The sequence below is a fragment of the Melanotaenia boesemani genome, chromosome 20 (assembly GCF_017639745.1).
Source record: "Melanotaenia boesemani isolate fMelBoe1 chromosome 20, fMelBoe1.pri, whole genome shotgun sequence".
Classification (NCBI taxonomy): Eukaryota; Metazoa; Chordata; class Actinopteri; order Atheriniformes; family Melanotaeniidae; genus Melanotaenia; species Melanotaenia boesemani.
The window spans coordinates 23,625,157-23,739,289 of NC_055701.1; the positions used below are offsets into that span (position 1 = coordinate 23,625,157).

A 114,133-nucleotide genomic window follows, 5' to 3' on the forward strand; every position below is an offset into this window, starting at 1 on the left:
TCATCATGTGTTTTAAAGCTCCGTCAGAATCGGTTCTTTTAGTTCGAGCTGGTTTCATTTCTTTAGAAAACACTCCCTTTACCTTGGAAATTTTTTAAAAATTTGTTTTTCTGAAATAACAATTTACCATAAGATTGTGATTTGCTTTTTCCGAATTGACATAAAAAAAAATCTCAACATAATTTTCATTATTATTCTTGATGGAATTTTTTTTCATTATTTTTTTTTTAAATAAATTGAACTTTTTTCAATCATAAAATGTTTTTTTTCTAACTCTTGGTGAATTAAAAAAGTTTCTTCATTTTATTATTTATGAATTATATTATTTATTATTTTTCTTTAATTTAATTTTATTTTATCTTTATTTCAATAGGCATGTCCAATGGAGACTAAGCCCAAGAATATTCTTGCTTTTTAACGTTGCGTTCCCCTAAGCAAACAGCTCTGTTAGGAGTGGAACTTTTTATCTATTTGCTTGTTTACTGCACTCGGTATCAGAGGGCTCCACTAGGGGCTCATCAGAGCACTCCGACTCTCCGGGTAGAGTTGCTGAATGTGTAGATTGTGAACATGGTGACAATGGAAAAAGACTACTTGCCCAGGGACCAAAGATCAAAATTAGCTGACTATAACCTTGCATAGTTGTGTGAACATGTCCATTAATATGACTTCTACCTGTTATTACAAATAAATACATTTTATTAATTAGCATTTGGTTAATTTTGAGATCCCAGCAGAAAGTTTTACAGATGGTATGTAAATTGATCACCTATGTAACCCTGACTTTAACAGCTCCCAGGGAACCCCAACAGACTCTCTCTGTGAGCAGTTTGCAGACCACTTTAGAGGTAAAATCAGTGCCATCAGATGTGGTATTTTATCCAACCAGAACACGAACACATCTGTGTGCTTGGTTTTACCCGAGGAAACACTGGACAGTTTTGTCCTGGTTAATGCTGAGATCCTTGATAAAGTTTTCTCCACAGTAAAACCCACCACATGTCTTTTAGACCCAATTCCCACTTCACTTTTTAAATCATTTCATGTATTTTTTTAAAGACGAGCTTTTATGCATGATAAATTGCTCTCTTCAGATGGACGTTTTCCCTGCGGCCTTTAAAACGGCGGTGGTGAGGCCCCTTCTGAAGAAAAGCAATTTGGATTGTAATGATCTTAATAACTATAGACCTGTATCCAACTTATCATTTTTAAGTAAAATTTTAGAAAAACTGGTTTTTATTCAGCTTAATGATTTTTTAAATAGTAGAAATATCCTTGAGATATATCAATCTGGATTTAGAGTGAACCACAGCACAGACACTGCTCTCCTGAAGGTTTTAAATGATTTTAGGTGACTCACAGAACCTCTCAGTCTTGGTGCTACTGGATCTTAGTGCAGCCTTTGACACAGTAGACCACACTATTCTTTTAAACAGACTGAAACACCTGGTGGGCCTCTCTGGTGCTGTTCACAACTGGTTCACTTCCTATCTCACAGACAGAACTTATATGGTAAGTTTGGGTACATGCTCCTCTAAGATCCATAAAATGACATGTGGTGTGCCCCAAGGGTCAGTTTTAGGCCCTGTTCTTTTTAATTTGTATATGCTCCCTCTTGGCAGCGTCATCAGGAGGCATGGAGTAAACTTCCACAGTTATGCTGATGATACTCAGCTGTACATCTCCATGTCTTCTGATGACACGAGACCAATGGATGCCCTTTTCAACTAGATATCAAATCCTGGATGGCAGAAAACTTTTTACAGCTTAACCAGGACAAGACTGAAGTTTTAATCATTGGTCCTGAGGCTCAGAGAGAAAAAACTCTTACCTAAATTACAGGCATTTGCATTAAATCCATCATCACAAGTAAAAAACCTGGGCGTTATTTTTGACTCTGAGCTTGGTTTTATTCCACATATTAAACATGTTACTAAAATAGGATTTTATCACCTAAAAAACGTAGCCAGAGTCCGCCCCATTCTCTCTCAGGCCAACACGGAGATGCTCATGCATGCTTTTATCACCAGTCGTATTGACTACTGTAATGCTGTGCTCTCTGGTCTTCCCAAAGAGAGTATTTCACCTCTACAACTTCTACAGAACTCAGCTGCTCGTGTGCTGATGAAGACCAGAGGGCGGGCCCACATTACACCGGTTTTAGAATCACTGCATTGGCTCCCCGTGTGTTTCAGGATCAATTTTAAGGTTCTCTTACTGGTTTTTAAATGTCTTAATGGTCTTGGGCAGGGGCGTTTCCTGGACCTGGGAACATTAGGGGCTGAGCCCACATCCTCATAAAGAACCAACACAATAAAAAATGCTTTTTATTTAAGCTTCTTGAGCACTTTATCACCTTGTTTAAAGCCAAATACTGTAATATGTGCTTCCATATGTATTTATTTTCAATCTTAAACGTGACAATGTAAACAAGATCTCTAAAATCAGAGGTAAACTTTTACTTTTCCAGACATCTGCTGTTTATCTCCACAACCTGCTCTTTAGTGCACATCTTCTGCAACAAAAGGATGAACGTGAACTGTTTTCAGTCAGTTGCAATTTTCAGAATAAAGATCATGCTGTAGTATTTACTGTACCTCTATCATCTCATCTGTCTCTTCCTTCTTTCCCTACAGGCTTCACTTGTTTTCCTTCCATCAGTTCCCTTTTTTCCCTCTTTCACTTGCTGTTTTCCATCTTTACCATTACTACTTTTTCAGTAGTATAGCCGAGTTTAAACTAGTGGTAAACTCTGGTTTTTCCTTCCCAGTCTCGAACACGCCTGTCCTGGAGCAACACACACATACAAGAACCACCAACCTCATTAATACATAAAGTAAACACACACACAAAGGTGAGACCATGAAAGACTGGTTTTGTATTCCAAATATAAATGTATTGTGAGCAACATAAAATGTAAAACAATCTTTAAAACTCGTTAACTACTGACCAATCAGTGACCTGGAGGTGAACAAAAACATAGTAAATAAATTTATAATAAAGCTGTTCTTTATCTATCTATATTTAAACTAAAGCAGCATCTACAAACCAAACACTCAACACTGGGAAAGCCGTTTCCATCTACTACAACACAAACGCATGCACGCACACACGCACACACACACACACACTCACAGCAGCGGGTAAACCAGCGAAATACGTAGACTTCACCACTGGATTTAATGTAAATGTGTATAATAGAAAAGGGCAGGGCTAACGGTTTAGTACAGCTAGCTTAACCTTCGAAGTATCAAGTACTGTCATGAATGATTTGCCTAATGTTCATTTAATTTAAGACATACAGGGTTTAAATTATTTGTGGTTTACCTGTTTCGTGTGTTGGCCATAGTCTTGCAGCTCATTGGCAGCGACCACAACTGAAGAGTTGTCTCTCTTCTCTAAATAAAAAACTGTGTGATGTCCATTTTTGACCGCTAATAATGACCACTCGAAATAACACCAGAGTTCAGATTAGGGATAAAACGCTGGGCTGTTTGCCAACACGGAGGATTCCCGCTTCCATAAAATTCCTCTGTGATTGGTCATATTGTACCTGTGTTGCATTCACATAAGCCAGGAAATTACAAAACTACCATCTTCTTTACTGTCATAAGACGGCTGAGAGAATGTAAACTTATTCCATCTGGGATGAAAAAACATTCGGGGCTTGATGTGAAATGTTCGGGGCTAGAGCCGGGAATGCCCAGGCCAGACAACGCCCCTGTACTAAGCTAAAGCTAAATCACAGAATAGAGCTAACCTGTACTGAAGGTGGGTTTTTTGTTACTATTAGAACAATATTAATATGGTTACATAATAGAATATATATTTTATTTCCTTGTCGTTTCAGAACCATACATATACACCATATTCAGTCATGTATACCTCTGAATACAGCCTTGTGAGCCTGTTTGCCTTCGCCCATGATTGTTGCTGTTGTACAAGCTCAACCAAGCAATAAATTGAGTGGATTCACGAACTTTGCCTGGTTCATTCGCTCTCTGACCGGAGCCCACTGCAGATGAAGGGCTAGCGCCACCATACAACATCATTACAGTCCTGAATTCTTAACATTTGTGTTGAACTTGTTTTTGTCGTGGACAGTGATGCTTTGCTGTCCGCCATTCAATGGATTTTATCTGCGATGCCAGTAGCTCCGCCTTAACTATACTGTAGAAATTTTCATTTCGACCTACAACTGAGGGGGTCCATTAATTGTGCGTTATGGTTTGTGTATGAAACTGTACTTAAAATATAGTGTTTTTTTTTCTTAATCTTTTTGCAAGTAAAACTGTAATGTTGTTTAAACATGAACTTATCAGCATCCAGCGCCTTCTCCCAAAATGCCGTGAGACTGAACGTGTAATGTTAAACTTAGAAATTACAATCGCTAAATTAAATATCACATATCATTGTAATCTGTCAAAACAGCATACCTCTTTGTAAACTTTGTAAGATTTATTTATTTTTATTTTATTTAAGCTGAGCAGTATTTAATAGACTAGCACACTGTATGCTGATGTGCTGTCATCACAAAAGTGTTTTCAGGAACTCCTCCACCTCCCCACTGCACTCTGGTGCCATCTATCATTTTATGTGACCCTCACAGAGCCAGTATAACCCAGGACGTAATTTCTGCAAGCCCCCAGAATGTGTGACCATACTGTATATGCATTATAATAAACCCAGACTTTTATAAAAGTGTTTTCAGGAACTCCTCCATATACCCACTGTAGTCTGGACTCATCTTGCAGTTGTAAGCCTTTGGATAAGATTGGTAAAGATTAAAAAAAAAAAAAAAAAAACTATCAGAGGCTTTTTAAATTCACATTAGTCAAGGATATTCTTTTCAGTATGTTTAGAAGTTATTTTCATCTTTTTTTTAACTTGATTGACTCATATGCATGAGGGCGATATGGAGAAAGAAAACTACACCCCTGAAAGTAAGAAAGTATTTGGTCTTTTGCTTTGCTAATAATGTGCTAATATAATGTTATAAAACTATTATACTGCAAACTTTGCTTTTGTGTGTTTGTTGATGTGTGACCCTGCATTGTACTATGCCATAATTCTAATCGCAGTTAATGAGCCCGGCCACTGGATATTTACAGTAAGTTTCTTGCTTACATCATAAAGAAGAAGCCTTGTCCTTGACTTCAAAGTCAAGTGGTGTTTGGAGTCCACCAGGTAACAGGGTAACAGTTGTATTATTTAATTCCTGATAGCTCTTATAATCAATCTCAAAAAAATCCAAAATTGGTTTGGCTCATTTCTATCTTCTTTGTAGGTCATTTAACAATTTTAAAATGTCCGGGTGGGATGCCAGCACTGTCCCACATAACCCTGCAAAAGAATACAGAATCCTGTGGAGCCTTTGTTTTGAAATTATGTTTATTTCAACACGTATCTGACTTATTGCTTTGCATATTAATTTAAACATTAAGCCATTGTTTTGCCTTTATCAACTAATCGAGATAATTATGTATAAGGAAAGAGCTTATTGACTATTAGTTAACTGAAATATGTTATTAATATGCTGAGAAAGTGCTTTTTTCAATTCATTTAAACTTACACCTGCAGGGCTTTTCGGTTTTCTTCTTCTGCTCCTTTGTCTGCCTTTTTGGCAGACTGCACACCTTTTGGTACATTACCACCACCCACAGGTGAAGTCTAGAAAAACAGTTCCTCATTGAGCCAGTGCCTCAGTTAGTTGAAATTGCTTGGCAGCAGTGACGTATTAATAAAAAGATATATTTTAGTTATGATTTCTTTATTTACTCATTTTTATATTTATTCATTGGGTTTTGCATTTATGTTTTGAGTGAAGATGGCTGTATGGTTTGTATGAAGTGAAGCTGTTTTATTAAAGAGGGAGGAGGTCTTCTCTGGGGGAGGGGGGGGCGCAGTGGGGTCTTCTTTAGGTCCCCATTCCTCTGGTTTTTCAGGAATCTGGTTCAGGGCATCGTCTCCATTTGTACGGCAGAAAGGTTGAGGTCATTGTAGATGCTGACTCTGTTGATTGATCTCAGGTTGGTGATCCGGTGTTTGAACTCAAGGAGGTGACCCTTGTTAACGGCTACCTTAAATACTTGGTTGGTGCACAGGATTTTTATCTGCAAGAAAAAAAACATAGTCTGTTAATGATTTGCTCACACATCAATAGTCCCATTGACACCATTCAAAGATACTGTGACTCTTGTCTAGTCTAGTACAAACATACAGTTTCTTCACCAGACTCTGGATTGAGTTAGTGTCTGACCTCAAATGGCTGACCCCGGATAAAAGGAAAGTGAGACAGATCTCGCTCTTCTTTGCCCCAGTTCTGGCCAATGCAGCTGTTCCTGACAATTACTGCCCTGCCAAACTCATTGAAGCGAGGGTTAAAGTGGAAGGCCACATCACGGGTTGTAGAAAAGTCCACAGTGATCCTAAATAAATAACACAGTGATCCTAATAAATAACATGTAATATTCACTCATTATGGCTGCTTACCACTAATATTTGCAAAGTTCATGTTCACAGTGTTCATACTGACTTGTCAGCATTTGGTTTGATAGTTCCAGTGATAGTTATGAGCATTTTGTCAAACACTCCATATGGCAATGCCACCTCGTAGGGGATGGCCTGTCAACAAGTAATCAAGAAATTAGTTGTTAGAGCATCTAGCTTTATTTATACTCTTCTTTTTTTTCTCTTTGTTTTTCTTACCAGATTATGTTGGGTGACAGTGGGGATGTTAGGTCCAGGTCCACGTGAAGGATCAGGGCATATTCCAGGTTCAGTGGGATTGGGAAAGGGGCATGGTCCAATGGGTTGAACAGGGTTTCCACCATGCCACATGCCTTGTCCTTCAAAAAGACCTCTAGGTCCTGTAGGGTTGGCACCTGGTTGACCTTCAGGCCAGGTGGGGTTAGCACCTGGTTGACCTCCAGGCCAAGTCGGCCAGGTGGGGTTAGCACCTGGTTGACCTCCAGGCCAGGTGGGATTGGCACCCGGTTGACCTCCAGGCCAAGCAGGGTAGGCACCTGGCTGACCTCCAGGCCAGATGGGGTTGGCACCTGGTTGACCTCCAGGCCAGGTGGGATTGGCACCTGGTTGACCTCCAGGCCAGGAGGGGTTGACACCTGGTTGACCTTTAAGCAGTGTAATTCAATGAAAAATTTTTCAGACCACCTTTACATCCTGTTTTACATCAATGATAAAATAGATCAGGGTAGAAGAAAAAAACTCATGGTTGTACCTGCCCATGTTGGATTGGTGGGACAGGGACCTTCTAGCTTCTTGCCATCGACAGGCTCATCACTGAGAGCGTCTGAGAGCTACGGAGAGAGAGAAAAGCTGTTCTCAAATTTGAACACCAGAGATGTCTGTCAGAAAATTTGGACACAGTGGCCTAGAATTTTCCACAGTTCTTACAAGCATATCACAGTGGAATTCTTTCTAAAGCAAACTGTAAATGCAAGTTATGTAACATGGGAATATATCTTTCTCCAGTATACATGAAGAAGGATATAACAAAAAAATATGTAGTGGAAATTGCAATGTTTTCTTTACAACATGCTGATAAAAACAGGTAACAGTCCTTGTGTCCATAAGTGGTTTCAGTGGACGGGTCAGCCAAAGAGTGATTTGAAGACCTCAGTGGATGAGAAAGTTAGAAAAATACAGTGAGAACAGAAAATAACAGGAAAACCAGGGCATTTTCCTGGACCCAGGCCTGGGAGGGGAACTCATTGACCCCGCCTTGGCACCTGGGGCTATTCAGCAGTTTGGCCCAGCCTAAAAGCCCAGTCACCTCCACATGGGATCACAACCTGAGAGGAGGAAAGTCAAAGATGGGTGCAACGCAAATTGAGTGGTGGTTACTTCTGGTGAGAAGTGTGTGGGTCTGTGAGGATACTCATTACACCGTGGCTCAAGGCCACCATGATGGATTTGACCCCGGTGGACAAAAGGGTAGTTGGGTCCTGACTGTTGTTTGTGCCTATGGGCCAAATACAGTTCAGAAAAGCCAACCATTTTGAAGTCTTTGGAGGGAGTGCTGGGTTGGGGCTCCATTATTATGTTGGTGGACTTCAATGCTCACAAGAGCAATGACAGTTAGACCTGAAGGGGGTGATTGGGAGAAATAGTGCCCCCGATCTTAACCCGAGTGGAGCTTTGGTATTGGACTTCTGTGCTCATCACAGATTGTCCAGGTTCAAGCATAAGTGTGTCCATATGTGCACTTGGCACCAGGACAATGAGGCTGCAGCTCAATGATCGATTTTGTAGTTGTGTCATATGACTTGCAGCTGCATGTCTTGGACATGTGGATAAAGAGAAAGATGGAGCTGTCAACTTGTCACCAGTGTAAAAAGCTGCCTCTGATGGTGGGGGACAAGGACGGATTATCCAATGGGCATAAAGGGCCCATGCCCACATGAGCAGTTTTAAGAAAAAAAAAAGGTTTTAAGTTTTAGATATACTCCATTAACCAATAACCAATAAGAAGCACGTTGATACAATTTTTAACCTTAACAGAATTATTTGATTGGTGGGGTGTGATTGTGGAAACTATGGAAACCTGCCCCGCGGCCCACCCCTATCTGTGCAGGAGCCATTTTACTGTAAGTTTCCTCCCAACCTGTAGGGGGGCGGTAGTGAGTCTTGTATACTGTCTGTGCGTAGAGTAACCTGAAGTAATTATAATGATTGGTGTCTATGACTCAGGTGTTGCTAATGGAGAGAAGCAAACAGTTTTCTACGTGGGTCGGTACTCAACGAGTGTTCATGTTGTTAAGTATAAAGGATTGCTTAATGGATAAAATAATGAACTGTAAAGCAGAATAAACGTGGACATGACTGTTAAAACTAATCAAGTCGGAGTCATCATTAAAGGTCCCATATTATGCAAAATTCACTTTTTAATGGTTTTGGAACAGTCATACTGGTCCCCCCGCATGTGTAGGAGACCCGTAAGTGTGAAACTCTTTCAGGCGCTCTCTCTCCCCCCTGCTCCACCTCTAGGGAAGTAAGCGCTGAAATGAGCTTGTTTGAAAGCGTGTACGTTATGACGTCATAAGGGACAATAACCACTCCCCACAGAGCGATGGACCCGTCTACCGGCTCTCAAAGCCCGCCCTCTAAAAATCACCTAGCGCCCAGTGTTTTTCCCTCTTCGGCAACCCTCGTTAGCGGACATGGCTAAGCGACAGAAGCACTGTTCTGTTTGTGGCTGCATAAATGAACACGAAAACGTTTTTTTACTTCCATCCACTGAACCCACGAGGACTGAGTGGATTAATTTTATTTTTGGAGGAAATGTACCCGGACAACTTCCAAAGGTTTTGCATGTCTGTGGCCAGCATTTCAAAGAGGACTGTTTCCACAACATGGGGGCATGGAAAGCAGGCTTCGCCAACCGTTTGAAGCTGAAGCCAGGTTCAATACCAACTGTCCGTGACACAGCTGGAGAGGTAAGAGCTGGCAGTTATTTTATCGTTTTGGCCTTATTAGTCTGATAGCTTGAAAATATATTAACCTGTCAATCACCTCATGACGGGCGATGCGATGGGCGGAGCCAACAGCTGAGCTGCTCCACCAGGGTTCCGCCCACCATAAACGGCACATTTCTGAAGCTGCTAAAAAGAGGGAGGTGAAGAGAAGCCGCTGCACTCAAACTGAGGGTCGATTTGTCCATACCATGGCGGAAATATTTCATTTAGATATTAATGAATGGTCTCAGATTGGGAATAAAGTGTATAATATGGGACCTTTAAGGCGACTGAGTGCCCGTAGTAACGACGCCAATCCGATAAGCAACCAGTAGCGCCTTATTGGTATAGACGCTACACTCCATTAACCAATAACCAATAAGAAGCACGTTGATACAATTTTTAACCTTAACAGAATTATTTGATTGGTGAGGTGTGATTGTGAAAACCATGGAAACCTGCCCCGCGGCCCGCCCCCTATCCATTGTCTTTAAATTAACCAGCGCTGAACTGGCCAAACTGTGGGAGTAATAGTAGGCTGTGAGAATGAGCTAGAATAAGAGAAGTGATTGTTTATAAATGGAAGCAAAAGAGAGAAAAGGAGGAGAGGGGTGCATGTTTATTAACAAGTGCACCTTCTATAGACACTTTCTTCATCAAATCGAGAGAGGAAAATGAGGATGAAGAAATAGAGCAAGACGTGAAGGCTAAGCTGGTGGGTCCAGATCTGGAGGAGGCTACTGTTAGCCCTACAGCAGAGCCAGAAGCTAGCTGCAGCAACGGCAACACCAACTCGCAGTGGTTTTATCAGGTCTGTGACCCGGCTTTGTGGGTTAGATGTAGAGCAAGCATTGTGTGAGGATGTAGTTATCTCTGACCTGCCATTCATCAGCTCAGCCTTAAAACATAAGTGTTTTAAAAGCACTAACATCAGTTCCTCTTTAATTGCTTGGTGGGAATTTCTAAAAATAACCAATTCTTCATGTATTCTATGTAAGCTTACACCCATCTGGAACAACAATGACATCCTGCAAAACAAACCAGATTATTAACTTCACTCAAAGGAAAAAGAAAGGAATGAAATGTTTAGAACATATAATAGAAAAAGAAAACTTTTTATCATTTGATATACTCACTTCACAATATGGAATTAGCAGTACTAAAGTTTTAGAATATCACCAGCTTAAATCTATTATATGTAAAAAAACATATACCCTTAACCAATTAAACTTGTAGCTACCTATCAGGGTGACAGAATTCTCGAATCTCCATGCCCCAAAGCTATTATCAACAATATATAGAGTATTATCAAAACTAGAAGATTCAATATCTGAGCCAAAAAGCAAAGCTCTCGATTTACTGGTCGGTCTTCGTTTCTACCCTCACCTATTGTCACGAGCTGTGGGTAGAGACCGAATGAACAAGATCACGAACACAAGTGGCCGAAATGAGTTTTCTCTACAGGGTGGCCGGGCTCTCCCTTAGAGATAGGGTGAGAAGCTTGATGATCCGGGAGGGGCTCAGAGTAGAGCTGCTGTTCCTCCACATCAAGAGGAACCAGATGAGGTGGCTCGGGCCTCTGGTCAGGATGCCTCCTGGACACCGCCCTGGTGAGTTGTTCTGGGCACGTCCCACGGGAAAAAGGCCCCGGGGAAGACCCAGGACACACTGGACGGATTACATCTCGCTGCTAGCCTGGGAACACCTAGGGGTCCCCCCAAATGAGCTGGTGTACATGGCCGGGGAGAGGGAAGTCTAGGTTTCTCTGCTTAGGCAGCTGCCCCCGGACTCCGGATAAGCGACAGATAATGGATGGACGGACGGACGGATGGACAGACGTTATTAAAGTGAATAATGAATAATTGTGTTAAATATTCGAGATCTCACTTTCAGTCAAAATAATCATGATTATCAATTTTGCCATAATCGATCAGTCCTATGACCAATGCCACCCAGCTTTTCCTATTTTATATATCGCGTATATACAAATTGCCTTAATTTTTCAAGCTAAAGAAGAAACACCATCTTTTTATTATTTTATATCAGATAAACTATAACTACCTGGGTATTCCACTTCATGTTGTACAGATTTGATCTATGTTAAATCAGTTTGAAATGAGACAATAACGGATAATAATATGGAACAGTCAAGGATCCAAACTTACGTCCATGCTGATGTTTTTCTCCTCTGTGACCTGAAACAAAGAGAAAGAGAAATTATCAATAAAAGACCAATTTATTTATGAAATATACATGGTCTGAAAGAAAATAACAGAATAATGAAAGATTCAATTTAGTTTTATCTGTACAGCACCTATTGACAACAAAGGTCATCTCAAGGTATTTTACAGAGATAATTGATTCAAGACAATTCATTGAGATCCAATTAATACAAATCCACATTAGTCCAATGTTGATTGACTAATGAATTAATATTAAATAAAGACTTGTAAATGACAAAAACTGTATTTTTTTAATTAATGTTAAAGCTGAGAACTGGTCTAATTAGTTAGTATTAGCAGCCATGGTGTAATTTACAGCAATATTGTGTTTAAACTTACTAGCATCTGGACAGTGCTGCAAAGATTTATTACAGCCTCCAATGGGCATACTAGATAGATAGATAGATAGATAGATAGATAGATAGATAGATAGATAGATAGATAGATAGATAGATAGATAGATAGATAGATAGATAGATAGATAGATAGATATGGATGGAAATATAAATAAAACTGTAATGCAACAATCTCCAAATTTAATTAACCCACAATTTATTAACTGGTCTATAGAGCAGCTAGAATCCTGCATCAGACCAGAATGGGACAACATCCCTCTACTAAAACTCCAGCAACTTGTCTCCCAGATGTTTCCAGACAGTTGTTTAAAGAAGATGGGATGCTACACAATGCTGAGCATCACCCTGGAAGTACTTTTTACAGACTTGTTGCTGCCATCAGATTCACTATCAGCTCATATTTTCCAAAAAATAGTACATGTCTCTGATATGTTGTTAATGTTCTGGGGAAAATGATGAGATTTGCAAATCATTGAATTATGCTTTTATTGACATTTTAAAAGCTGGAGTTGTACAATATACTGGTCACACCATCGGGTATGTACAGTCAGAGGCTTCTTTCTCTCTGCTGCAGTAAGGTCTGATAATGCAGATTAATACTATTCACAGCAATAACTTTATATAATAAATGAATAATAACTTAGATTATTGTATGTCTCTTAATTTTATCTTTTAAAAATTTACCAGCAAATAGTTACTTTTTTCTTAAATAACAGAATTTTCAAAATTGTATTTGCATTTGCATTTACACAGGAAGCATCAGAGGGATGTACGAGGGAATCAAGCAGGCTCTTGGACCAATGCAGAAGAAAACTGTTCCCTTGAAGTCGGCCACAATCATCCAAGACCAGGCACAGCTACACTGAGCTCTGAGAACGACAAGATGCCCTGAACACGATTGAGTGCCTGCCAGTACTCGAAGAACTCGACGAGGAGCCAACCGTCCAGGAGCTCAGTCAGGCCCTGGATTCCCTCACAAATAGCAAAGCCCCAGGGAGAGACGGCATTCCTGTTGAGGTGCTGAAGTGCTGCAAGGACATTCTCATCTCAGAGCTGCATGACATCCTCTGCCTGTGCTGGAGAGAGGGCGAGTTACCACAGGACATGCAGGACACCAACATTGTCACTCTGTACAAGAACAAGGGCGACAGGAGTGACTGCAACAACTGCTGCGGCATCACACTTCTAAGCATCGTCGGCAAGCTCTTTGCTCAAGTCACCCTGAAGAGACTGCAAGTTCTTGCTGACCGAGTCTACCCAGATTCACAGTGTGGATTCCGAGCCAACAGGTCCAGTATAGACATGGTCTTCTCTCTCAGGCAGCTGCAGGAGAAATGCAGAGAGCAATGGCAGCCACTCTTCATCGCCTCACAAAGGCCTTCGACCTGGTGAGCAGGGAAGGCCTTTTCAAAATCCTACCCAGGATCGGATACCTTCCCAGACTCCTCAGCGTGATCCGGTCCTTCAACGAAGGCATGAAGGGCACTGTGGTCTTCGATGGCTCCACGTCAGAGGCCTTCAACATCAGAAGCAGAGTGAAGCAAGACTGCTTGCTGGCTCTGACCCTGTTTGGCATCTTCTTCGCCGTCCTGCTGAAGCACGCTTTTGGAAATGCCACAGAAGACCTCTACCTCAGAGCCAGGTCGAATGGAAAGCTGTTCAAACTGTCCAGACTAAGAGTCAGGACCAAAGTCCAGCTGAAGTGCCTGCGCGACTTCCTCTTTGCAGATGACGCTGCTGTCTCAACCCACTCTGTGGAAGAACTCCAGTAAGGCATGCCAGGACTTTGGACTCACCATCAGTCTGAAGGACCACCTGCCACAGATCACAATCTCAGACCATGAGCTGGAAGTCTTCCACAAATTTGTCTACCTCGGCTCGGCCATCTCCGACTCCCTCTCTCTCGACTCCGAGCTGAAAAAGCGCATCAGCAAGTCATCCACCACCATGTCCAGGCTGACCAAGAGAGTGTGGTCCAACAACAAACTGACAGAGCACACCAAGATCCAGGTCTACAATGCCTGTGTCGTGAGCACACTCGAGTCGTGGACCCTGCGTGCTCGACAGGAGCAGAAACTCAATGCCTTCCACATGCGCTGCCTCCGATGCATTCTGGGCATCACTTGGCAGGACAAGGTGACAAACACAGCTGTCCTCGAGAGAGCATGTTCACCCTGCTGAAGCAGTGACGCATGTGCTGGCTTGGTCACGTGGTGCGGATGGAAGACAAGACCTCCTGTATAGAGAACTGGCCCATGGGCACTACCCAACAGACAGACCCCATCTGCGCTACAAAGACGTCTGCAGGCGAGACCTGAAGGTCCTGGGAGCAAACCTCAACACCTGGGAAGCTACCGCCTCAGACCCTCCGGCTTGAAGGGCAACAGTCAGAGCAGGTCTCGGCAAGTTTGACGCCACACTTGCAGAACAGTCCGAGACCAAGAGGCAGAGACTGAAGGCTGCAAACCAGACTAGCAGATCATCTACAGTCTTCCTCTGCACCAAATGTGGAAGGGACTGCCACTCCCGGATCGGACTGACCAGCCACACCCGAAGTTGTACCACCAGACGGGACACCAGCCAGAGCGCAGCTCCATAGTCCCTCGAGACTTACGGAGACCTACCGTATCCTACAGCAATTAAAACAAACAAGTAAAGCAACTCTACAGAACAAACAGAAGTACAAAGCACAAAAACACAAACCACCACACTGCTACTGTTTGACATTCAATTGCGTATCAAGTATAAATCACTGACGTAATCACTTCAACAGGTTAACATTAGATCAAAGTCAGCCAGGTCATGAAGGGGTTCCACGTGAGCAAATATTGGTCCAGTTTATCTAGTAAAGAGTATGTCACTCTCTCATAGGCAGCTAATTGTGCCATTGTTGATGTTCATTCATGGGGGAATGATTTTTTTTAGTTTGAATTGCTTGGTTCATCATGTATACCATAGGTAAAATTTTAAAGTAAACTTGTAAACGGTTCGCAGAGTTTTCCTTGGCTAAAGTTAACCAATTAAATCAATGAAACAGTAAGTACTAGCCAAGGGTGTAGGTTTGATTTTCACATTAGTAGGGGCATAAAATTAGTTTGCAGAGCCCATGGATGACAGGTGTTTTACTGCAGTTATGATTCACTCACTTGTGAGCTTATAATACACAATATTCTATTCAGTGATCAACGTTAAGCTCTGGTATTTTTGCTAAACTGAATAAAAGTATATTTTACTTAATGATTTTTGGGATTTTATGAGATGGAGAGATCTGTTGGCATATTTACTTTACATCAATATTGTCCCTACCACAGTGGAAAAAAAAGAAAGAAAAAAGTAATTTTTTTTTAACATGAGGTCTTTATTTGGCCCTTTAACAAAATCTAACAAAAACATTAACATTTTATGGGGGGGGTTTCTTTAATGTGGTTTTCTTCTTCGGGGTATCTATTAGGGGACAGAAGACAAGTATCGCATTGTGTTCAACAGGATTTTAAGCAAAGTTTATACCATAAATTGAAGCAAAATGTCTCAGAAACTGTATGTGACAAATATGTCACGTCGGGCTCTTATGAGTTAATAAAATGTGTAGATTAAGTCAAGCCTCTGGGAAGTAAAGTTCACCTTCCTCTTCTCCTCAGCTCCTCCTCTCTCTGAACTTATCTGCAGCTTTGATTCTGTCACCTGACAAAATAACGAATTGATTTATGAAAAGGAAACACATTTTTTTGGTTAGTGACTGCTATTATCAACATTACTCATGACACAATTGTAGGCGGGCCCCCAACCACTTAGACAGGGCACTTTGTATTTGAACATACCTCCAGTGTTGATTCTGTGATAATTTGCATCTATCCTTTATTTGGTGTTTGGTATTTCTATCAAGTAGGTGTGAGATGTAAATTATCCCTGCTTTTTGCAATTTAGCTGAGTTAATAGTTTTCCCTACAATCAGAATTCGCTTGTTATTCCATAAGGTGCATGAGCGGACTTTATGCAACACTAATTTAGAATTAGTAATAATAGAGTCATTATTCTGTAGTGGCGGCTTTATGCCAAATAGCCCAGACCTGTTACACCCGAACCAGGCCCTGCCACGGATTCACCTGCCATGCATTGCCGCAGTCAATCCCCTGAATACTAATCAGCCACACCTGCAATCAATCTGATCCCTGGACCATATATGCTCCAACTCCACATTCAATCCCCGTTGCACCTTGTTGCAACTCTGTTGGACTGTCCTGCTTTCCCATTACTGGTCTCGACACATCTGGCTGATCCTCGGACTCCAGTGTTTTCTCCCTGGCTACTCCTTGTTGTAAGCACCTGTGTAAAGATCTGTGCCTGTAATAAATCCTTGCTCATCTCTGATCTGTCTGTGTGAGGTCCTTCATAACAAGACCAAGGAGATAACCCTCCACTTATTTCCGCCTCTATTTGAAACCAGCTCATGCTTATCCCCTGTCTTGTCATGAGGTAACCATATTCTTATGTGTTTCATGTTAAAAGCCCAATAGTACCATCTAAAGTTGGGAAGAGAAAATCCTCCCCGTTTTGTGGGGGCCTGTAATTTCTGATGTGTCAACGCCTCTAAAGCAGGACTCTGGTATGTTCACAGGAATGTGAGATAACATGTAATAAATTACAGGCGCGGTCATCATTTCAACAGAATGACTTTTCCCCCAGAGCGAAAGATGGATTATCCTGAAAGAATAGGCAAGGCAAGGCAAGGCAAGGCAGTTTATTTATATAGCACATTTCATGTACAGGACAATTCAAAGTGCTTTACATAAAACAAAGACATTACAGATATTTAGAATAGTAAAAGGCATCAACTCATAATCAACACATAATCACAATAAAATAATAAATTACATTAAAATGATTAAAAGCAAGATAAGTTAAAAAAAAAAAAAAAAAAAAAAAAAAGGTACCGTGCAGATTTCATGCATAGGCGCATGAGAAAAGAAAAGTTTTTAACCTGGATTTAAAAATGTCTACATTTGGGGAAAGTTTAATCTCCACTGGCAGTTTGTTCCATTTGTTTGCAGCATAACAGCTAAATGCTGCTTCTCCATGTTTAGTCTGGACTCTGGCCTGGACTAGTTGACCAGAGTCTTTGGATCTAAGAGCTCTGCTAGGTTTATATTCTCTGAACATATCACAGATGTATTCTGGGCCTAACCCATTCTGGGATTTGTAAATGATCAGAAGGGTTTTAAAATCTATTCTGTGACTGACTGGAAGCCAGTGTAAAGATTTTAAAACTGGTGTGATGTGTTCAGATCTCTTAGTCCTGGTTAAAACTCTAGCAGCAGCGTTCTGGATGAGCTGCAGATGTTTAATGCTCTTTTTAGGAAGTCCTGTTAAAAGACCATTACAGTAATCCAGTCTACTGGAGATGAATGCATGGATGAGTTTCTCTTGGTCTTTCTGGGAGACTAAACTTTTAATTCTGTTGATGTTTCTGAGCTGGTAAAAAGCTGTCTTAGTGACAGCTTTGATGTGGCAGCTGAAAGTCAGATCTGAGTCTATCAACACTCCCAGGTTACGAACTTGGTTGGTAATTTTAAGAGCCCGAGTCTCCAGGTGTTTGCCAATGCTGACCCTCTTCTCTTTGCTACCAAACAGAATAATCTCAGTTTTGTCTTCATTTAATTGTAGGAAATTCTCCCTCATCCAGGTGTTTATTTGCTCCAGACACTGACACATTAAGTCTATTGGACTGCAGTCATCTGGTGACAGAGACACATAAAGTTGTGTATCATCTGCATAACTTTGATAACTAATGCTATAGTTTTGTAATATTTTACCCAAAGGGAGCATATACAAGTTGAACAGAAGAGGTCCAAGGACTGACCCCTGGGGGACTCCACAAGTCATGGCCACTCGCTCGGATTCATAGCTGCCGATCGTAACAAAATAACTCCGGCCTTCTAAATAGGACCTGAACCAGTTAAGAACCGCTCCAGAAAGTCCAACCCAGTTTTCCAGCCTGTGCAACAGGATTCTGTGATCTACAGTATCAAACGCAGCACTGAGATCCAACAGAACCAGGACTGATACTTGACCAGAATCGGTATTCAACCTAATGTCATTTAACACTTTGACCAGAGCTGTTTCAGTGCTGTGATGAGGTCGGAAGCCGGACTGAAATTTATCAAGATTTCCACTTTCATTTAAAAAGTCATTAAGCTGGTGAAATACAACTTTTTCAATAATCTTGGAAATAAAAGAGAGGTTAGAGACAGGTCTATAGTTGTTCATTATAGAGGCGTCTAGAGTCCTTTTCTTTAGGAGTGGCTTAATAGCAGCTATCTTTAGTGACTGGGGAAAAATGCCTGATGCCAGTGAGCTGTTAACTATCAGTAGGAGATCACTTTCTACTGAGGTAAAAACAGTTTTTAAAAAGTCGGATGGTATCATGTCCAGAGTGCATGTTGTTGATTTCAAATGCCAAACTGTTTCTTGTAGGACTTTTAAATTCACCATTTTAAATTGTGACATGACATCAGAATTATTTCCGGGTTTTAGACACAGACTAATTTTCTTGTTTGACTGTGTGGAATTAATATTTTGCCTAATTGTTTTAATTTTTTGGCTAAAAAAGTTTGCAAATTGGTTGCATTTCTCAGTGGAAAGGAGCTCAGGGCTTATCTGTTTAGGAGGATTTGTAAGTTTTTCAATCATAGCAAACAGAGTGCGAGAATTGTTGACATTCCTGTTAATCATTTCAGATAAATGCAGCTCTCTGGCCTTGCACAGCTCATTGTTATAGTTACGTAGGCTTTGTTTGTACAGCTCATAGTAAATTTGAAGTTTATTTTTCCGCCATTTCCGCTCAGTTTTTCTGCATTCTCTTTTTAGGCTGGTAACCACAGTGGTGTTTCTCCATGGTGTTTTCTGTTTGGGGTCACCACCGTCAGGGTAAATTAGCCTCCAAATATCTTTTAAGCCCAAATCAGCAGCAAGTTGTCTGATGGCAGTTGCCGAACTACTTTCTGTGTTGCGTCTAGGTAAAGATCTGTCAAAATCCTGGTCCAGTGTTTGATTAAAATCTACTCCCAGCATTATCTGGGTATCACCTAGAGCTAAGAGAAGCTGTGATAGACTGAAAAAATTCTGGATTATCAAAATTGGGTACATATATTACAAAGGGCCACAGGTGTATCCAATACTTGGCCACACACGATCACATATTGACCATCTGAATATGTTAAAGGTCCCATATTATACACTTTATTCCCAATCTGAGACCATTCATTAATATCTAAATGAAATATTTCCGCCATGGTATGGACAAATCGACCCTCAGTTTGAGTGCAGCGGCTTCTCTTCACCTCCCTCTTTTTAGCAGCTTCAGAAATGTGCCGTTTATGGTGGGTGGAACCCTGGTGGAGCAGCTCAGCTGTTGGCTCCGCCCATCGCATCGCCCGTCATGAGGTGATTGACAGGTTAGGCCTTAGCGGTTACTAGACGCTGATTACAGCGTAGTGAACGCCGGAACACCGGAACCCATTCCTGAAGAAGTTCGAGCAAGAAGACTAACAGTACTGCTCTTACCTCTCCAGCTGTGTCACGGACAGTTGGTATTGAACCTGGCTTCAGCTTCAAACGGTTGGCGAAGCCTGCTTTCCATGCCCCCATGTTGTGGAAACAGTCCTCTTTGAAATGCTGGCCACAGACATGCAAAACCTTTGGAAGTTTTCCGGGTACATTTCCTCCAAAAATAAAATTAATCCACTCAGTCCTCGTGGGTTCAGTGGATGGAAGTAAAAATACGTTTTCGTGTTCATTTATGCAGCCACAAACAGAACAGTGCTTCTGTCGCTTAGCCATGTCCGCTAACGAGGGTTGCCGAAGAGGGAAAAACACTGGGCGCTAGGTGATTTTTAGAGGGCGGGCTTTGAGAGCCGGTAGACGGGTCCATCGCTCTGTGGGGAGTGGTTATTGTCCCTTATGACGTCATAACGTACACGCTTTCAAACAAGCTCATTTCAGCGCTTACTTCCCTAGAGGTGGAGCAGGGGGGAGAGAGAGCGCCTGAAAGAGTTTCACACTTACGGGTCTCCTACACATGCGGGGGGACCAGTATGACTGTTCCAAAACCATTAAAAAGTGAATTTTGCATAATATGGGACCTTTAATATCTTTGCTTCCATAAAGTTAACTACCAGTTCCCGGGCTTAAGAAAACAATCCCCACCCACGAACACATCAATTTCAAGGATTCTTTCAAGGTTAAATGAGTTTCTTGGACAAAGGCTATATCGACCTTGGATGAATTGAAATATGGGATTTTCTTTTTCTTAATTGTGTTGTTGAGCCCCTTAAGATTCCAGTTGGCCAGTTTCAAATCAATTGCACTGGCCATAAAATTGCAAGGCACAAGTTAATCCTGTGTACATTATTACAACAAAAAAAGCAAAGCATGTTGGCAAACTCACATTAAAAACAGAAAAATAAGTTGCGAACAAACCCAGTCACACGCAGAAGACTGGGACATGAAACTAACACTAGTAAACCTGGAATGGTCACCTGAACTCAACTTTCCGCGAACCCAATATATAATCATGGCTATCCCTCATCAGCAGTTTCATTTTTCACCCCAAGATCATCTTCAGTTCAGCTCTCCTTTAAAATCCTCCTCTTGACGAACACTGCCACCTCCTCAGGTGTAGTGAAATGGTGCCGAGCTGCCCCATATTTAATCTCCAAGCTAGCATGAACTCAACCCCGCGATTTCTCAGATAAGTCTTAACTTGCTTGAAGGATGCCCTCCGTTCCATAGTCTTCTTCATAAAATCGGGAAAGAACATAAGCTTAGAGCCCTGCCAGACAATCTGACCTTTCTCTCTGGCTGCTCAGAGTATTCTTCCTTCACCTGGTAGTGGAGGAAGTTGACCATCACAGGTCGTGGCCGGCCCCCCTCCTTCTGCTTATGTCTCAACAGCCCTGTCAGGACTTTGTATGCGTGCTGTATCTCCAGTGTCAGAAACTGGCACTCCAGTATAGCTGGGAGCTCTCTTTGTAGAAACTGGATCATGTCGTTCCCTTCTTTTAGTTTCAGTATACCCAGAATTCTGATATTGCAGCGTTGTTCTCTATTGTCCAGATCTTATGTGTGTTCCTGTAGCCGCTCTACCGTCTCCTGGAGGGCACTGATCTGTTGCTTGGATGTATCAGTGGCACCCTCTAGCTCCACCACGCGTTCCTCCACTTCATCGATACGGGAGCATTTGAGGCATCCAGCCCATCTGAGGATTTGCTAACAAAAGCATACATGTTCTTGCTAGCTCTCGTCGTCTGTTGTAGCGATGTGTGTTTGGGGGGCATAATATCGACCAAGCATTTATATCTTGCTCTTGGAGAGAGAGAAATGTGTCTTTGCTGCTGAGCCGCTTCGTTGATGATGGGATTAACTATTGATAATTTCAAAATTTAGTGTGGGGTTTGCAGAGCAGCTCTGCTATGCTGCCATGATCATCGAGAGCCCACATGATCTCCCATTCTGTCAGGTGTTTGCTGATGGCGCTGAGTGAATGTCAGCTTTTAAATAAGTGTACAAACCTCAAACACGGGGCATAAATACAAATCAGACACATCTGAGACAATGAGATCTTTAATTAGATATCTATTTTAAGCCAAAGCTAACCAGGCTGTTTTAGTGTTCATGCATAATTTCACTCCGTAAGTTTTTTACTCTCTGCAGAAGGTTCAGAGGGAATCCTGCAGATATTTTCCACTCCTCCAGAACATACCAGGAAATTTTCTAGTAAAACATCTTGTGCTGTAAGAAAAGATCACATCTCACTGATTCCACAACTGTAAGTTAAATCATGCTATAGCCAAAATTCACCAAACTAGAGGGCCCAATTTATGCTTCACGTTTGTAAAACATAGTCAAAAAATGTTTTACCTTTGCTGTCTGGCCTCAAAACTTATATCCCTTCAAACCCTTCGAACGAGAACTAATGGAATTAGGGTCTTGAAACTGATTTGATTAAGTTTAATGAAATAATTTATTCACTTATTTAATCTTGGACTTTAATGGTTTTCCATACTTTCCATAAAAAGAAAAAGCTTGGTGGAGCTCCGAGGTTTAAATGACTAATTAATATTTTATATTGATTATTAAAATTAATATATTATCTAAAGATTATTAATTTTTAATTATGCTAGATAAAGTTATATCTGACTATAGCTGGTAGGCAGGGTATCTACCAACTGTAGTAATTGTGCTAAAAGCAGGGGTGCAAGTTGTGTCTGGAACAGGTGCATGTTGAGCTGCTGCAAACCTACTTGGAGCATATGGCGGTGACTCTGTAATCTATGGCAAGCTAAAAGGGCCAAAATTCAGCACTCTATTGCCGCGTTTGTAATTACACAGTGGACAAAACACAATTTTATGTGGCAAAAATGACGTAAAATATTGCGCCATTCAATGAATGTGCGTAAAAAGCACTTTAGCGCCTTTTTAAAAACAGTGTTTTTTGCAAGTAAAATGCACGTAAAAAAGCACCGTTTTGTTGTATTATAATTATCCTAGCCCTCTATTTGTCCTGCTGTGTATTTAAGTTTATGAGTTTCAGCTCCTCCTTGCCAGTTCATTGCCTTGGTTGCTCTCTGTTTGCTATGTCAGTTTCTGTTATTTATTCCATGCCATGATATGTCACAGTTTTTGCCCTCCAGTCTTTTGTTAAGTTGAGTTAGTTTTACTTATTAAAACCCTTGTACTTACACCAGTCTGCGTCCTACCTCGTCTGCCTGCACTTGGGTCTTCACATCCACGGTTTTCCTGACACATTTCACAAAGATTGTTGCTGTTCATGACTCACAGTCACCAAAAAGATATAAGATGACTCAGCAGTTCTAATCTATGACAACCCCTGGGAGCACTGAGATTGTCTCACATCTCATCTTCCAAAGTGTAATGAATGGCAGGAACAGTAATTTTCCCAGTCCTGGATTGTTAACTCCGTGGACACCACCACCAACACATGGTGTATTTACGGATATACATAGACATAGACACAAAACGGCACTTCTTACGTGCGTTTTACTTAAACAAAACGCCATTTTTAAAGTGCTGTTTAATGACCACAGAGAATGTCATTTATTTTGGCATTTACTGAATCTTTAGCAAATGATGTATTTTACGTTGTTTTCACCCCCCAAAAAAATGTGTAAGAGTGGCTTCCTGTCCAGCATCATAACAAGCAAGCCGAATGATAGTCTGGTTCTTATGTTGTGCCAAACAAATTTGCTTTTTATTTATTTTTATATATTTATTTATTTATTTTATTACTGTTATTTTCTTTGAATTATGGAATTTATGTAATCTTGCTGGACCAGAATAGAGGGGACAGAAAAAAAGGAAGACAGCAAAAAGAAGCAAAAAGGAAAGCAGAAAGAAGAAAGAGAAGACAAAAACACAACATAGAAGGCGACGACCCTTCAATCCAAACTATCACCAGACAACATACTGCTACACTTGTACAGAAACAGACCAGAGAATTTCTTACAGCTTTCACAGAAAAAAACAGAGCTGACATTGATCACGAGTTCCTAAATAACCAAATCAAGAAACATATCACAAACGTATCACAGCAACAACCAAACTACCAGATACTCACTCACAGAGAAAAAAACAAATGTCTTAGTGTATAAACCCACAGGACAACTCAGTGACTGTGTCAGCTTGCAGAGTATGAGGAAAAAGGGGTGATCAGGTGTGGTGTGGTGAATGTGATTTGCAAATGCAACCACGCCTCTACAAAGGCTACAGGCTTGCCATAACTCCCCTTATGCAGACACACAACTATAAATTCAGCCTGACTTTATTTTGTCAGAAAACAACAACAGAGAACAACATGACTCAGGCTGTAAGAGCAACTTACTGTGTGTTGTTGTGGAGTAACATAAGTGCCAGACTATTTGTGAACATTACATGTTTAAAACGCAATTCTGTCGGCATGTTTTGACAGCTGAGAAAGGTTTTTATTTTGGTTCTTTTGAGTCATGACTTCATGGCAAAGAAAATAATGGAGCAGAGAAAATGTGATTTTACATTAAATGGCATCAGAGGGTTGTAAAAAAAAAAAATGTTTTGGCAGTAACTTCACTCATTATATTGCTTACATATACAGTTATGGTTTAAATCTAAAGATAAATTCATTAGTACAACTGTTAGCACATCCTCTGTCAGAGCTGCAACATTTTCTCAGCTGTAAACCTGGATAAAGAGCCATCTGTGGAACGAGTCAAACCGGCCTGGAGCTGCAGCTTCCTGTCTGAACTGACTTTCTGTGGAGAAGGAACCGAATCTGAGCCGCAGGTTTCAGATTTCACACTTCACATCAGTTTATCGTCTCTTCTCCTGGTTGTTTGTCAGAATGAGGAAGAGGAGACTTTCTAAAGTTTAAGCTGCTGTAAAGGGCGCCTGTTGAATATGAAGATAAAACAGACCTACCTGATCTCAGAAGAGAAGCAGACTAACTGAAGCTGTGTGAAATGTGGGTGTGTTTTAAATGCTGAGCCTCACCCTGTTTACTCGTTCCAACCTGTTTCTGCCTGAGGACGTTTACATTATTCTAGACTTTCTCAGAAGTACTCATCTTATCCAAACCCCACAAGTAAATCTTCATCAAAAACATCTAATAATTTATGAAACTGGAAGGTTTATATTTCTGTAAAAAGATTTTATCTGTCCCTACAGCAGCAGAAGCAGATGAACATTCTCTGGCTGGGTGTGTGGCTGAATGTTGATGTGCAAACTTTGTCTTTTTGTCCCCGCATGTTGACCACTCTGGTTTTGTTCTCTGGGAGCGGAACTGACTTTGATGGATGATTGCTATTATGTGTTGCCATATAAACTTAATCTTTGCCCTCAACAGTGACTCATATTTTTTTGCAGGCAGCCTGGCTACAGTGGATCATCAGTGGTTTACAGGTTTGCATCCTGCTGCTTCGCTTCACTGCTGCATTCGAAGGAAAATATCTGTAGAAAAGCATATAATAATGTCAACTTGTCCTTTAAACAAATTTAAACATAAATTTAAATTCCTGCAGGTGCTAATCTGCTGTATTTTCTTACAGGACATTTCTGTTTCTGTACTGGTGTAGCAAGAAGTATGCATCTGCAGACCCAAGACCTGTATGACAAAGCTGGATTTTCTCTTACCCAGATAACTTCAGGGTTAACCCTGGGTTTTTGAACTGCGAAGCTGGTTAACTTTTTAACGGGGTGCATTACCATGGTAACGGCTAACCTGCTTCGGAGCAGATTATGTTCTGGATAAGAGATCAACAAGAATAAAGGCACTAAATAAGTTCTCTTAAATTAGAAAATCTGCCCATGTTTAGAAGATACCGTTGGCATTGGTGCATAAATTGTGAGAGGAGGCTTAGGCAAGAAAGAGTTAAGGGATAGATGCATCCTTTTGATGAAGAAATAAAGCCTTGTCACTGATTGCTTTGAAATATGTTTTTGTACTTGTTCACAACTTGTTCCCATGTCCGTTTAACCCCACTAGGGTTGCATCTGAAATAATGAGGTTAATAATAACGGTCACACATGGCATAACTGCAGAAACACAAAGGAAAAACTACTCAGGCTGTCATGGTGAGGAATTAATTAACACAAACTGAGGCTCTAATGAACTAAAACTTAAACTATAGCACTCAGAGAGCACAGACTTCTGCCATTTATTTATTTATTTATTGCCAGTGATTGTGACCATTATTTTTGAGTTTCAAGCTCTAATGGTAAAATTCTCTCACCATAAGAATCCTTTAAGTGTTTTTGGGATCCAGGCGGTAATCCAAATCACCACCAAAATGTAATCACTTGTTCCTTTGTTCCATTTTTGACATTTCTTAAAAATTTTACCAAAATCCATTTATAATCAATTTTTTTTTTTTTGTATGTGGGTGTATTTTGTGTACTATACCGGACTGCTATGACAATTTCTGCTTTCATTTCTTGCAAACGATTAAAAATTTTTAACCTCTTTTCCCTTGTGCCAGTTCCACGCACATTCCAAGTGACAAATGTTCATTAACCAACCACAGAGATGAGGCTACATGCATATTGCTGAAGTTTGTGTGCGTGCATCCCACTGCTTCTCCGCATGTGTGCATGTGTATCTGCCCGCTGGTTATGACAGGAATGTATGTGTGCTTGCGCTGTTCTGTGGTTCCTGTGAATCATGAATAGTATTGATGTGTATATGATATAATGACAAGTGGGATTACCTTTAAAGGGTCAGAAAGAAGAAGTGTGAAGAGTGAAAAGAGTGACAGTGCCAAAGGAAAAAAGTAATTTAAAAAACACATCTGTGTTGAGAGCAGTGTAGTGGAGACGGGCAGTGGATTTAATGTTAACTAAATGATCTTTTATGGCAGTTTTATAACATGATCAAGTGAGAATACAGGAAAATTAAAGCACATACCAAGTCAGTAGAGCCACGGAGTGATGTGATAATTTATCCACCACGATGACAGCACGAGCGCCTTCAGCAATGGATTTTCTCCTGATGGGAAACAGGACTCTCCGTCGGTCCAGAATCTCTCTCGGAATTTGGTTGTTTACTCCGAAGTTCGTTCCCTTCAGTTCGCGGCCCTGGTTCTTCACCTGCTCCTTCTGTTTGAAGCTGACGAACTTCGCTACAATAGGTCTTGGTCTGCTGGACCCGGGTTTCCTCCTGCCGAGACGATGGACTTTGTGAAAGGAGATGTTTTTCACCGTTTCGTCCGGGAGCTTCAGGTGAGTTTTAATGAAGTTTTTCACTGTCCTCCTCCATCTGATCTGGAATCCCTGTAATTACCAGATTCTCTCTCATGCTCCACGCCTGCAGATCAATCACCGTTTCCTTCATCTTCTTATTTTCTTCCGAGAGACAGATCAAGCCCTCGGTGAGGGATTTTAACGACTCCCTGAGACCAGCATTTTCTACAGCCAGAGTTTCCACCTGCTTCTGGCTGAATTCTAATCATTCACGTAGTGCCTGGAACTCCTTGTGGAGAATTTCTACCAGACTCAAATGCGCATCAAAACTACTGAGTTTCTTATCTATAGAGATAAGAACATCCGTTGAGTTGTTCCCTGGTGGTGAAATAGCTCCAGGTGAATCCTCATTTCGCTGTCTCTTGGCCTTAGATGAGGTGGAGGGGGTTGACGTGTTGTTTGGTTTTCCTGTGACGATTTTGTCGTAACAACGATCTATAAAATCAGGTTGGCCAAATCCTCCCCGCTGTGCTCCAGAGTGTACCTTTTAAAGACACAATTTTTCCTACTCTAAGGAATATTTTGATTAGACTGGCATAAAATACAGTTGAATGAAAGCATAAATATTTGAGCGCGCCTAGTTTGAATCTGCCGTCTCACCAGAACTACGTCACCTACAGCATTAGCGTCACTTACTGTCACCTACCAAGAAATTTCCCCTAATACATGTCACATGTTTTTTTACTGGCAACACAGTGTTAGTCAGCCTGTCTCATGTTCTTCTCACTTCCCCCATGTGAGGAGTCTCATTGTTGCTTAAGGACACTAGCACACTGTTAGTAATTACAGTGTGTGCAGAATTATTAGGCAAATGAGTATTTTGATCACATCATCCTCTTTATGCATGTTGTTCTACTCCAACCAGTACAGGGTTGAAAGCCTACTACCAATTAAGCATATCAGGTGATGTGCATCTCTGTAATGAGAAGGGGTGTGGTCTAATGACATCAACACCCTATATCAGGTGTGCATAATTATTAGGCAACTTCCATTCCTTTGGCAAAATGGGTCAGAAGAGAGATTTGACGGACTCTGAAAAGTCAAAAATAGTGAGATGTCTTGCAGAGGGATGCAGCACTCTTAAAATTGCCAAGCTTTTGAGGCGTGATCATCGAACAATCAAGCGTTTCATTCAAAACAGTCAACAGGGTCGCAAGAAGCGTGTTGAAAAAACAAGGCGCAAAATAACTGCCCAAGAACTGAGGAAAATCAAGCGTGAAGCTGCCAAGATGCCATTGGCCACCAGTTTGGCCATATTTCAGAGCTGCAACATCACTGGAGTGCCAAGAAGCACAAGGTGTGCAATACTCAGGGACATGGCCAAGGTAAGGAAGGCTGAAAAACGACCACCACTGAACAAGACACACAAGATAAAACGTCAAGACTAGGCCAAGAAATATCATAAGACTGATTTTTCTAAGGCTTTATGGACTGATGAAATGAGAGTGAGTTTTGATGGGCCAGATGGATGGGCCCATGGCTGGATCAGTACAGGGCAGAGAACTCCACTCCAACTAATAATTATGCACAGTAATAGTCACCTGCACACACAGATATCCTCCTAAGATACTAAAACTAAAAAAGCCCCACTCCAACTTCCAAAAATATTCAGCTTTGATTTTTATGAGTCTTTTGTGTTCATTGCGAACATAGTTGTTGTTCTATAATAAAATTAATCCTCAAAAATACAACTTGCCTAATAATTCTGCACACCCTGTATATGAGCTTATAGATAAGGGATATTTAACACAACTAATAGAGTAAGGATATAAATTCAAATAAGTAGCACACCTGAGTAATTTCTTGATTAGTATCCCAATAAATTTATCTTTTGACCTCTACTAAGAGGTCAATCCTTACTGAATGTGAATTTTACACCACAGAGTCACACTTACATTCATCATCCTCTCCGGCGTCATCGGTAGGAGTCAAAAGGCCGACAGATTCATTTACTCGGAGAGGCATTTGATAAGCAGGTGGAGCAGACTTATTTTCAGTAGCTGAAGTAATAGCTCTGTTAAGCAGAGAGCAAATACAAGGGATGCACAAGCATCTGCACAGAGCAACCACACAACTGCCACCACCACAAGAGAAGTAAAGATAGAGAGGAAAGCACCTGTCCACTTCCAAAACAAATATGTCATCATGTCATTAAAAGGAGTATCCACACCTGACTGTCTTTGAGCTCATTAGAAAGAGACTGCAGACCAGCCAAAGCACGGAAAACAGAGCCATCAGGAGCTGTATTATTAGAAATGAAGGTACAAGAGGAATCACGAAACACTGGGCATACACCCCCTTTTTCTGCTAAGGGAAAATCTAAAGCCATCCTATTTTGATAAGCCAACAGCAAATTAGCATCCAATTGCTGGGAAAGAACAGAAACAGACTCTCTAGAAAGGATAGTCAAACTTTGGATATTGTAGTGGATATAATTATATATTATATACATTTCCAAAGTATAACTCACCTGTTGATATAATCAGAGAGGCAGATAACAGGAGCCTGGGATTAACGAGCGGCAGGATTTATTCTGCAGTAGTCTGCATGCTGTGAGTTATATGTACCTCTGAACCCTCTGCGCCCTCTAGTGGTACGTCCCTATGACAACTGACATCATAACAACAACATAGCAATTAGAACTTTCCCATAACTTTTGAACACAATAAAGAGATAACATTTTTCTTTTACTTTTAAATACTGGAAGGGTCTATTTTAAGTTCTTTTAACTTAACTGGCTGGTGATTAACTATGATCAATTTGAAAGCTGTAATTAATCATGATTAATTCATATGAAAGCTGTGATTAATCTTAATTAATCATAATTGATTAATATGAAAGCTGTGATTAATCTTAATTAATCATGATTGATTAATATGAAAGCTGTGATTAATCTGATTGAAAACTTTAATCATTTGACAGCCCTAATTTTTATACAAGTTTGTTTTATTTGTTAGTTTTGGGGGTTTTTTTACGCCTATGTAATCCTCATGGGGGCCTCCCATGCAACCCTTCTCTGACTGCGGGGTCATTGTCATGGTGACTGTCCCTGTCTGGGTGGACGGCCCCTTCACTGCAGCCTTGTAGAGTGGGCACGGTCTGCCTGGGTCTGGATTGTTTCGAGTGGGGACGGCCTTTGTGGTCGTGGGTGGGTTGGTTCTTGGTGTGGAAGGATATCGTTTCCTCACCTGGTGCAAAGACATTTTCATTTATCTGGTTATTTTTAGACACCTTGTTTTAGAATGGGGAGGGGTTCTATGCCCATTTAATCTGTGTGCGTGTGCGAGAGAGCATGTTTAGGTGCGTATGTGCTTGATTTGTTTTTGTAATCAACTTTGGTGTGTGATTACTGGTGTTTAAAAGATGCAAAAACTGTTTTTTATGTTGATGCAATCCTGTGTGAAAAGTGCTATATAAATACGGACGGATGGACGGACGGACGGATGGATGGGTGGAAGAGGACCTGACAGTGATATGTCTGAAAGGACACTATCATGTTTGTTTAAAATTTGTCTTTATTTCTCGCTACATCCATGCAGGATCTGTTTTCACTCCAGTTCCACGTTGTTGCTGTATTTAATGAGACTTCAGTCACCACCGCCTGTTTTACTCGGTTAGTCATAAGAAAGAAATTTCACTGGCACACATTTACTTGTTCATATAAGCAATGAACTTTACATGGACGCAGACCCGGGAGCAGACAAGTTGAAAGAGGCACTAAACAATGATGAAGTGAAGCAGCAGAGCTGTGTCCTCCTGTGCAGAATGGACAGTTGGCTGCATTTCCATGAATCCCAGGACAGCAGAACAGCACACACACTCAGCAGTTTTCTCTACAAAACACACACACCACACTGGTTTTACTGTCACTATGGAAATGCACAGCTAAATGGGCATTGATGATAACAATCTTGTCGACCAGTTTCAAGCTGATTTTGATTTTTTTTTCTTTCAGAATTTGATTTAAAAAATAAAAATAAACATTCTGTCATCTGCAGAAATACTGCAGGAAGACGAAATCCATCAGTGTCTGCACCAAGATGTTTCATATCTTTTATAAGTCTGTGGTGGGGAGTTTAGTCCGCTTTGCAGCGTCTGCTGGGGCCAAGACTTAAAAAAGCTGAACAAGCTGTTTCAGACTTTCATGTACAAAGTGCATAGTACTTTTATATTTGGAAGGATCATTTCTACAATTGTTATTTTTCCTGCTTAGTAAAAACAACTAAAAACATCCTGTAGTTCGGAGCCACCCATCTTTTACCAGACTATCTCTTCACATGTCTGTTTCTTTCTTTCTAATGTCCTCAGAACAGAGCTCAGATTAAGCCTTTAAATCCTGAGTTTGTCCTCAGTTACATAACAGGCATCATGTGGTGGAAAGACTGAACTTTCTCTGAACCATAACATCACTATGATGATTTCCAGTCAGAATAATTACAGCCACCAGGCATCCCTTTAAAAACTCATCCATCCAGAAAGCCTGTTAAAAAGCCTTCAGCTGCAAAGGAGAACGAAGGAAACACAAATACCACATCTGACATCATGAGACATTGTCACTAAAATTTAAATCTGAATTTTAACCATGCCGACAGCCAACCTTTGACTTTAGTTTTAGCCAACATTTCAGCGTCTGTATCAGCCTCTTTGTATTCTTGCTGTCAGTCCTGTTGGGAGACAGATAAACATACACTAAACATGTGATGTTGGCTCAGAAGCTGACAGGAAGTTGTTTCCAAACAGCAACAGCTTCAGAAAGTGTAGACTCAGAGGAAACAGAAGAAAACAGAGGCGAGACTCGTTCAGGGTAAAGTTCACGTTTAATGACATCAGAGGAAACAGCTGAAACAGAAACACAGTAAGAATACTTTCATGGGATTTGCCAATTCCTGGAGGAGCAGGTAGATGTTAACATCTGCAGGGTGGAGCAGGTGACTACAGTTCTACAGCATCAAGCCATGGAAGCTCCTCACGTATAAAGGTATCATCATGTAAACCTGATGGAAAATGTATGAAAACAGATAAAAACTAATATAAATTTATGAACTGATAAGCTGACTATAAAAGTGAAAAAACCTGATAGAAAGACTCAGGTTGGTGGTTTCCTGTCAAATCAAACTGAAGATCAGACATGATAGAATCAGTCTAATGGAAAGTTGTTTTATTGAGACTGAATAAAAGCAGGATCAGACTGGTTTCAGGCTGGTGTCAGACTAGTTTCAGTCTGACACCAGTCTGGGCGTGGCTACAGAAGATGGGGGCGTGGAATCATGAGAGAACACAGGAGGCTGAAGGCATTCCCTCTTTCAAGTTGCTTTCAGGAAACAAGTAAATTGACAGAATCTACTAAACACCTCCAACACACTATCATCATATCTGTGGCGGAGAACATGACATTTACCACTAACCCCTCGTTTCCACCTGGTGCATGTGCACCACGTTATAGCCTCCGCTGCTTTTTAGTCAACAGTTCGGTTCCCACTGGGCTCCACAGCACATGTCAGAAGCATCCCAGAAGCGCCTTGTCGCAGCTCTCCGCTAAACTTACGCACAGATGAAACAGCAGGACCGGTGTAGGTCGGGCCGAGTCCGGCAGGTCACACCGTGGTCATGAGCTTGAGAGTTCCTGACCTGAACCTCAAAATCTTCTTCTTCAGGTGGTAAGATGCCTTAACCTTTACACAAGCCATGGTTTGAGCTGAACTCATGACCTGCCCCCCCACCCTGGTGGATCCAGACCACCTCCACCTCCTGCCCCGTCCCCCAGCTCCTCCTCCGACACTCTCCTCGGTACCACTGGAGGTGAAGCTCTCCTCCACCTCTTCCTCCTTGCTGGACTCGCCATCCCCGAAACAGTTGGTGGTGTAGTTGGACTTGTCATCCTCGCTGGTGTCCACGATGGTGGAGTGGAAGAGGGAAACACACTCTGCTGAATACTCTGAGTCACTTGCTGCAGCATAGCCCCCCCGCTGCCCTCTGAAAGAAGGGTGCATGTTGGATCCAGAGCTGCTCAGAACCTCCTTCCTCTGCCGGCGCTGGGCTCGCCTTGCTGCCCCGTCAGACGGGACCTCCATGATGGCATGTAACCGGCAGTAATCACTGCGTTTGCTCTTCGGCTTTGTGACAACCGCCTGACTGCGTCCATGGTGATGATGGCGGTTGCCACGGTGATACTGCTTAAACACAGCTGATTGGACAGTGTTCAGAGCTGCTGTGGCTTTGTTACTGGAAAGGTGGTGTTCCAGAACGGCTGCAGGCACACACCTCCTTCTTGTTGACACCTTGATGTGGGCGGAGGCTCCACCTTCCAGGACCTGGAATTTCTTGGAACTGGGTTTTTGGTGGTTTATCTCACATCTCCGGTCCAAAGGCGGCTCGTTGTTTTGAGAAACCAGAACCATCTTCGTGCTGTTCTTGGTGTTCTTGTTGCTCCCCCTGCAGGGTTTCACACCGTTCTGCTTGGAGGGACCATTTTTGCTGCTCTTCCTCCTTCCTCTTCCTCCTCCTCCCACCAGATCTGACTTTTCACCCCTCACTACTGGGCCACTTTGGACCAGATCGAAGCGGTTCTTGGGAGAGTCCAGCTGTGTTCTGACAGGTGGAGGTGATTTAAGAAGCAGCTCTTGGTGGGTGGAGCAACATGATGTCTCTTTGGGGGAGGAATTTGGAGTTGGAGGGCCCCATTTGCAAAGGTCCTTCAGAGGAGCTTTCACAGCCCCAGCTAAGGGAGGAAGTCCTCGGCTCCTCTTCCTTGTCAGACCATTAGTGGTTCTGTAAACGTCTCTGTTGGAGACCAAAGTTCTGCGGCTGGTCTGGTACCTGAGGAGGCCCGTTTGAATCACGTTAGCTTCCTGCTCCTCAGCAGATTGACAGGGTTTTATTTCAAACGCTCTGGCTCCAAAAGCAGGACTGGGACTAAAAGCTGGTCTCACACAGAGACCGGCCTGCTGCTGGAGGCTCTTTGAGGGGTCCATGATGATGCTGGTCCTAGGTCTACTGGTCCTGATGGGCTGGGCCCTCCGCTGCAGTAGGCTGTAAATGTAACTGTCCATGTTATTCTGGGAAGAAGAGAAGATCTGAGGGTCTGAAACCGAGTCAGATGGAGGTGTGGGTTCTGGTTTCAGAGACTCAGTACCAGTGTCATCTCTGCCTCGAGCTCCAGAAGAAAAGGTCTGCAGGAAGGTGGAGCTTTGGATTGCCACAGCGCACAGCGGGCTCAGGTAGCAGTAGATGTTGCAGGCCAACGGGTCACCAGGGGATTTAGACTGAGAGTCAGAGACTACCAAGGATGCTGCATTTATGGGGCGCGGGGGAGGAGTTGAGAGCGAGTGGCAAACTGCAGCAAAGGGAGACAGATCATCACAAAGTCCTCCAACTAAGACGCTACTGTCCAAACAGCTGACCAGCTCCTCTGGAGACAGAAAGAAGTTCACATCAGAACCAACAGGAGATGGAAATAAGGCCGGAGATTTTCTTTAAGTCCCCTCTAGATGCTTAAAATATGTGTATTATTATTATTATTATTATTTTTATTTTTTTTACTTTTTTTTATTATTATTATTATTATAAGGTATATGGAGCATCTGCACACACACAACTCATTCTAGTTAACTTTATTTGCAAGCTCCTTTTTCTTCCAACTACACACTGCCCAACTGCACTGTAAATACGGTCACTTGTTGCACAATAAAAGAATAAATAAAGAACAATCATGAAAGATTTGGACGTGACAGATACAGCTTCATATCTACATCTGGACATACCTGTGGACTGGAAGTGTCCATCTGTGTCAGCTGCTGGACAGAAACCCTCACTGAAAACAGAGTGGGACGAGTTTGAGAGGGAGCCAGATGTCCCATCGCTCAGCTCATAGAAACCTGAAGGAGACAGAAAATGAAGACTGATGGACTTTGTCTCCATCCTGAAATAAGTCTGGAAAGCTGGAAACAAATCTCAATATTTAAGCTTCTCTCAGAGGAGCAGCAGACTGGATTTAGATGAAACCAGATGTTTCAGCCTCCATTAATACATCATTGTTAAATATAAAAAATGGCATAAACTGGGACATGAAATGTGTCACATTTGATTTAACAGCTGGAGAATCACTTTTTATTTATCAAATACCAACACACATGTTAAGAAATGGAGAGCAGCCTGAGATTTCTAGTCTTCTGGGACTCGTGTTCTACCTGAGCTTGGTCGGCTGTCCGTTTCCAGCTGGTCATGTGATCCCTCAGGATCCAGTCGCAGGTCACTGATCTGTTGGTCCAGCTCCTGTAACTGAGTGATCAGCACAGCATCCTTCCTCCTCAGACAGCTCTGACAGAAACAAACATCACATGTTTTTATTCTGTATTATCACATTTTGACCATATTATCAATTCTGCACCGGGGTGTCATGTAGTCAGTAAGAAAGTGGACTTTTCTCTAGATTTTTTGACAGTTTGTTTAGTTATCTTCATCCTAACCTTTGTCTTTCATTGTCTGGTAGAGATGGTTTTAATTTCAGTTTTCTGTTATACAGCTGAGCTTGCTAATGAAAATATCTCAACAGTTTTTTTTTCCATATGCTGGGCAGGAAGTGTGATCCCGGAGACAACCAACAGGAACTTGAGAGATTTTTGAAGACAAAATGAAACAAACTAGAATTATCAATAGGTCTGGAACATGACGGTGTTTAAGACTGTTGGACTGATGCATCATGGAGGTCAGAACAAAACCAAGCCGGACCCCAGTTTAGGTGGAAACAAATATGTTACAAGAGCTGTTTCAGTCAGCACTGTAGAAAAATCATTGAGTTACAGTAGGGAATTATGACCAGTTTTCTCAACCACACATCAGAAGAGGACATTTCCCAAGCTCTTAATGGAAAATGTCATATTCTCTACCACTTCATCTACAGATTCAGAGAATTAGAAGAGAATCTGTGTGCATGGGTCAAGGCTAGATGCTGGTGATCTTCTGCTTTAAAAGCAGAGATGATTCTCTACCACTATATGGACTCAGGAAGACTTCAAGAACTCACTGTCTGTAAGCACAGTTCACCCTGAAATTCACAATCCACACAAATCCACATGATCCAGAAATAGCACTGTCTTCTCTGGACCAAAGCTCATTTAAAATGTTCTGAGGCAAAGTGGAAACCTGGATGAAAATGTGAACTAGTTTCTGGAAAGCATGGACGGCGTGTCCTGCAGACTAAAGAGGAGAGGGAGCATCCAGCTTGTTATCAGTGGACAGGTGAAAAGCTGCATCTCTGATGGTATGGGCCTGCATTAGTGCCTATGGCGTGGGCAGCTTCCACATCTGTGAAGCTCCATCAATGCTGAAAAGTACATGGAGGTTTTAGAGCAACATCTGCTCCCATCCAGACAACGTCTCTTTCAGGGAAGGCCTTGCAAATTTCAGCAAGACAATGCTGAACCACATCCTGCATCCATCACAGCAGCATGGCTTCACATGAGAAGAGTCCGGCTGCTGAACTGGCCTGCCTGCAGTCCAGACCTTTCACCAATACACAACATCTGGAGCATCATGGAAGCAGAAATCCAGCAACCAAGGTCCAGGACTGTAGAGCAGCTAGAATCCTGCATCAGACCAGATGGGACAGCATTCCTCTCCTAAAACTCCAGCAACTGGTCTCCTCACTTCCCAGATGTTTCCAGACAGTTGTTAGAAGATGAGGGGATGCTACACCATGCTGAGCATCACCCTGGAACTACTTTTTACAGACGTGTTGCTGCCATCAGATTCACTATCAGCTCATATTTTCCATCAAATGGTAAAATGTCTCAACATTTGATGTTTTCTGATACGTACTTATGAAATCCTATAAGTGATACTGACTCGTTGATAGTTGGTTTATTGTAGCTGAAGTTTGAAAATATGACAGAGGAGCAGATTAGAAATCTGTTGTAAATTCAGTAGTGCGACTGTTGACATATAAACTTAGACATGGATCAGCCCCTCCCCCTGAGAGACAAAAAACATGTGGGTAACATAATCATAATCATCAATACATAATCATTATCCACACGTGATCATTTATAACATCTTTACTGCGACTGATGTCCCGGAAGTGTGTGACTGTTGGGTCCAGACAGGAAGTGAGGTCACACACTTTCGGTCTGGACCCAACAGTCTGACTTACAGTTTTACATAGACAAATGATGAAGGTCTGGAAGTTTCCAGGAAGTTCAGGAAGAAGCTCAGCTGCTTTATCTGAGTCAGGGCTTACGAGCTCAGGACAGAAAGATTTTGTAATTGTAAATCAAGTTTTGTCACCAAGTGAAAAAAATCTAGCTTATCTTATTTTAATATATCAGTAAATGAGTGTCTGGTGGATTATTTCATTGTTCTAGGTATAAAAAAATAATCTGATTCTGTTGGAAAATCTGTTTATTTCCATTTTAAATGGAGCTACACCTTGAAGGGAAATGCATGTGTGGGATGAGCAGTAGAGTTGATTATGTGGATTGTGTCCATGAAAAACAAATGTTTTCCAATCCCAAAACAGCTGATTCTGCTGCTGGTTGCAGTTGTTTTGAGCTTCTGGTACCCCAGGTGATAATAATCAGGTGTCTGAGCAGCACCTGTGGAAAGGGTAACATCTTCCGGTGGAGGCAGTCTGTAAAAACAACACATTATCACCGGAGGAAATCTGAATGTAGAAAGATACAGAGACGAGATTCTACAGCCAGTGGTGATCCCATATCTCCACAGTTCTGGGACCAAACTATCCTCCGAGATGACAATGCTGGTCCTCACAGAGCGGGACTCATCTGAGACCACCTCCAGATTTGGGTTAAATGAAAAAACAGTTAATTTACCAATATGTCTTTTTTCTTCAGACTTTAATCATCCAATCCAATAAACAATACCAGACAAGAATCAACAGCAGAGAAAATCTGGACAGTTTTTCATGGACACAACCCACAGTCTCATCTCTGCTGCTCATCCGACACAGAGCCACGTTTTCTTTACGTTTCTCCACTAAATGAGAAATAAACAGACTTTTTAAGTGTCTGATTTATTGTTATAACAAAGAATTAATCCACCAAAAGCTCATTTGCTGACTGTTTCTGCTCAGACTTGTTTTCCCTGTCACGTTGTTTTAATAAAAGCTGAAGAGGACAGTCAGTCTGACTCTAAATACAAAACTCATGACTGTGGGATGGGACTCTGCTTAATGTGAAACATGAGGATTCAAATTTAATCTCTGCTGCAGATTTTCCACTTTTTGAAGCCAAGCCTGTCTGTTCATATCAGATCTGATGTCAGAAAACTGGATGGGACGTCCCCTTAGCTCTGCTGCAGAGTCCAGAAGGAACCCCCTCCCAGGAATACTGAGACGACTTGGACCTTCATTCAGTCATTGTGTGAAAATAAAGACACTTAATTCACTGTTTACTTTTCTGCAAACACACTGAAGTTAAATAAATACTTATTATATTTCTCAGTTATATTCCTGCACAGAGCATTTTTAAGAATTGTATTTTTGGGGATATTTATAGAAGCATGATGGATCATTAACCCTTAAACCTCCAACACATTTTTTGCTATTTGTAGTCAGCCTGTTTTTTAAATATAAAACTGCCTGTAGAAGCTGAACCCTTTCAATCCCAGTCAACATTCAGACATTATTTAAAATTATGTAAAATGAATGTATTAATAGATATAGCAGCATAAACACCGTCCAGAAGCAGAAAGCAGAATTTATTACTGACAGAACTTTGTAGAAATAACACAGAGATCAACAGTGACCAAGCCCTTTCTCATCTGCACATGATTCTCTCAAGTCTTGGCTTTCAGGAGAAAAAATATTGGCAATGAAACAAACACAGCAACAGTTCCAGTTATTCCTGCTACTATTTACCTGCTATCCTCACAAAACCAACTCCAACTCAGAAACATCTTCTTAGCTTTATTCCGGCCATAGAGGAGCATTATTTTTCTTCTTTTCAGACACACATAGAACTTTCTGCTCACTGGTTGATCTTTGGCTGGTCCTGATTGGACGTTACCGTCAATTTAAGCTCTCTGATTGGTGGAAAGTCTGACAGGAAGTGGCTTCATCATCATGTCCAGGTCTAAATAGAGGTCTCTTAGCAACATAGTAGTGATAGTGATCTTTTTATGATGAAAATTTGATAAATAATGCTGTTATCATGGATCATTGTCGATTTACAAGATAGAATCTCTGAATAAAACTACATTTAGTGGCTGGATTATAAAACCTCCTGGACTGGATAGAAATGCCTGGAAAACTTGATCACCTAAAGGGTATCCATCACAATTTACTCCACAAAGCTACACACTACCGTTCCTGAGACAATGATGATGATAGAAGAAGTAGTGCTCAGGGATCTAACGGAGTTTTAAGGGTTAACGCTGGAGGTTCGGCCTGTTATGACAATCGATTTATATAAATGAAAAAAATGTTCCAACTCAAGGAGATATGGATGAAAAAATCTGTTAATTTTACAGCGTCAGTCTTTGAGCAACAAAATCTGAACCTTCTAGATGAATGAAATAAAACCTCATAAAAAGATGACAAACAAGCCTCCTCTATAACCATAGCAACTCCCTCTTCATTCCCATCATATGGCTGGTGGTGATGAATGGATGTAATTTCAGGATAAATGTCATTCAGCAGCAGATATGAGGACGGTTCTGGTTCTGGCTCCATCCACCAGGCTGTCTGGTGGATGTTGTCAGACCTCTAGTCTGTTATTTCCCTCATATGAGAAAACCAGAACCAATGTCCCTGTAAAGATAGGTTGAAAAATGTCCCTCCATCTTTGGGATAAAGGAACATTTCACAGATTACAGCCCAGGACAACCTGACAAAGCGGTTTACATCCTCTCTGTATGGACATCCACCACAAACTCAGGATCCAGCGTCTCTGACACGCTGAGAATCAGACTGAATAAACCAAGAGGACAAAGATTATTTCTGTTTTCTCATCACAGGACTGATGGAGAAATCTGTGTTGGTCTAATGAAACTTCTGCTTCTTGAAATGATACGACAAAATTGGCATGTTTGGATGAATCAGGTTGGTGTCAAAATCCCAGTAAATGTAGGATTCATGGTCTTGTGTCTGTTTCAGTGGATGATGGTTCAATGTTTGCTGATATTACAGGTTCAGCAACAAACTAAATATTTTTACTACTTAGTTTTAATAACCAGGTTAGTACAGACATTTTAAAAAATTGAAACTATTCCTCGTGAAGAACGTTTGACAGATGATTACTGGATCCATTATTGATCCAGATCTTCTGTTTCGATCATTGATGATTAGCTGCGTTTACATGGAGCATGTTTGATCTGATCCAATGTCCAATCAGAATTGAAGGTATCATTAAACCCCTCAGGTGATCTGATTGGCCTCGATTAGAATGGATTCTGAGAAAATCAGCATGTCCATACTCATCTTTTTAATTGTCTTATTTAACTTTTATTTAACCAGGTTAGTCCCGGTGAGAAACTGGCCAAGAGGGCAGCATAGTTACAATAAAAGCATAAACAACATACAAAATGTACAACATTAAAACTTGCTCACATAAAACACATGCATACCGATAAGGTAGACTGCAATGATTACCCAGAGCTTTAAACTCATTCATTGTTAAAAGGGCTTTAAATTCAGATTGTAAAATATTTCAAGTATTAGGTGCTGAAAACCTAAATGCTTTCTTGCTTAGTTCAGTTTGTACTTTGGGGACAACAAATTGCAGAGCATCTATACATAGATGAGAGCTTGTGAATAAAAGATAAATGCTAAAAATATGATGGAATGATACCTGAATGGTTTTGTAAATGAATACATACTGATGACTGAGGCGTAGAGCACATAAACACATCCAGTTAACTTTAGAATAGAACATAAAATGGTGAGTAAGGAGACCACAGCGGGTAATGAATCTCAGTGCCCCACTCTGCACTCTATCTAGTATGCAGAGACAATGAACAGAAGCATTCATATGGACCATTCTCAGCTTCGTCATTAATTACGTGACTTGTGCATTGATGACATTGGTGGGTGGCAAAAAATTTTATATTACAGTCATTTAGCCAACACTTTTGTCCAAAGCTACTTACATCTGCGAGTAGGCAGTATCGTCAAGGGTCTTGCCCAAGGACCCAACTGGAAGGTGTTTATATTCATACCAGTGGCAGCTGGTGAAAAATATTTTCGGTGGGGCTAATGTGACAAAACATTTCTCTGCCTTGTCCAGCATCACAGAAAGTGCACTGGCTATTCCACAGCCTGTCAGCCATGACTTGCGCTCAAACCAACTCCTGCAAAAACTCTGGTTGTAAACTTTACTTTTCTCCTTGGTCTGCTGGTTAATAATAAGGGTCCCAACCCCTTCACTCAGATTTTCTCCTTCATTGTCCTTCTTGCAAATGTGTAAATGAATAAGGATCTCACCAAATTTGGTGGAAGTTGCACCTCGCTTGTAGTTTGCCATCATTCCACTGACTGACTGACTGAACCACATAAACCTCTTTTTTAAACCTTAAATCTTGCGGTATTTTCTACTGAGAGGGCAATATTTTAAGTTCCCCAACAACCATAAAATTCTGTGACAATGATTGGTCACATATTTATTCATTTGCCCCGGCAACAGTACACGACTGGCTATTTAGGTCCACTCTATGACAAACTATACAAGTCTGTCTGTGGTAATTCACGGGTGGATGAATGTCAGTAGGTGGGAAATGTAGTTTATTTAGGGGCGGCATGGCTCAGTGGGTAGAGTGGTCGTTCTGCAGTCCAAGAGTTGCCGGATCGATCCCCAGCCGAAGAGCTCATGTCAAGGTGTCCCTGAGCAAGACACTGAACCCGTAATTGCTCCTGATGGGTCGTGGTTGAGTGCCTTGCATGGCAGCTTCCACCATCAGTGTGTGAATGAATAATGGGTACACAATGTAAAGCGCTTTGGGTGCCTTGTGAAGCGCTATATAAATCTAATCCATTATTACTATACATTTCATATTGCATGTAGGCACATACTAGTGGGAAAAACTGACATTTATATCTTAATTTCTAAAAATATATTTTACATTTTTCCCTCCTCTTATCAAGGAGGGTGGCGCCCCCAGTCTAAACGGATGCCTTGCCAACTGAGCTATCCAGTCCCAGATCAACAAAGAGGCATACTGCTATCCGGCTCAGCTGCAACAGCTAGTTTTTCCCACCCCCCACCCATCCATCCATCAATAAATAAATAAAAAAATACATAAATAAATACAATAAAATAATGGTACATCCGTGTTGTTCCTTTGGATGTTCCAATCGACATCCCAAGAATGGGATTTTATTTTCCAGACTGCCTGCTGACCCTGAACAGCTAAATGAGTTGCTGCTGTCAAACCAGATAACTGGAAACCGCTCTCAGCTGTGTAGCAACACTTTGAAACTATTCCTCGTGAAGAACACTTTGTTGTTGGTAAGTTTAATGAAAATTTTGTTTCATACCCTTTCAAGTCTACTTACGGTGGGATGCTCCATTTTTTTATATATTTATTTATGAAAAATAAAGGCAATGCGTTACTAAAATACAGCAAACTGCAGTGTTTATTGCGCCCCGGGACCAGACACTTCACGTTAGTCTGTTGTTAACGAACATGTAATTCAGGTTGATTGTGTCTTCCCTTGGGTAAAAGACAACCCACTGTCTGCAGCCCATCTTCCTGTTTGTCTGCACAGAGAAAAGAAGGCAAAAGGATGATCTGGAAAAGTTGAAGATGAAAGCAAGCAAAAAGAGATGAGAACAAATTACATTAAAGTTTTTAAAAATGGTCATTCGTTTAATTCTTGAACAGATTTTCTGGTTCATTTAACCAGAAATACAGAAACATTGTTCATGTGTAACCGGGAGGACGGCCAGATAAGAAGTTTATACGTAAGTCATGTTTTATGTGAAGCAGCAAATGAACAAAACATTCTCCAGTTTCTCCCAGTGGAAATGCGACTGTGGTAAAACTGTGGATCACCACGGTGACTGCAGTTTTCAGTGTTAATGAAAAGGACATGGATTTTTCCTTTGTGGTCTAAACAAACCAAACAGTCTTTAAACAGCAACGTTTTCTCCCAGTAATTGTTAGTAACGTTAACTCCTAAATATATCACCGGGACATCCCTAATCGTTACATCGCATTAACGTTTTCTGCATCTGCTGGTTTCTAGTCAGCTTTGACATGAAGAGGAAATACTTTGTTTGGGGCACTTTCCATAGCTGAAAGTCTGATTCGCATCCTGCCACAAAATATTTATAAGCCTCTACTCTGACTTTACGCTTTTAATTCTGCTCCTGTGAAGTACGACTGTCCATTGACCAGGTAGTCGTAAATGTTAAGGTAAGGTAAGCAATACCTCCGTCAGTTGGATTTTTTGGAATTTTTTTAACCAGGAATTTGGAAAATCATGCAGATTTTCAGCACCAAGAAGTGCAATTTTTTTTTTGTTGTTTTTTTTTTTTTCTTTTCTTCAAATATCCCTGTCTGCCCACATAAGCGCTGACCTGATTTGGAAAGTGCTCAGTCCGTTAGTTCCAGCCCTGTTGAGAAACAGTTAATAGTCACTACAGCAGGAGCGGGTCCCAGCTAGCTTTTTTGCCACCCAGCGTGGCGACGGAAACGAACAGTGTGACGTCACTGAGAATGGTTCATACATCACATATCCATAGTCAATAAAAGGCAAAAAGGTTGGTTCCACCAACTTCTGTTTCACGTGGGTGGTTTCTGTGGTGGATGGTTTTTTTATTGAACCAGGTGGAGGTTGGGTGATGTGATGAGTTTCAAATAAAAAAAAAATTTAAAAAAAAAGTGGCAACACCTGAAAGGCTTGAAACGAGTTTTCACGCAGGCGTTTGCCCAGATTACATAAAATCTTTTTTGTTGTCTTCTTCATTAGTCCACATTGTCCATGTCAAAGTGTTCCATTCGTATTAAATCTTTCCATCATGTAAACAAACAACTGATGTGATCCCTTTATCTATCGTCCATGTAAACATGTCGGCTGGAATCTGATCAGATACATTTTAGGTGGATAGAAGCTAGTAACTCACTGGGGATGGATGTGAGGTTCCAGTCATTCTTCACATCACTCAGAGATGACGCTATATGCAGGCTGGATACTGTCTTCTTAAGTTAGATTGAGTATGATGGTTGACCATCAACAACAAATTTAGTCAGACTGTAAACAGATCTCCAGAACTAATAAATAAATCAGTTCAGGTACAAATACCACAGCTTCATCATTTATCCTTAGACTGGGCATATACTTCCTTTAACCCCTTGAACGCATGTTCTTCTTCCTTCATTTCCTCAGAAACTGGGCACAAAGGCCGTCCATCTTCTCTACAGTCCAACTATGATGTAAAGGTAATAAATCAGAATCCTGAACAACTCAAAACACATCCTCCTGCCACAATATAAACTTTTGTGGTTAAGTTTCTTCAAAAACCTCTTGAACTTAAAGCAAAATCAGGTTTATCTGCTTCATTTAACTTCTACAAACTTGTAGATGTTTGATGTGTTTTATTTTTTTTAAAAATACAAACTGCTGTGTAAACTCTGGTTTTCCTGCACGTCCACTGTCTGTATGTCTCAAATTCAGTTATGCAATTTGAGACATACAGTGTATGAGGAGGCGATTTTTCCATCGACCAGAAGAGGCGGGGTTTTTAGCAGATTAACCAATAGCATAATCATATTTCCAAACGAAGGATGCAAATTTATCTTGTCAGCATTGTGAAAATAATTCCATGAGGGTCAACAATTTTATCACCCTAAGCCTAAACTAAGGCAGTTGGACGTAATTTTTCTACATGTTAAAAAGCAAAATGACAATTCTGATAAAACCAAGTCCTCCTAACTCCATAAGATCTCACCTTCAAGATCCATTTGAGCAGAGAACGGGTAAAAGAGTTGGACCCTGACCTTTCTATCAAAGAAACGGTACGTGAGAGGCTTCCCTCGTAACTGGTACACCAGAAAGGCTTGGCTAGCTGGATGCAGCTATGCTAATGCTTTGTTTTGTTTTGTTTTTCAGGTATCCTTTTTTAAAGTGACTGGAACAGATCCCACCTTGACAGTTTCAGGACTATGGGATATAAAACATCTGTCTGAGAAAAAAAAAGAAACACAAGAACACCAGAGCACACATGGCTAACTCAGTGAAGCTTGCTGTAGCAGGACGGCACAACATCGCTAGCAGCTGGAAGACGCTCACAGGCTTGTCACCATTCAAGCTGACGAGACAACGGACATTTCCAGCCACTGTCAGCTGGTGCTCGTGCTGCGCTACATTGAAGGCAATAGAAATATACAGGAGCGGTTTTTGGACACCATCCGCCGACACCATCAGCTCAGCTCTGCTGGAGAGGCAGTTGCAGAAGAACATCACCCTGTATGGATTAAAGCTCTTCTGCATAGGTTCAAAGACAGCATGCTCAAGATCAGGTAGATAATTATATGTAGTATTAACTCTGATACTTGTTAAAAAGTTGTTCACTCAAGCTTTAAAACCCTTAATTTGTCTTGTCATCATAGCAAATTACTCTTATAGAGAACATTACATGTTTAGGCCTTTAAAGGACAAAACTAAAATGTAAACTTTAATCTGCATAAAAAAATTTAAGAAAATGTGAACATGAGAAAACTTTAGAGTTTCATGTTAAACTAAATGTCTAAATCTACTTCTACAGGCCGAGTGAACAATAGATTACATTATTTTGCTGTTTCACAAGTATTTAAAGTGCATAAAACATCAATCGTGTAATTGTAATAATTCTTTTGATCAGACGAAGAGTTTTTTAAAAAGCTGTAATTTCACCTTGACATGTTTCGACTGAAACTTCAGTTTTCTTCATAAAACATCTTACGACATGTTTTGTGACGTGTCTAGTCACACAGACCTAGTCACACTAGTCACGCTATGTAAAGTTAATAGGGAAGCTTTTTGTTTGGACCACTGTCCAGCTCCTCTCTCTGTGAGGACAAAAAAAGAAAACAAATTAAATCTAGACTTAATGCACAAAATCTTATTTATCTGAGCTCATTTTTGAGGAAGCAACTGACAATATTTCCACCCATTTAGTTTGTATTCTTAATTTGGTTACGTGATGCTGGATCCATCTTGAATGTCTGTTTGGAGAATTACGGTGATAACATCCTGGTGCTCGCTGAGGAGCGCTTTGCCTTCGCTCGACATCTCATCTGCTGCATGGAGACCGGTTCCTCACCACACCCTGACCTTTCCTGCAGCACCGCTGGACACGACTGTGGAGGCTTATCAATGCTAGACAAGGCCAAGCTAAAAACAAAACAGTCCCTCATCTATGAGAACAGTGAATTTATAGCTTGCAGTGGAGCAGTGCCTCTGTAGCAGTTTGTCATGGAGAACAGCCTTCTCCATGACAACGGCTGAATCTGAGTGGTGCTTCTCCACTACTGAAGACGATCAAGACCTTCCTGAGAAACTCCATGACACAGGATGGCCACAGTGCTCCAGCTCTGCTCTCCATGGAAGAAACTTATGGGGGACAATCCTGACTTTAATAAAAGGGTCATTGGGAGGTTTAGCACGCAGAATGGAGAGGAGAGCAAATTCCTCTACAAATTAACAGAGGAACACTCCACAAGTTTGATTAGTACATACTTACCCTCAACCATGTTTGTTTGAATTGTTATTGGAGGAATCAAGGTATATATATTTGTTCACTTTCAGGTTTTAGTGATCATTAGTTAGTATTTAAAGCATTATTCCTGAATGTAGATGTGTTGTAAATTTCTTGTCAAGAGTTTGAGTAAAGTTAGAGACTTTTGAAAGAAAGGTAGCCTGGTGTTTACTTTCTCCAGCCTACACCTAAAGCACTTCACTCTCACGCTCATTGTCTCATTGGGGCTTAGGGGAAAATATTTATGTATTTATATGTTGTTTTCTAACATTTGATTTTAAATAAACTTTTTAGTTCCAAACTTGCAAACACTGCAGGTTTAGAAAACATGTGTAGTTTAGAACAGTATATACTTAAAAATATATTATGATCTAATTAATATTAATCTGATTTGTATAAAATATTTTTTTATGATACAATACTGCTATTAATATACATCATTTTCCTTTGTGAGTGACTAAATTAAGATGTTCTGGTATTTGTCATTGTTGTGGTGTTTTTTCATGATGGAATAAAGTCATGTATAAATATAACATATCTTACTATTTTGCATTCACTCTTTTAACAATCTTTGATAATCTGTGAATACGACTCAGGCCCACCTAAAAATATCTTACCAGCCAACACTGCTACTGAACCCTTTTTTCAAACAGAACCTGAACTGGTTTTTCCGATCAGCTGATCAATAAGACTGATTAAAAATCAATAGTTTAAACATGTCTGAATGTCTGAGCCAACCATTATTTCAGAGAACCCGTTCTGATGAAAAGCAGAGACCTTAAGCTGGACCAGCACCTGAACCGGGAACAGAAGATCTGGACCTACCAGCTGTTTCCTCAAAAGCAGGATGTTCTCCTCGGAGCTCCGGTGAGGCAGCCTCCGGGGCTCCTTCTCCTCCTCCCTCTCCAGAGCGGCCCGGACCACCGCCTCCTGCCGCTCCCGCAGGTACTCCAGCTCCCCGAGCCCGAACACCACGGCCTCCAGCCGGTCCCGGAAGGAGCGCAGCCGGTCCGCGGCATCCGGATCACTGGAACCCGCTCCGCCTGAGTCCCGCAAAGAGGATCTGGACAGCGGCATCTCTTCCGGTGGACCGCGGGGTCTCTGCAGCTTCAGGGTCTGGAGGGCTTTGGGCGGTTCTGGAGCATTGTGAATCTGAAAGCAGGGATTTAAACAAAACACACAAACCGGTCCAGCCCAGATCCCGCAGCTCCCGGTATCAACCGGTGGCTTAACGGTAGCTGTAAAAAAAACGAACGCGGTAAGCCGGTCCCGGGTTCTTTCAGGTAACTGTCCGGGTAGATCTGCTGCATTTGAGAAAACCCGACAGAAGTCCGCCAAGGGTCCGGAGGGCCTCCATCATCTCACCTGCGATCCTCCAGGAGCTGTGCACACACTGACCAACAGCTCCTCAGTGAAGTCATTAAGCCCCGCCTCTCCACGCTGACCAACGCTGACGTATTCCACAATGACTTCCTGTCCACCTTTCACAATAAACGTGAAGGTTTTTTCTCTGAAATCAAAGTTTTTGGATCAGAACCAGAGTTTCTGTATCAGGGCCAGAATTATGTTCATTTTAAAAAGACCAAACAGAAAACTAATGCTACTGAATTTAAGAATAGAAAACTTGGAGAAAGATCAAGGAATCTGTGTGCATGGCACAAGGTTGGATGTTGCTAATCTTCTGCACTAAAAGCAGACACGATTTTCTACTGGAAACCACTGCATGGACTCAGGAAGACTACCAGAAATCACTGTCTCTGAACACAGTTCACCCTGAAAACCATAAATTCAGGTTAAAGCTCCATCATGCAAAGAATAACCCAGATGTGAACAGGATCCAGTAACAGAACCATCATCTCTGTACCAAACCACATTTAAAATGGTCTGAGGTAAAGTGGAAACCTGGATGAAAATATTAACTAGTTTCTGGAAAGCATGAACAGTGTGTCCTGCAGACTAAAGAGGAGAGGGAGCATTGTAATGGAAAATTACATATAATCTATGTTCATATGTTTTAATTTTTATTCTATAAGCTTATATAAGTTCATATCTTTATTTCAGAGTATATGTTGCTGTGCCTATGATATTTGGAAAAAGTTTGTCCTTGTTTAAGGAGTAATTATGAAAGTTGTTTTGACACTGCAAGCTTAAAATTGCAGAAGTATGCAACATGTTATAATAGACCTGTTATTGCATGTCTCATAATGTGGGGTTTTTGCGCCCTGGCTGAGTGAACTCAGTTTGATCCAGACTGAGACCTCTTCACTTCTGCGAATAGCATCCTCACTCACCTTTACTTGAGCAGAAGTGATAAAGGTCAACTTCTGTTGTTCAGAGAAGTTGTTAATATCAAAACCAGACTGTGCCGTTTTGCTTAACCACAACCCTGTCTGCCTGCATGCAACCAGGGGTATAACTATCTGTCTCTGATTTCGGACCCGCCCAGCCAAAGCTGTTTGACTGTGTGATTCCCATTGCTGCAGCTCTTAATAAAACGTCCTTGTTATATTCTCATCCAGTGTGTGATCCTTTGAAATTTCCACGACAGCATCCACCTTGTTATCAGTAGGTGAAAAGCCTGCATCTCTGATGGTATGGGGTGTGGGATGCTATGATGCAATGGCGTGGGCAGCTTTCACATCTGTGAAGCTCCATCAATGCTGAAAAGTACAGTAAAGAGGTTTTAGAGCAACATCTGCTCCCATCCATTCACCTCTTTCAAAGGTGTGGAAGAAACTTCCTTTTTATTCTTTATTATTCATTAATAATTTCTTTATTATTCACTTAATTAATCTTTATCACATTTGTTTAACATTTCCATTATATATTAATTTTATCTATCTTTATGGGGTGGCGTGGCTCAGTTGGTAGAGTGGTTAAGTTTGGAAAGAAAGGAAAAGGAAATTAAAGTTCTTTTCTTTGCACTATTAAAATATTTAAGAGAAAACAAAACTTTTCTCAGACACACACAGTAGGATAACTATTGACCCTATTTTCCTATTTTCTCCTTCCTCTGTCCTTGTCCCTGTCTCCATCTGAGACACCCTGTCCTAAAGCTCCTCACAGGCTGCGGACCTGACTCGATTCAGCTCCTTTATCAGGATAGTCAGCACAGAACCACAAAAAAGAAAGAAAAAAATTAAAAAGAATATCTATCACCACCATCTCCTTTGAACTGAGACTGATATCCACCACTACCTGACCCACCCATATGATTCAAGAGAAGAAACATGGATATTTGATCTCCAGCAATTACCACCAGAGTTCCTCTGCTCCGAGTTTCAAAGAGACTGAAACCAGATGTTTGATAAACGTGTTAACATCTGCTTTGGATGGTAGAACACCATCCTCCAGAACGCTCCTGACCATCTGTTTTATTCAGAGGACAAGACCAAAGCTCAAGGACAAACCGGGACAGGAAACTGACTGTATGAGCTCTGCAATGCAGTTCCATGGTGGCATGGCCACTAGGCTCTGCAGGGGCGAACAGAGAGGTGGGTGCTGGGGGCCTGAGGACGTAAAACCATCCAGTTCTACTGACCAGAGACAGAACATCCATGTGGTGAAAGGGTCATCAGCCATAAGATCAAAAAGGTGGTTTGCCATATGACTGATCCACAGCAGCGCTGACTCGGAGATGGAAGCAGTCATGTGACCAGTCGACACAATCCTGGTGAGACTGTTCTGATCTCATACCACAAATAGTTAATGATTTGATGCAAAACTCTGTAATACAGTGAAGTTAAACAGAGTTCACATCTTTTATGAAGAGAAGGTGCTAAAAGTAGCCCGAAGAAAGCTTCACTTTTAGACCATTTCATACACACAACTGTAACAAGACACACACACACTGCAACAAAGCATCTGCTGCTACTGATCCACATGATGTGCTACTAACCAGATGATGGAGACAGTGTCCAAAGCTTTATCCTTGTGTTCACGATTTAGAAAGAAGAGAACATGTTTAGTGAGATGGTTCAGATGCATCCTAATGGCAACTCACTGACAGAGGAATTTATATTTTCTCCAGAGTACCCCCTAATTGCCACTGCAGGATCTGATGTGTAAGATAGGTATTTCTCTTATTTTTAATTTAATGTTTATCTGTTTCAAATGTAGGGCCAGAACTGATGACCTGGGACCCCTTCCTGCTTTCAAAACTTGTTTTTTTTCTCAAGGTGATAAGCTAACACCCATAGGTTTATCTTCCAACTGGGACACAGAGGAGACCACCTGGTGGACCCCTGCAAGACTTTCACTTAACATTCCAGATCGTAATAAATCTCTTAAAAGGTTTTCTACACTTCATCAGGAAAGCCCTGAGAAGATTGGGGAAAGACCTTTTTTTTTTAAATATGAAAATAAAATGGCCTTGGATTCACCTCTGTCAGTCAGTAAACTCCATGAAGCTGTCCAGCATATGTCCAGCAATAAAGCCCCAGGTCCAAATAGTCCAGATCCAGATGGTTATCCAGCAGAATTCTACAAAGAATTCTGGACAATGCTGGCACCCACTTTCTACAATATGATATTAGAAATAAAGGAAAAACAAAAAAGACCTTCAGATATGAACCTAGCTAATATTACTCTACTATTAAAACCAGGTAAAGACCCAACACTTCCATCCAGTTACCGTCCAATTTCAGTAATAATAATAAATGTAGATCTTAAAATAATTAGCAAAGCTCTGGACAGAAGGATAGAAAAAATAACCCCGCTAATAATACATCCTGACCAAACAGGCTTTATTAAACGTAAACATTCCTCTGCTAACATGTGTATATTAATTAACATCATAGATTATTCTACTCTACATAATCTGGAATCCACAGTCATTTCTTTGGATGCAGAAAAAGCATTTGACCGAGTAAACTGGAAATTTTTATTTGCAACAATAAACAAATTTGGGTTTGGGTCTTCTTTCATTGACTGGATAAAAATATTATATAACAACCCAAATGCATGTGTGAAGACCAATGATCAAACCTCTCCAAGCTTCTGTTTGCAGAGAGGCACCAGACAGGGCTGCCTGCTTTCTCCATCACTCTTTGCTATTTTTATTGAACCCCTATAAAGAGATTAAAGGAATCAATGCCAAAAATATAGAACATAAGATAAGTATTTATGCTGATAATATATTACTTAGGACTCACAGACATCTCTTCCCCAGACAATCCCACTCATTAACACATTCTCATCAATATCTGACTACTGTATTAACTGGTCTAAGATTATAGTTATGCCCATTAACTGTGACCTACAAAACACACCCAATACTACAATACAGTCTGGAAACATTAGATATTTAGGCATAAACATTTGTTGCCACAATTAAAATGATTGTTCTACCTGAAGTCAACTACCTGAAAAGAATAATGTCAATAGTAATAATTGACATCCCTGGGCCCCATTTCAGAAAGCGAGTTCAACTGTGTTAAAAGAACAACTCTGGGTTGATCATATCTGAGCTGTCAAACTCAGTTTTCGGTTTCATAACAGGTGATAACATTAGGTTTTATCCTCCCATTTTGCGCAAGTGGAGCTAGAAATACTAATGAATGCACATGAAGAATATGACCATATATTTGGGGGAGAAAAAAAAAGCAATACAGTAGCGGCAGCAAAAGAACGGGAGCCGGAATGGCAGAAAATAGCTGATCAACCATGAGTAGTATTATTTTTTAACTCGGATGTTCCACTTATTAAACATTTGTATCTCACTCATTTATTCACGTGTATATAAAAATCGACAATGCCACCTGGGGAATTTCACCCCAGGAAATCTAAAATACAAGGCACACAGGTCAGAATCAAGCACTTGGACAGACGTGATTCTTACATTAAAACACAACATTTTATTAAAATGTATACAGTTAAAATAAAATGGAAATCACTCCAACATAAACCCTAAAACCAAAGGCGCAGAACAAAGGACTGAGTTCGAACAATGACCACCATCCTGAAAACTTAAGAGGGTTAATAATAAATGCAGTAAAAAAAACAAGTAGAACCAATGCCAAAACACCCCCCTCTTAAAACCATCAAAATAAAACAGGATGTGGTCTGTTCCTGACAGCTGGGTCTCTCGCGCCCAATGATGTTCAGGTGTTCCGGAGTAACAGTCCATAAGCTGTGAGGACGTTGATTTATCCTCGCCGACCCCGGATACCTGGTGACAAGGTTCGGTGCATCAATTAAACCATAAAACAACCAGGACCAAACATGAAACAGCTGAGACAAAACAGCAGCATGTCCGCCACAGCCGCTGCGATGCGCACGCCTCCGCTGGCCCACACATGCAGGCTTCGTCAGCCTCCAGGTTCCCACCCTATCCTCAGCTCCAGCCACCGAGCTGCTCAGCAACTGCTCCATAACGGGAACCCGCTGCTGCCTTGACGGCAACCTGTACATAAGGGTCGCTGCTGCACACCGCGAGGTACACTCAGCCAGCCCCTCCATGACGGTTCGGAGGTCCACCCGGGCCACCCAGAAAGGGAACGTGCCCAACTAGCGAGCTGCTGTTTAATAACCTTATCTTTTCCATACCCCCTGCAATCAGCACTGGTCAGCTACACCTAAGGTGCAATTAAGGAGAGGAGATAAGATAACCTTCTCCTGCCACACTATCTCATCGCTGTTAACCATAATTTAATATTATCCACTTTGAAATAAACCCACAAGTCTTCATACATAGTTTACTGGATATGTTAGAAATGTTACCTTTATAATAGCCAACAGAAAAAGGCTGAGGGCCGAAAAACAGGTGGGGTTAACCACCACCACCATTCACAGAAGCTGAGATGGCCCTCAGTCAACACAGAGGGAATATGTGGAAGAAGTTCATCTGACCCAACCAGCCCCCAGGACACAAAGGCCTACGTAGGAGGTTAGTTCTTCAGATTAATTATATATGTACATTCATCCTTTGTTTTTTCCCAGTGTTAACTCAGTGATGCACACCCATCCATCTTAGACACAACAGTTTTTTGTGACTGATGGTAGTTTAGTTTTAATCTAAGTTGTCCTTTAGATGTAATCTATTTTAAGATAACTCAGAGTTGTATATTTGACAAATTATGATGTGTTTTTAAAACTAGATTCTAGGCTGGGCACTTTCCTAGGTGAGGTTATAATTGTAACTGGCTTAATCTTTATTTTCTATCAGTTGCAGATGGTGTAATCTGTCTGGTGGAGCCCTCTGTCGTAACAGACCTCCATGCAGTTGTAAGTACTCTTCATACTCCAGAGATTTTCAATAATGGGTCTGAGTAGAACATGCATTCATTTAATTTGCATTACAGGAGGATGAAGACACCTTGTCAGCTGCCACAGAGAGGTAGGGTTCAGAGAGGCCTATAAGCAAGGCAAATTTATTTGTATAGCACATTTCATATACAAGACAAGTGCTTTACATAAAACATTAAAGCAGAGTGTAGTCAATACAAGTGCATTTAAAGAAAAAAAAGATTAAAATTAATAAAATTAATAAAAAAGAAAAACAGAAAGGAAAAGCTAAAATAAATTAGATAAGATGCAAGAACTAAAGTTCCAGTGTGGGGAAAGACAGTATTAAAACATGATCAAGTTTAAGGATTCCAGCTTAAAAGATTATAGACTAGGGGTTTTACAACTTAAAAACATCTATCAGTTAATCATTGTGTGGTACTATAATACAGCTTGCACCTTTTTTTTTATTTAACAGATCTATGTTGGAAGTGACACCGAGGAAGAGAGTCCAGAGTTGTTCGGCCTGCAGCTTACAAAGAACTAAGGCCAGGTCACTGGAAACAGTGACCTGGTCTGAAACAGTTGTACAAGGTTTACCTCCAAGAACAAATACAAAAATCAAATCTAGACATGGACCACATGAGGTTGCAGATGAAAAAAACAAATCTAGAAATACAACTGTTGGAACATGTGTTAAAGGTGGGTGAAGTACCCACGACTGGATCATTTAACTAGTTTTACCAATACAAGAATCTCCTGTTAACTACTGTACTGCATTTGTACCTGCAGGAAATAAAGAAGACTTCATAAAAAAAAGCACAATGTCTTTATTTGACACTGACGAGGCGATGGGTCACTCAAAACGATGGTGGCATATTGTGTCTCTGACTGCTCTTCCATCTTTGCATCAGTGGGGTGGTCAGGATATTAATTATCAGGTGCATTCAGTGGCTGAGTCGGACATTGCTCTCCTTACATTATGGCAATGTTGCGGAGAATGACAACTCTGAGCCTACAAAGGCACTGGAAGATGGCCTTAAGCATCCCAAAAGTCATCTCTACCCTGGCTCGGGTTCTGTAGTGAGCCAAGTTGGCCGGGCCGGGCTCAGGATCAGGGTAAGGCGTCAGCAAATAAGACTGGCAGGGGCACCCTCTGTCACCCAGCAGGTAACCATCAAACTCTTCTATAATACAGGATACAATATAACATTTTTTAGCTGTAATATGTCAAACAAAATATTCATTTTAATGTATATGTAACTCACCACAGGCAAATCTAGCGCTCAGTTGTACACGAAAGACTCGAGTCATGCACAGACCCAGGCCACTTTGCTTCCACATTACTGATGATGTGTGCTGCATCACATGTGATCTTCAAAGGACAAAACAGTCATTTGCTGCAGTAGCTGTAATGTGAAGTATCTGGGATTTTAAAGGCTAGTATTTACCTGCATATTAATGCTGTGGAAAGACTTCCTATTCACATAATCTCCATCTACTGAAGGAGCTGTGATAGGAATCTGAGTCCATCTATGCAGCCAATCACACCTGGAAACCCTAAAATATATCAAATTAACTGATGTGTTCCACACTTAAAATAAGTTCATTATTGCTTAGACAAATACCTGCAATTCTGTGGAATTCTTCTTTGATGTATCTTGTGGGTCTGTGACTTGGGAACACCACAAAAGTGTAGAGCAAACGTTTCAGTGCAAGAGTGACAGCTCTTACAGCCCAACAGACTGCTGCCTTTGAAATATGCTCCACGTCACCGATGTTATAACGAAAACTCCCAGTGGTAAAAAAATAAATAAATAAAGTGCAACACAAAGAACTTGCTCCGAACTGAGAGCATGTTCACGATGTCATATGAACAATATGAGGGCTGAGAATAATGTTGAGATACAAGATCAACTGTGCAGAAAAACAGTAACGCTCAAACAAATAATCGTGAGGGAATGATCCAAGCAGGCCTGATCATCTTTTCCCGACGTAGATATATGCGGAGTAATTGTGCTTTGAAGTCAACTTCATGCCTTGTCTGACACTTCCTTCAGTCTGCAGCTAAAGAGGAGAAACTCAGGGTTAGTTGAAGAAAACCTGCCGGCGAGCAGGTTAGCTTCACGGAGTTTGTTGCCGCAGTAACTGACTCAGAGTTACACTGAACTCGCTTTGTAAAACCAAAAACTCAGAGTTTCCCTTAACCTGGAGTCAACTAACTCAGAGTTTTCACTAAACCTGCTTCTGAAACGGGGCCCTGATCCACACAGTGAGCAGCATTTAAGAAGCATAGTTTTTATTATTTATTTATGTTTATTGTGTGTAGATAAAATCATTACTCTGAGTTGTGTTTCAGTAAATCAGTTCTTCATGTTCAGACTGTTGCTGGTCACATCTGATAAAATAATAAAGTCTCAGATAAAATAAAATCAGTCTTGAGTATTCAGAAGATGTCGTTAGTGGAGGAGTCCGATTCTGAAGCTGCACTGAGTGGTTCCTCCATCACCTCCTCCTCTTCCTCCTGGAGTCTAATGAAGGTCAGTGGATCCTCCATCTTCCTGGCTTCTCCCTGCTTCTCCTCCTCCTGTTGTACAGCTTCAGAAACAAACACAATCATTAGCATTTACTGATACCAAATTGAACAGTTTACTATCACCTGACACTGTTCACATTATGAATTAATTTGACTTAACTGACTGTATTTTAGTTTACAATAACCCTAAAAACTACAAGCCAAGTCTACAGAACTGCATGGGTCTGTAGAATCACAAGGGCCTGAACGCTTTGTTTCTTAAATGAGCTGCTGGGCATCTTGGCCTCTATCACTGCCCCTTGTGGGTTTCCATGGTAACACACTCACTGGAATTAAAGAGACAAATAAACTGGAGGACCTTCAAGAGTCCTTCCATCTGCTCCCTTTGACCTGAAATCAGGTTTCATTCAGCAGAACAATGTCTAGAACCATTACAGTCCTCTTATGATGACTGAAGTTTGGATCATCTGTTTTTCACTTTTCATCCTCTAGTCGTCATGGTGAAGTTAACCAGTCTATTGTTTCCTGAGAACTAAAAACTGATGGGATGTCCTGCACAGCTGATGGTGGGAGGTGTGTGGTCAGGGTGGCCAAAGTGTGAACAGCAACTTGTGAGTTGCTTCATTATTAATTTTAAATGCTAATTTTATTAATCCCCTTAAAGCCTGGATGTATTTACAGTTATATAAAAAATGATAAAAAAAATTAACAATAATAATAATAATAATAATAATAATAAACAAATCAAAATGAATAAAAAAGATTTTAACAAAAAAAAGCTGGGAATCAGTTTGTCATAAATTTTAGACAACAGGAATTAAGGGGTAAATCTAGTAACTTCTATCAGCACCCAACCAGCAGCTTACCCACAATACATCTGTATAGGAAGAAGGCCAAGGACATGTAGTCAGAAATCAGCTTGGTTCTTACCTGCAGTCTGACAGCTCTGTCCAGGAGAAAATGTTGGATCCTGCCGTCCCAGATCTGGACTCCTGACTGGTGTTGTAGCCTCATAGTCTCTCATCTCCCCCACACTCAGCTCCTCCTCTGTCTCCTGCATCCCCCAGGAGCCCTGAAGACACAGCAGGTCACAGGTCACTGAGTGTGTCTGCTTCACATCCTGGAGGCAGACCTATGACTGGATCCTCAGAGCCAGTTTCTAATGATAATAACTTTGGGCCCATAAAACAGGTATCAAAAAACAAACAAACAAACAAACAATCAAACAAAAAAAAGCACTAACTGACCTGACAGACACATGAGGGAAGCTATACACTGGCTGATCAGGCCATTTTGACACAAAAGGGGAAAATAAAATGTAAATTTAAAGAAACTACAACTACTTATAAGGGAAAAAGAACCGACACAATAAAAACTCTCTAAATAAAGTTAAAAAAAAACTAAAAACTCTTCCTACACTAATATGGAAGAGTCTAATTAGGCCCTATTGAAGGAGATCCACAGCAGCTGAGACTCTTTCCTTGGCAGGCTGGGCCGCTCCCACACAGGAGCTTCCTAGGAACTGGCAACTCAGAAGAAAAGTATATTAACTTAAAGCAAACCAAATTAATAAGGTGACAAAATAAGTTAACTAATGCTGGGCTTACACCAAATGATTTTCACAGTCTCAGACTAAAAACTCAGACTCTAGGAGTCTTACTAGAGTCACAGTGCGCTCCCGTCATCTCGATGGTGGTAATCTGTGCTGTTTCATGTGGGTCTTTCCCTAGTCTTGGGTCTGCGACAATATCAAACGTGTTTGATATTATTGCAAGTCACAGTGACGTGACACAATCAACAACCAATAGACGTGCTCTGACAAAAGCAGAAACAGGTACCCTAACAGTTAGAAAAACAACAAAAACGGATGGAAAAAAAAAGACTAACAAGAACCGGTGATGAAACATTGTAGGTGGCCCGTCCAGAAAGAGGAGCAGATGGTTATTAAGAAGTAAATGTCTGCTGTGGATCATTTATGTGTTACAATGAGAGAAGAATAGAAAACTCATTCATCCCTCCACCTGGTGGAGATGCAAAGGCACGTTTAATTAAATAATAATGATGTAGTTCCTTATTGATCCTGGTGGGAAACTCTCCCCTTGTTTGCTTTGCTGTGGGCAGATCAGCCCTGTTCGATATCAACTGTCCAACAAATCACAAAAAATGCTAAAAGAAAATCTAGCTGTAGTCTTGCAAATAGTGACCCCACAAGATTCACAGTCTTTGTAAAATCTCAGTCTGAAATGAAGCACTTGTCGTTAGATGTGAGTTGGTGTGAGCTGGTAGTTTTCCAGTCTTTTCCAAATCTTTTCAGTCTTCTGAGGTAAGCCCAACAAAAATGTGTGCACCCAGTCAGTCAACCACATTGCCAAAACTTGTTAATAAAAATGTGAAATATGAAGAATGGTGAATAGTGTACTGATTTAAAGTCGCTCTATTATGCTCAGTTCAGGCTAATTTATTTTAATATTTGAGTCCACAAGGGCAGAAATTATTTCAGCTTTTTTCACAATCCCCTTTATTTATTTTATATCAAACCTCTCCGTAGGCCCTCAGATCAGCCTCTGCCAGAAACAAGCAGAATGAGACTCTTCCATCCTGAGCCCTGCCTCTGGGCAGGCTGCCTCTGATTGGTCAACTGGGGTAATTGTCAGTAGTGCGCACATCAACAGTTTTTGTCATAGAAACACTGGCAGAACTCAAATAAAATAGATATTCAGTAAACAATGTTAACACAAAACATACATGCGCAAATCAGACCCTAAAAACGAGGGTAAATAACTCAGCAACTCGCGGCGACTTGGCAGTCTGTGGCGACTCGGCAACCTGCAGCAAGGAATGCAGCAGGACGTATCTGTTTGGTAAATACTCTGCTTACCAGTTATAGTCCAATATAACGCTGTTTGCTGTCCTTCACTAGCCCTATATATTTGTACATGCCCCTGTTAATAGGTGTACATGTGGCAAATGTGCCACGTATGTTGCCAAGAAATAGATAAGCTAATGATGCTATTTGCTAACACTTTCATGCATTGTTACATTATAGTTAGCTGTATTTCTAGCTACTCTTACTAAGCTAATCTCTAGGGTTAGAGAACAGTGAATGGTTGCTTTTAGCCTGGGTGTTACATTTGTAGCATCCCCCCATGGAAATCTATTGTTTCATGAAAGTTACATAACATATGAAGATGAAATATGTTATGCACTGCAGAGTATTTCTCAAATGTCATAGTTTCAAAAAAAGCCATTACAGTTATTTCCTACAGTGTTGATCACTAACGTTCTGGTCATTATTGCATGTGTGTTACTTGCTGGTAGCGATTAGGTAAAGTAAGTATGTGTTAATCGCTTTAGTTTGACTGTTGCTCACACACTAACTATCAGAACAAAACAGACAACTTATTCAGCTTTACATACAGCTTGGGGTTCAGAATCAGAAACGCGGTCCTTGATTTTAGGAACAGAGCCTCCTTTCAGCTAAAGCGTGGTCACAAAGCCCTTGTTGTCCTGGCCCTTATTCATCCAGCAGTCTTTGGTGAAGTGCTGGTCAAAAAACAAACTCCATCCATTGCTGTCTAACTCATGTTTCCTTCAGGAATTTGAACAAATGCAGCTTTCCCTCACACAGAAGCATTTCTTGTGTGTCATGTTGACACTGCGACATCTTTCGTCTTACACTAAGCAGTGCAGGTGGGTGTGCCTTACTTCTCGTGAACATGCACAATCTGGAGAAGATGACCAATCTGCCATCACACTGTCCAACATCACACCACATCATGACTGTGAAGCTGAAAACTGTTTGATGGATTGTGGACGTGGACGGTTAACTCACCTCCAGCTGAGGGTGCGAGACTCCCTGATCCATCTTGGTCAGCAGGGTCAGAAGGAGGTTACGACCTCTGACCTGCTCTGCAGAGGGGGGATCAAAGTCCTAGGAGGGAAAGAATGGACAGAAAGAAGAAAACATTTCATTTTCAGACAAGTTTCATTCCTGTGTTTTCTCTTTATTTATTTAGTCTCCTTATTAAACCTGCTCAGAACCACTATGTTGGATTCTTCAGCACCTTTAAACACCAGCCTGAGTTAGAAAATAGTTCCTGTCTGTGGAAAACATCCAGCCTTGTTCCAGTACCTAAAAAATCCCAATCATCTGAACTAGAAGACTACAGACCAGTTGTCCTAACATCTCACACCATGAAAGTTCTGCAGAGACTACTTATTGGCTCTCTCCAATAAGCAAGTGAACACCTTTCAGGACCCATTAGCTTATCATAATATTCTTGGGGTTCCAATCAGACAGCACTTTGAAAATCATGTTCTTTGATTGCTGAAGTGATTTTAATACATTTTAGCTGCTCTGTTATACGAGAAGCTCTATAAATTCCATGTGGATACCTCCACCACCTGGATTTATGACTAGCTAACAAACAGACCAGTTTGTGAGAATGGTGGTCAGCAGCACTGGAGCACCACAAGGGACTGTACGTCTTCACAAACCAGCCACTTCATGACTTCCAGTACAACTCTGAGTCCTGTCATCTGAAGAAATACTCTGATTACTCTGCAGCTGTGGGGAGTATCAGAGACGAACAAGAAGCTAAGTACAGACTTCCGGTAGGAGACGTGAACGATGCATTAATTAATTAACGCCATTAATTTTTTATCGAGTGTTAACCAAGGAACGTTTTCTGTTTGGAACTTAAGAAAAAAGAAAAAGAACCGACATTTCTCCCATGCAGATAGGCAGAAAATGATGATTTCTGGAAACGGAATCTGGTTCCAAACTCCCTTCAACAAAACGCGTGTACACTGGCCAGGCGGAGTGTAAACTTGAGTTGATGCTGATGATGCGACCAGCAACCTGAGGAAATGGGGATACGAGGTGAAAGATCCAGTGGGCCACATCAGGGAATATGCTCTCATGGAGAGGCTGTTGTCAACTGGAATCACGACGTGGAAATCCAGCAGGAATGAGACTGTCAGAGGCTGCCAGACAAGCACGGGCACAGCTGCAGAAGTTTCAGGGCAAAAGTAACAATGAAGGTGAGTATAATGTACACTTTCATGTACTTTCGTAAAAAGACTCGAGAATTGTTGGTTGTGAGGAAATCGGGCTTATCTGTGAGGACTAGGATGGGTATGGTAACGTTGAGTGTGTTGACTCTCATCTCATCTTTCAGCAAGGATTTCCCCCTCAAAACAAGCGAGGAGCCAACATAAAGGACGATATGCTCATTTTCATTGAAGCCACTGTTGAAATGCAAAGTTAAAAAGTGTTCACTTTTTAATAGATGTGTGTGCGTTTGTTGTCACTGGTTCGGGAATGTTTGTCAGAAATCCTGTGGGTGGGATATATTGTTGAAGACACTACAGTCACTTATGGATAACAAATGGTTTGGGAAACCCAGTCATAAGGGCCAAAATTACAACCAAACTTAAGAAACAAAAGATGCGGATAAACTTCCCGTCTGTCAAATGCAGACCCGCTGGGTCTCTGAGCCACCCTAGTCCGCCTCTAGCCTCTGTGGAGGTGTGGTCACATTTCACACTCATCTCTGATCACTCCTCGTTCCTCATACTCTGCATGCTGACACAGTCACTGAGCTGTCCAGTGGGTTTGTACACTAAGAAATACTTTGGTTTAGATTTTCTTTGTGTGTTTGTGGTACTTTGGTTGGTCATTTTATAGATCCATTGTGATCTGGAAATAAATAAAATTTTATATATATATATATATTAAGGTTTTTAAAAATAACGTGTTAATGGCAGTAACTAATTTTTGTAATTAACTGCTATAAATTTTTAACATACTGGCACCAAAAGTATTGTTTTTGGATGCGCTAGCTAAAGTAAGCCACATTTATCAGTCTCATGTCAGTCAGATCCATGTCACGGAAACAAGGAGACATCTATAATAAATCGCTGGTGCTGTGCAGCTGTTGGAGACACAGGTCTGATCATTTAGGGATCAGACAGGCTCTGCTAGAACTGCAATTATTTTTGTTCAAGAAATTTCATGTAGTTTTTGATGTTTTCTGTAAAGATACAGTCCATCCATCTATTCATTTTCTGCTCAGATCTTGGGTCCTCACCATGTCTTGAAGCTCCTGGAGAGAGCTGGAGAAACTGCAGAGGGCCTCCTCCTCTGTGAGATAAAGAGAGAAGATGGGATTCAGAGTGACAGCAGTGAACACATCTTTGGTATAAACAAAAAATGGACACGTCCAAGCATTTTCAGTTCAGGAAAAAAAAAGAGCTCCAACCAAGAGTGCCGTTAGAAAAAGAATTAGCCTCTTCTCTCTAAAAAGATCATGGCAACACAGTTGGATTAGCTGCATCTGAACAAACCACCAGACTTCTGCAACAATGTCCTTTGGACAGACCAGACCAAAGTGGACATGTTTGGTCAGAATGAACATGTTGATGATTTGGGCTTGTTCTGAACAAGGTTTCCCACACACACTGCCTCCTCCTCTCCGGCTCTCTGTCCTGTTGTCCATGATCAGCTGACCAGTTTTTCTGTCCTTGGTACCGTCTGTCTTGTTATTGTTCAGCAGATAGGGAGGAAACTAGCAGTTCATGGATCACACTTACACATATCTACCTTTAAAGTATTGTTTTTAGCTGGACCTTCTCCAACAAAGTAGCTGACAGGTGGTAGGAAGGATTTATACTTCAGCTAGGCAGGGGTGGGTCTAGAAAAGTTCTGATGGGGAGCCAAAAATGAGCCATTTTTTTAAGTCTATATTTTATGAAATATTGAACTGATTATTACAACGAAAGTGATCATCTAATGTAAAAAAGTGAAGAAAAACTTGTAAAACAAACAGCCGTGTTTACTTTGGGTGATGCTGCTGTAGGACTTTTATCACTGCTGCACAAATGCTCACACTTCAATGATAGAAGGAAAAGGCTGTTTTTATCCAGTTTTATCAGAGTTTCTTCATCCATGTTGGCAGTTTAGCTTCAGTCGTCACATCTGCTGGTTTAATGACAGAATTTATCACCTCGGAGACGGTTGGTGAGATGATGCTGGATGAATTCTGCAGTACTGACTCCACCGACCACCACGACCCTGCGACACTTGATTCCCTTACCGGGGGCAGGGGAGCGCCACAAACTTCTACCTGGTCTGTGGGAAATCCTGCTGCAGCTGCATGACTTGGACACTGCAGTAGTGGTGTGGATAATAAACTCCTCTGGATACCAAAGTATTCTAGAATCAGATGTGAGTCCATTTGTACGACAGCTAAAGCTTGGAGTACATATGTGTGGGGTAACGTCACTTCCTGTTATTTTCAAATATCTGGTCTCTGTTGACAATGACAACAGCCGCAATCTTAGTGTTAGCTGCTAATGTGAGAGGTAATGAACTGCTATATAGTTTACAGGTGAACATTTTACAACAGTTCGCAAACTTTATATACACCTTACCCTCCTCATTTATGAAGTTTGTGGAAATGTTTTTTATCACCAAATAAATCAGGTCTACATGCACGAAGATATCGGGGTACTTTGGAAAAATGTATGTGTTAATCTGATATCTCATAATCCGATAATGGCAGTTATCAGATAAAGGATATCAGATTTTGGTATCTACATGATCGCTTGAATTATCTGATAACTCCAGAAATCGAGTAGTGATCAGATTTTTGATGTGCATGTAAACAGGCTCACGGATCCCAAACGCAGCAGCAGATCTACATGATAGCAACATGAAAGTTAAAGTCCAGACCTCAACGCTGGAAAGAATGGACCAGAATTCCTCCACAACATAAGACAGACTGAAAACATAATCCAGAAAACCACTACTTCAACCTCCTGCTGCTGGAGGAGCTTCTAGAAGCTGCTGGATCTGCTGGTTCTGGCTTTTATCTTCTGTTCAGTAAATAATGACTGAACAGAGTCTGAAGTTGGAGGTTCTGAAGTTTAACACCTGATGAGGAGCTGAGGATTTCCTTGTTGTGTCCTGATACAAAATAATATTTGAACTGAAAGCAGAAGAACTGTGTTTTCACATGATGATGATGATGATGATGATGATACCTGTCAGAGGAGCCAGCTGGTTGATGCTGATGAGCAGCTCTCCTTCTGAGATGTGTTTCAGAGCTGCTTCAGTTCCTGCTGTCACTGTGCTGCTGCTGGAGCAGCTACTGGACTCCTCTGAGGAGGGAGGTGCAGGTGCTGGGGGGATGGTGGGAGGAGGGAGAGGGGAGCAGAGAGGAGGCTCCTCCTCTGCTACTGACATCCACCTGTCAGAGAAGAAACTGTGATCAACACCTGAAAATACACATGCATCATGACTGCTCTGTGTGTGTGTGTGTGTGTGTGTTCTTACAGGCTTTGTTTGTGTATATCCGGGTGTTCATCTGGTCTCTCCTCGTCCAATGGCAGCTCAGTGTCTCCCCAGGTGGGGGGGTGCAGGGAATGCTGAAGAGCAGGTGGATTTCCTTCAGAGAACTGGGGCTCAGGTGTGGTGGTGGGCGTGGCTACAAGATCTGAGGTCACGGACAGAGAGAAAACCGGCAAACAGATTACAAAGGGAATGTAATCAGATTAAATTATAGCTAATAAGAATGTTATGAAGATATAATTAGTTTAAATTTGATCAGATAACTCTGGGCTGTAGTCAGAAAACAACCTAACTGTAATCAGATTACAAACAGAATGTAATCAGATTAAATCCTTGTTAATTAGAATATTATGAGATTATATTCTTATTTTAATGTAGTTATTACAACCTGGCTGAGTGTAATCGGATTACACACATGATCTACTTTCTACTGCTGCACATGCTGCAGCTGACCTGCTGCTGTGATTGGTTGAGGAGGCTCCTTTTCCAGTGGGCTGACTGGTTCTGATGGCGGGGGTGTGGTTACTGGTATGGCCTCTCTGCTGGACTGGGCTGGACAGGGCAGTGGGCTGGGTGCTGGTGTAGGAACCAGTGGAAGTTTTTCCTGTCACAGACGGAGCAGAATATTTAACAGGCTGAGACCAGAGGCTGAAACACAGAGAGGTGACACTTTTCTACCTCATTATCTGCTTTTGGTTCAGATTCTGGCTGATTTAGTCCTGGTTCTTCCGCATTCAGAGAATCTTTCTGATCCAGCATCTGAACCACAGTCTCGGTTAGAACCTCATTAACCAGTTTCCTGATTAAGTCAGAGTCCACAGATGTGTTGGAGTGCACAAACAGCTGCAGATCTCCAGCTCCAGCTGCTTCCACTGCAAACACACAACAGGTAACTCATCCCAGCTGCTGTCATACCTGAACAACACAAGACTACTTATGGTTGACATGTTGGGATGGAGTGTGAAGGACATGATAAAGACATGGTGACGTGTTGAAGAACGAAGGTAGACTACAGACTCCTACCAATGTCTGAGGAGAGGCTCCGCTCCATGAGTTCTGAGTGGTTGGCGTTGTCACTGTGGGCGGGGTCAGAAACAGCTGGGGGATAAAACTCTGTTATCATCCTGGACATAAGCTGCTGACTCACCCTGGATCAAAGCAGAGAATTTTTCATGTTGAACCTGTTCTGGGACTAGAGATTAAAACAAACAGGATCCAGTTCAGTCCAGTTCAGACTGGTTTCTCACCATTCCACCAGCCGGTTCTCCAGGATGTCCTGCTGCTGGTTGATGGCCAAGACAGGAGTCTGGACCTGGTCAGAATGGGGGACTTCTGGTGGAAATGCTGGACCGTGATACAGAACCGGAGTTGGAGACGGACCCCCATCTAAGATCACAGCCTCCTCCACCTCCTCCTGAGAAGAGACCAGAGGAGAGGAAAGTTCTCGTTTACACCCCTTTAATGAAAATGGAAGAATTTTTTATGCCTGAACTGAATCTTTTACAGAAGCATTCAGCAGACGAACGTAGTGTTAGAAATAAAACATGTCCAATAGTTACAGTTTACACAGAAACAAAGCCATCAAACAAAGAGAGCCTTGGTCTATCACGGTAATTCTGAGGGATGATTCTGGATCAGCAGAAACAGAACTGCTGCTAAAATAAATCTATAAACAAAGTCATCATTCCTCATTAGCTTCTGAAGCTCCAAGGATCTTCCTAGGGTTCTGCTATAAAAAGACATCCCCACAAAGAACTGATTATTTCTCTGTAATTCCAAACATAAAGATAATAATGGTGAGATTTCATCAGAACTGGAAGCATCATTGCAGGTGCCACAGCGTTAAAGTTAAAAATGATGGAACATATAGATTGTCTCTCTTCTTTGCATTTTATGATATAAACTTCTTTGAAAATTTTCTACAGGAGACAAAAACCTCCAGAAAAGCACAAATCAATATGTGGACATTCCATGTGTTCCTCCAATGAGGAATCTGGGACAACTCTGCCCCACTGTCTTTAAAATCATGTCCAGCTCTTCTGTGGGGAGTGTTTCCTTTGGGATCTAATTTTATTCACAAGTAGATAAAAAGTGGAGGAAAACACTGCAAACAGGCGGCTCCATGCAGAAACATAGAAATACAGTAATTACTTACTGTAAATCTGAACTACGAGGGGTAAATCTCCTTGTAACTCTATGATTGATCATCATTTTAATCATACGATCAAGTAGTATCACTCTGATGTCACCATGGTTACATCCATGTCACCAAGCATCAACAGTAAGAAGGAAAACGTCTGAGACACAGAATGACTGACACCTCTCGTTGTCCAATCAAATCCATGTAACTGGGCAGAAAATTGTTACTTTGGACAGGAAACTGCTCTCAAAGGACTCTGGGAAATGTGGTTTTCCAGTAAATGTAGTTTTATCCTGGTAGAAGTTTTGAAGACTTGACAGCAACGTTAAGACAGAATTCATGATGATGTTTTTCAGATGTGAAGCTGAATTTAGGCTGAGATTCTGGATTTTCAGTGGATACCACACACACGTCTATATTTACATAACAGACCTTACGTTTAACCAGATGGGGCTTAAAAGGTTAAAGGTAAACCAGGTCAGCTCTGAATCTGGTTTGTTTTGGTGATCACAGCATCCTCCTCAGACAGTCTTGTTGGTGTCCAGCAGGAGGCGCTGGAGACTCACCACCAGGATGTCAACAAGCTGCTTACCTGGTAGACATCAGCCACAAACAGGGATTCAGTTCCAGGAAATATGTTATCCTCTTCTTCCTTATCTTCCTCACTATGCCTCTCCAAGATGACCACATGTGACGGAGCTGATGGACCTGATGGAGCTGAACGAGCTGGTGGAGCTGTTGGACTTGACGGAGCTGATGGAGCTTGGTTTTCATCCAGCTGTTGCTTCTGTCAACAGAGCAAGAGTCCACTGTTACTGTTGTGTTTTCATAGCTTTCTCCATTAATAGCTTTGTTTCCAAAACATGTAAAAATGGTCAGTTTTACATTTTAGAATATATCTCACAGTCATATTTTATTCTTTACAAGCCCAGTTCCAAAAATGTTGGAATAAAACAAGTCCAGTCCAGACCTTTTACCAAATAGAAAACATGACGGCCACAAAATTGATGGTCCAGGAGATTTTCCATGAAATGGTAAAATGTCTCACTTTCATCATCTGATATATTGTTGATATATGATATGATATATGGGTTGATAAAATTTGGACATCACTGAATTAGTTAGTAGTAGCGGTTGGATTGCTCATTTAGTTTAATAAAACTCAGGCACCATGATGAGTTAAACATGAAGAAATTACTAAACATGTACAACATGTACAAGCCAATATTTTCATAAAAGTATGAAACTTCTCTTGGGATATACAAATATAAAAATTTACAGGAAACCCACTCACGCTGATCTGTTATAGACACCCAACCCACAAACTGTAAGTAATCAGGACTCTATATGACCGGGTCACCATAGTCAGAAACCCACAAGACAGGGGAGGAGGAAAAACAAATAAAAACGCTCTGTCAAATGACTAATATCCATGATGGGCCACAGGGTGGGGAAGGGAACAAGTCACTTAAAGAAACGTGGCAGGGAGGACGAAGACGATTACACAGAAAACAAAAACCATTGGCATGGTTGTATTTCCATACATCACCACAGAAAACATAGAAGGAACAGTGATAAAATACCACATACACACTCCAGTAAAACCACACACCACTGAGACAACCACTGGTCCATCTTAAAGTTAATGTACCCACAGAAAACTGGGGGGTAAAAGTGTCAACAGTTCAACAGGAATATTTCAGTTTCTAAAATATATTATTATCTCTCTAGAGGTCTTTTTGGCCCAGCAGCTGGACAGGAAAAGAGGTCAGAGACAGAGAAGGTGACCTGTAGCAAAGGGCTCCAGGCTGGGAATCAAAGCTGTGGCAGCTACATGGAAGAGGTGTAGTTTCTGTATATGATCCGGCTGCTCAACCAGTTCAGTTTAACATCTCAAAAATCCTTTTTTTTCTTTCTTAAATGATTATTATTAAGTTTAATCCACGTCAGTCTCTCCTACAGTCAGCATGCTGACGATGCTGACTCTCACTTATGCTTATCTTTTCACATAGATCTGTTCCATATACTGAGACCTACCTCCTTCCCCCTTTCATTTTTATATATTTGTATTTGCTCTGCGTTGTTAGGTGTATTTTTTGTATTGTTGTATTGTGGTTCTTGTGTATGCACAGTTGTATGTTTGTATGTATGTGCGTTATTTATTCCTCTGGGGCCAGGTCATGTTTGCAAATGAGAACTGGTTCTCAAACATTTTTTACCTGGTTAAATAAAGGTTAAATAAAATAAAAAAAAACAGTAGTTCTGTGAACTGATATTTTTCCACGGATCTTCTTCAGGACCGCCTCCAGCTGCAGCCCAAACACTCGAAGTAAGTGAGTCAGATTGGGCAGTGGTTCCCAACCTATTTTCCTTTGGGACCCCCTTCATCCAAACACTAAAAAGCCATGGACCCACTGCCCCACCACGTGCTGAAAGTATGCTGGTTTTATGCTTTCAAAAATTAATTTTACTTATCATAAATACTATATTCCTGTAGTCATGTCTTTCCATCAAGCCAAAGTTAAAATAACAACATATAGCTTTATTTTTTTTTCTTAAACTGTGAAGACATTGATCACAGAGGCTCTGAATGTTCAAAGCCTTGGGGACCCCCTGTGCTCTTTAGGGGACCCTCTTTGGGGTAGTCCCGGAACCCAGGTTGGGAACCACGTGACAGAGGATACTCTGGTTTTCTGACAATGTTCCTCCTTGTTTGTAACACATCACCAGAAATGGAGACAGCTTAAATTTTCTTGAGACTCTTATGACAGCATGTCTTCATTTCTGGGACAACGTTGGTGTTTCTGTTGGGTCTCTGAGCCGTCCTGCCAGTTCAGGTGGCATCACATGGACAGGAAGCTGCAGCAGCAGAATACGTTTCACTTCATCTTCAACATCATCTGGTTTCCTGGTTCATTCATGGTTCAGACACCATGAAAAACTCTAAGATTAGCAGGGACAGCAGATCATATCCACCATATTCCAGGTTTTACAGCTGGTTGCAGTTTTATTTTCAAATTCTCAGATTCTGTGTTTTCCTCATCACAGAGATTACTGTCCCAAAACAGTGAGATCCAGCCAGAACCTGGACCACAGTACCATGTTCATAGTGGTGATGGCCGTGGTGTGCATAAGCTCTAACCATCTCTGCCACATGGAGCAGTGTCCCTGCTTCTTCACCTGATGCTGCTGCTTGGTAAAGCTCATCATGTCTGCCCACAGAGCTCAGTTATATGATGGACTTGGACAAACACCAAGGATGGATATAGATGTCCCAAATGTTTGTAGGCAGCGAGAAGAAACAAGAGGAACAGTAGAACCCTAATCCTTCAGATCAGGAAACAGATATTATTATTATCAGTCATTTAGCTTTTATCACCAAAGCGACTTACAGTGGTTAAGCAGTAGCGTTAAGGGTCTCGCCTAAGGACCCAACCGGAAGGTGTTAATATTCGTCCCCTGGGGGATACAAACTCTGGTCTACTGCATGGGAAACAGATGCTCTGCCATCTGAGCTATCCAGCTGATAAGCTGATCAAAGTTCAACAAGACCTAAAAAACAGAAGTTGAGGCAGAGGAAGGACATGTCCAGGAGGGAACTAGAGTCCAGGCTTCAGGACAACAAAATCAAGGAGGTGTGGACTGGGATGGGCACCATCAGATGAAGAGAGGGAGAGAAGAAGAGAGGTAGAGAGGGATTTACCAGCTGAACGAACTTTGACAACCAGGTTTGATTGTTCAGTTTGTGCAGAAATGGGAATAATTTGTTTACTACAGAAATCCTTACCAGTTTTACTGGTTACCATGGTACTGACATTAGATGCATTTTCAGGAATTGTGTGTGTGTGTGCCTGTGTGCTTGCGTGTGTGTGTTCAGGCAGCAGGGGGCGCAACTGACACATCTATGAAGTGATGAGCCACAGCTCACCTGTTGGTCAGATACTCCGTTGCCCACGGTTACCACGCTAGTTGAGACTGATGTGTCTTCCTGAGTACGCTCACACCTGAAGGAGGGGTCAGTCCTGGAGGAGGGCTCTGTCCTGGGTCGACCTGCAGCAGAAGTTTCGTTCATTAACTCATCAGTAAATATTTAGTTTATTGTCTCATGCTTTTGTTTAATTATTCTGATGCTTTCATCTTTATCTATAATCATTATTATTACTATTTTTTAATTAATTTTTTAATTATTTTTAATTAACTTAAACACTTAATAAAAACTTTCACATTTGTTTCTGTCATAAGTTTTTTCTAATATTAATGTATTATGAATATAACTCAGGTCAGATTATTATTTTTCTAGATCAGTCAGTCACATAATGGAGGTTACTGTCTGATGACGAGGTTCTCTGGTGAAGAGTCACTAATTCTGGACAAACTAAATGTTTTTAGAGCCTCCATCTGCTTCTAGAAGCGACAACTTCTCTTTGCTTATCTGCAGCTGCTGAAAGCTATCCATCTCCAGGAGTCTGGAGGATCTTCTGGTCTCATAAAGCAGAGGAAGCAGCTGGGAGCAGTAACAGATGTTTTTTATTGTTCTAAACATCTCTTCATCATCATCATCTTGCTCAGACCATATCAATCTGGGGCTTCACATCAGAAGTTCATTTTGATCTGCAGAACTGTAGTCAGAAAAACCCTCAGATATCAAAGAAAGAGCTGAACCTGTGGACATCTGTCATGTAACTAAGACAAAAAACTGCTATGTTACTGCATCTGGGCCGAACTGGGTTGATCTGAACTGGGCTGGGTTTGGCTGGGCTGGGTTGATCTGGGCTGGACTGGGCTGCATTTGGCTGGGTTCAGGTGGTCGCACAAGACTAGCTAAACTAATGCAGAATGGGAAATGTCTGACCTATAAAACAGAGGAACTGGGCACGATATTATGGGCAATGCAGGATCCTTGTATGTGTTTGACTATGACTGGATGTCAGACTGTACATTGCAGATAGAGACATTGGACGTACCAGTTGAAGCTGAAGGTTTAACTGGCACTGAAAGAGCATTTGGTGAAATGTGACAAAACTAAGTCCATTAAAAACATGTTTGTTAAATTAAAAATTCTGTTATATTTCATATTTGTGGATTTTTAAGGGGTTAATGAAGTGTCTACCGGCTGGAAAACAAGAAAGCCTCAGATAATTTGTCTTTTTTTTATTATTACTCAGTCAGTGTTAACGTTTACTAGCTTTCACTCCTATGATATGAAAACAGAACGGTAAGCAAACTTTGACGTGTGTAGACCTTGAACTGGGACACAGCTTCTGCATGTTCAGAGCTAGTGAGCATGAACTTTGGGAAAAAAAACAAACCCTAATGCGGGATAAAAAATAAATAAATAAATAAAATAACAGCATCAATTAATTCATGCGTTAATGCGATAACGTGCCCAGTACTATAAATTATATTTTTTAAAATAAATAAATAAATAAAATGAGTAAATGTGTAGCTGAGGCTAAATCTCATTGAAACTTTATTTATTTTTCTCCAGAAATTTCAGGTTGTTCATGATGTTTTCTAAAAGAAGAATTCATTACATGTAAACATCTTGATAATGTACTTAATTCTTTGCACTTAAACAAATGGGAAAATGTGAAATTTTGAATATTTTTTAGTTACTATGCTGTTATTTTACTAGTCCGACCTGCTGGGGACCAAATTGAGTTGAATGTGAAACATGAACGAAGATGAGTTTGACTCATGCTGTTTTAGACGATACTTTCGCAGAGAAGTGATAAAGAAGATTTCTGCATTCAATAACGCCTGGCTGTTATAGTAAACTAATGTTCTGGAAAAATGCCTTATAGGTAATTATCAATATCCCTGAGAAACAGAAAACTTTTTTTCATTTGTTCAACATTTGGGTTTGACTTTCATTTACATCTGAAAACTTTATATATCAATATAATTAATCCTGGTAATCCTGGTGATCCAGAGTGCTTACCCAGAGGGATTGCCATGGTAACAGGGAAGCTGTTGTGCATGGTGAGGTTAGCGGGTTCATGTGAGGTTTGGTAGGAGGAGATGAAAACATGGTGTTGTTGAGGTTGTCCAGGTGATGGGCTGAAGGGAGGTGCAAAACTGGTCTGAGTCTTACAGGACTTCAGCCTGACGCCTGAGAGGAGAGAAGAGATGGATACATGGACCAACATGTCAAACAGAGACACAGTATGTACAGCTGATCATCTGTGATCAGTCCTAACCTCTGATGCTCTCCACCAGGCGGGGCCGGGACTTCCTGCTCAGTGGTGATGGTGGAGAGCTGAACTGAAGGTACGGGCTCTTCTTCAGGGTTCGTCTCAGACCGTTGTACGGGACTTTACCATACATACGGCTCAGGTGCAACTCTCTGTCCACCTCTGCCTGCTGGGTGGATGTCTGTATACCTGTGACTCTGAGAGACTCCGCCTCCTGCAGCACCAACAACACAATGATTACCTGTATGTTGCTGATCAATTAAATCAATCACTGTTAGTAGAACAAAATATGACCATTCTTGGTCCGGCTGGCTGACGTCTTCTTTTTTTTTCCATCATTGGTCTTGTTGCTCTGAGCTTGCTCGCAGGCCTCCCTGTTCCTGCAGCCTTCTGCTGTGACGTGACAGTGTCTGCAGACCTGCAGCCAGCAGCATCCACAGAGGACACCTCAGCCTGAGGAGGACCAGAGGACCATTAGTCTCAGGACAGAAGAAAAACAAACATAGTTGTAAGAATTCTTTTGATCAGACAAAGAGTTTTTTAAGGAGTTGTAATTTTACCTTGACATGTTTCGACTGAAACTTCAGTCTTCTTCAGAAAACATCATCAGATGTGTCGTAATGTGTTTTTATCAGCTCACACATTAAGAGGGACCAAACCGAACCATAAGTCATAAACATCCTGGACATGAAAATCCATCACAATAACAACGGCAGTATAAAAATCACAGTATACAGAAAGCCCACACACACCGATCAATACCTTCTCTGGTCTTCGAAATACCCCATAACACACAAACTTTCTGTAGTCAGGACGCTTTATGAATGGGCCAGTATCATCACCGAAGAGGAGGACAAACATGGGGATAAAGATCATATACAACACGCACTGACACACTGCCAATATCAAAGCAAAAACAAAGACAAGCATGAAGGAAACAGAACAAAACCCAAACAAAAAAACTAAAACAGCAACAAGGACATGGTGACCATACCATACATCAGGGGAATCGGTGAACGCATACAGAGAACAAAGAGAAAACACTAAATCAATGCAATTAAAACACCACACATAAAACTCCACCAGCTCTTGGTACACCCATAAGACAAGATTGACTTGGACCAAAAATGCAACGTAATATATGAAATCCCGTGCAAAATATGTGGAAAAACGTACATAGGAGAGACCCGGAGAAGACTTAACACAAGAAAAAACTAACACAAAAAAGAATGTGAAAAGGAAACAACAGGATGCCTCACAAGATCACAAAAGAAAAAGCAGAACAGGTGAACTTAAAATCAGCCACATCAGACCACTGCAAAAGAAAAACCATATCATGGACTGGGACAACACAAAAGTTATCATATCGTTGAGCAACAAATTCAAACGCTGGTTCAAGGAGGCCATAGAAATTTGGAAGCAAGCCAAGAACACCATCAACTGTGATGAGGGGGCTTTCATGCTATCCCACACATGGGATTCTCTTCTGCAAAGACCATCAGGTGGCAGAAGGCTGGTCACACCTCTGGGATGTCATCAGCTCATAAAGACACGTCATGACACATGTCAGATTATATTTTCTGAAGAGTGCAGCTCCAGTCGAAACATTTCAAGGTCAAATTACAACTCGTTAAAAAAACTCTTTGTCTGATCAAAAGAGTCCTTACAACTACAACTGGAATAGACAAAATTGAATCTAGTCACGCTAAAAACAAATGTAACGTGTTCAGATGTTCACAACAGCATCACATGATTTCCAGGACTTCCAAGACATTCACCTGGATGTCGCTTGTTAAAGTATTGATCCAAGTATCCACGGTTTTCTTGATCCAAACCTCCTCAGTCCAGTCTCTGCAGAGGACACAAACACATTCCCTAGTTTTCCTCTCATCTTTCTGGTGTGTCTCTCTGGAACATTCAGTAGTCTGGAAAATGCTTAGGAGACTAATAGCCTGCAGTGAGGTAAATTTGAAGTAAATATTTAGGAATCAGAGACAGCTGTCACTCAAAGTGATACTGATGGAACAGTTCCTGCTCACTGTCACAAACATGCAGGGACAGATATGGACAAAATGTTGCTGATCACATCTCAACACGTCAATAAAAACTATTTAAAAACCTAAATTTACAAATTTGTACAAAATAGCTTCAGAAGCACCTTCTCATTCCGATCCCGAATACATTCACAGCACCAAACCTGTGCTGAAGATATGTATGAAGGTAAAGTCAAAGATGTACATTTCACGGAAGTTTGGCTCAACGGGTTGAGCATCCGGGCTGCGTACAGAGGCTATAGCTTCTCGGTGTAGTCGGCCGAGGTTTGAGTTCTGGCCTGGGGCCCTTTGCTGCATGTTGTTACCCACTCTTTCTGATCGCTTTCCTGTCAAGTTACTGTTGAAAATAAAGACCACAAAAGCCCCAAAAAATCCTTAAAAAAGTCTATTTTACAGATTAAGACAAGGGGATTTTCACTTTGCTCCTTAATATGCAGCACAACACAGCATCCATCTGTTAAAGTCAACAGATCCAAAATTATCTTATATTTTCTGAAGTAAAATAAGAAAAATGTTCTGATAAAGTAAAATAAATCAACAATCTTTCCTCTAAACCTGACAAATCAGAAATAAACATAACACTAGAAGCACTGAGAGCGCAGACCTCCACCAAGTCATCATAAGTTTTTTCCCCTTATGATTGTGGGCATTATTTTTAAGTTAGAAGCTCTAATGGCAAAATTATCCCTATCTCCCCATAGTAAAGAAAAATTCCTGGATTTGGGCGGTGATCCAGATCACTCCCAAAATCTATTACCTAATGTTCCTTATTACATTTCTGAGATCTCCTGCAAATTTAATTAAAATCCATCCATAACTTTTTGAGTTATGTTGCTAACAAACAGACAAACCAACACTGCAAAATACATGATATGATAATGACAAAAAATCACAGCAGAGAAAAACAGCAGATTAGCCTCATCTTTTCAGATGTTAGCATTAGCTACCTCTCAGCATTAGCTGCCTATTAGCATTAGCTATGTGTTAGCTTTAGCATCTACCTCAGCATTAGTTATTGTTAGCATTAGCTACCTATTAGCAATAGTTAACATTAGATATCTGATAGCATTAGTTATTTTTAGCATTAGTTGCCTGTCAGCATTAGCTACCTGTTAGTATCAGTTACATGTTAACATTAGTTACTTGTTAGCAACAGTTACCTCCCAGCATTAGCTCCCTGTTAGCATTAGTTACATGACAGCCTTAATTACCTTACAGTACAAGTTATCTGTTAGTATTAGCTACCTGCTAGTATTAGCTGCTTGTTAGCACTGGTTACCTGTTAGCAGCCAGGGCTTCCAGCTGGCAGTGAAGGATCTCTCCAGTCTTGGTTTTCAGCAGAGCTTCTAAGTTCTCCTCCAGAACTTTCTTCTGTCTCTGAGCCTGACGAAGAACCTGTCCAGCCTCCTCTAGCATGGATGGACTTGAGGATTTCTTCTGAACTAGTGGAGGCTGGTACAGTTGGAACTGAGGTTGATGGATGTGGTTCTGGTGAGACAGGTCTTGATGAAACAGGCAGTGAGGAGACTGTGGCGGTTTACGTTGGGATGTTGTTTGATGGGACAGCAAGTTTTGGGATGGGGACTGGTACTCGTAGGACTGCTGGTCTTGAGATCTCTTCTGGTTAGACTGTCTTTGGTGGAACTGGGAGTGTTTGATTGGGAACTGATTGTTTTGGGAATAGTTTCTTGAGGGTTGGTCTTGATGGGACTGGGACTGATGGGATTGAAGCTGGTCTTCTTGGGACTGAAGTTGGTTTTCTTGGACCTGGAGCGGGTCTGGGGCAGGTCTGATGGATTCTGGTGAGTCCTCTGGCTGCTGGATGAGAGAAAAAAACCAGACCTAAACCAGGATTGATTTTAAGGTTCTTTTACTGGTTTATAAAGGTCTTAATGGTCTTGGTCCTTCTTATTTATCTGACTTACTTTCAAATTATGAGCCTTCGTGGACCCTAAGGTCCTCTGGTACCGGCCTCTTAGTTGTTCCAAGAGTAAGGACCAAACCTATGGCGAGGCCTCTTTTCATTATTACGGCCCTTGTCTGTGGAACAGTCTGCCAGAGAACGCCAGGGCTGCAGAGACTGTTGATGTTTTTAAAAGGAGGCTCAAAGACCCACCTTTTTAGTTTAGCTTTCAACTGAATTTTATTTGATCTTAATTTATTTTATATAATTTTATTTTAATTTTATTCAACTTCATTACTTTTTTAGCACATTATTTTATGAAGTTCTTTATGTTTTTTTTTTGTGTGTGCATACATATGTGCATGTGCGACTGTATGTGAATAAGTGTTTTTTTTTTTAATTGCTATGTTATCTATTTTGGTGTATAAAGACTTTTTTTTTATTTTAATACGCATGAATTGCTTTTTATAATGTAAAGCACTTTCTGTTGCCTTTAGCATGAAAAGTGCTTTATAAATAAAGTTTGATTTCATTTGATTTGTTAGGATAACAGCAACTTGAAACAGAAACTTTGAAACTTTTTGGTTTCCCTATGTTTGGTTTCCATCTGGAGATGTGGTTTGTCACCGGGCGTGGGTGGGTGATCTGATGTTTTCAGCTACTTCCAGTATGATCACACTGATGAACAAAGTCAGGATTCCTTCTGAACCATAACTGTGGCTTGGGAGTAATGAATTAACAAATTACCAATTATACCATCAGAGGGCTGTGTATCTGAATTAAAAGAGATGATTGGGGGTAACAAATTGCTAACAAATATTTGGTGTAAACTAACCTTCACTTAGGTAAACCTCAGAAGTTCAAAGTGTCAGTGAATGCAGCATGTAATGTACAGCACTGGAGAAGAACTTTTGTAACTTCCGGATGGGATCTGCCCCAGGACAGATGCTGTATACAAGGATGAGCAGGCTCTACTTCTCAGATCAACTCAGGTCTTTCAATGTCTGCACTAAAATGTTGGAGATCCTTTACTAGTCTGTCATCTCCAGTGTGCTTTTCTTTGCTGTTGTGTGCTGGAGAAGCAGCATCGGAGCAGCAACACCATCAGACTGAACACAGAGAATGCTGGCTCTGTCATCGGGTACAAACTGTGTAATGACCGAAAGAACGAGATCACGAATACATGCGGTTGAAATGAGTTGATGGATGGATGGATGGATGGATGGATGGATGGGCATCAGATGGCTGCATAAATAATGTTTTGCTAGTAACTTCTAAATCTAAAGGTAAATTCATTAGTACAAGTAGTAGCTATATTAATGCATGCTCCATAGAAAGAAAAATTCACAATGCGAATTTAAAATAAAATAAATAGACCTTATTTATTTATATATATTTTTTAATTATTAGGCCGATTAATCGATTATCAGAATTTCTTTTACTGACAAATATTAGAATCTGGCTCAAAAAATCCAAATTTGTCTGGCTCTAGTCAACATCCTGCTAGTTTCCTCTTTCTTAGTGCAAACTGAACGATAAACATACAAGAGAGATGGTACTTGTGTAAGAAAAGCCAGTTACGCTCACAGCCATGTCATGATTCAAGGAACAGGAAAGAGGGGAGAGGAGGCAGCACAGACAAACAGAGCAACTGGAGCAGCAATATCAACTTCACAAAAAAATAAATAAATAAAAAATACAGCAGAAAAGGTGTGAGTGTTGAACCCTCTGACCAGGAAGGGTGTCAAAACACCCACACTCCCCACGGGTGTAAAGCCAATGGTTTCAACCATCTGACCGAGATAGTTTCAATTGGCTCACCGTCAACAGCAACTTCATCTCAGCGGCCAGACTTCCCATCCTCCTCAGCATCTCATTAGCGCTCCTCACAGCCTCCTGACTGTGACAGGCTGAACTCTGTGGGTGAGAAGCTTCAGTCTTGGAAACACTCTGCAGATGCAGCTCATCTCTCCTGAAACAAGAATAACAGACAGAGACCAGAGGCCTCATTTGTAAAGCTGGCATTCGTACAAAAACTCTTGGACCTCTGTGATGCTTTGGACCTTTGGCGTTACAGAGATGCACCAGGAGAACCAGGTCATGTCAGTCCTTCTGCAAGTGATGACAACACTGGTTTTTAGCAACCAGCACCTTCCAGAAGGAACTGGCTGACAGGTCGGGATATCACAGCCAATCTTCAGCTGTGTGATGCCAGACGTGTTAGACGACATCATTGGTTTGTCCCAATGTTACAATAACTTTCCTATACTGGGGGAGATTGATGAACTGAAGTTGCAATAGGAACACCACGTGAGAATAAGATGAAATTTAAAATGAGAATTGGCTATCATTAACCAAACATGTCCACCAATGACTCATCCATCTGGGCACAGACTGGAGGCTGGAGCCTCTAGAAGTAATGCAATGCTTATGAAACATGCAAGAGGTGTAGTTTTATTGATTCATATATATATATATATATATGTTTCCCTCTGCACCTGCAGGACTTCCTCTGAGGACATGGCTGCTGCAGTGCTGGGTGGAGTCTCTGGCCTCACCCTCTCCAACCACAGCTGTAGCACCACCCACCCAGCTGCCTTTGGCGTATCTTGCCCTCTGACCCGGCGTTGATAGATTCTGTCACCTGCTGCCACTCCTCTGCTTTTCTGAGACTAGTAATGCCCATGCCGTCCCCACCAAATGGGTTAAATTAAAGAATAAACTTTCAAAGTTACATCTGCTGGGTACAAATTCAAATGCCGAAACAAGCGGGAGTAAAGTCTTAATTGATTGTGATTGACTGTGTCACAGTTAACCTAATACAAGGACAAACAGCATTTTTAAAATCAAATTGAAGGTTGCTGTGTCGGCGGCAACTGTATTTATAAGTAGTAGTGACTATCTGTGTCGCTTAAACCTACTAGAATAATTAGAACGTCATTAAACTTTTTGTCTTCGAGTCAGCTAGTAGTATTTTTTTTTTGTGTGTGTGTGTGTGTGTGTGTGTGTGGAGTACATGTAATGTAAAGTTAGTAACTGTAATGTTTGTAGATCACAATCCATATAACTGAAAACTAAATAAAAATATTAGAATATATATCATATCCTCATGAAATAAACACCCGAACAAATCCAATAACAACTGCAAATAAAATAATCAATTTTCCTGTTATTCATCACTGCGTAATTAGAAAAGAACCTGTCAAAAAAAGACATTTCAATTTCATCCCTCGCTACACGTCCCGTCCGTCCCTCATTCTTACAGAATGCTGGAGGTGGGTCCGGTACCTCCACATGAGGCTCAAGTGTGTCATTAACACTGTCATAGAGAGGGACAGTCCACCTGGCTGCAATGTTATGCAGGACAATACATGCACATATTATGGGTCCCTCTGGTTCCACCTGAAAGTAAAGGCATGCAAATCGTCTCTTCAGAACTCCATTTAAACACTCGATTGCACATCTCGTTCTGCTATGAGCAGCGTTGAAGCACACCTGGGCTGGTGTGGCCGCAGAAAAGAAAGGGCGTCATCAGCCATGGTAGGAGTGGATCGGCCATGTCCCCTAATATGATGCCATCCGGTCGGTTGTTTTGGAGCTCTCTGTACAAGGCACTCTACCTCGGGATACGAGCATCATGAACACACCCTAGCAATTTCACCACACAGTTTGTTAAGGTGAGGTCAGCGTCACCCACAAGTTGGATGTTGATGCTGTGCCTCCCCTCCTCAGATGAGGAACCCTGAACACTCTAGTCTGGTAACATGTGGACATGGAGCCCTTTTTTCTTCAAGATGTTTTCACACTATCCACAATGTACTTGTTTTATATGTGTTGTGGCTCCAAAGAGATGTCCTACAATCATAAGTAGAAGTGGATGTTTATGGTTTCTGTGTGTTGTTTCACAATAAATATCACTTCACATGACCCTATACTGGCTCTTCTACCTGTTGTTCTTCACATAGCTGGAAGCCCACGTTGATTTACATACTGGAAATCTGGATTTGGTGATACTGAAAAACAGGATTCTGGATCAGGGTGATCCAATCCTATTTTGCTTTGAACAACTGGGGTAAAAGTAAGCTGGGTTGTGATCTGCGTTCCCCTAAAATGGGATTCCCAAAACTGGATAGCTTTTATCCGGATTAAAGTTTTTGAACCATCAGGCCATGTTGATAAAATATATCATTGGCTGTTTGTTTTACTAGTTTTTCTTCACTTTTTACATTAGATGATCACCTTAGTTGTAGCAATCAGGTAAAGGTTTCATAAAATCTAGACCTAAAAAAGGTCTCATTTGTGCCCCCCTTTTTCTGGTCAGTGCTCCTGCCTGGCACCCCAGCAGAACTTTTCTAGGGCTGAAGTATAAGCCCTGTGTACCACCAGCCGGCTACTGTGTTAGAGAAGGTCCTTCTAAAAACAATACTTTTGGGTAAATATGTGCCGGTGTGAACCATGATCTGCTAGTTTCCTCCTTCTCAGCTGAACCATAAACAAACGCAACAAGAGAGAAATGCCGATCAGCTGCCCACAGACAGCCGTCATGATTCATGGAACAACATGAGAGGAGAGGGAGGAAGCAGCTGTTGCACATACATAGACGACCAGAGATCCTCTGGAGCAGACACATTGGTGCAACACGCAGGAAAAGCGTGGGTGTTAAAATACTCTCATTCTCCATGGAAGCGACGTCCATGGGTTGCTCCATTAATGCTGTGTTTATCCATCGAGCCACCCAGCTGATTTTTTCCATCGTCCTTCTTTACGTCCTGCCGTCATAACAGGGAAATGATGAATGCACGGGGTTTGTCATGTATTAATTGCATTAAAAATATTAATGCAATTAATTAAAATTAGTTAATGCTACTAGCACGTTATAGCCTAAGAAAATATTTATATTTTATACATAGTTATATATTGAACAATATATACATTTGTAGAATAAATTAAATGTTCACTTTAACTTTTATTGATAAAATGTTATTTATAAAATCATTTTATTAATAAATTTGATAGTTTATATATTTTATATCAAGGCAGAAAGTTAAAGGTGATATATTCCCTTTATAATTTAGTAACAAATTTTTGTCTTCCATCTTTTACATTTTTATTATGACAGAAAAGGAAAAAGACCCAAAGCAAAAGTTTGGGAACTCTGCATGGTTATTGCCTAGTATCATAGCTTGTAGACACTTGTTCTAGCCAACAAGCCAACAAGAGTCTCCGTTCTTGTTTGAGGGATTTTCCACAAGTATTCCTTGAAAAGGTCTTCCAGTTCTATGAGATTCCTCAGCCGTTTTGCATGCACTGATCTTTTGCGGTCTATTCACAGAGTGTCAATGTTTAGGTCGGGAGATGGTGAGGATCGTAGTAAAACCTTCAGTTTGTGCCTCTTGAGGTAGCCTGTTGTGGATTTTGAGGTGTGTTTAGGATCATTACTCTCCAAATCTTGGGACAAGGTCAGAAAAGTTGGAGTATGGATAACAACTTGAAGTCCGCATTAGTTCGTGAAGGTCTTGCTGGTTTCCATGGAGATGGGATTTTATAGTGGAGTATTCAACCTTCCTATCATAGACCATCTTGGGCTTCATTTCTTCATGGTGTTTCTAAGGAGAATGTGGGGGCTATCCCTGGATTCTCCTGACTCTGACCATTGATGGAGATGTCCATCGTCAACATCAGCCAATGGCTTCATGAGATATTTACCTGCGTAACACCTCTATTACAACACCTGGAAAACTGCTCAGGTTCACTTTTTACCGTCTACACACACGCACAGTTCCTCCTCAGACATTCATTCTCATTCATTCTCTGTACCACTTTGTCCATTACAGCTCTCAGATAAGCTGGAGCCTATCCCAGCATTTTAACAGGTGAGAGGTAGGTACACCCTAGACAGGCCACCAGTCCATCACAGTGCTAACACAGAAAGAGACAAACAACCACTCACAATAGGGAGCATTAGAGTGACCAATTAACCTAACATGCATGTCTTTGGACACTCTTTGGACGGAGGGAGGAAGCCAGAGTACCCGGAGAGAATCCATGCATACACGCAAACTCCACACAGAAAGGCCAGCGCCCCCCAGGTACGAAGCTCCCCCCAGCTGAGGCTCAAACCAGCGATCTTCTTGCTGCAAGGCTGCGGTGCTAACCACCAAACAACAGTGCAGACATTACTTTACTCACTCCTAGCATTACTTTATTCATTCCTAGGATTACTTAACTCTTTCCTACGACTATTTTTCTCATTCCTGGGATTACTGATGATGATGATGAAATGAAATAGGCTGCTATCCTCTTTTCACTGAAAGTAATGTGTTTTTTTCTTTTAGGAGGTGATAACTATTTACATTTTCTAGTGTGTTCCAGGTGAATTTACTCTGACATAGTAACACATATCTTGTTTCGGACACTTCTGTAGTAATCTCACGTGTCTCAGCTTAAAGTAAAGACCAGAATTATACATACAGCCCTTGTTGTGAAGATATACTGAATTTATTTTGGGTAAGTCATTTCAGACAGGAGGCAGAAAATATAGACCTTGCGATAACGAGGTCAAAAAGGCTAAATCTGATCACATGAAGATTAAAGACTGACATGAGTCCTGGTCTGACTCTGGGTGTGACAGACTGGATGTCCTACTTCCACCTGGGTGGACGTTTGTCTTTTTCTTTCTTTCTCATTTTTAAACAGAGTGATGCTGCAGAACAGAGAGCTGGTGGCAGAAAAAGCTCATTTGTCAATCACAGACCTGGGGGAGGGGTGGAAGACTGAGACACTGAGGTGTTGATATGAGGGGGTAGGAATGATGTGGAGTGAGGGATGCTGGGAGTGCTGGCATGCCTGTCTCAGACAGTGAAGATGGAGGTGGGAGCAGTAAATTAGGATGCACCAATACCAATACCAGTTTCTGGTATCAGTCCGATACCATGTGTGTGTACTTGTACTCTGTATTCAGAAAAGTGCTCTGATACTACAAAACTGATACCAATGTGAAAAATGCTTTCAAACTTAAGTAAATGCGAAGACATTAATCTGTGGAACTGAAGCACTTTTTAAAATGTATTAACACATAAACCTCCAAAAAACCAAATGAAAAGACCAAGCTGATGCCCATGTTAGCAAACATGACATTAAAGCAAATCCAATCAAATCTTATTTATAGAGTACTTTTCATGCACAAAGCAACACAAAGTGCTGTACATAATAAAAACTCCATTTAAAAGCCTTCACACATAAAAGAATAGGACAAAACATAAAAATTTAAAATTAAAAAGCACAATCGCACACAAACTTACACACATACAAACAATGCACATGTACACTCCCCCCACCCGGCCATACCTCATTCTGTACAAACATGAAGTCCCGTCCCTAATAACTGTCTCTGAACTGAAATAAAGTATAAAAATAATAATAAAATGAAAACATTTGGCTTGACGCGGCTGTGAGGAAACGTGTCTTGAGAAATCCAGTCACACCGGAAGCCAGCCCACCCATGACCACAGAGGGCGTTCCCACAGGAACCACCCAGGTCAGGGCAGGCTGAGGTCCACACCACAGCCACAGGGCTGCAGTGCAGGACCCCCAGCCACCCAGACAAGGGTAGTCCCCATGGCAACAACCCCACAGACAGAGCAACTGGTGTGAAGGAACCCCGGAGGATATAAAGAGCTACTAGCTGACCATAGATCAGCCCTGCTCTCCGAGCTCAAGATGTCCTTCAAAAAACTTAACGACAAAATGGACGGAGTCCAAACAACCATCGCTAGCCACCAAAACGGACTATTGTCACTGACTCTGACTCACTCAGCTTCAAACTGATAACACACAATTAACCACACAGTCGTTGCATCTGGTTCAGACTCCATACCAATGAACTGCAATGGGATTTATTAGTACTCTTATCGATACTCGTTATTGGCAAGTACTCAAACGTAAGTACTTGTACTTGCACTCAGTTTGTAAAAATGTGCATCCCTAGCAGCAAACAAGGAGGTGGGGGTAGTGAAGATGGAGGTGGGGCAGTGAAAAACGAGGTGGGTACAGAGAAGATGGAGGTGGGGGCAGTGAAGGACCTCAGCTCTCCACTCTCACACTGAATTTAAATCATTTTCACTGTTTTTACAGTAATCTTTTGTGGTGTCATTTCTCCCCACCTTTGTCTCCTCAGCACATTCCTGAATAAATCACATTTTGAGCCAAGACGTTGTATCCATGGCAACCACATCCTGCATGGCAACAGAGGAGGGAAATATTGGCTGCAGTGATGCTCAGAGAAAAGGCAGACGAATGAAGGGCTGCAACCACCCCAGTCCTCTTCAACACATGTATCATAGAAGAGCAAACGTGATCTTGTAGGCATGTTTCTGACAGGCAACATGGATCCGACCATAATGTGAGAATGAGGGGCTAATTTTCCTTTTCTGCTGCCTGGACACTGAAGAGTTGCTTAACGGCCAATTTAAGATCGAATATATACTTCATCTTTAGATTTAATGGTACATGCAGGACGGATTCATTAAAACATGAAAACAATTTCTTTAAATCATGGACTCAAGGTCAGCACATTCTCATGTGAAAACACCATAATCATGTTTCAGGGATTGTTCCTAACTTCAACTTTTTTAACACATTGTTTTTCTTAATTTGATTTTGTACGTCCTTATTTAAATTTACATACTTCTACAGCCTATTCTTCTTACTTATTCTCTCTTGTTCTGTTGATTTGTATATGTTGTACATAGATTTGTATATTTTGTTTATTACCTGGTATATAGATTTGTAAGTTTGTTTTGCTTCTTTATCTTTGTTATATGAGTCTTTCACAACTATGCATGCTCCTGCAACCCCTAATTTTGCTTTGTGATAAATATAAGTCTCTGTCTGACACTGAAGACAAAACTGAGATTATTCTGTTTGGTAGCAGAGAAGAGGGTCAGCTAAACACTTGGAGACTCGAGCTCTTAAAATCAGAACCAAAGACTCTGGTCAACTAGTCCAGACCAGAGTCCAGACTAAACATGGAGAAGCAGCATTTAGCTGTTAAGCTGCAAACAAGTGGAAAAAATTACCAGTGGAGATTGAACTTTCACCAAACGTAGACACTTTTAAATCCAGGTTAAAAACATTTATTTTGTCATGCGTCTATGCATGAAATCTGCACTGTAACTTTTAACTTATCTTGCTTTTAATCATTTTAATGTAATCTATCTATCTATCTATCTGAAAGCCAAGACTTGAGAAAATGATGTGCAGATGAGAAAAGGCTTGGTCACTTTTGATGTGTGTGTTATTTCTAAAAAGCTTTGTAAGTAATAAATTCTGCTTTCTTCTTCTGGTCGGCCTTTATGCTGCTATATCTATTAATACATTCATTTTACATCATTTTAGCCTCTTAATCTGACAACTGAGGCTGTCCTGGAAACATCATGCCTGCATGCTGACTGGGATTAAAAGGGAGCTGCAGTACTGCAGTGGATTCGAACCGGTTCTGCAAACAGTCAAACAGGAACTTTATGGACCAATCAGAGAGGTAGAGGTCTGAGGAAGTCCTGGATGAGCAGCTACAGGTCCTTCTGTAGATTTGGTATCCAGCTGCATTGCAGACTTTTTGTCTTTGAGCAAAAAAATCACATTAACTGTGTATGTGTGATGGTAAAGGTGCCCTTGGCTCAGTGCTGCAGCTCCTTCTATGCATGCTAATGTGCAAACACACCATGGTGTGTGTTTTTTAATATTCTGGAAAGGAAACCACCTGGAGTCCCCGCTCTGTGTGGTCACTGGTATTACTCATGTTATGAGGACACGTTGTGCTAACCTCTTAATAGATTTCTCTTATTCAGATCATCCAGACAGTGCTGCATCATGGTCTGTCTACATTGCTGCTGCTATAATAGCAGCGTGTGTGGTGACACCAGCAGCCAGAGCTGGGAGGCTGCTGGTGATACTGGGTAAACTGAAATGGTGCAATCACAGCTATAAACCTGCTGCTGATGGAGGAAGGCAGGGTGGATGGGCTTTTTTTAGACAAAGAAGACTAAAGCAGCATCACCCAATGTGAACGTGCTGCAGAGCTCCAGCAGCAGGTTTATTCAGCTTGCTGTGTTTAACCTGCAGGAGTTCCCTGAAGATCAAATAGCTTAATTTCCTCTTTTTTAAGTACAATTCCGTTTCCTTGCTCAGACAAAGTTTAGATAAGATTTATTTGCTTTTATCTTGACATGTATCACCCAGTCTGCAGTCTGCACCTAAAAATGACCTAAACAACAACAAAAGTATTTCTTAGAGTATAAACCCACTGGACAACTCAGCATGCAGATTATGAGGAATGAGGAGTGAGCAGAGATGAGTGCGATCGTGCAAATGCAACCACGCCTCTACAGAGGCTAAAGGCAGACTAGGGCCCAGAGACCCAGGTGATCAGCAGCAATCCCAGAGCACGTCCCAGCCCCCTCCACCATGAAGTCTACACAGGAACCCACCCAGAAGGAAGCAGAGGAAGGCCCCAGCCTGACCATTCTTCTACACAAAACAACTCCCACCCCCTCCATGACATACTGGACAGTTTGAGGAGCAGTTTTAGCAGCAGACTCCTCTGCTGACGACTATACAGGAGGTTGCTCCTGCCTGCTGGCATCAGGCACTACAACCCTTCCACCACCCATTCTGGACAAGAACACACAGGCCTGAGTCTGCCAAAGCACCATCCATCGATGTATGTGTGTGTGTATGTATGTGTGTGTATGTATGTGCGTGTATGTATGTATGTGTGTGTGTATGTATGTATGTATGTATGTATGTATCCATCCATCCATCCATCCATGCATACACACATATATACATACATTTATACACACACACACACACACACATACATATATATATATATATATATATATATATATATATATATATATATATATATGCCTTCTACTTCTTATGTAAGTATCAATATTCATTATGGCTTGTCTTTCAGTTCTTGCATTTTCAACAATTCAATTTCCCTCCAGGGATAAATAAAGTTTTCTGATTCTGACAGCTCAGAGGCCAAAAGCAGCCCACCAGACAGTCCAATCTGGTCCGCAGGATTAATTTGGTAGACATGAAAACAACATAAAAGATATTAACTTTAATATTTTAATGAAACGGTAATTCCTAATGTGTATAGGTGTGGTTTCATTTTTTCTGTTTATATATAAAACATTTCCAAGGGAGGAGAACTTTTCCATCCATCTTTTCCATCTTTCTGACTTAACAGATGTGACTTCAGTTTGTATGATGAGCTGAGTCAGTTCAGGTGTTCACGATTATTACACACACATGGAAACATACACATATAGTTACTTTGATCATCATGAGAAATACTTGATTTTTCAATTCCAGAAAAATGGGATTAAATGTTTGAAATATTATATAGATTTATTCTGTTCTGTAATCTATAATGCACGTTGAAATGTGTAAATATATATAATTAATCAAATATGTAAATAGACAATTAAAATATGTTTCTATAATTAAAATATAAAATATTTGTTATAAATTAAGGTAAAATGTGTATGTTAAGTATACAAATGGTAAATAAAAATAAATTAATTTATAAAATGTATATATTTTATATGAATATATATAAATTTATATTTACATACAAATATAAATAATTTAATATGTAAAACAAAGCTTTAAAGTTATTAAATAAATATTTAAATAATAAAATTAAAAATATGTAAATGTGTATACACATTTACATATAAGTGGTTAAATATAGATTAAACATATTTTTCAGATTGCACATAATGTTTTGGTCGACACAGAAGACAGATAAGCAAATGGACGGTCAGTTTTGTCCGTTTCCTGCGTCGGTTACGAGCCTAATTTGGTCGTTTTCAAGGAGCCTAGCTGTCCGTCGCTTGACGCAGAAGATGGAGCCATACCACTGGAAATCACATGACATGCGACCAGCGGGGGAAAAAAAAAAAACAAACAGAGAAGAAGAGGAACAGGAAGGGGAAAAAAGCAAAAGAAGAATACAGTCGAGGACAACAACTGAAGAAATTGTGCGAGCTTTTGAATAAAGACTATATGCTAATGTTTAGGGTGTGTTGGGCAGTTGGAAACCACTTTATAGCAATGCATTACTGCTGCCCAACGGTGAATTGACTTAAAAACCATGGCAACGTAAAAGACACATAGAAGTATGAGGACGGTGACATATGATTTGATTTGAAAAGGATGTCTCTATTTATGTACGTAAGAGAACATAAATGCGCATTAAAAGGATAATTCATTATTAAAAGGGCGACTCAGTGATTGGTCGTCTTCTCCAGGTTGTGCACATTCACGAGCAGAAAGGCACACCCTCCTTCACTGCTCAGCGAAAGGCAGAAGACACCAAGTTACTGAGTCACTGCAGGTTACTGAGTCGCTGCAGGTTGCTGAGTCACTGCGGGTCACTGTGTCACTGCAGGTTGCTGAGTCGATGTAGGTTGCTGAGTCACTGCGGGTCACTGTGTCACTGCAGGTTGCTGAGTCGATGTAGGTTGTTGAGTTGCTGCAGGTAACTTAGTCACTGCAGGTTGCTAAGTCGCTGCGGGTTGCTGAGTCGCTATGGGTTTCTGCAGGTTACTGAGTCGCTGTAGGTTGTTGAGTTGCTGCAGGTAACTTAGTCACTGCAGGTTGCTAAGTCGCTGCGGGTTGCTGAGTCGCTATGGGTTTCTGCAGGTTACTGAGTCGCTGTAGGTTGTTGAGTTGCTGCAGGTAACTTAGTTACTGCAGGTTGCTAAGTCGCTGCGGGTTGCTGCAGGTTACTGAGTCGCTGTAGGTTGTTGAGTTGCTGCAGGTAACTTAGTCACTGCAGGTTGCTAATTAGCTGCGGGTTGCTGCAGGTTGCTGAGTCGCTGCGGGTTGCTGAGTCGCTGTGGGTTGCTGAGTTGCTGCGGTTTGCTGCTGAATCCCTGCGGGTTGCTAAGTCGCTGTGGGTTGCTGCAGGTTGCTGAGTCGCTGTAGGTTGCTGAGTTGCTGCAGTTTGCTGCTGAATCCCTGCGGGTTGCTAAGTCGCTGTGGGTTGTTGCAGGTTGCTGAGTCGCTGCGGGTTGCCAGGTTGCTGCAGGTTACTAAGTTGTTCACTCTCGCTATCGGGATCTGATTCAGGCTTGAACATGTACAGTTGTATGTTTTGTGTTGACATTGTTTACTGCGTATTTATATTTGTTTTTTTACGAGTTCTGCCAGTGTTTCTTTGACAAAAACAGTGTGCGCTCCCAACAACTACTCCCAGCAGTCGACCAATCAGAGGCAGTCTGCATCAGGGGGAGGCAGGGCTCAGGGCAGAAGAGTCTCATTCTGCTTGTTTCTGACAGAAGCTGAGCTGAGGGTCAACGGAGAGGATCGATATAAAATAAAGGGACTGGAAAAATGCTGGATTAATTTCTGTCCTTGTGGACTCACATAATAAACTAAGTTAGCCTGAACTGAGCATAATAGAGCCCCTTTAAGCTGAATGTGGAACCTGGACTTAGATGAGTTTGATTCGCCTGTTTTAGACCAGTTAATAAAATAAAAACCTAGCTAAAGAAACCAGCAGATAGGATCAGATATTCTCCCTGATTTGATCATCCATACTGAGCTGCAAGAGGAGGCAGTTGAGAGAAAAGCCTCCATTAGAACCAGAACCACAAAGGAAAACCTCCATCAGAACCAGGAATGGCGGCCATCTGCCTGGACCGGTTCAGTGACACACAGAAATGTTTGTAGAACAGTTTATAGGATCTTTATAAGTTCTGCAAAATCCCCCATCATCACAGGAGTTTGGTGTGAAGTTTGGTTTCGTCTATAAAGTTGGAAAGAAAAATCTCATTTCATGAAACAGTTTATACCAACAGAATTTATTACAACTGACTCAGCCACAAGGCACAAGATCACGTGTTGGTTTCATCCACTTCTCTGGATTAATCAATTTATCAGAACACAACAAAGAAAAACAGAACCTAATCTAAATAAAAAAAGACTTAACACAAGAAGACTCAAACCATAAATAAAAACCCCACTGTTAGAGAGTCTGAGCTCTGTCTCATCTCCAAACATACAAACACTTTCACGGAGAACATACACATAAATGTTTAACTCCACATTTTCTGCTAGGAGCTCAACTCTGGACGTGTTTACTGCCACCCAGACAGCCGCTCGGGCAGCCACTTAGGTGGTCGATGGAAGACTGTTTAGCCCCACCACCAGCTCCTCCTCCATCTACCCATCACACACAGGTTACATCCATATTAAAAACAGTTTTAAGCCTCCTTCAACACATTTCTGTCCCTGACAAAAATCACTCAGACTAAGAATATTACAAACTTTGGGAAGATTTTCAGGCTACAAACTGAACCTCACAGAATAAGTACATGTATATAATAATAATCATATGCGTAATTATTGACTCGTGTTTTTCATTAAAAGTCATGAAAATGTGGACTTTTGAGTATGATCAATGTTTCATCTGTGAGTTTTGGACTGATGAACAAACTAACAGCTTTACCATTTATTGAAACACATTTGCTCCCATCCAGATGGGAGACGGAGACGGAGACCAAGCCCAGAGCAGTGTGAAGACCTGCTGACATGGTACTTTCCTTTTGGATCATTTTAGCTTCTACATATAAGAATGAAAACACAGAAATTAATTCTATATTTCCTGCTTTCAAATTGTGTTTCTGTCTCCTTATTTACCAGTAGCTCAAATCAGCCATGTTTTCATCTCTTCATCACTCACAGGCTCCAAGCTTCCGTCTGAATAACAAAGACAGGTACCATCACCATCATCATCATCATCACCAGGTAAGTTCAGAGATTGGAGCACAACTGTGGATTTCTCCAGACAACAAGATTAAAGTTCCTCTAAGCTGATTCAGCCACATATATGTGCTCTGGATGTAATTCTGGGGACTGCAGATGGAAATGAGCTCAGAGAGCTACAATCTGGATATTTTCTTCTGTGATTTATGCTGCTGTACATGTTCCTTGTTCAATAAACTAAACCTAAACTAGACCGAAGGAACCGCCTTCTACTTTCACATATCAGGTATAGTAGAGCAACAGTCCAACCAGGGAACCGCTGAGGCTAAACCTGGAATTATCCAGGAAACTTCTCAGGTGTTGGTGGGATGCCTGAAAGTACAATCCCACTTTATACAATTACAATAAGAGAAACTATTTTATTTTTCTTTATTTGTCCACTAACTGGTCACACAGGGTCAAAGCAGATATTCAGTTCAAAATAAATCAGTTAAACTGACATATTCCTATTTCCTGCCCGGTCAGCCAGTTTTCCCTCTGTACCCTGCATGTTTTCATCCAACACAGGATAGTTTGTCTTCTGTGTACCAACAGACTGATGAAGAGCCTTCAAAGAACAGAGAACACACATTGTACAACAACAGTTTTAACACATCTTCACATTTCTTCAAGCAGACATGTGACTGATGTGTGCAGTGAAACCTCCAGCAGCCACAGTATCAGGAGACGGTTTCTCTCCGAACACGGAAATGTTTCAGGTTGTTTTCTGCCTCTCAGATCGAGTGTTGTTACTGTGAACTCTCAGCTGCCATTTCTGTTGCCAGTTTGCTTCTGTATGACTCAGAACAGCTTTTCCATGCCTCCGTTTGCATTTACAGACAGAATCCCATCAGCTGTGATCAGAATCCGATGCTTAACAGGAGCTGTTCACACCAACAGGTGAAGATCATCACGGACCAATCAGGGCTCTGCAGTCAGCATGACACCTGGAAGCTCAGCTGAGGAAAAACCAGAACTGAGCTGTACCATATTGATCTTTACCGTACTGATAAGTACCATACCACACTGATCTGTGAAACAATCCATGCCAATCAATACCAATCCAGACCCTACCAGTCCATATCATACTGATCCGTATTGTACTGTACCAAACTAAACAATCTGGATCATACCTAGACCATACTGAGCTATGCCCATCCAAACCATACAGATCCATAATCATGGAACCGAAAAGAACTATTAGAGCTCCCATGTGGTGTAAATCTGATGAATGACAGCTTCACACACACGTCTGCTGATTCAGCTTCAACCTTCAAGTCAGTTGTTACAAGACTCCAGCAGTTTCTGCAACCTCGCTGCAATTTTTCCACAAATTGCATAGTCTAATAATCAAATATAAATGTCCAAGAACTCAATACATCCCATACAGACACATATACACAGTGTAGCAGGAAACATTTGGCTCCTTTGTTGAAGTAAAAACACAAATACCCCACTGTAAAATACAGGAAATCACATAACTGTACTCAGATGTTAAAAGAAAACCTCAGCAGTGCAAATTATGTCACAATACTGATTATTCACATGGATTTGTGTAAACAGCATTTTGATCACAATGGAGCAGCTGTGAAGTGTAATTATTCTCTCTATTAAACATTTGTAATTAATTAAATAAAAAAAAGACCTAAATTACAGCTTGTTCTGTCTAGACCTGAAATTTCTTCAAATTCTTTAAAATGAAAGCAGCAAATCTGAACTGGGTTGAGTTTTCCAGCTATTTGGTCAGATCAACAAGCTCTACTTGTTTTTTTACTGACCTAAAAACCAAGTTCATCATAAAGATTCTGGATCAGAACCTGCATGAAGACCAAAAAAGTTATTCTGATCGAAGAAAAGTTTATTTTTAGATTGATCATGTCAAGGTTTGAGGCTCAGCAGCAGCAGATCCAAAGCATTCTCTTTCTCTTCCTCAGGGGTCCCTCTCCTTCTTTACCCTCACGTCTCCGGCCAGGATGGTGGCTATCTCCCCCTGCATGAAGGCCCAGGGCACGTTGGAGCCGAGCAGGGGGCATTTCTCCCCACTGGGGCAGTACACCTCACCTGAGGCTCCCTGGGCCTTGATGCTCTCTCTGGAGCAGGGGAAGCAGAACTTGTGACTGGGGACGGACGGACACTGGACGAAGTGCGTGTCCTCTAAACGTTCATGACAGATGGTGCAGCAGAGAGGCCCGCTGTTCGCCATCGGAGAGTCGGGGACGTTCTGCGCGTGCACCTGCTCCATGCCACCTGCAGACTGCGACGGCGCGAGCAGATCTCCGCTACGGGAAGAGACGCGCCTCTGACCAGACCCGGGGGAGACCGGACTGCTGCTGTTTTGTCTGGAGGAAGACGTGGTGGAGTGAACCGAGTCTCTGTCCTTGTTGGGGGAGTACGGGTTCCCGAGCGTGTCCGCAGCCGACATGAGCGCGGCCATCGGGGACTGTCTGTTATGCGAAGGTGCAGCGGTGTCTGGGGGCGTGGTGCGGCCGGAGGGCACACCTGGGTGTCCCGGGGCGAGAGGAAGTGGCGGCCCAGCGTAGGAGGCTGCGGCCATGGAGAGCTTGAGGGCCTCCGCCTGACTGTTCATCCACTGCTGTCTCTGCTGCTCTCCAGTCAGCTTCAGGCCGCAGTCCGAGTCCGGGTCTGGGTCTGGTGAGGCTTTCCTCTTCCTCCCGCTGGCCCTGGAGCTACTGCCCCCGCTGCCTGAAACCAAAGCCCGGTTAGAAACCACAAGGGAAGTGGGTGGAAGAGGGTAGCTGTCGTCAATGTATGCCTGGGGAAGCATGTCTTCCCCTACACCCTCCCTAAAAAAGCGCAGAGATTCTGGTAATAAATCCCCGAGCAAACGCCAGTCCCCGGAGCCGTGTTTCTTCTCGTACTCCAGGTACTTAAACCCAGAAGACAATCCTCTGCCAAAGTCCTTCATACAGTCCTGGTACATCTGCTTGGCCACCCCCGATGCGCTGGAGAACACGTTCCCGGAACCACTCGGGTACTCGATGAAGATCTTCAGCTCGTGTTCTAAACCGGTTTTAGACACAGCGTCGAAGGAGAACACTCTGCCGACTAGGCCGTGGTCCTTTTTGAAGCGGACGTCAAACGGCGTGCTCCCGGAGAGGGCCACCAGCGTGTCCCGGACGCTTTTCGGCTTGCTGGCCCACTCCTCCTGCTGGTTCCGGAGGCTCTCATTCAGCTCGGCCAGAGCCTCCGCGTTCCGCTGCTTCTCCTTCAACTCCCGGTCCTGGTCGGTGCTCGACACCGAGGCGGGTCGCTTTCTTCCCGGATCTGACAGCCCCACCTGGCCAGGCAACGACCCGACCAGGATGGAGCTCTGTGAAGGGGTTCTGGCAGCCAAACCATGGGGGGTCGGTCCGTTCAGCAGGGTCTGGGGAAGCAGGTTCGGTGGTACGTTTATCGGACCCGTTGCCGACATGAACCCTCCGTTGCCCCTATTCCGGGAGTTCGGACTCTGCCGGTTCAGCTCCGGTGGCCCTTCGTCCGTTTTAAATTCATTCGGTCCTCCGTATCCATTGGGCGGCCTGTTGCTGCAGCTGTGCCCGATGTAATCAAACCGAGCTCGGCTATCAGTTCCGAGTGGGTACCGGTCCATACCCGGCTGCAGAGACTTCCCCGCTCCGTCCGTCTGGTGGTGGTTCAGCAGCGGCTCTTTACCAGTCAGTAACACCGCCTGACTCTTCGGCTGCTGGGACAGAGACGGCGGTCCGCTCGCAGAGGACCTGCCCTCCTGGAAGCCGTGTTCCCGCTTTAGGTGTCGGGCTGTCTCGATGACGAATTCGATCCGGTCTGCGCCTTCGTAATTAACGCAGCCCCGACACACGGGCTCGGTGAAATCCCAGATCATGGCCCAGGGCATGCGGGGCAGGTCGCACAGATAACAGGACTGCCTGCGGGACGAGGAGACCTGCGGGGAGGACATGTTCGCTCTGCCAGCCTCCTCCCGGCCTCCAGCAGATCCTCAGACAGAAACAGACAGAGAGACTGCGGTGTCTCCTCTCCTCTCAGGTTATTGTTTCTCCTCCTCCTCCCCCTCCTCTTCCTGCTACTGCTGCAGCAGAGGTGGGGGTGAAGGAGGGGGCGGTTTCTCTCCTGCATGCAAAGGGAAGTTAAGGAATTTTGTCTGCATCACCCCCAACCACAGCCTCCCATGAATTCCACCTGCTGCAGTCCTTCCTCCATCTGTGGATCTCATCATCCTCCCGCATGTAAACAAAGCAGCTGCTGCAGAAATAGCTGAAAACAACACATTGACCCACAACAGACAATTGACTCACTATCCTGTACCAGAACTGGATCTGTGTCCAGACTTCACCAGTAGACAGATGAGTGCATCTCAGGTGGTGCTGAGATGGAAACAGTTCAAATAAAAATTAAAAGAAGAAAAAGATCAAATTATATCACTTGACGCATTTTTCATATTTATCTTCTTTCTTCCTCTGATCACCTGACTGAGTGCTATTTACCATTAAATCCAGTACAGACCACTAACATGTGCAGTGTTTAAATTCAGTTTTACAGACTTTAATATGACAGAGGTCACCGAGGTGAGATGGAACTAGAGAGAACAATTCATAAAAGCCTCTAACATGAAACCAAAATGTTCAAAATGCACCTGACATCAAACCATCTGACGAACTGAAGTAGTTCGATTCAAGATCTTTATTGTCATTATGCAAGCATAACAAACTTTTGAGGAGTCTCTCGGCTTAGCACACATAAATAAGAAAACAGAAATATAACAGGCACACATAAATAAGTAAAAGATAAAGACATAAAAATATACACAATTATAAGAACACCTCTAGTCAGAAAATAAGACAATTCCCAGCAGACATTAATATTTACAAGTTGGATAAAGTTCATCTTAGTGCATGGACAGAGGTCTCTGTGTGTGTGTCTGACGTCACAGATTAATTTTAAATATGAGCTGATCTTTTTTAAAAGTACAGGAAAGATTTCCAGGACCTTTAAATCCAGACCTGGTGGATTCTACCACAGTTTCTGCAGCTTTCAGCTAAAAAAAAAAAAACACAGAGAAATCTGAGTTGAAGGTGGAATGTTAAAGGTAAACTAGAGGATTGTATCAGAGGAGTTTGTGTTGCTAGGCAGCTTCCAGCATCCCTGCACCTTTTAAACCATGTTACAGCATCTACATCCACTCAGGTTTTCATTTTGTTTTATTTTGATGTTTGGACAGTGATTAAAGGAGGCGAAAATATGAATAAAACCAAACATAAGTTTATAAATATCCCTGCAATTAATATTCAGTCCCTCTAAAATCAGATATTTCAACACAGTGAGCTCAATTCAGGATATCATCCATATTACAGCTGTCTGATGCATTCTGGGTAACAGAGTAATCATCTTGTTGACATCATACCACCAGTCGAGGTTTTTATGTCGTCTCACTCACACACACACCCACCCACACGTATAGACATGCCTGTGATGGGTGCTGTCTGCGTTGCCCTGGAAACATGAGGAGGAGGAATGTGTTGAATTCACGATAAACTGCAGCCTCATTCAGCTCCAGTGTGTTTCTGGGATTTACTTCCCACTCAGCTGAGAACCACCATTTTACACATGAAAATCAACCAGCAGCACACACACATTTAAACCTGCATGGTTGTTGGTCTGAGTATTTACTGGTATTTTCACACACAACCATCTCCAGGGTTTACAGAGAATGGTCTGAAGAGTAAAAATATCCAGTGAGCAGCAGTTGTCTGGACCAGAATGTCTTGTTGACTTCAGAGGTCAGAGGAGAATGGGCGGACTGGTTGGAGATGATAGAAAGGCAATAGGAAGTCAAATACCCACTGGTTTCAACCAAGGTCTACAGAATAGCATCTCTGAACATACAACACGTCCAGCCTTGAAGCAGATGGGCTACAGCAGCAGAAGACCTCACCGGGTCATCCTTTCAGTTACAACTCAAATCTGGTGACTACAGCTGAGGGTTTGAACATAGTCCAGGAAATCAAAAGCTTTGTACTCTTCACCACAATGGACCAAAACATTGCCGTCATTACTGAGAAAGATCCTGACATTCTTAAACTCCTCCATATGGCACACAATGACTTATTCCCAACTTGGAGTGAACATTTCCCCAAATTTCTGGTTGAGAATCCTGACCACAGACTTAGAGGAGCTGACTTCCATCCTGACCACTTCCCACTCAGCTGAGAACCATGCCAGTTGGTGATAAAAATCTTGGTCTGTGGAAGCCAACAGAACCACATCAAATGCAAAGTGAAAGAACATCATTTTTCCCTACAGGGTAATTCAGTTTGACAGTCCTCAGTTCATACACCTCACCCTGAGATTCCCAAACCAGGCCCCATCCTCTGCTCCTTGAGACCCTGACCATGAAGACTGTCCACTGGGCTTTTAACACAATTCAGCCAACTTGATTTGTGACTGGATTGATCATTTGGGTACCAGCAGTCACCCGTTCAGCTCGCTAACAAATGGGACATCTTGAATCTGCAGGCTCAAGGTTTGTTCAGTTCCTGTGAATTCTCTGAATTATGTTCTAAATATCATCACCATCAAAGCCCGTACAACCTCCCTCCACTACCCTGTCTCCCTCACCTGCTTCGCTCTGGCATGTCGTCACAACGCCGTGTTTCCATGGTAACAGGAGCTGCTTCTACATCAGTGGTGGAGGAACTCGGGTGCTGTCTGCTGGTTCTGTGTGCTGATGGAGAGAAAATACAGTTTCTTCAGGTGGCAATAACCTCTTGTAGCAATTCATCTTGTTTTCATGTGTTCCAGTAAATAATTTTAATTTCCCTTTAAGATGAAAGTTTTGTGGTTTTTGTCAGCTTTTTATGACTAAATCATTAATCAGTGCTGGCATGAAAATGGACAACATATAAAAGTGTTTTATAAAAAGAGTCATCACCTGGAAATTGCACTTTTTCAAGTTAAAACGTGTATTAGACTTAGAAGTGTTAACTTCCCTGAAAGCCTTTCTTTTGAAGATAGTCAAGTTTTTCCAACTGGGCCATTTGTTTATAGCAGAGCCGCCCACAAGGGTAAACTCTCACAAACGCGTAATTTTAATTTGCTCCTGGGATCTCATCATCCCAGTGGTCAACACGCCAAAGAGAGAAGCTAAAGCTAGCTGCAGTACGCTACTACTAGACCACCAAATCGATGATCTTTCTGGTATCTGCATGTCACTGCCTGTTAACCTGTGTACCTAAAAAAAATGTCCCAAAGATGATGAACGGGCAGAGGACATCTTAAATGCAGATATCCTAAAAGCCGTAGTCAATCTGACGGCTGGCTTAATGGCTTTGGAACAAAATATATCGAAAAACACAGATTCCATCACCATGATATGTGACCATATGGAAAGGATTGAACTGGATGTAAAAAGTGGAGAAGGATGTGCTAAGGAGTTGTCTGAAAAAATATCACAGCTACAACAAAGTAAAGATGCAGAAAGCTATAGTAGAAGATGGAACGTACGCATACATGGGATAAAAGAAGTGTCTGCTGAAGTTCTCAAGCTCTTTCCAACCTTAACGCCAGAAGACAACCAGAAGATTGAACTCTTTGTTGATACAGTTCACAGAACTGGACCACCACGAGAGAAGAACAGGCCCATCATTACTCAGTTCACTCAACGATCTTATAGAGGCAAGATCTAGCAACTTATTCGCGATAACAAAATCCTCACAGATCGGAAACTACAAATAAAAGAAGATCTCACACAAGCCAAGATGATAAAAAGAAACAAACTATGGCCTCTGATCAAAGCAGCCAGAAAACAAGGAAAAAGAGCCGACTTCTGAGGATCCGATGCATACATGGAAGGAAAAAAAAAGTATCCTGAACATTTGAAGTTGTAACTCCTTTGTCAACTCAATCTCTGTTCCTTTGCCTTAAGTTAGACACAAAACGGTTGACATATATCTTTGAACTTATACTTGGCTTTGCAATAACAGAAATGTTTATTGGTACTTGTCGTTAAGGTCTTTGTTAAGTGAGTACCAATTTTTCTTTCTTTCAATCTAGATTTACTTTCGGTTATACACAACATTTGTTTTTGATTCTTTACTCAATAATTTCTTACCCACAGTTTGATGGCTTAAACCTATGTTCTATAAATGCTAGAGGACTAAGAGACAGTGTTAAAAGAATGGCAGTTTTTCTCTTTTGTAAGCAACAAAATACAAATTTTGAAGATGAAAGATTTTGAACATCTCAATGGGGAAACAAAATTTACTTCTCCCATGTGTCAAATCTAAAGAAGTTCAACTAAATAACTCCCTATTAGATGACGAAGAATTGCAAAGGTCTGTAGAACTCCTTGCCGAAGATTTATTCAGTAAAAATAATATGAATCCAACTCAGAAATGGGAATATTTTAAATTCAAAATTCGAGAAACTGCAATAAAAAGGAGCAAAGCTATTAAAAAGATAAACTTAAAAGAAGAAATTAATCTTATGTCGGATATACAAATCTTAACATCTAAACAAAATTTATCTGAAAATGAAGTAACTCATCTCAAAAGCCTAAATGACAAACTTGACAAAATATATATAACCTTAGCAAAAGGTGCCTTTATTAGGTCCAGGGCTAAATGGCTAGAGGAAGGTGAGAGCAACTCCAGCTACTTTTCTGGTCTAAAAAAAAGAAATGCCAAAATTAATAACATACAATTCCTAAACATAAATGATAACACTACCTCAGATTTCAAAACCATCTCTGATTTCGTCACATTTTTCTACAGCAAACTTCTGAATTTAACCAAACAGAGCGTTCCAAATTCAGAGAGCATTATGCAACAATGTGTTTCACCAATTTCAGAAAACTTTAAAAGTTTATGTGAAAATGATATTTCGGCTTCAGAAGTAGATAATGCTATACATTCAGTGAAGCAAAGAAAATCTCCTGGAGGAGATAGCCTCACTGTTAAATTCTACCTGTTTCTGGAACCTTTTAAAGGATAACCTATTGCTTATGTACAATAAATGTCCTAAAAACAAAGACATGTCAACAACTATGAAACAAGGCTTAATAACGCTACTACGCAAACCAGAAAAAGACCAATTATACATTGAAAATTGGAGACCCATATCTCTTCTTAACATTGGCTACAAAAATCTTTGCACAGATTTATGCCAAAAGACTAAAAAAGAATGTAGCAGAGATAATTAGTGAAAATCAAAATGGCTTTATGACTCAAAGACATATTAGTTCCAACATTAGATTAACTCTTGACTTCGTAGACTATTCAAACTATATTCAAACTGACAATCTTCTTGTATTCCTTGATTTTTACAAAGCCTTTGATTCAATTGAGCACCCGTTCATATTAAAAACTCTTCAGCTACTTGGTTTTGGACCTAAATTCATTAACATCGTCATTTTATACATTAATACTTCTGGATTTTCTATTTCAAGAGAAGTTCTTCAAGACGCCCTATTTCATATTAATTATTCCTTTTAGTTGTTGAGTTACTGTCATTAAATATCCCACATAACCCAGACATTCATGGTAATTCTATCTTTGATAAAAATTTAAAAATAACTCTTGGCTGGAGGAAATTTGACAGATAGCTCTTTCAGCAACCCAAGAGAGAGGAAAAAATATCCAAGAGCAGAAGTTTTGAGAGAACAGAGAATGTGTCTGAGTGTGAAGGAAAGAAGCCAAGTCTGAACACAACCACCTGCTGCAGAAGGAGGTGGAGAGCTGCAGCCTTGATGTTTTACCTCCTGCCTTCCAACTAATCACAACACATACATGATGTACACATTTAAAGAGAAAATGTTCCATAGAAAATGTATCATTTGTTTATTTTTTGTTATGTGCAAAATAAAGATCTCATCACCTGCTTTTAAGCTTTGTGTGTATTATCTATCAGTCTATCTTTCAGTATCAAAGGTTAAGGAGTAATCCGTCACTGCAGGGGTTGTTTGTGACTGACTTATGGTAAAAGGAGATACAGTCACACAAAATTAGCAGTATATGAGGGTTAAAATGTAGAAAGGGATGGTGAAATGTTTACAGGTGTGTACTTTTATAAGTGTCCGCAAGTATTTGGTGCCAGACCTTCGTTAAATATGATGAACTTCATCCTGAGATGTGCTGCATTTTAAAAAGTTGATAAACTGTGATGTAATGCACACCCTAAGATAAGACTTAAAACGCAGAGAGCAAGGATGGATTATTGAATATTTCATAGCAATTATTGGTTAATAACTACTTAATATATGTATTAGCTAATATTTCATAGATGTGGCCAAACCACATCTAACTGACAAAACCTGAATACTTCTGACTCTTTACAAAGTCATTTATTTTTTATAGTGAATACAGCAGTGGAAAATAACTTTTTACATGTGCATATATGATTCTGTATATCACTTTGGCTTTTCCTGCCATGCTTTCCATTACATCTCAGAGACCCTCCATCACAGATCTATGCTGGCTTCAGCCTGATCAGCCTGTTCCTGAAAGAACTGCATGTTGAAGCGTGCATCACTTTGTCTCTGCTGTTCAGCATCTAACAGCTTGTCCTGTACAGTAGCCAGAGGAGTGTCAGCCCTTTTCATGGAATAAAGATAGGGAGGGTGGAGACAGACACTTAACACACAGCAACTATAATAAAATACTCTGAATTGTAATATAGTGACACTCGACAAGATGCATGTGCCCACTCCCACTCCGGTTGTTGTGGTACTTAATTTATTTGAAGTCTTGTGTGAGTTTTCTACGTGCGCTGTACGATATGGTAAATCCCAGCATTCCCAAACTGAGAACTGATCATCGCAAATATTTTAATATTCCGCTGCGAGCCTTCAAAACCTCCCTGAAAATCCTCTGTGCCGTAGACGGTCAGAAGAGCTTTGACCTCCTCGTCGGTCCATTTATTGCATGCTCTGCTGTTGTCGTCCGTAGCTGCAGCCGTGGTTTATTAAATACAGCGATGACACAAGAAGCGGAAATCTGGCAAGGAGCGTAGCTACCAGTCACCAAACACCTACGTCATGAGGGTTTCTATGGAACCCCGAAAAGACCCTGCCTCAGAGTAGGAGCTAAAATGGTTATAGGAACAGTGGGCCTTTATCCCTAGTTCCTAGTTCCTATCTGTCCAAATGAAAGAACAGCCTGGTTCCTGAAAAGGTTATAGGGAACTTAAAATATTTCCTACAGTCAGAAAGGGGCTTAAATGTTGGGGTGAGTGTGGGCTGACTCACCTGAAGCTGACACCTCAGGTGTTGTGGAGGCACGGTCTGTCACCATCTTGAGGGTTGATTCCAGAAGCTGGTTCTGATTGGAGGAGAGGAGAGCTAATGAGCAGTCAGATGGCAGAGAGAGGATGTGACCAGGGGCCTTATTTATCAAGCTTGCGTAGGAACAAAAACTGGCATACGCCAAATAGTCAACTTTTGCGATTTATAAAAACCAAACTTGCCGGGAAAAAATTCCTACCTTCACAGCAACTCTGACCCAGGCGTACGCACATAATCTAGAGAAACAGGAAACTGCGACACCAACGGTACAGAATAAAATCAAGGAAATGCTGTGAATGTGACATTTGTGCACTATTACCTTTCACACCACATGTTAGATATTAAAGCTGTTTGCAGAAATAAATAAAGATGCACATTTGATATTTATTCTCCTAAGAGCGCACACTCAGGGAAAAACAATAGGAATTTCAGGAAAAATGGAGATGATATTAAGACCCTCAACCACTAAAACATGTTCTGTCATTGTGAAACAAAACTTCCATGTTATAAAATCCATCCAGCTAAAAAAAACAGGTGGACAGTCTGCTGCCAGCATGTAGCAGTCAGTGTGAAAAGTAGCTTTGGTTCTTTATTCTAGCAGAGCTGGATGCAGACTGGAGGCTGGAGGTCTAGAAGTGATGCAACACTAATGAAACACACAAGAGGTGGATTTCCTTTTATTTTATTTATTTATTCTTGCTTTTTTTTTTTTTATTGTTGTCCCAATTTCTGTCCAGACAGTCTCTATTTCCCACAACTCCTGCAACTCCTTGTCCACCTAGTTAATAGCGGTGATTGTGTCCCTCTGCACCGCCCACCCAGCTGGAGCACCGCCCACCCAGCTAGAGCACCGCCCACCCAGCTAGAGCACCGCCCACCCAGCTGGAGCACCCAGCAACTGGAAAGAAATATTATTTAACACTAAATAAACTGCTGCCAATCTCAGATGTATCTGTACACATTTATTTTGTAAAATAAAACAAATTACTAAATTACTGGCATCAGTACTGTCATTTAGCAGACGCTTTTTTCCAAAGCGATTCACCTGTGTGGGATTCGTACTTCGATCTTCTGCATGACAGACGGATGTCTGAGATAACCAGCCGCATGTTCCGATGCCTCAGGCGTGTCTTCTCTTCTGACACTGTGATGACAGCATCTGCCACCTGCTGCCACTATTCTGCCTTTCTGACACCAGCAATGCCCACGCCGTTCCCACCAACTAAACATTTTTACGTCTGTCAGCGTGGTCCATCAGGATCTCTGTCTCACACACCGAAAAATTCCACTTTTCCCCTCTTTTTCCACTCTGAGCCATCATGGAAATGATGTGATGAATATGTATTACAGGCATTCACCTGACCATTTATGGCCACCATGTGGGCATGGGAAGGTATTCCCTCACGTGCACCCACTTTAGAGTTGAATGTGATTTATGAACAGAAACAGGTGTAGGACGTGCGTGCGCACGCTTTTATAAATCTGAAAGTAGAAGTGCGCAGCATTTGCTTTTTGCGCAGCAGATGCCACCAGAAGTTTGCTTTGCTACACCCAGTTTTATAAATGAGGCCCCAGGTGAGTGAGTTTACCTGCAGCTGCAGGCTCTGCAGCGCTTCCTGGTGCTGCAGACGCTGCTGGCTCATACGCCATCCCCTGTCTTCGGCCTCTCTGATAACAGAGCAGACAGTGATGTCACCATAAGAGCGTGAAGAGTAAATTCAGAAATTAAACATTAATACATAACATGTTGCTCAGTCACTATAACCCCCCTACCCCCCCCAAAAAAAAACTTTTTCTAGAGATTTTTTTTTTTTTTTAAGGTTAAAAATGTTAACTTACAAATATTTGATCTTTTCTCATTCTGAATATTTAGGCTCATAGACTACACTGCCCCCTACAGGTAAAACTGACATTACACATTAGTTCAAACTTATGTCTGTCACAGAGATGTTTGATTTCAGAGAGAACAGATTTAAAACTTTAAAACTGACCAGAGCTCCAGAATAGAGCTCAAACCAAAACCTAACCATGTGGTGTGTTGCACTCTGAGCTCTTAGGTGTGCACCTGCTGGTGTGAAGCAGCTTCTGCATGCCGTCGGCCAGCTGAGTCACCCTAGCCTCCAGATCTGACTGAGCCTGGACACAAAGACACAAACCCAAGTTTTAAGTCGTCTTCTTCTGTCAGTGATGCCACTGTTTCCAGGGAAAACTTCAGGCTTGTACACCTGATGCAGTCTACACATCTTTATCTGTAAAGATGGGGGGTGACGGGTGGAGTCTGTCTCAGTTGGAGCAAAAAGTAAAAAAGATTAGTCTATAAATCAGATTTATTAAAACAAGATTAGACCCTCAACTGACAGTCATGATTATTACATTTTAGGCCACTTCTATAAATCTTGTACTGATTTAATCCTTTAAAACTGACCAAAAATAAAAACAACATATAACTTAGTTTTACTAAAGAGTAAATTTATTGTTCTGGTTTTACTTTCTGTTGGGACTTTGTCCTTTTAACTACCTTAATGATGGGGGCAGCAGCAGCAACCGCTGCAGCAGCCGCTGCCGCTGCACTGCTGGTGTCTCCATGGTATCCGGAGGATGGTCTTGCCTCTGACTGGACCCCCACCACAACATCTGCATCCTGACAGCTAAAAGCAGAAAGGTTCTGGTTTGTTTTGGTCTGGAGGGGCTCTGGGTCCAGCAGCTGTACTCTGACCTCTCTTCTGTGGGGGGCACTGTGAGAGCTGATCAGGACAAACAGAGACAGACAAGGGTTCAGAGGGTATCTCCGTCATCACTGAAGTTGCATGTTAAACATTGCTTTTCCTCACCGCTGTTTCAGAGCTCCTAGCACAGCTTGTCGGCCTCCAGCCGTGAAGCGAGACGTCAGCAGCTCCTGACCTGGACGCCATGATGGAAGCAGAGGCAGCATCAGTCACAGCATACATGATCTGGGGCCTTATTTAAAAAGCTGGCGTAGGAACAAAAACCGGCGTACGCCAAATAAGTTTTGGGATTTATCAAAACCAAACTTGACGGGAAAATGTTCCTACCTCCACAGCAACTCTGACCCAGGGAAACGGGAAACGGTGGAAATGATGTGAAATGTGACACATTTATGCACAATCCACTATTGCCTTAAAAAAAAAGTGCAACACAAAGAACTTGCTCCGAACTGAGAGCATGTCCATGATGTGTCATATGAACAATATGAGGGCTGAGAATATTGTTCAGATACAAGATCGGTTGCGCAGAAAAACGGTAACGCTCAAATAATCATGAGGGAATGATAAAACATCCAAGCAGGGTCTGATCATCCTTTCCTGACGTAGATATATGCAGAGTAATTGTGCTTTGATGTCAACTGACCGGTCAAGAAAAGGACAAGCCTTGTCTGACACTTCCTTCAGTCTGCAGCTAAAGAGGAGAAATTCAGTAAGCTGCCAGTAAGCAGGTTAGTTTCATGGAGTCTGTTACCGCAGGAACTCAGTTACACTGAACTTGCTTTGTGAAACTGAAAAACCCAGAGTTTCCCTAAACTTGGAGTCAACTAACTTTTTACTAAACCCGCTTTCTGAAACGGGGCCCAGAGATCAGGTTTTACTGAAGGCATCAAAGGGAGAAAAGAAAGAAAGAGATATGGAGAAAAAGATAACAGGGGTGAAAGAGGGCAGATCTCTTGCTCTCACTTCAACAGTAAATATTGAGTATAGTAAGTTACATAGTTATAAGTTATTTAGTTAAAGTTTTTATATATATATATATATATATATATATATATATATATATACGCACACATGTGTGTGTGTGTGTGTACTGTTCAATAAAATAAAGGGAACACTTAAACAACACAATGTAACTCCAAGTCAATCACACTTCTGTGAAATCAAACTGTCTACTTAGGAAGCAACACTGATCAATCAATTTCACATGCTGTTGTGCAAATGGAATAGACAACAGATGGAAATTACAGGCAATTATAGAATAGAATAGAATGGAATAGAATAGAATAGAATAGAAATACTTTATTAATCCCTTCAGAGAGCCCTCAGGGAAATTTGGGAATTAGCGAGACACCCCCAATAAAGGAGTGGTTCTGCAGACCACTTCTCAGTTCCTGCTTTCTGGCTGATGTTTTTGTCACTTTTGAATGTTGGTGGTGCTTTTACTCTAGTGGTAGCATGAGATGGAGTGGCTCAGGTAGTGCAGCTCATCCAGGGTGGCACATCAATGCGAGCTGTGGTAAGAAGTTTGCTGTGTCTGTCAGCGTAGTGTTCAGAGCATGGAGGCGCTACCAGGAGACAGGCCAGTACATCAGGAGACGTGGAGGAGGCCGTAGGAGGGCAACAACCCAGCAGCAGGACCGCTACCTCTGCCTTTGTGCAAGGAGGAACAGGAGGAGCACAGCCAGAACCCTGCAAAATGACCTCTGGCAGGCCACAAATATGCATGTGTCTGATAAAAAACGGTCAGAAATAGAATCCATGAGGGTGGTATGAGGGCCCGATGTCCACAGTTGGGGGTTGTGCTTACAGCCCAACACCGTGCTGGATGTTTGGTATTTGCCAGAGAACACCAAGATTGGCAATTTTGCCACTGGCGCCCTGTGCTCTTTACACATGAAAGCAGGTTCACACTGAGCACATATGACAGAGGTGACAGAGTCTGGAGCCGCCATGGAGAACGTTCTGCTGCCTGCAACATCCTCCAGCATGACTGGTTTGGCAGTGGGTCCGTAATGGTGTGGGGTGGCATTTTTGGGGGGGGCCGCACAGCCCTCCATGTGCTCGCCAGAAGTAGCCCGACTGCCATCACGTACCGAGATGAGATAATCAGACCCCTTGTGAGACCATATGCTGGTGCGGTTGGCCCTGGGTTCCTCCTAATGCAAGACAAGGCTAGACCTCATGTGGCTGGAGTGTGTCAGCAGTTCCTGCAAGACGAAGGCATTTATGGTATGGACTGGCCTGCTCGTTCACCATAGGAACTGGAAACATCTAGGACATAATGTCTCGCTCCATCCACCGACGCCACGTTGCACCACAGACTGTCCAGGAGCTGGGGGATGCTTTAGTCCAGGTCTGGGAGGAGATCCCTCAGGAGACTATTCGCCACCTCATCAGGAGCATGCCCAGGTGTTGTAGGGAGGTCATACAGGCACGAGAAGGCCACATACACTACTGAGCCTCATTTTGACTTGACATTACATCAAAGTTGGATCAGCCTGTAGTGTGTTTTTCCACTTTAATTTTGAGTGTAACTCCAGATCCAGATCTCCATGGGTTAATAAATTTGATTTCCATTGATAATTTTTGTGTGATTTTGTTGTCAGCTAATTCAACTATTTAAAGAACAAAGTGTTTAATAAGAATATTTCATTCATTCAGATCTAGGATGTGTTATTTTAGTGATCCCTTTATTTTTTTGAGCAATATATATATTCCGACTAATTCGAATGCCGACTAATTGAGAGGTTCGGGAGGATTCCCAGTGGGCCGCATTACTTTTGGGGCGGTGTCCCGGTATACGTGAAAAAAGCGCAGCGTCATGTCGAAGCAGCGCATGGTTCACTCACTGCTCATAGATGAGTCTGACAAGCAGTGATGAAGGGAGATATTTCAGCTTCACAAACTGCAACAATGCGCAGTATATTTTTTTATAGTTTTTAATACAGTGGTACTAACTGGCAGTTTTGCCAGTTTTCCCTGTCTGACATTTTACCAAGTGATGGAAAATATGAGCTGATGGCAGCAACACGTCTGGAAAAAGTTGGAACAGGAGCAACAAAAGGCTGAAAAAGTAACTAGTACTAATCAGAAACACCTGGAGGAGCATCTGACAACTAATCAGGTTAAACTAAGTCTAAAAATTGTGGAAAAAACTGTTCCTCAATGTAAAATTGTGAAGACTTTGAAGAACATACCATCTACAGTATATAATATCATCAAAAGATTCAGAGAATCTGGAGGAATTTCTGTATGCATGGGACAAGACTAGGTGCTGGTGATCTTCTGCATTAAAAGCAGACATGATTCTCTACTGGAAACCACTGCATGGACTCAGGAAGACTTCCAAAAACCACTATCTCTGGACCAAAGCTCATTTAAAATGCTATGAGGCAAAGTGGAAACCTGGATGAAAATGTGAACTAGTTTCTGGAAAGCATGGACGGCGTGTCTGGCAGACTAAAGAGAAGAGGGAGCATCCGGCTTTTCATCAGTGAACAGGTGAAAAGCTGCATCTCTGATGGTATGGGCCTGCATTAGTGCCAATGGCGTGGGCAGCTTCCACATCTGTGAAGCTCCATCAATGCTGAAAAGTACATGGAGGTTTTAGAGCAACATCTGCTCCCATCCACACAACGTCTCTTTCAGGAAAGGCCTTGCAGATTCCAGCAAGACAATGCTGAACCACACCCTGCATCCATCACAACAGCATGGCTTCACAATAGAAGAGTCCAACTGCTGAACTGGCCTGCCTGCAGTCCAGACCTTTCACCATTACACAACATCTGGAGCATCATGGAAGCAGAAATCCAGCAACCAAGGTCCAGGACTGTAGAGCAGCTAGAATCCTGCATCAGACCAGATGGGACAACATTCCTCTCCTAAAACCCCAGCAACTGGTCTCCTCACTTCCCAGATGTTTCCAGACAGTTGTTAGAAGATGAGGGGATGCTACACCATGCTGAGCATCACCCTGGAACTACTTTTTACAGACGTGTTGCTGCCATCAGATTCACTGTCAGCTCTTATTTTCTATGAAATGGTAAAATGTTTAAATTTCATCATCTGCCATGTTGTTTATATTTTACCAGGAATAAAAGATGAGTTGATGAGTTTTGCAAATCATTGCATTTTGTTTATATTTACATTTTACACAATGACCCAACATTTTTGTATACTATGAAGAGGCAGTGGGTAGAGTGGTCTTCTTGTAGCCTGAGGGTTTTTGGTTCGATCCTCGGCCTGTCGAGCTCATGTCGAGGTGTCCGAACCCCAAATTGTTCCTGATGGGTTGTGGTTGAGCGCCTTGCATGGCAGCTTCCGCCATCAGTGTGTGACTGGGTGAATGTGATGTATATTGTAAAGCTTTTTGGGTAAAAGCGCTATACAGACCAATTACCATTATTGTGCGTGTCAGTGAGGAGATGCGTGAGAAACAAAGCCTTTCCAGACAGGCTAGGTTTTTATTATCAGTTGCCATGGTGACTGCCATGGTGATTCCCCCTCCCACATCTTCTTCTTACCGGTCTGAATCTCCGCTGCTGCCCGCTCTGAATGACCGCTGCCCAGCTTCTGTCTGGGTCTCTGTCCCCTCCGCTGTTGTTCCGTGTGATGTTGCTGGACCTGGACTTGCTCATGGTCCCGCAGCTTTTGGACGGTTATCTGCACAGATCCTGGTTCATTTTCATGCCCCCGGTTCGGGAGAAAAACCCGGGTGGAACGAATTAAAACATTCCCTGTGTCAGAGTCTAAAGAAGTCCGATCCTGGCTGACTGTGTGTGGGTCAAAGGGAGTCGGAGACAACATAGCGCGAGTTACTGGGTTGCCCTTTTAAAGAAGTGATGGTCTCCAGACTGGTCTCAGAGAGGACATTTCAAATTTCCCGCTTTGCTCTCCTCGACATAAAAACACAGCTGGTTCAGAGAAACTGGGTTCCGAGAAGAGGGCAGAAATCAGAATATGATCCCCGAAAATGAACAGAGAACTCAAAAACAAATGGATTGTATGTGAAAAAGTTAGGAAACAACAACAAAAGAAACAAGCGTCTGCCACCCGGAGAAAACTTCCAGCTTCCGGGTTTCCGAGCACTCGTCTTCTTCTCATGAAATTCCAGCTGTCTGCGTGGCAATGCTGCCCCCCTCAGGACGAAGGCTTTCACTGTCTGTTTCAGAGAAGCCACGACAGATTGGAGGTTTGATTCACGAACGATAATTTTAAACAGAAAAAGATAAAACACCGGGACTGAAGCTGATTCATTTCCTGATCTACACTAATCAAACCACCTGGATGTTCAACTTCAGATCCCCTCAGGGCATCATCTCTCCCCCAGAGGTCACAACAACTAATTAAAAAGCTCAACAACAAATTAAAAAACACAACGACAAATTAAAAAACACAACAACAAATTAAAAAAACACAATAACAAATTAAAAAGCACAACAACAAATTAAAAAACACAATGACAAATTTAAAAACACAACAACAAATTAAAAAGCACATTTGACGTTCTTGTTTGCAGCTGGACTCGCAATTTTATTTTAAAAGAGATTATTTTAAATGCTGCTTTCTCATAAACTTAGACCAATTAAACGATTTCAGTGGAAAATAATAAAACAGGTAATATTACAGGAAGTAAAATCCAACACTGGCAGCAAAACTTTGTGGGTTAAAAAGGTTTACAGGCTTCTTAAATTCACTTAGAAGGTCACTAATTTGCTTCAGGACAACAGGTCTTGTTGGACTGTGTGAATTTCCCATGTGTCAGATTTACAGTTTGTCTCTTACGTGTGTGTTTATTTGCAGAACTTGTGGTGTCCCTGTTGCTTTGGCAGTGGGAGCGTCTGTTCACCCTGCAGGGAAGTCCAGGTAATTCATAAATTTCTATATTTTAAATGAATCATTTTAATGTCATAATGTGACCAATAATAAGAGAATGGGACATTTTTCTGAAGTAGAAACACGTTCCTGAGATAAACAGGAATGTTTTAGTTGACAGTTTACTGTACAAGCCTGCTGCACAGCTTGGAATATGAAGGTTTGACATGTAAAGTCTGATGCAAAGGACAGAATGAGTGGGAGTGACGTGGTCACAGTGCAGCATTTGTACATTTTGCTCGGTGGGAATGTAAAAGTTAAGTCAGGAGGTTCTTCAGCTCGGAACTTCTTTTCTGTGGAAGTGACCTTGTCCAGGTGGTTGATGTAGCTTTTAAAGAAGTGAATCCTTCAGTGCATCAGCTGTGTTGTATTTCAGTCTGCAGAGTCAGTCTTAGTGTCATAAATCTGCAGTGAGAGTTCGACATATTTTCCTGCTTTAGTTTTCTGCTCTTTGATTTCTGGGAGACGTTAAACTGCAGCAACATGTCATCATGTGTCACAGGAACTCCTCGCCGAGGAGACGTCGCTGGGGGTGGTGGACTCCAGCCCTCCTCTTTCTCCTCTTCCCCCCTCTCCTCCTTAGTTCCACTCGTCTTCCTCCTCCTCATTCCTCCTCTCTTCCTAGTGTTCTCCCTTATCCTGTTCCACTACGTCCCTCTCCTCCCTCTCCTCCTCTCCCATGTCCTTCTCCTCTCCCTCCTTCTCCTCCCTCCCCTCCTCTCCCTTGTCCCTCTCCTGCCTCCCTTCTTTCACCTTGTCCCTCTCCTTCTCCTGCCTCCCCTCTTTCACCTTGTCCCTCTACTCGTTCTCCTCCTCCTCCACCTCCTCCTGGTCTCCCTGCAGTCTTGGGTCCAGCTTACCCTTCTCCCGTCATCCTGCAGGCGGCTCACCTGACCAGTCCGGTAGGTGCTGACAGGAACAGCTGAGAGTGGAGGGAACGAGCAGATGTTCATTCTGCTTCATCCATAAAGATGCTGATCAGTAATGAAGATTTCAGAGCAATTCAGGATAAAGTCATAGAAATAAATCATCAAATACAATTTGTTTTAAAGAGCTAAAACATGAAGTGACTTAATTAAAAGTCTAGCAAAGTTCAGCAAGGGTCCAGGGAAAGTAGTCCAGTGACATAGTTGGTCCACAACAAGTCTTTCATCTATAAAAGTCTGTTTTAGGCAACAATTTAAGGATTATAAGTTTAATCCAATCAATAAATAAATTCCAAAAACCAACAATATGGTCAGATAAACAGATGATTTCTTTCGAAAGATGAATGGCATGAAACACTTTTGATGATAAAAGCTGATCAGATTGATGAACGCAAACAGGTGAACATGTCTCCGTTCCCCAACTCTTTCCTATGATGGAAGGATGTGTTTTTGTATGTGTGAGCTGGTGGGCAGATGTCACCACAGCAGCTTGTTGTTTCACATCTGTTCTGTGTGTGTTTGTGTCTGCAGGTCAGCGCTCTGCCGTGTTTTCTGCTCCTTAATGGCCAGTTCTTGGTCCCTTTTGGATCCCAGTAAGTAAAAGCCTGATCAATGTTTAGCATCAGCAGCTGAGCTTCTGTTTGTATGTCCACACTGTCTTCCTGCTGTAAAATGTGTGTGTGTGTTCCTGCAGGATGCCAGCCCATCCTGCTGCAGCCACCCTGAACCCCTGCCACTCACGGTAAGTTTTCTCTGGATGCTTTCACTCCAGATCTTCTCCTCACTCCTGATCTGTGTCAGTGGATTAAGTTTATGCCTTTTGTCTCAATAATTCTCTTTAAAACACTTCTTTTTTTTAAACGTGAGTTGCCATGGAAACAGGTCAGCTCTGCTCTGATTGATTTTGTTCTGTTTTGTGGCTGCAGGAAGAGGAGGCGTGATGACAACGACGGGCTGCCATGTGTTAAAAAGCCACGCAACGTCTGAAGCTAACGACGTAAGCCCCACGCCCTGGTGGATCCTGTTGGGTCCTCCACTTGTGCACCACCTTCAGCCCAGACAGACTCCACCTATTCAGAATTTTAGGGAACTTTTTTGGCCCTAAAATCCTTATATACGGTTGTTCAGTTAGTTCCTGTTACTGGCAGGAAGCTTGGAGTCATTCTTGACCAGGATTTGTCTTTTAGTGCTCACATCAAACACATCTCTAGAGTAGCTTCATTTCCATCATATCACCAACATAAGGAGCATCCTGTCCTGAAGTGATGCTGAACATCTGGTCCACACATTTTATCCCATCTGTGTTGGACTACTGTAACACCATCTTAAGTGGTTCCCCAAACTACTCCCTTAAAATTCTTCAGCTGATCCAAAATGTTGCTGCCAGATTACTGACAAGAAAGAGCACATTTCTCCTGAGTTAGCCTCTCTACACTGGCTCTCTGTAAACTTTATCTTAAATATCTGATTGTTTCTTATTTCCCATCATTCCCAAAACATCGGAAAACTTGCGGTACCGAAAATTTCTGAAACTAAAATGGGTGGCAGGACTTTTAGTTTTCAGCCCGTTCTGTCT

The 114,133-nt window shown here is 41.6% G+C and overlaps 4 protein-coding genes and 1 long non-coding RNA gene across 10 annotated transcripts; all 5 read right to left on the reverse strand.

Annotated features, from left to right (window-relative positions):
• Nucleotides 1-5,556: 5,556 nt before the first annotated feature.
• On the reverse strand, nt 5,557-24,568 carry lgals3b (lectin, galactoside binding soluble 3b). 4 transcript variants are annotated; one of them, XM_041971838.1, is made up of 7 exons: nt 24,523-24,568; nt 11,642-11,671; nt 7,241-7,319; nt 6,709-7,133; nt 6,536-6,624; nt 6,260-6,428; nt 5,557-6,113 (listed from the first exon to the last, which is right to left on the reverse strand). In XM_041971838.1, the coding sequence occupies exons 2-7, from the start codon at nt 11,645-11,647 to the stop codon at nt 5,955-5,957; spliced, it is 927 nt and encodes a 308-aa protein (XP_041827772.1). In that variant the 5' UTR covers nt 11,648-11,671; nt 24,523-24,568; the 3' UTR covers nt 5,557-5,954. The 4 variants fall into 4 exon arrangements, with proteins under 4 accessions (XP_041827772.1, XP_041827773.1, XP_041827774.1 ...); XM_041971839.1 differs by lacking the exon at nt 24,523-24,568 and adding an exon at nt 23,691-23,738; XM_041971840.1 differs by lacking the exon at nt 24,523-24,568 and adding an exon at nt 22,792-22,842.
• A 7,068-nt stretch (nt 24,569-31,636) lies between these two features.
• On the reverse strand, nt 31,637-47,944 carry dact1 (dishevelled-binding antagonist of beta-catenin 1). 2 transcript variants are annotated; one of them, XM_041971803.1, is made up of 5 exons: nt 47,352-47,944; nt 35,025-35,154; nt 34,599-34,712; nt 32,678-34,246; nt 31,637-31,832 (listed from the first exon to the last, which is right to left on the reverse strand). In XM_041971803.1, the coding sequence occupies exons 1-5, from the start codon at nt 47,601-47,603 to the stop codon at nt 31,771-31,773; spliced, it is 2,127 nt and encodes a 708-aa protein (XP_041827737.1). In that variant the 5' UTR covers nt 47,604-47,944; the 3' UTR covers nt 31,637-31,770. The 2 variants fall into 2 exon arrangements, with proteins under 2 accessions (XP_041827737.1, XP_041827736.1); XM_041971802.1 differs by having other exon boundaries at nt 31,637-34,246.
• An 8,088-nt stretch (nt 47,945-56,032) lies between these two features.
• Nucleotides 56,033-110,909, reverse strand: kiaa0586 (KIAA0586 ortholog). 2 transcript variants are annotated; one of them, XM_041971774.1, is made up of 25 exons: nt 110,281-110,909; nt 105,863-105,932; nt 105,550-105,775; nt 105,097-105,167; nt 104,621-104,699; nt 102,996-103,068; nt 98,372-98,477; nt 78,752-78,902; nt 76,307-76,842; nt 74,752-74,824; nt 73,268-73,426; nt 72,980-73,187; nt 72,721-72,891; nt 70,708-70,829; nt 67,372-67,566; nt 65,887-66,053; nt 65,663-65,787; nt 65,318-65,511; nt 65,093-65,243; nt 64,625-64,784; nt 64,333-64,538; nt 62,379-62,431; nt 60,119-60,217; nt 57,217-57,358; nt 56,033-56,348 (listed from the first exon to the last, which is right to left on the reverse strand). In XM_041971774.1, exons 1-25 carry the CDS (start codon nt 110,561-110,563, stop codon nt 56,197-56,199), a joined length of 3,972 nt encoding a protein of 1,323 aa, XP_041827708.1. In that variant the 5' UTR covers nt 110,564-110,909; the 3' UTR covers nt 56,033-56,196. The 2 variants fall into 2 exon arrangements, with proteins under 2 accessions (XP_041827708.1, XP_041827707.1); XM_041971773.1 differs by having other exon boundaries at nt 76,307-76,845; nt 110,281-110,908.
• On the reverse strand, nt 92,886-96,023 carry irf2bpl (interferon regulatory factor 2 binding protein-like). The gene has a single exon (XM_041971812.1). It carries the CDS (start codon nt 95,694-95,696, stop codon nt 93,690-93,692), a length of 2,007 nt encoding a protein of 668 aa, XP_041827746.1. The 5' UTR covers nt 95,697-96,023; the 3' UTR covers nt 92,886-93,689.
• Nucleotides 107,709-109,316, reverse strand: LOC121631155. The gene is made up of 3 exons (XR_006008679.1): nt 109,163-109,316; nt 107,995-108,001; nt 107,709-107,722 (listed from the first exon to the last, which is right to left on the reverse strand). It is a non-coding gene; the product is annotated as an uncharacterized LOC121631155 (long non-coding RNA).
• Nucleotides 110,910-114,133: the final 3,224 nt, after the last annotated feature.

Excerpts from the sequence above, each read along its gene's own strand:
- lgals3b (XM_041971837.1), bottom strand. Across the intron at positions 7,134-7,240 it reads CACCAATCCAACATGGGCAG|GTCAACCAGGTGTCAACCCC; the intron begins GTACAACCATGA and ends CACTGCTTAAAG. Across the intron at positions 6,625-6,708 it reads CTGTCACCCAACATAATCTG|GCCATCCCCTACGAGGTGGC; the intron begins GTAAGAAAAACA and ends ACTTGTTGACAG.
- dact1 (XM_041971802.1), bottom strand. The coding sequence starts at position 47,603 with ATGCCGCTGTCCAGATCCTCTTTGCGGGACTCAGGCGGAGCGGGTTCC. Across the intron at positions 35,155-47,351 it reads TGCTTTTGAGGAAACAGCTG|AGCTGTCTGAGGAGGAAGGA; the intron begins GTAGGTCCAGAT and ends TGTTTCTGTCAG. Across the intron at positions 34,713-35,024 it reads GGACAGCCGACCAAGCTCAG|GTTTCTATGAGCTGAGCGAT; the intron begins GTAGAACACGAG and ends TGTCTCCTTCAG.
- irf2bpl (XM_041971812.1), bottom strand. The coding sequence starts at position 95,696 with ATGTCCTCCCCGCAGGTCTCCTCGTCCCGCAGGCAGTCCTGTTATCTG.
- kiaa0586 (XM_041971773.1), bottom strand. The coding sequence starts at position 110,563 with ATGTTGTCTCCGACTCCCTTTGACCCACACACAGTCAGCCAGGATCGG. Across the intron at positions 65,512-65,662 it reads GAGCCTCTCCTCAGACATTG|TGGAAGCAGCTGGAGCTGGA; the intron begins GTAGGAGTCTGT and ends GTGTGTTTGCAG. Across the intron at positions 56,349-57,216 it reads ACAGAGCTGTCAGACTGCAG|CTGTACAACAGGAGGAGGAG; the intron begins GTAAGAACCAAG and ends TTGTTTCTGAAG.